Genomic DNA, 132,737 nt, shown 5'->3' on the forward strand with positions numbered 1-132,737 from the left:
AAAGTTTGCTCTATTTACGATACAAAACGAGTTATAGCCAAAAAAACAAAGTATACACACATTTTTGTTAAAATTCAGCATTTTTTCTGACAAATTGTGATCTGTCATCAGTTTTTTGAAAAAAAAATCTCATATGTTGCACAAGATATAGTAACACACTGATAATACCGAATGTGAAAGATGCAGGGAGGAACTATGGCAAGAAGAGCAACAAAATTTCAGTATAGTGAATGGTCTATACTTTGATGGACGTAAAGATACAACACAAACGGTTGTGCAAGGTCCAAACGAAAAGCACTACAGATCTGTTCAATTGGAAAAACACCATACTGCAGTTGGCGAGCCGGGGAGTTATTACCTCACCCACTTTTCACCTGAAGATGGCAAGGGCAGAACCATAGCTCAACATCTATTCAATTCATTACAAGGTACAGAATTGCAAAATAAACTGGCAGTTGTTGATACTGATGGCACTGTATCAACGACAGGAAAACACAACGGATGCATTCGAGGCCTGGAAGAGTTGCTGAATAAGCCATTTCAATGGATAGTATGTCTGCTACATAGGCTACTAATGAATTGCCTTTGGGACATGTGTTTGCAGGTCTCGATGGTGCTACAAGTGGCCCAGACACATTTGCAGGTCCAATTGGAAAAAAACTACATGGAACTGTATCCTGTTGGCCAGTTACTCAATTCAAAGGGGTGCAACCTAGTTCGTACCTTGAACCATTCGTACAGTCAGTTCGTACCCTGAAAAGATCGAGAAGAAAAATTAAAAAAAGCCGAAGTCGTTGATCGGAATGATCGCAGTTTAATAGCACAAAGCCGAAGTCGCTGATCGGAGTTTCCCTAAACAATTTGAAACAAACTCGAGGGTTAGGGTTAGCGGAAACTGCGATCAGCGAGGGTTAGAGCATAGATTACTCTATGGTTAGAGTTAGGGTAAGCGGAAACTGCGGAAAAATGTTTGCCGAAACTGCGATCAGCGAGGGTTAGAACATAGATTACTCTATGGTTAGGGTGAAGGTTAGCGAAAACTGCGGAAAAATGTTTGCGGAAACTGCGGAAAAATGTTTGCGGAAACTGCGATCAGCGAGGGTTAGGGTTACAGCATAGATTCCTCTATGGTTAGAATTAGGGTAAGGGTTAGCGGAAACTGCGGAAAAATTTTTGAGGAAACTGCGATCAGCGAGGGTTAGGGTTAGAGCATAGATTACTCTATGGTTAGAGTTAGCGGAAACTGCGGAAAAACGTTTGCGGAAACTGCAACTAGCGGACTTCGGTTTTGAGCTATTTTTTCTCTCGATCTTTTCAGGGGGAAAATTTTAAAATGATTGCGGAAACTGCGATCAGCGACTTCGGCTTTTTTAATTTTTTTTCTCGATCTTTTCAAGGTATGAACTGACGGTCCGAACTGTTCATGGTACGAACTAGGTTGCATCCATTCAAAGAGCTCACGCCATAGGCGCCGACTTTTATTTTTGCACGGGGTGGCGGATAGCACAATATGGCAACCTAAAAACTTTCAAACTGCATGTTTTTGTTTGATTTTTACTAAGCGTGTTTCGTAGATGCAATTGTCTATTCACACCTGATTTGTAGCTCGATAATTTACAAAGCAACTTTAAAACAAAGCACAGGAGGTATGTCGTGAATTTTATTGTTACGTTGCTACTCTGACACTTAACATTTGGCAAAAGTATTTTTGGGAACAGCAGCTCTGTCAATCCAACTGTTAATCAACTGGTCAAGTTGTAACCGTGAAGCTTCAGCTTGATAAACATTTAAAATTAGGACGTGGTTCAATCGCTTTTGCATCATGGTAGATTGCAAGTAGGTTTTTATGCGCCTGAGTGCACTAAACGATTGCTCCGCCTCGCAGGTGGTGGAAGGCAACGATAAGTATATTTTCACAATGCAGACCCAAGCCTCGAAATTCGTTTTTGTTGACGGCGGACAAACGTGTCCGGTCTGAGCAGCTATCTCGGCGGACAAATTAAGTCTTACGGCGGACACACCAGTTTTAACGTCGATCGTCATACTTAATCCCTTTATCTTGATAAGTCTTCGCCATTTGAGAACCATAGCTACGGTTTAGACTTTTTAAAATTTCAGCGAAGTCACTCTGAAAGGCTTTCATCAGACCGACGACGTGCGCTTGACGCCGTGTAGCTACTAAATATGATGATAATATGATGATTGTTAAAAATTTAAATTCTATGGACTTTTTGTGTCTGATGCAAATAAATAATAAAAAAATAATCCGCCGCATAACTGATTAACTTCCACCGAACGAGGTCGTGTGGCTTCTTGCGTCACAATGCTCTGGGCACGAGTCGGAAAACTTCTACACTAACGCGTAACGCTACTATTTTCTGATGTGCAAAGTTTCACTAGGCTTTTTTCTTTAGGTTTATTTTTGCGTGTTATGTGAGCGAAAGTGACGAAAAGAATAAACAAAACATTAGAAAAAGCACAATTATTTTTTCCCCTCTCCGTGATGCGGTCGCCTCTCCAAAATAGTATCAGTATTCCACGAGACCACGGCAGGCTCGGAGTTATAATCAGCGCAGTCAAGGCCATTCAAACATATGCGCATGATTAGAGCTTCAATAACATCGATCTTCAAAGACGTGCGCCAATCTCCACGAGATCACTGCTTGTCGTTAAGATACGTGATACCGAGATCTATTCCGTGTCTTTTCTCCAGACCGACTAGTTGAGGGAAAAGCGTAAATGCGAGCTTTTCTTTAGCGATAAAATATGCGATTTCAAACAACCTCTTAATTTTGATTTTTTTTTTGTCACTCATATTGTCGATGGCCTTGATGACCGGAAATTGATGGCTTGGGGTAAACGTTGTGTTGTGATCTTTGACAGAGCTAATCCTTACATTCGTTGTTCCTTTAATATATGCGTCTATCACCACTAAAATTCCTAGTAGTAGGTTCATCGCCCTCATTCTCACTTTCAGAAATTTCCCTGGGCCTCTTCTTTCTTACCGTAATACCAAAACTTAAGTTTTGCGGCATCTTGCTGTAGTAGCCTATACTCTTATAATCTAACTTTGTAACCAACCTTGCATTATCAATATTACTCGGAGATCAAAGCCAGACATTGTGACATAAGACTTGAACTAAGTTGCGCGTGATTAGTGTAGAAGTACCGGTACTCCCATCAATTCTTAGCTAAGAATTCACCTCTGTTACGCTGATTCAATGTCATCAATCGTTGAAGCAACGTAAAATTCGAAAGTTTTTCTGCTTGAATGGAAGGTAAGAGATACAGTATTAAATTTTTCTAGATGCGCGCTTGGAATGCGATAATTTCGCATTTCCAGCGCAAATTATATTCTTGCAACAGTTGTTCGTGCTATGCAATGACGATTTGTATCGCCAGTTTCTGCGATATTTCTCGGCGGACAAATATGACCGATCTAGAGGGTACTTCCCGCGGACATCACATGCTGTGACGGCGGACATGTCCGCCGTGAATTTCGAGGCCTGCAGACCACGTTGGAAGCATTAATGAAATTGTTTCATTGCTTGCAAATAGATCAAGCAGTTGCGACATAGTTGCAAATCGGACAGAATGCTCTATCTTTGCATCTATCGTATTCTGGCCACGGGAATTCGCTCTCCCACGATTTTTGATAGCTTCTCCCTTCAACAGCGATTATCTTGCTCGTGCTCGGTTCTTCCACCCCCCTGATCGTGCCAACGCGTTTTGGCAGTGGCACACTTTCGTTTCGTTCAGGCGTTTGGTCACTTTCATGCTGGCTGAAATCCTGACTAGACGCAACAAAAAGTGGCTCAATGGAGGGCTGCAATTTTGAACGCTTTTTCGGTGGCATCTTTAAGCTGAATAAAACTGGAATGTCGGCGAAAACTTTTACTGGACGACTTTTCGTAATTTTTTCGATGATGTAACAAGCAACTCCTATGTCAGACCAATAAATTCCCGCCTCAGACTTTTACAGGACGACTTTTCGTGATTTTTTCTATGATGTAACAAGCAACTCCTATGTCAGACCAATAAATTCCAGCCTCACAGTTTGTGACGCATTGACACGCAATATTACTGCATGAAGTAGATAGCAAAGTAGAAATTAAAGCATGAAGTAGAAGTGGATGACAGTACATTCTAATTGAAATAGGAAAATAATTCAAAATGCAAAATCTTGAGTAATTGAAAAAGGTTGCTTTTATTATTGGGAATTGGCGGGGGTGTAGTTTTCCTCGAATAGACTCATGTAAACGTGTAAATTTGCAGAACGTTAAAACTGCTACTGTACTAAGTGCACTTTTTAAATAAAACTCAAAAAGTTTCGAAAATTGCATTTTTTTAACGAAATTTGAAAATAGATATTCATTTAGGGGGTGGAGCTATCAATCATCGAGATAATTTTATTTCCAAGTATTTTATAGCTGGCATAATTTATAGCGATATTACGAGCAGTTTAAAAATTTTCAAAAAAGATTTTTGAGGGAGGCAATGGAAAGATCGTATTTTATTGATTAATAAATCCCATTGTAAACCTAACAAATGTAACAATGACTTATGACAAGTAACAAATAAAACGATCGCAACAACAACAAGCAAAAAACTCGTCGCCAGGTGTTGCGTAATCTTCACGTAGCTTGCTTGATGTTACGCGAGTATTAGGGTGTTTCATTTGCTCCCTTTATTTGAATTTTGATCTGTCCCTAAGTTAATTCTGTTCCATTTGAAAAAAAAAAAACCTGGAAATAATTTTTAATTTCATGGCCCCCCGTTTACCCCCCCCACCGCGACTCCGAAATTTCTGCCTACTCCAATCGCCATAACTCAAAAACCACTTTAGATAGACATGGGTTGTTGGGTATCAAAGTTATTGCCATACCCCGTTTTGATTCAAAAATGCTGTCAAAATAACAATCTGAGCAAAAAAAAAATTTTTTTTCATTTTTGCACAACATAAGAAAAGCAGTTGGCATGAATATTGTATAGCCAAACATACGATGTGAACAACCAAACATAAGTGGCAACTGACACAACACCAAAATTAATCACATGACACAATATTATCAAAAACCATCTATGAAGTAATAGGACATCACAATAAGTAATAGCACAGCAGGGGCTCACACAACCTCCATTAAGCCGGCAGCAACATGGTGTGTTGTGCTTAGCGCATTGGTCTTCCCACCAAAGAGTGTTTACATTAATTTCAGCTACTGAAACCACTGTGTTGCTGTTTTCTTGTGCAAGAAAGGTCAAAATGATTGCCTCCATACAGTAATGGGTAGTTAAAATAAATTCCAGTCATACTAATGTAAGTCACTGGAAACAGTGTATTGCAGGCAACTCCAAAGCGAGTGCTGCAAAAATTGCCTACTATGTGCTGTGCTTCAATGATGTTTTTCCGTCCTGGAGGATAAAAATTCAATGACGACAATACAAGTGGGACATGAATCATGAATAGTAACACAGCAACAGCTAATGCTCATTAAGTAGGACATGGATAGGATACTAAGGCCCGTATTCTAAGATCCAACTTGAGTTCAAGCTGGAACACAAGTTGGACTTGGATTATGGTATACCATATGCATGGACCAAGCCAAACTTGAGCTTCAGCTTGAACTCAAGTTGGATCTTAGAATACGGGCTTAAATTATCTATCATCCTGCAAATAGTTACATTTTTTCAAAAACTGCAAGTACGATTAGTATCCAAGCCAGTTGGTTGACATATTATCATGATTGATGATGCATGCATATAATCGTCAAAGAGGCAGTTGGGCATCATCAACAGTGGGTGCCTCTTTTGTAAAGGAATGGTTGACACTTTCTGTGTTTTTCTGCCACTTGCAGGGTGTCTTGGCAATGGTCTTCGCTGTGAGAAGATCCCAAGAAGTCTGAGCTTAATTTTACATACCTTTCAGCACAGTCATTAATTACATTGATTCCTAGGACATATACCAGGTTTTCTTTTAAGATGCTGTTATCATGCCATTCATTAACAGGCAGGTGCAAAAATTTATGGTTCAGGTTTAACAAGTTTATAAAATAGCATGAATCTTGTCCAACTAAATCACCAAGCCTTGTTGAATGTTGATGGCCCAAAGTGTTGTAGAAATTTTGTTTTTCAAGCCCAGATCCATGTCGCTGTTTTGGGATGGCTGAGTGTGTATCAATGCATTGTAGCATTCGATCAGCAATAAACCAAGTTTCTTCAACAGGGGTGTGTTTTCTGAATAGAGAAAGAGAAATCATTTCCTCTGTCAAGTACCAAAGGTGTCTCTTTAATGCCTTCAGAGCAATACACTTATTGATGTTGCTGTAAGTGAACAGCATCTTGTAAAACTTTAGATCATTCCATGGAGCATCAGTGGGCGATGAACATGTCAACCACCACTGAGAATACACATGACATGAGTGACGAAGTTGACAAAGCCTCTTATCTTTGAGGTTTGTTGAGTGGTAGTAACAGTGCCAAGTGGAAGCTGGCCATTGGGCCATTATGGCCCAATGGCCCCCCCCTGCGTACGCCACTGGTGACCGGTGTAATATAAAATTTACCAGTAGCTAAATGATATACCGTATTTTACGGACCATAAAGCGCACACGATTATAAGGCGCACTGTCAATAAACTGCTTTGATTAGTTTTTTGTTCATACATAAGGCACACCGGGCTATAAGGCGCTACAATGAGCAAAAGAAAAAATGGGCCTAGTGAATATCACAGTTGCTAGTTGCTTTTATCGTAGTTTATTGTGTAAGACAGTGGTTTATTTATAGAATAATAGTATCGGTACTGGTTTGGAGTGTAGGCAATAAAGCACTACTTGATCCATACATTAGGTGGACCGGCTTATAAGGCGCACGATCAATTTATGAGAAGAAAAAAGAATTTAAATTGCGCCTTATGGTCCATAAAATACGGTACTTGTATTGCTTGCAGAGATTTGGCCTTTTTATTAAGTTTGTTTATACAGCCTTAGGTTAAAATGGCTTCTAAAAAGACAAATCCTATCTTAAAAAGTGGCAATGCTCGGCAGCCTATTCGAGCAACACAACCATTCCAGGTACGTTGCTTAGATGATGATGAAACTTTGTTGTGGCGTACACATAACTGGATGCATTATCTTTGTAAATTGTGACAGTGGAATTTGTTTAACAAATCAAATGCTCTATTCACATTCCTGCCTTCAAGAAAAGCTAATTTACTATATATTGTAATATTAGTATATACTATATTATCTGCTGTTTTTAATAGTTTTTCTGAATAAACTATATATGAAGCATGTATCATACAATACACTAATACACAGGTAATACAATCAAGCTCAGGGGTGGGCAAAGTTGTTCAAAGAAAGAGCCGCTTGCGGATAAACCATAAATACCGGCGAGCCGCAAAATCAGTTGACACAAAATAACATAACAGCAATAAAAACAATGATTGTTTATCCATATCAGTTTTGTACTTAACTCGCTAATCTCTGAAAATTTGGATGATAAGTCGTTAATGCCGTACGAATTAACTCTTCCAAGCGTTCATTTGTCAAGGTTGCACAATGTTTTGATTTTACAAAGTTATAAATTCTTATAAAAATGAATAAGTAAATTCTGGTGCTACTTCTAAGCTTCAACTACTCACTGCTTAGCGACTTTATGAAACTTCCAATTGTTGCTGACTAAACACAAAATGAGCCAGGAGAGGCACAATGTTGCTTTTGCAATGTAACTATTCTATAGTTTAACAATAGCTACAGTAAAGGATAGGCTTCTTTTTGATCTTGTATTGTATTGGGCGCAAATTAGATTTTGAAGAAAGCGTAAGTAACAAATTTTAATTTTTACCAGCCGATTTTCGCGCCCCTGTCAATGTGGGTATGGCGCCTATGGCTCGAGCCATGCCTGCCATACCCTAGGCACGCCACTGCTTGGTTGACGGCGCGAGATAACATATTTATAAAATCATAATTTTTTTGTAACATATAAATATAATCATAATTTTTTTGTAAGATTACGATTCAATACAAGAGCCACAAAATTTATGTTGACGAGCCGCAGTTTACCCACCGTTGCTGTAGCCTAACTATTGTTTTTAAAGCCTTGTGCCATTACCACAAAGACAATCCTTTGAATCAACGGCCTCAAGATAGCAAATTTATTTTTTAAAGTCATCTATATTTATATACCAAAATATTCTTATTGACATAGAAATTAGAATGGATAAAATTATCTGCATTTTTGTAGGCCACTTATTTATTAATGCATAAACATAAGTAAAGTAAAAAAATTATTTGTGTGTTTAGTTTTTGATTTGTTTTGTATTTTTAATGTACTTTCTTCTTGCTTTAAGCTTTTGCAAGGAAGTCCAGCACGGAAATCCCCTTCGTCTTCTCCTACCCCAAGATCAACTACAGATTCAAGAGTAAATGTTAGAAATCGATGGTCACCTGATCATCGTTCTTCTCCAGATCGCAGTGACAGAAAAAGTCCCAGCTCTCCCAGTATTAAAGGTATAACAATAAGCTAACTAAGTGAGTAATTTTGGTTATACTGTATGATGATTGATGATATGTGACCAAGTTTGTTCATGCATATAAACCTATATTTGCACACAGTGCACACCGTTTCAACCTCCCAGTCCCCTCAGTGCAGTAGGTACACTGGAATGGCCATGGAGATATATACCTCCAACCTCCATGTGACATTTTCCCATTTTCCTAATGGTGAAAATGTCACATAGAAATGGTGCTACTGCCAACCTTGCCAAAGTGCTCAAAATGCAAGCAGTGAGCTTTGCGCAATGCATAGCAAGGTGCCTCCAGTAAAGTGCTCAATCGGCGTAAGCCAAGAGCGTCCATAACTGCAGACAGTGCAAACCGTTTCGACCTTCTGGTCTCAGTGCAGTAGGTAGTAAGGAACAAAGTTGTCTTAATCATGTTGTCAAGTTCATCATCATCATAATCCATCCCATAATCCAAGTTGAAACAGTTAATCAATCAATTGTGTATTTATCAAAACAGGGGCGGCTCGCTAGTGTGTGCTGCGGTGCTGCAGCACTCCCACAAAAGTTTTCACAAAAACTTTCTCAAATATCTTAGCGTTTCTTCTGCCCAAAATGTAGTTTATATATGTTTTCTGTTCACAGAATTGCTGACTGAGTAAATTATATTTGGCAACTCTGCGTGCTGTGAAATATTTTGCGCAAGGTTACAATAAAACAAACACTCGTCGTGTTTTCTTGAGTTGCCTATGCAAACAAATAGCAAACGCTTGTGCTGTGTTGCAAACAGCACATTCAGGGTTGCCAGGTTGGCATTTTTAATGTTGTGGGGGGGCTGGGGGGCGGCGCCCCCCCGTAAATTTATGGTTAAAGGGCACCAAAAATGGTTATTACCATAGGCGCCGACTTTATTTTTGCACGGGGTGGCGGATAGCACAATATGGCAACCTAAAAACTTTCAAACTGCATGTTTTTGTTTGATTTTTACTAAGCGTGTTTCGTAGATGCAATTGTTTTTTCACACCTGATTTGTAGCTCGATAATTTACAAAGCAACTTTAAAACAAAGCACAGGAGGCATGTCGTGAATTTTATTGTTACGTTGCTGCTCTGACACTTAACATTTGGCAAAAGTATTTTTGAATAGCACTTGTGAATACCACTATCCCTATGTTTTTTGATACCTTGTTTTCCTTTCTTCCACTTACCATACCCGGTTTCTCTCCAAACTTTTACAGAGTTCTGAATTAATGGAGTTAACGAGCCACATTTATTTTGTTGTGCGAAATTGCCCGTTTGCAAATCGGACAGAATGCTCTATCTTTGCATCTATCGTATTCTAGCCATGGGAATTCGCTCTCCCACGATTTTTGATAGCTTCTCCCATCAACAGCGATTACCCTGCTCGTGCTCGGTTCTTCCACCTCCCTGATTGTGCTAACGCGTTTTGGCAGTGGCACACTTTCGTTTCGTTCAGGCGTTTGGTCACTTTCATGCTGGCTGAATCCGGACTAGACGCAACAAAAAATGACTCAATGGAGGGCTGCAATTTTGAACGCTTTTTCGGTGGCATCTTTAAGCTGAATAAAACTGGAATGTCGGCGAAAAACTTTTACTAGACGACTTTTCGTAATTTTTTCTATGATGTAACAAGCAACTCCTATGTCAGACCAATAAATTCCCGCCTCAGACTTTTACAGGACGACTTTTCGTAATTTTTTCTATGTTGTAACAAGCAACTCCTATGTCAGACCAATAAATTCCCGCCTCACAGTTTGTCACGCATTGACACGCAATATTACTGCATGAAGTACTGTAGATAACAAAGTAGAAATTAAAGCATGAAGTAGATGACAGTACACTCCAATTGAAATCGGAAAACAATTCAAAGTGCAAAATCTTGAGTAATTGAAAAGGGTTGCTTTTATTATTGGGAATTGGCGGGGGTGTAGCTTTCCTCGAATAGAATCGTGTAAACGTGTAAATTTGCAGAACGTTAAAACTGCAACTTTACTAAGTGCACTTTTTAAATAAAACTCAAAAAGTTTCGAAAATTGCATTTTTTTAATGAAATTTGAAAATAGATATTCATTTAGGGGGTGGAGCTATCAATCATCGAGATAATTTTATTTCCAAGTATTTTATAGCTGTCATAATTTATAGCGATATTACGAGCAGTTTAAAAATTTTCAAAAAAGATTTTTGAGGGAGGCAATGGAAAGATCGTATTTTATTGATTAATAAATCCCATTGTAAACCTAACAAATGTAACAATGACTTATGACAAGTAACAAATAAAACGATTGCAACAACAAGGAAAAAACTCGTAGCCAGGTGTTGCGTAATCTTCACGTAGCTTGCTTGATGTTACGCGAGTATCATGCTTGTGACAAAAATAATCATTTTCTTCGCAATCCTGTATTGGTTCACCTTTAGCTTTACGTTGACTTGAAGCGAAAACTAATGATCAAAAAAAGATTAAAACGTCCGTTCAAATTGCATTTATTTGCAGTACGTAATGTAACCTAAACGGGGTGGCTGCCACCCCGCTTCAGCGGTTACCGGGTGGCGTGGCCACCCCGTAACCCCGTAAGTCGGCGCCAGTGGTTATTACAAATGGTGATTTCAAAGATGAAACACTTTGCGAAAGAGACTTAGATTATTTAAAGTTAAACGGACTTAAAGAATGCCGAAAGCGAAAAATAGTCTTCGTTGCTCTTGCCCGCAAAACAGCAGTTGATTGCATGGCTTTCTCATACGGGTCTGCTACTATTCGGTGAGTCCGATTCGGTGAGTTTCTAACCTCTAACCCCTAAGCCCTAACCCTAAAACGGCAATGATAATTAGGCTACGGTACCCGATAATTTAAAAAAAAAATTGAAAAAATCCCCCGTTAAGGGATCGGACTCACCAAATCGGACTCACCGAAACGGGGCATTCCGTTCTCATACGGTATGGAAATTTCAAAGTCGATGGTAGAGTAACTTACGCTGCTGAAATAGTCACGTAAGCCTAACTATTCACTGCAATAGTAAACCAGCTAAATTAGACGCGCTATTTTCAACCAGGTCTTCCCGCTGTGAGATCAATTATGATTCAACAGAACGCATTGTTTTGTTCGCAATGTGTGAGAATTAAATCGAAAACCGATAAAAGAAAAGGTGTTTAAATGGTCTTGGTGGCAGATATTGCTTGCATTAACGACTTCTCTTACCGCTATTATCACCTAGCTAACCTGACATTCATTGTTTTATGCGGCCGCTAAGGTTTGACATCGACTTCAACGATCATGGAATGTTACGTACCGTAATTAAAACGATTATATCCTACACGCAAAAGCTCTTTCTGCTGTTTTGTCTCGTGAGCTTTGCATATTGCTCAACAAGTGCATAAAGTTTAAAATTGACAAGAAATCATTAAGTTCCTGTCTGTTGTGGTATTTAGATAGCTATGGTACTATTTTATTCGTATTGCCCGCAAAACAGCAGTTGATTGCATGGCTTTCTCATACGGGTCTGCTACTATTCGGTGAGTCCGATTCGGTGAGTTTCTAACCTCTAACCCCTAAGCCCTAACCCTAAAACGGCAATGATAATTAGGCTACGGTACCCGATAATTAAAAACAAAATTGAAAAAATCCCCCGTTAAGGGATCGGACTCACCGAAACGGGGCATTCCGTTCTCATACGGTATGGAAATTTCAAAGTAGATGGTAGAGTAACTTACGCTGCTGAAATCAAAGTTGAACCAAGTTGAACCTGTCTTTTTGAGGTGAAAATCACTTGCAAACATCTCGACCTATAGCCTACTCCAGTATACACGGTATTTGATAAAAGGCTATAAAGACTTTCGATAAAAAACAGAAGAGAAAACACTTCGCCATTGTTAACGCTTTGAAAGTAAGTAATTAGCAAAACGAGGTTAATAAAACTGATAGCAGGTTTCCACTCTTCTTGAGAACATGATTTTTTGCGTTTTATTTCGATAACTTCACTGTCTTGATCGTTGTTATTCACTCGCACGAAAAGGAAATGAATCAGCTTGTTTTCCAACTGTTCCAATTCTGAGCTAACAATATCAAAATTTTTACCACTAGGCGTACTGCATGCGTAAAACTAATCGTTTCAAGCAGCGGTTCTAATAAATTCGGTTTGCGACCTAGGTGTCAACATAAACAAAACACTAAGCTTAATCAAATACTATTTTAATTGAGTAAAATAGCGTTATGGTTATGATGTCATCACCTTTCTCGCCCCCCAAGGTTTTTTGAAAAGTCGGCACCTATGCAAGCCTGCCGCCTGTTATGTTACTGTATTATAATGAATATTAATATTTTACTAATAGGCTACTAACATTGTTTTACCAAGTGAGTTACATTACCATGTCGTGCTTAGATGCTGTGACAGCACAATAGCTAGAACGTGTTATTTACATTTGTTTGTTGATCGTCCCCTTCAAAATATTACACACTTGCGAAACTCTTAAATAAGCCAGTTTTAACTTTTATCACAATTTAGAGCTGAAAATACGCTCAGAATGTACCTAATCAAATGTGATTTCTCAAAAATTTCTGGGGGAAGCCCCCAGACCCCCTTCTGTTAAATTCACTTTCGGCGAACAAGCAGCACCCCCATTTCGAGAACTCACCAGCCGCCAATGTATCAAAACACAAAAGTGCACACTATGTTTAAGTTTTGTTTTTGATGGAGAGGCAACCACACAGCCTACTCGTCATTTGTGACCTTGGAAACAGTGTGAAATGTAAAAACATGCCAAATTCAGCTATAACATTAGGTGGAGGTGCCATTAATGTGTGGCTGCACCTATTTTTGTAACTTACTGGCATGCCATGCTGTGTGGAGCTTTACAAGTACTGGTTCAGTAATGTTGGCTAAAGATTCAATCAATCAAAGCTGTTCAATATTGTATTTTATATCTGTTCCCGTAAATATATATATGTATTTATTTACAGTTTGGGAATCTTAATCAAATTCTGATTGATGTGACTATTGTATTGTACATTGCTCTGTTGTTGCATTGATGCATCTAGGAGGCCAGAAGGCCGAAACGGTGTACCACTGTCAATGCAGTTATATTTGTATATATTTTGTATCCAAGCTTATGCCCTGTGGTTTACCATTTAGATCGGCAGGAAAGCAAGGCAACTTTCATGTCTTCCTTTTAGCTCCTTTCGAGTATCATGCAAGTCATTCTTGGTTGAAAAACACATTTCAGTTTTACTTTTGGAAAGTTTATGTTAAATGTCCTGTTCCACTTCAAACATTTTATGTCAAAGAAATAATGTTCAAATTTTCTTGAAAAGTTTAAGCATTTTTAGCTTCTAGAATCTAGATCAGGGGTCACCAAACTTTCTTCTCTGAGGGCCGGATTGCTGCGAGATTAGCAGCTGAGGGCCGGATGCAAATTGCGAAAAGATATACAACTATTTAGAATCTCCATTGACTTGAATTGAGCACAATAAATAACAAAGTCAGCGGTGGAATAGCAAAGTTGTGATGAAAATCGAAAGGTTGATGGAAAAGTTATCCCCTGCTGTGATACTGATACACTACAGCAGGGCTACTCCATGTGGAAACTGTTGCTAAGTCCACAAGAAAGTCTATGATTATTGAAAGGTTTTATCAATGCGCCGATTCAGGTAGCAGTCTTTATTTAATTTGTCTATGGCAGTGAAACGTTGTTCCCTCTATTATTTTTTTATCATATTCTTAAAGCCACTTTTATTAGATAAACATTTATGATAGATAGAGAACTGCAGATAGTGCACACCGTTTTGGCCTTCCGGCCTCCTCATTGCAGTGGGTACACTGGGTATGGCCACGGAGATATATACTGTACCTCCGTGCGACGTTTTCCCGTTTGTGGAACCTAATTTCCAAAAATGGTACTACCTTGCCAAAGTGCTCTAACTTGCCAAAGTGCTCTAACTGCAAGTCAGTGAGCTTTGCGTAATGTCAGCAAGGTACCTCCAGTAAAGTGCTCAATCGGCATAATCCAAGAATTAATATTTGTGTCATGAAAGTTGTTTTGAAAGGGAAGAATTTCTGTTTAGTAGGCGCAAAAGTAGAAAAATAAATTCTTTTCAAAATATTTTTTTACGTTTGCGCCTGCTAAACATAAATGCTTCCAATTTAAAACACCTTTCATGCAAACGAACTTGCATTTAGTTGTTTCACACAGAAGTGATTGTTCAGAAGTCGTGTACCCATCTAGACAGCAAATAAACCATCTTTTACATTGATTCAAAGTCTGCAATTAATGTAAACACGATTGATTTGCTGTCTGGGCACTTTTTCCTTCTGTATCGCACATGAACAAAACAAAAAAACAGTAGTTTTTCAAATGAACGATCTTAATAGCTTTTATTGTCTTTTGCCGCTTGCAGCAATCTCATCAAGTCATTTTTGCTGGAAGAATAACAGGTGTTCAAACTATGACTTGGTCACTAAACCAAATAATATATCGACTTAACGGATTATTCTAACTTCATTTATTATGAATTGCAAGTTGTGTATTACAATGATTTTTCTTGTTTGGTGATGAATGATTTCCAAAAAGTTCCAAGTGTTCATGCAGTGTCGAGTTTCAAGGTTTCATCAAGTGATTCAAATACGTGGTGACTTGCATGGCGTGCGGATGTGTCTTTGAAGTTGGTACTGCTTTTTTCGGACGTGTGTTTGTCAAAAAATAACCATAAAAACTTCCGACAAGGACGAGCTACGTTCAGTCCCAACGGGATAAACAACGGTCTTTGGGCTGATCTTTTGTCATGCTCGATTAAGCTCAATTGTAACAAGACGCTCTTCTCTGACGTTTACTTAACGTTAATGAAACGAAAATCATTGTGTAGGTATTTGTATTGAGACATCACCACCGAACAATGTATTGGTGTTGTGGGATGATGCAATTTACAATATTGGTAAACTTGAGGAAAACCCTTTGCCAATAAATTCTAAAACCTTGGAAGCTTAGCACACACGATCAAACACCATCCCAATATAGACGCCTGCCATGTTGATTAAACCAAAGGACTGCTACTTAACAATTATGGTGCAATGTCTAGTTTCTAGCTAAGAGGAGCTAGTAACATGTTATGCAGTTATAGTCCTGTCAGTGTGGTTGAATAATTTATAAATTCAAAAGTAAATACTGGAAAGTTTTGTTGCACTGCAGGTTTTCGAATGAATATTTCATATTACCTGTATATATTCTTCTCTGCTTTAATAGTTCATGTAATAAAAATTAGGTTGTACAAACGAACATTGATGAATATTGCACAATCAATCTGTAGAAACATGAGTTCATTTGGTAATGTATAAACTAGTGGTTCTTGAAGTGGTCAAAAGAGTAAGTTTTGTTATTCATTTCCTGCGTTAAAATCAAAATCTTGCACTGGAGCTAAAATTAAATTTGCGGTCTGCGACAATTTACCAATTTGGGAGTCACACTTCAGGAGAGCATCACTGATGAAGAAATCGAGGAATACATAAAAACTACAAGGCTGCTTTACAAGCCGTCATATTGCAGTACATGATGTCTTTTGAACATGACCAGATGCACAATGTCCAAGCAGGTCAAGCACTCTGTAGATACTGTAAAGCTGAAAAAAGACTATGTTTTGACAGATGTCACAAATACATACGGTCACCTGGCTGCTCGGCCAAGAAAGTGGATTTCAGCAACTAAATTTAAGTTAGGGTTTTAATGACTTGTTATGTGCGCAGTTTGTGGTTCGAACACTATCGGTATTTCGATAAAACATTTCATTCCGAGAAGCCAAAAGTTTTCAGGGTATTTTCATACGCATATTAGTAATCGTGCTATCAACCACACATGTTATTATCGCTGCAGTACCGTACTAAGTATGGATGTGTTTGTTTGTATTGTCTTTTTGGAAAAGAAATTTGAAATGCAATTTACCGTTTTTGTTTAATTTTATGGGATTAAATTAAACGCCTTGGCCTGAAGTGTTAAAGCTATGATCGATTGCTTGCTAGTTTCGTGGCTATAAAGGGTCTCAACCTTCTCTTAAGGATTCTCCAGCTGTTTCTGGTAGCCAGTCTCGTAATTTCCGCTGCAACCTTCTAGTATGTAGGTTGAGATTATGGTATCCGTACTTGGTAGCTAATCCGCTTAAATAGTGATTGTTGCGTAGACTTTTATCCCCTCCAGTGCTTTTAAGGCTATTTGTTTCAGTTTTTATCCGTTCCTTAGGTTTCCACTTTTGTATGTGATTTCTGATCGAATGCGGCATGGTGTTTTTCATGGCAACCATGTTTATTGATGCTTTTGATAAAAATAAAGTTGGAAAACGCGATGTAGACGGCGTTTTTTTGCTTTAGTAAATTTGTAGTTTTATAATATGCTGTTTGCTTTAAGGTAATGGTGGCTGAAGCAGCTATTGATGAAAATTGCTTTTTAAACAATATCTGAGTCAGAGATTTCTTGAACTTAGTTTTCTAAATTGTCGTGACATTGCCGTTGCGTTTTTGCGCTTCATTTGAATATTGATTCTTTGTGATACAAAGTAAGCTGTTGTGTTCAATTTGTTATTAACATCAAGTCTCGCTGTTAATATTTTGCATTGACGACAGCGCCTGCTAATTTATAATTGCTTAGTTTGTCATTTCAATATGTTTGTTACATGTGTGTGATGAAACTTCGCTGAAATCCTTACAAAGTTTGTCGTAAATTTGAGGCCGCTAGATTATCTTAACTACACTGGTAACACATCTTGGATTGGGTGCTCAAAGGGCGGTTGTTTTGTGCGAAGGTACAGGCATTGTCATGAAATTGTTGTGAAGCCGCATAACAATGAGAGTGGAAAGAAAGTGATCCTTATCTCAGTGCTCTTGGCGTGCAGTTCAAACATTCTTTCTTTGTAAGTTTATTGCCACACATCGTTGGTTCAATCACAAGTAGCAATTTTTTCAAGTTAGCTATTGCCAGTGGGCTAGCTGAAATCATGACATGCCACGTTGTGAATATGTTTGGGTTTAGATTGCCTTTATTTGGATTGCTTCTAGTCTTCAATTTTTAGGGCTGCACCAACTTGTATTTATTTTTTCACACCTTGTGATGTGATTTGATATTTCTTCTTCACAGTTTCATATTTTTTCATGCTAAATGACGTTTTAGATGCTTATTTGATTGAAAACAACTGTATATTCCAGTAGATAAGAAATGTGCACTGAGATGCAAAAATTCCGCTTTGCGATGATTGATGGTTTGTTTTAAAGTGTAGCACGGAGAAATGACGTTGTTAGTGCTTTAGCGTCTGAATTTAGCCTATATCAGGGCTACTCAACTAATGTTAGCAAAGGTCTATTTTGACAAGTTGAATATTTTTGCGGTCCGGTGAATATTTCATATGCAACCACGAAAATTAAACAACCAGTAGCCTACGAGCACCGAAACACTTTTCAGGTAGTATGTAACACGACTTGGATTATTGTATGACACAAACAAAGAAATAAAAAAGGAAAAAATGTATTGTGTTTCTTTATAGTGTAGCTGTGTGGATCGCACATCAGAGAAGACGGCAAAGCGTTGGGGGGTCTGGGGGCAAAGCCCCCAGCTCCTTGTATAATCACAAAAATTGATTTTCCCTAATGGAAATCTGTTAAAAGAGGCCCTAAAATGTGGATGAGGTTATTCTTCCAGAAGCCTGAGGTCCACCTTCAACACCCAGAAGGTCCGGATTCGGACCGCGGTCTGTCAGTTGTGTAGTCCTGGCCTGTATTATCTTTTATATACATAACATGAACACGTCGGCCTTTCCGCAACGCCAAGTCCCTTTGTGGAATCTCAAGACTCAAGAACTTCTGTTTGCAGCCATTGGCAAAATTTCATGGTTTGGAAAAGTGTATGTGTTCAAGCGGTTTGGATTCGAAAGATAAAATGTCCCACAGACAGGCAAGGCACAACAACTCAACAGTGTTGAGCAATTGAGCATTATAAGAAAAAACAACGCATTGTTTGAGCAGTTGAACCTTTTTAGCTTAGGCTAACGTAAACCCTCATCAGGAATTTAAACATATATGTAACAAATACTGTACAATAAATATCAATTCCTAAAACGTAACTAGCTAGCTGACTAAACAACGAAAAATACGCAGCGACCGAATCGTGCTATATTTCTGTGCTAGTATTCGGTCTCTGGGCATTTAAAAGGCAAAAATTTAAATTTATGGCATTGTTGCAACTACGGTATTTTCAAATTTCTGATGAACGCTTGAGTTAAGCCGAAAACGTTTGGCATTTGTCGGCTGTGGTTTGACTATTTAAATTATTGATTAGTGGGCTATGTGTAATATATGCTTGTAATGCTCAATTCTGTTGTGTTCTTGTTACTTGCCTGTCTATGGTACTTTAAAGCTACTGATTAAATATTGCTTTTGCATAATGAAAGCTGTCTTGATAAATCACAAAAATGGCAGTGATTGAAGTTATGGTGTTAGATAATCTATAGGAAACGGTTGGTTGGAGTTGAATTTATTACATTTTGTCATGAAACGTTGAGTTTTACTTGGTCCAGTATGCATGCTTAAAACATGACGAAGATTTCAGAAAAACTTTCAATTTTCGTTGGTTGTTGTTTCTTTCTGTTACCACACTAGCTGGGTAATTTCATCTTTGCTAGGCTAAAACGCAAAACCACGTTGTAAGTTGCTACTACGAAAATTGCTTCATGTCCAACAGCATGTGATTACCAGTCGCTGGAGCGCTTCAAGTAGTCAACGCCCAGCAGGTTGCTATTTTGTTTGCTGGGTAGGCTTTATGGACATTGAAACAACCAAATGTGCTTCTGGTCGTGCTAACTTCCACACAGCGCTTCTCTTACGTCACTCGTTGACGGTCCCACGTCTGTGCTGTTCACTCGAGCCTTTGACCAATTCTTTGATTCTTTGTCACAGGTTTCCTTTCAGCGATCGTTGCGCTCAACGCTGAAAGGCTTTTTACCACGATGCGAGGATGGCATAGGAGCGTTGTATTGTTTTGCTTGACACAACAAAGCTTTTGCCATGGAATATTTGAAATATGCTTTATTTCTGAGTATTGAGTAGCGTCCTAAATTTCTTCTGTCACGCCATAAAACGAAAATCTTTCTTTTTAGAAGTGGTGATGATGCTTACTTGTATGCAGTTATGAAAAGTAATGTGTAGTCTTCAAACTTTTACCCAAATCAATATCGCATGTATTTCGACGGCTTTGTGTTATCGCTTGCTTGGTGGCCGCGAAAATATAATGAAAATAGCTTGAGATAAACTTATTAATATTTTGATATGTTCCACTTTTTCAGTGTTTTTCGATTCTCTTAAGCTAAGTTTGTCTTGTGTATATACTTTAAATTATTATACAATTAACTGTTGATACTTTTTTTATCCTACAAAAATAATTCAGTTTAGTAAAATCTTGGGACCCAAGCAAATTGTGGTAATATTTTAAAAGCCATACAAGATTGCGTTGCAAATAAACAGCACTACAAAAGCAGTAAACCTTTTCTGAAAATAATATGTTTATCAAATCACTAATGAGATAGCTGTGCTCGCTTGTCAGTTAGATTTAGAAATCGAGGCATTACTTTGGTTAGCATAGCCGCATTTCGGCTTCAACTTCCAGCCGGTTTCGCTGTTTCGTTTTCAATGCACACATGGCGCTAAATCCAGTCTCACAAAGCCAAGTTGTTGCAAATGGAATCAGTTTTTAGCCACTAATTTTGAAACTGTTGGATACGGTACACTTTGTACATATGGATTATGGAAGCCGAAAAGTGGATGTTTGCAGAATCTTTGGGGTATTTGTCTTTGAAGGACGCAAAGAAATATACGACTTGCTGCTTCTGTCGTTATGTCCATAAACTGTTCTGTAACATGGTTGGGAAGTTGAGGCAGATCTTTTTCATTAAATGGATCAATTATCTAATCATTTTAGCTATTACAGTAGGTGTTAGAGATTCTCCATAGTAGTGCACAAACTTTTTGGCAAGCTGTTCCAGGTGTCCAATTATGTGTTTGCTTAATATCAACTTCCTTGCCACAAATATATTGCGTTAGCTGAGAAAACATATCGTACTCATTTCTGGTGGCATAACTTTTCCAGAGTATGAGTTTTTTGTGGTAAGCAAAAGTTTTACGGCGTGATCAATCATCGTAAAACCATTGCCTTGCATAGATAAATTTAGAGAATTCAGAGAGTCAAATATATCGGCAAGGTAAGCAATTTTTGCGTTGAAAACTTCTCGGCTAATCCCACATCGTTCTGTTGCCTCAGGAAGATAGCAATCTCCTCCCGCAAAACACAAACTCGCTTCAGGACACGACCTTGTGACAACCATCGTCCTTCCGTGTGCAGCAGCAATGCTTGATAATCAGAATCCATGTCAGTTAGGGTGGCTCTTAAAATTGAGTTTTTGAATTTTGCTTGGGACACCCTTTCAAATGGTGAGGTTGTCAGAAAAAATAACTCTTGCAAATTTTTTTTTAATTTGAAGTTGATTTAGAGGTGGCCCTCCCCCCCTAAAGTTCTGTGCCCTCCCTCGAAATACCAAATCTGCGTATCTCGAAAACCAATTGAGCTAGAGATACAGTTTTTGTGTTAAAAGATGCAGAAAACATGGTTTTCTATCTGCTTTTTGAACATTGAATGCATCTATCTTGAGTAGAAAAGCAGTTATTTAGAAAAAACGCCTTTGACCAAATCTTGATTTTACAACCTTTTTTGTGACCACGAAACCGTCTACAAAATTTCGTTTTTTTGTCTTAATTTTTGCACCTTAGAGGGAACACTGGTAACGATATTCATATCAAAATGTAATTCTGGTCAGTATCATACTGGAAGAAGCGATATTATCGACAATATTTCACATATTGCCTTGCGCATCGTGACAGGATGTCTGCGACCTACACCATTGGACAATTTCCCTGTCCTTGCAGGCAACCAACCAGCTGAGTTTCGTCGCGAAGAAGCCATCCTGTCTCTTTCTCGCCGCACTACGAACCCCAACCACTTGCTCCACTCAAATCTCTACGAGTCTGTGAGCGAGCAATCGAGCATCCTCGGCAACTGAAATCGAGACACCCATTTGTATGTGACGCACAACTTCTGATGAAAACCGCTGAAGACCAATCCATCAGCGCGGCTACCTGGGAGAACAACAAATGGAGCTCAGAGTGGAAGAAGAACTCCTCAAGACTCTAAAGTTGTATCTCCGACACCAGCCCCCATCCAACCGGAATGCATAATTTGCCAAGGAAGGCCTGGGTGCGGCTCAACCGCCTGCGTACTGGGCTAGCCTACTGGAGTCAGACTATTTCGCACCAACATGCACAAATTGGGGATGGCTCCATCCGCAATCTGTGAGTGTGGCAAAGAGGAACAAACCACAGACCACACCATCTGTAACTGCGCCAAATGGTGTGCGTGGTCTGCTTGAACTGGATGACGAATCAATGGACGAATCAAAGGATTGCTGCTCGACACCTGCTCAAGCATCTAAACCGCATCGCCACTGCCCAAGAGTGGTAAAAGACAGAGCCCTTGACCCCTGGAGTAACAAAGAAGGTTTAAACGAAGAAGAATAGACAATATTGTTCTTGTTGGAATTTGGAAACAGTTTTCTGTGTTCAGTAACAACTTGCAAAAGAAACTGAAGTTGGTACTCATCTTCAGTTAAGATTTTGTTAAAATCCTGGATTAGACTTAGAGCAACTCCTCTCTCTGCTCTGTCATTGACTACTGAAAGTCCCTTTGCCATGTGTAAAGCTTGAATAAATGCACCATCTTCAGTCCAATGAGCAGGATCCTTTGAAAGTATAATTATTGCTTCATCTTCACCCAACAGCTGAAGAAGCCATTTTGAATTAGAGGTGCAATACTGTTCTAGACCCTTATTGCTAAGAAACGCATCTACTTTGATGCTTGGTCTCCTTGGTGGACGTTCTCCTGTTTCATCTAACATGGTTGCCACCATTAGCTTTTTACTTTCCACAGACAATCGAGAGTCAAACAAGGCTAGTCCAACCATTTCTTCGGACAGATACCATAAATGCACACCAAGCTTTTTGCATAAATCGCCTTTGCCATCCAACAAGTGCGATGCATAGCACCTGAAGCTTGAAAGCGGATTCCACGCTCAGGAGTTTCTCCAAGGAATATGATACAAAACGGGCATTTTAGCTATGCATGAATGCATAAAAGTTTAGGAATACTTATTTCGTTTATTGCTTTACCAGTTTTACCGGTTAGTTTATGAACTTTGTTTATTGAATAGCTTGGGCCACAATACTTGTTTAGCACTGTTTTGTGCTAGAATACCGAAAACAGGTTTTTTCTAAATAACTGCTTTTCTACTCAAGATAGACGCAATCACTGTTCACAAAGCATATAGGAAATCATGCTTTCTGCATCTTTTGACACAAAAACCGTATCTCTAGCTCAAGCAGTTTTTGAGATATGCAGATTTGGTATTTTGGAGGAGGGAGCAAAACTTTAGGGGGGAGGGCCACCTCTAAATCAATTTCAAATTCAAAAATTTTTTGCAGGAGTTATTTTTTCTGACAACCTCACCTTTTAAAAGGGTGTCCCACACAAAATTCAAATTTTTTTCATTTTTTGCCAAATAAGAGCCACCCTAATGTCAGTGCACAAAGACGAAAACAAACGCCGATTTAGTGCCTTGCTTTGGTGAAGTTTACACACTTCACATTTTCACAACATCATTTAACACTTCGTGCAGCTCTTGAGACAGCTTTTTTGCAGCAAGGGCCCCTCTGTGGAGAAAGCAATGAGTCCATACCTTTAATAGTGGGTTTACATTTAATAATAATAACAATAATAAACACGAAAACTGTTAAAAGTTTTTATACAGTAGGCTACTACGAACATGCTACAAAGCTTTCCCATGTCTCGACATTAAACGCTTCATGACTTCACGCCATTGGTCTGGCGCTGCAGGGAGTTGACTCCCGGTCTTTTACTACAAAAAAACTGTCCAACTTATCGCAGGGTAATGCGTAATTTTGTAACGTGCTAACCACCAAAGAAAAAAGATGTTGCTCTTTGAATTAACTGTTTACGTGGTGGTGGCTGACTGGCTGAGGCTGCTCACAACTTAGTTTTCCTGTAAAAGGTCACAAGGTAAAACTTATCTAAAATGTCTATAAATACTAGCCTAGTTCATTGCTTCCAAATCAAAAACCATATTTCTATACCGGTAACAAATCAGGGCGTGGTGTTGGTACTATTTTTTGGAATCAGTCCTTAAACATTGCAGAGTTGAGTTGTTTGGTCCACTGCTCCAGCTTTAGTACCACTTGTTTTAGAATAAAAGAGACGGATAAACATTGAGTCGTCAGGTTGCTTTTTGCGTTTTTTTTTTTCAGTGAGCCTTTTTTGCACCAATTACGTGTCAAAAATCTAGATCTTTGCCTTGCGATTAAATTGATTTTTATCAGGTTTCTATCTCATACGCGCTCTGATACCAACCTTTATTTAATGGAAATCTGTGCCGTGCTCTCATTAATCATACGAACAACATATGCTTGCTGGTTAATACAGTACTAACCTATACAAAGTCCAATACACAGACTTCGCTTCGAGAAAGAGCGCGATTGCGAGTTGTGAGTAGTCCAGCTCACCGTATGCCTTTGCGTAAATCTTTTCCCCGCCCAACAAATCATCCTTTTTTTGAAATTGGTTCAGCGTCGGAGAGCGTTAATGTCGAAAAGGGATGATTTGCTGCCTAGGTTGATCAATGTATGCAGGGAAACAAGGAAATCAAACTTTAGAAAAAAGAATAAACAGTCAACGAACTGTGGTGTTCAAAATACAGAAGGCGAGAGGTAAAATTTCAAACAACCGTAGTGGACGATTTGCTTACGTGTTAGTTTGGAAAATGTGTTTGCTTATTTTTGTAATCTATTTACTATGTCTGTGCAGTGTGTATGTGCCTGTAGTGTACATGGAAAGAAAAATGTTTAACTATAAAAAGTTTCCGCTCGTCTAGCTTTAATGTCAAAACAAACACTTTTGCATTTTTTATTTACCGCTGTGCCCACCAGCCTCTCTTTACAAGAAACCACACCTCAATATTCACAATGGTAAAGCTTCACTTGCATTTTCAAAAATAAATATGCACACGCATAAAACTTGGTCTTTTGTGGCCGACTAGTTAGTAACATATAGGCTACTGAGTAACGCTGCATCATCTCAACTTAATTCCTTGTTTCATTTTAATGCACCAATGCAATAATGACTGAGATCAGTTTTGGTATTTCACAAGTGCAACATGTTGAAAATTTATATTTTATATTTAGTTTCCAGCAGACGAAGTCCTTCCCCGAGCATAAGAAGAACTTCCTCGTTAGATACAATCGCTGGACCGTACTTGACTGGTCAGTGGCCCAGGGACATTGCACTGACCAACCACCAGCATGCAATGCGAGACAAATCAACTCAGGTCAGTTGGACAACAACTTTCTGTTATGTAAGTGAACGTTACACAATAATACACATGTTAGTATAAATTAATGTACCCACTGGCTTGAAGGTGTCTTTTTCAAAGCGTCTAGCGACGTTGAAATGATGTAAGGAAGTCAGCTTTGTTGACTATGTAGTTGCAGTTTTGGTGTCACAACCAACCAGCACACAAGCATAAATCTTTGTCGTAATAAGATCCACAAAAATCAGCATTGTGCTGTGATGATTCCACGCATTAATTCGCTCATTTTGGGTTTTTATTTATACAGACTAGTTCATGCATAATTGAGCTCGTGATCTTGCAGCTTTGTGATCGTGACATTTCGTTTCAACCGTAACGGTAATTTTGTTCAGAAACACAGTAATACTATGGTTTTGGAAGTAACTTTTTTGCAAAACAAGGAGAATTTTAGGAATAGTCTGTTGTGAAGGCCCTGTCCGACAAATGGTATGAAGTTTTATTACCTTGAACGTGTACCACAAGCATCCAATCACAGATTTTTCATTAATTACTTGCAACGCGTTAAAAATCAGTTACTTTTATCGATTGGTATGATTGTGTATCAATATGGTTGATTGATTTCGCTGCAGGTGATTATTGTTTTGTTTTCATGCTGGGAGAAAACAAGTAATTTATCGTTCCTTATCTGGGTTTCCAATTTGAACCAGTCAGCAATTTAACCCTTTTTACGTCGATTCAATGTCTCTCACTGATTTTCTGGCTGTTGAGAACCACTGCGGAGACAAAGTAGGCCAGAAACAGCTGTCTGTCATGAGTTTTACCACAGTCGACTGCAGTGCAACTTTTTATGATTTTTTCTGAAAAAAAAGTTTTACTTTTGAGTCTACCTTATTAACGAATAATGTTAAATGCTAATGTAATAATGTTAATAATGTGAAGTTTTGTGAAAGAAAGAAGTTAATGTGAAAGAAGGTGAAGTTTCTGGATTGATCTACCAAGTTCCGTGTCATGACTGTGATTTAATCTACATTGGACAGACAAAACGTGACCTTAAATCTAGAATCAACGAGCACCAAAGAGCTATTAAATTTCAACGTCCGGAGCATTCCGCTCTTTGCAAACATTCTATAAATTCAGACCATAAAATTACTTGGACCAACGCTACCATTCTTAAAACTGAAAAGGATTACACAAAAAGATTATTTACAGAAAAGTGGTACATAAACCAGAAAGCACAACATGCTCTCAACCAGAAAGATGGTCAGAATTTTCCCTCTGTGTACAAAAAATTACTTTAACTTTAACTTCACCTTTTCCATTCTCAGTGCGTCTTCTCTATCATTGTTATTGCCAATTCCCTTGGTTTCTGTCTTGTCTGATGACTTTTCAATGTTTCTTGACGGTGGCCCAATAGATAGATAAATTTACGCTGTTGGAAAGCAGCCTACTGGTTTTAGGCATTCACTGCATTCAGTTTAACCTCTAGGTATCTTGTTGCGTGTTTTAATTCTGATTCTTGCTGCTTACTTTATTCATTTTATCAGTACGTTTTTGTGTTGTGCCATCGTTGCTGAACAGGTTGTGTTAACCTGTTTTAGCCACCTTGATAAAGTCAGTCGTGCTGACTGACGAAACGTCGGAAATACAAAAGCTAGTTATCATCTTTAACATCAGGAGGTAACCTAGTAAATAGTCACCAGAAGAACGCAAATTACTTTTATAATGTTAATAATGTTAAAGCTAATGTTAAGTAGGCCTTCTTGTTGTTAATGCCATTCCTTTCCTTCGTTTAATGTCATCAAAAAACAGGGCAATCTGGCATACAGCAATCTTCTTTACGACCGACAATTGCAGTATTTCTTGAGTGGTCATGGGTCTTCTGTTTGTTTTTTGTGCAAACATCAAGGCGAACGCGATGTTTGTGTTAAAAAGAAACCAACTGTGAAAGAACCAGTTTGCGAGATGTGCAACTGTACTGACATGCACGCCAGTCCAAAAGTTTATCTGTTTATTCATAATTCAAATCTTTGATTAAATTTCCACTTACACCTTGTTGCGAAGTGGACTTGTTTTCAAACAAAACCCCACGCGATGTTGAAACAGTGTAAAATAATGGCTTTTGTTTGCAGACTCCTGATTGGAGCACTGAAAACATCAGCCAACAATCGCTGCAGATTAAACCAACCAACAAGAGCGGACGGTCTTCTGCGATCGGCGACCCGGACTTCAAACAGGTAAAGAACAGCTGCTGTTTGGTTTAATGCTATGGTTTAACAAAGCGTAAAATGTTGCCTGCGAGCATAGCAGGAACTAAGTTAAAATAACCGTGTCTTATCCATAGAATCAACATTGTACGTTTTCTAGTCTCGATAATAAATGAGTGATTCATTTACTAATATTTGTGCTGTTATCTGCCATAGTAGATAACCTTTAGCGTGTCATGACCGAAATTGACCGAAGCTGAACAGTGAACACCCAAACTTTTTAGTCCGAATCCAATGTCTTATTACTGCACTAAGCCATTCTCGTACCGAAATAAACAATCTTGGCTGTCTAAGGTTGTCGCTCATCGTTTCATGTTATGCTTATTGATCTCAAAGCGAACAATGTTATTGATCCAGTAACAAAGTTTTTTACGAGCTTTCGTTGTGAGAATGCTGCCTTGATGCAATTGCTTGATATTTGTTTTGTCAAGATTGAACAAATAAATCAAATTCAGAAGTTTGAACCTAACTTGAAACAATTCACTGGTTGGAAGAAAACGTAGCGACCTAAATACACAGGCTTTGCCAACATGCGAACCTATAGTTATGCCTGGAGGCCGATACAATTTATATCTCTTTGAAACTTTTAAAACTATCAAGTGTGAAAGATTTGATAGATTGTCAAAAAACTATTAAGTGTGCTACTGTGCTCAGTGAATCTCAAATCACTGCAAAACTCCTGCGGTAATTTCACTTTTGAAAAACAACAAATCGTACCCAAACAGCAGAATCTGTCATTTTTGCATTGATATAACGTATGCAGACGTTAAATCAATGTAAAAATGACAGATTTTTCCACCTGGGTCTATAGGTCGCCATGGATGAAAACTACTTAATACTTATTATGCCAACCTAATTTCATCAAACAACTTCGACGTTCGGTCTCCCAGAACTCATCTGAGCGATTGGCATGCTTCAATTATGTTTATCTCGCCTTCTAGATGCGCAAGCAGTTGCGGACGATAGCGAAGCGACACAACGACAAGAAAGAACGATCACCCCCAGTCCATGGTAACCACTCTGCTTTACATCAAATACCTGTGAGTATGATTGGTGCTTTGTGGTAGATCTGGTCTAAAGTGGTAGTTCTTTTTGGTAAGCTCACAGTCTAGAAATGTGATGTGTTGATTCGATGCAAAGGTTTTATTGAAGTTGCAAAGTTACTTGCTGCGCTTTACAAAGCTCACATTATCTTATCCATATCAGGTTTTGGTGCCCTTAGTTATACTTTAAAATTATTCTTTAATTCATCATATGATTTTCCGCAATCTGTGAGGCTTAAGGTTTTTTGAACTGTTAGATATCAAAACCGAAAAAGGCAAACAAGTTATTATACCAAACGACTCTTTTCACAACTGAATATTTCAGTTTTTGAACTGTCTTCAAATAACAAAACATGAAGACTAGTATTAATTTAATTGCTTTACCAGTTACTTTTATTTTATTTTCGTTTTAAAAAAAGCAAAAATTAGTTGCTGCACTCTCAGCAACAGATCATGCGTCGAAGTTTTATAATTAACAGCGATGAGTTTTTCATTGCAGGACGACTTATTTCGATTCAGTCAACAAATCAATTCTTTTTTACACTGATCAAACGTCTGCAGAAATTGAATCAATGTGAAAAAGGCCCGGTTTGCCGCCGGGCAAGCAATCTTTCTAAACTTTGCTTTGACAACCTCACTGACAAGCTAACTGTATCATAGACTCCGCAGCCTCGGTCTACACCAATACCGATAGGAAGTCAAGCATTCGGTAGGATACCTCGCCGTCAAAATAGCACCGAAGCTCTCAACAAGGAAATTGAGCTTATCAGCAACAATGGAACCGGAACAACAGGAAATGAAAACAGGGTAAGCTGAACTTATGGTTTGAGTCTACTCAACCAGACAACAACTGGTACATGGATTCCGCTCTTGCACGTACAGCTTGTTTCGTCCTATTGCAGCTGATGAATTCTATTTTATGCTAGTTCATCTTATAGAGACTGGATTATACATGTAAAATGTTAGGAGTTGACCATGTGGCTTTGCTAAACTGAAGTAACTTTTTACATGGTCTTACTTTTCAATTTGTCGTTCAAAGTTTTTTAATGAAAGTGCGGATGCCACTTGCACAACTTTATGTTTGTTGTGCTTACGGCTGACCACAGTTGATTTTTAAACCATCGTTAAGTTTAGGAAGGTAATGAGTTACAGATGTTAAATCTAACTATATATAGAATGTTGCAATACAATGCCAACCAAACTTAAAGCGACATGAATTACTGACTTTTGATAATAATTTGTATGTGGTCAAGACGCTCACTTTGAAAGCGATATTTTACTCCAAAAAATCTATGTGACATGTTAGCGTTCACCTGTTTACTATCGATATGCAATGAAACCGCACCGCTGCGCGTCATTTCATTCTTGAATCTTGGCAGCATTTCCAGGGAATTACGCCACCTGACGGTCACCGAGCTCCACTTCCAAGAAGCAGCACAAGGACAATGGAGACTCAAACCCCACAAGGTTAAAAACTGCATTTGATATTTTGCTAGTCATAACTGCTCAAGAAAGTAATACTAAACATTCACCAGGGATAACTTAACTATCAAGCCTACTTAAAAAAACTGGTTGCTTGTTGCATTGCTCGGTTCTCTTATTGATTTGTATGACCACACGACATGTGGCGCCGAGAGTTGGGAGAGCATATATGAACAATGAATTTAGCTAATTTTAATAAAAACAGTGCAATTAAAGATCGTATTAGATACTTCCAATCGTGTTCAAACAACAAATCCTCATTGGAGTCCTTCGAAATTGTTCTTATGTGTTTGTCCGAGTTCGACACCAAGATTCACGAGGCATTGATAATCAAATCTTTCAACCCAGGGCTCAACAGGCAATTATTTGCTGGCGGAGCCTCCTGTCTTAACAGTTTTTGATTGATTTGTCACGTCTTGTGCTTCTCGTATGGTTGGTTTGGTTTTGAATCTTTATCCTCGTACGGACAAAGCCCTATTGGGTTATTCCTGGTAGTTTCACATACTTGTAGAAGCTTTTGACGCGAGGCCGGTTGCCGAGATTGACGGAGTGAAGTTTCCTATTGTTGTATATATAATATATATATATTTTTTTTATTGGCTTGGAAAGGGCTGTATGACTAGCCGAAAACGTTCGCTTATTGTTTTTGTAATGTTAGATGTAGTGTTGTTGCTGAGTTATGGTCTTATAGCAATTTAAATAATGGTGAGATTAAAAGTAGCTTATTGAATTTTTTGTAAAGGTATCGGTAGGCTATACAAGCCGTTTAGCTCCCTTCTGTTACTGCTGTGCTGGGTTGAATTAAAACAAGTCAAGTTTTTTCTAGCACAACCATAAATAACCGACCAACAGATGGCAGTACTCAAACTTAGTGGTAGTAGATACCATGTAAGGGAGTAGCTGCGAAACATTGACATGGTTATCGAATTGAACAAACGCAGTTGAATTTTATGTATTTGAAATAGTGTAAAAAACGCAAAAAAAAATGCTGCCGATTTTTCGTGCATTGTCGTTCCAATCGGGTGGCAATTATTGTGTTTTTTAAATTAATGATGAGTTATCCTGCAAGTTTCTTCGTTTTCTTTCTGTGATGTGTCATTTGCTGTTAAACAGGTAATTTTGACCCCTAAATAAAATCACTTGTGCTAACTGATAAAACATCGGAAATAAAGTTGGCTATCATTTTCAAGGTAGCCAAGCCCTGCAGTCACGAGAAGAACACGAGCAAATACTTTCTACAATATAAAACGAAATGTTCTATTGAATTCTTTGAAAGTTAAAAATTTCTTGAGAGTGTAGTTTTAGTATATGATATTGCTGATGTTGAAATTACTTATGATGATGATGTCATGGTAGATATCCACGTCGAGTTGGAATTACCACGAGCGGATACAGAAGGCACGCACTCTCCTCTGTCGTCGCCAGGTGTCACCGAACAACAACAAACAGTGCCTGCTTCCAATGCACTGCGGAATACTGCAGAGCTTGAAATCAAAGGTAGTTACTTGTATGACGACCGTTGTTTCCTTGCTGCTCACTTTCCTTAAGCTCAGACAGTTTCGATTTACAAATATTACCGATGTTATGGATTGACGCACGAACTTGTGCTGACCAGTGACCAGCACACATGATATACATCTACAAACCTTGTATCAACGTAAAAATGACTTAATTTGCTCTCTAGGATTGCACTTACTGAAATTTTAAAAGGTACTCCAGTATCAGCAATTAGGATAATGGTGACTGAAATTGTTTTCCACAAAGAATACTAGCGTGACAATTTGATTAGTTTGTTGTAGATATTATTTGATCTTTGTTTAACACTGTGATGTAAAAGAACAGTGTTTTATATGGCTATAAACTTAGAATGTTTACTTATTTGTTGTATTTTTTATTTTTTATGAAGATTGTCAAGGTTCTGATGTTAAACGCATGTTAAACGCCATCGGTTGTACGTCATTAAGTTTCAGAAACCTAAAAAATCTGTATCTTTCAGATGCTGGCATCAGCCCTGGTCCGAAATACGCATCCAGCCCACGACCTAACAACAGCTACATGTTCAAACGTGAGCCTCCTGAAGGTGCAGAGAATGTGAAGCCTTTCAAGGAACAGGTGGGGATTTTGTAATGGGAAGCGTGTCCACTGTCCATACTGCTTTTGAATTTATCTCAACTGACATGGTCAGACATTCCGTTCGATTAAATTCATGCAAAGTTGAACGGAAAGAGACTGTTTTTGGCAAACGTCAATCAGCTTAGTATAACTGCCTCTTGCCCTCACACCGCGTCAACTTACCACTCGGCTGCATAGTCGAGTGGTGAGAACCCTGGAACGGCAATCGAAAGAGCATGCGGCTGTGTCTTTGGCAGGACACTTAAAGGCATGCCTGAAGGTGGACACGAAGATTGGCTTCCTAGTCTTCCCGTCCACTTAATCTAAATCTTCAACCACCAGGTGTAAACCTGGATACGACAAGCAAACTTACCACTCGGTTATAACACTGCCCTGGCATGGCATGTACGCTGCCTGCGTTTTGGCACGGCACGCATCAAATGCTTACTAAAAATGTGCGACTTCTTTATATCTTCAGTTAAATTGTTATGCGCACGTGGTGGTTCAGACAACTCTGTGAACTACAGTCGGTGTTGTGACATAGTTGAAGATTTGAAGAACCTTGTACTGTATTACCTTTTTTTTGTATTCGACCAGAGAATGAAACGTTACTTTGTTAAATAAAAATGCACTCCATAGAAGAGATCGTTTAAGGATTCAACCACTGCATGGGTTTCTAATTTGTTGGGACTCGTTTTTATATTGTTAAAAGCACTTTCAGTTCACCGTTTCACCGTTTCAGTGTCACCACCTTCAAATTCACCGTTTAGAGTGGAATTTACACGTTATTAAGTTTAATCGACGATTTGTATAGTCCTGGTTGGTGTGGTTGTGCAGCTGATTACTTAGAATCGCATTGCGTTTAATTTCAATAGATAAATATTGGTCACTTGACAGTGTCGCTTTACATACAAACTGATACTTTGCAACGTAAACCTTTTCAGTGAACAAAATCTCTCCTGTTTGCATTGATTCCACGTCTGCAGATGTTAAATCAATGTTAAAAGAATGGATTTTGCTTGCTGTGTTGTAAGCTGGGTCTGCGTCAGTAGTTCAAAGTCTCTACTAGCTTGTGTACAAGATTCAGTCAGGTCAGAATTTATAATTTTAAGGTTTTTTTTAACGCGCCGGTAAATTTGGCCACACAACTATACCGGTTTCTGAATTAAAGGTCATGGTTGCTCGGTGTAAGCATGAGCATCTCGCAAAAATCAGTGCTAGAGAGAGCAACTGTTTGTTTATATGTTATGCATAAAATCGCCGAGTTGTAGCATGCAAACTGAGAATGCTTATTTTCTTTAGGACACTCAGCAACATGTCTTGCCGTGTTGCCCTGATGTGAAAAAAATTAACTTTAACAAGTCGACGTCATCCGCCTTTACCCCTCTCCCTTCCAAGCTGATGCAAGTCACATAAGGTGGGTAGCTCGTTTTCTTCCAGCCAACAAAAGATGCTATTTTTACACGGTTTCAACTTATGTTTCAAGTTGTGTTATGTTATGGTTAGGATTTTAGCCGTCGTCATTTCCTGCATAGTAAACTGTCTACGCATTTGTGTGTTAGTTTTTAACAACATGACTAGCAACAGATGATTTATGTTGCCTACCATGACAACAGTTGCATTTCAAAAATGTACCCGCTTATTCGATTCTTTAGAAGAAATAGGTTTGATGTCATCGCTGTGCGTCATATACGTTATGCGCTCTGATTGGTGAACGTGATTTGTTTCAGGGGACTCAGTTTCCGCGCTTAGTTCAGACCAGAGCGGCGCCGATACTCTGCATTTTTAATACGGCAGCCTTACATCACTCAACGGAGAAACAACCGCAAAGCTCGACGCCCTTGCCGTCCGCAAAGCAATGTATACGGAGGTTTTGCCTTATTCCTTGTCTTGTCATGTCACTAGCGCAGCGAGAACTGATTTTTCTGAACCTTGTATTTGTTTTCTTATTTGATTTTTTGCCTCTCAGTTACATGGAGTGTGCTTCTATGAACTTGACCGTTATCACCAGCAAGATGAATGGCAAGATGGCATCTCGCTTGTAATTGAACCTGCACATTTTGCCTTGTGTGTGCCGTGTATCTTCAAAGCGTTGTTTTATTTCGTGTATATACGCTATAATAACACACCTATGTTGAGGTTTCTCATGTTTTGTATCCATACATATTTGGCAGCCGAGACCAAATGACATGTTCATGACAGCCCAGCCTGCACATTTTCTTGGTTTCTCTGAATTCCTCTCTCTCTGAACGATATTAGATTTTTGTTGACAACAAATTGTTCGATTTTGAAGTGGCAGGCTATTAAGTGTTGTATGTTTCACATGATAAGTTTGTTTTTTTGCTGGGTATTTCAATACCTTTGTAATGTTTCTTGGTCGCTCAAGTCGCTCACACTTGGTCGCTTAAGTCTATTTCGAGTGTTATGGATCGTACGAGTAAGTGGCGTCTTGTACAGTATACAATTATACACGTTTTAGCGGTTGCTGTCTGCGTTGCTCGTTCATATCATTTCATCAGAGTTTGGCAGCACCATAGTTGCATTATCATCGTTTTTATTTGTCGAAACATATGCGTAAGGGCGACCTATAGCGACAAGTTGTTGATGCACAAGTTCAATTGCACAAAAGTTTTGTTGTCATCGACCCCACTTTGTCCTTTCAACGCTTTTTTATCCGATCGCCTCTTTGGCGAACGTTTGTTCAATGAAAGATAAACTTTTCATTTGAATTTATTGAAGAGTGACTCGACTTAAAACTTTGCACCTGAATTCTCACCCCAATGTAGGTTTGGTTGCATGGTATCTCCAAATTTCATTAAGCGCCCTTAAAAAACTACCTTTACATGAAAATTGTGACTCATCCGGCGTGACAAAAGTTGTTATTTTGGTTAAACCCCTGCCAGAAAATTCTGTTGATTTACAATCTACAGACGTTGAATCAACGAAAAAAAATTACAAGCTGGGTTATGGTGTCGTGTGACGTGATTCCTGTGCACAACAAGATAGGTGTTCAGAAAGAAGCTTGTTTCCAAACAGCAAATCAGCCGTTTTTTACCTTGACTCAACAGATGTGGAATCACGCTTTTGTGTAGTTACATGATCTTTAGCTGCTGTTCGAATTTTTAAGATATACCTTTTCACTTTTAAAAATTTCTGCAAAGCGCATTGTTATGGTTTATGTCACAATGCAAAATGATAGAGCGGTATCAGCCCTCCTGACCTAACTTGTAAAATTTGTTCTTCTTGCATTGATTTAACGTTTGGTTGGGAAGACTCGTGTGTGTTGGCAAACATATCTGGATTTTTGTCCCCTTGATCTTAAGCTACGACTTTTTTTCTGCGCCGTTCCGCATTGCAATGAGTTTGCAACTCGGCTGGAGTTTTTCTGATCTTGTAGAGAAGTTGTTTATTTTTAGAGACATTTACCTAATAGGGAAGAGTCCATTCAAAAAATCGTTGTAAAGTTTCCAAATATAGTTTTTTTTATGTTTGATGATATGTTTTATGAATGAAAAAAAACAACTAAATTTTAGCTCATCCCAGCATTGATTGATGTTAGCATTTTGACATCTCACTATCGTGGCTTTTGCAAGGTAGGTACCCAGACAGCAATGCAATCCGTTTTTACATTGATTCAACGTCTGCAGACGTTGAATCAATCTAAGAACGATTGCTTTGCCCTCTTGGTAAAGTTGTGTAAAGTATTGCACGGTTTTGTTTCATGTGGGATTTTGATTGATCCAACCCCATTCCAAATACATTTTCCAATAATGTTTTTCATAAACTTGCTGTTTTTAACATTGGTTTAATTTCTGCTCTACGTCGGTGCATTTGCGAACCAACGTCATGTTTTCGACAGAACTATTTCCAGTTTGAATTTTAGGCTTAAAGTTGCCCTTCCACCAAAAAAAACAAGTCAATTTTGCATCGATCTTAGTGTAGAATCAATGTAAAATGAGTTATTTTTCTGGCTGGTTTGAGTGTTTTTTCGCTGTTTAGTATTTTTTTATTGAACATCCCATTGTCGTCATGGAGACTCTGCAGTCTGCATCGTCACAACAGTTTATTTCATTTGTCGCCTAGATGCAAACAAAACATTTAACATTTCCCGCAAATGGCGAAGTGTGTTTAATTAATGCATCCTCGGTTATAGTAACCGATGACATCATTTGGACGTCATTCAGTAAACATACATGTAAAAACGGTATAAAACTATTAATACTACAAAAAGTGCTCAATGCTAAGCAAAAAAGCAAAGCAGAGCGAATTAAATCAAATATAGTAATAACTATATTTGATTTAAAAACGGTATATGTGTGTCGCACAGTGCAAGACAAGGAACAGTTACTTTTTGTTGAATGTTTTCGCCGTGAAAAGTTTAAATCCAAAAAATAAAAACACGCGTAACAAATTTTTCTTTTTTACAATGTTTCAACGTTGCTAGACTTTAAAAACGGCAACTTTTCTGTCAGATATGTTCACTGACCATAGTCACAAGTGGAGGAAGCAACAGTGCTAATGAACAACCACGTTAGCAAAATCCGTCTTCTCACATAGACTAAACGCATGAAGAATATAGAAAAGCTGGAGAATAGTTGACGTGGAGAAATTAAACTTTACGCCGTTGTGTCAGACCAAGATTTGTATTCTAGAGTTTGATAGATTTTTGTGGTGGAACTTGTCAATTGATATCTTGTGAGGTTCCAGAAAACGTATTTTAATATTTACGTTCATTTTACGTCTCTTGTTTAATAAACAGAAACAAGATTGATTTCATCCAACCACATCCTACATTTTTTGTTTTCAAGTCACTTTACTTTGTTTTATGTTGACCGTTGTTGGACATTTCACGCGTTAAGTTGTTTTTGTTCCTGACTTTTTGTTTTTTTGGTGTTGACCTCGTTTTGTTACCGACATTCCTAAATGATGCATTTGGCGACTTTGAGGAAAGCGTTCTTTATCTGCTGATCTATGCTAAATTGCCTGGCAGCGAAGATCCAGGTTTCACATTGGTACATAACTGAGTAGGAGGCCAAGGCTTCACGCGTGGGCATGTTGACGTTTTGAATGCGCAGAACATCGAATTCTGTCAAAGCGACTTGAGTTGGTCATCTTTTTCGAGAAACTTGCAAATGGCTGTTTGCATGGTGCGTACTTTTTCGAGCGAAAGTGACTGACGTTTACAGCTCAATGATTACTTTTTCTCAAAAAGTGATTTTTGACTCAAAGATGCCGCTACTACCTCGTTCCATTATTTCATTTTAATAGATGTCAACTAACTGGTAAAGTAGAATTCACTAAATTTGGTGAGAAGATTTACTACCATTGTCAGCGTATATCGATAATAAACCACTTGTGCTACAAACTCATGCATTTTGTGACTTTCAGTTGGCAACTAGGTCGTCCTCTAAGAGCCTAACTGCCTGCGAGAAGTGTATCCCCACGTCTCTTCCTTTGACATCGACCTGAGTGTCTTGCAAAGACGCTTGTGTGAGAGTTTGATTGACATGAACCTGATGACGTACATTCATAGAGCACACGTGAGCTTGATAAGCCACCAAAGTTGTCCAGAAGCAAGTCAACACGGTTGGAGTCGATGACATGCTCCCAACAAAAATCAGTTGTTTTTTACGTTGATTCAACGTTTGCAGACAGCGATTTTTGCGCACACGCATCAGTTTGCTATCAAGGGAGAACGTGGTAAAAATAAATTGAAACTCTGAAGGAATAGTTTTGAAATGGACATCTTTATTCTGTAAGGGTAACATGAAAAATGAATGTGAAAAGGTAATGAGAGCAAAATCTGTTTTCATTGTATTCTCTCTCTCTGTAGGTATCATGGCTGATACAGCCCTCGATGTACAATGATGTTCCAGTTTGATCGATAGTACAGTAGGCAATACGTTAAATAGCTACACCAAATGACAGACCGTCAAAAGCCTACGGTAATGCAATTTCACCTTCTAAACAAGAAATGGAAATCTCATACAACGTCCGCACTCGCAGCAATTGTGACAAATTGTTGAAGATTCTGAGTAGTTTTAATGTGATCTAAAGCGACAACATTCGAAGGTAACTTTTTGTCCGAAATATATTAAAGCATACCATGTTTGTAGAACAATGCGAAAACACATAGGCCTATAGTAGCTATAAACGAGAGTCTAAACACCAAGCAGGAAGGCTTGTTTTGCTGTTGCTGTTCTTTCTGCTTCAAGTGCCGGCGCAACTGGGTTGTGAAGGGTGGCGTTAAATGTGCCTTTGAGTAAAGTGTTCGCCATCAAAGGACTTAACTCGTATGTACCTGGACCTGGAACATCATTTTTCCTCATCTGCAGCAATAAGATAAAACGCACATAACGTCCACATTCAAATACAGTAGGCCTATATAGATCTTAGGCCTGTATTTAAAACCTTACGATAAACAGACTATTATTAACACCACGAAAAAAGTGCTCAATGCCATACAAAAAGTCAAGCAGAGCGAACTAAAGAAAATATAGTTAAGCTACTTGCCTTCACCAAAGTCACACAACATCTAACATCACTTCGTAGTAACTTTATTTTTGGTAACAAAAATAATTACAAACCTGTCTGAAGCGATCATCTTTTGACGCCATGACAGCAAGTTTAACTTTTTCTTTAGTGTCTTGTTGGTAGGCTCCTGTGTGTTTACAAATTACATATAAGCAATTAACCGCAACCTTATCCATGTGAATACATTGGTACAATGTTTAATACAAATTGCATTTCTGATGACTATAGGACAGTGGTTCCCAACCTTTTTGTTGTCACGGACCCCTTTAGACAAATTATTAATTCTGCGGACCCCTACCTAAATTTTGCCTGAAACTCAATTAACATACTATTGACTATTGTAATAATTATGCCACTCAACTACTGTTCTGTGTCATATTGCATTGCCGCTATGACTCCTGCGGCAAATATCAGGCTAAACAGTTGCTCAAATAAGAAAATGAATGAATCGTTCTAGAAATGTCAGCAGTATTTGAATATTAAGGTGACCCAAAGTGCCATGCCGAAACTTTTTCAACGTAAGCAAATTTAATGAGAGGTCTGTTGTTGCCTTTCCTGAACTAAACGACTGAATTGTGCTTGAGTTTTTGACAATGCAACACGCATGTCATCTTCAACGTCCAGGCGATTTCGATGTTTAGTTTTTATTGTAACAAGAGCTGAGAATCCTGCCTTGCAAGGTAAGTGGTTATGAATGGTAACAAAACAATAATCTCTTGCTTTGCCAAGAATGGGTGGGTTTGCAGTTGTGAGCACCAAAATACTTCATCAGTTTTTTAATGAAATTCAATTCGTAATAACTCTTTTGATCTCAAATCAATTAGGTCATCTTCACTGAGATCGTCATCGCTAATGTTGTTCAAGTCAAAAAGAAAAGGATTTCGAATCCATGTTTCAACTTCGTTCGGCAGGTGTTCTAAATTAAAATAACGTTGAAATGAGATTTGCAGGGTTTCAAGTGAGCGCAAATTTTTTCTCTCATAGAGATCAAAAGAGTACATTCTCTTTGAGTTTCATCCATCAAGATAAGATCTTCTAACATTGAAAAGTTAACGTAATTACCTGCTTCCAATCTGCGTTTCCAAACCGGCAACTTGGCTAAAAACGCTTTCAGTTTTTTAGGTGCATCAATTATTGTCACACCTGGTCCTTTAATGCCACGATTAACGTTGTTAATATGACCAAAAATATCGGCTAAGTAGGCCATGCCGCATAGAAAACTTTTACTCTCAAACAATTTTGAGAGGGGACTTCGTTTTGCTTTCAAAAGAGTTGATACCTCATTTTTTAGCTGCTGCAGTCGTTTTAAAGCTTCTCTAAATAACGTACTTCAGAATGATACAAAAGTACTTCGTAATCTGACCCTACTTCTTGACAGAGCGCTTTAAAAGTACGGTGGTTTACAGCTCTGCTTTTGATGAAATTAACAACTTTCACGCAATTCGTCAGAATTTCTTTGAGGCTTGCTGGTAAAGTTTTTCCTGCTAAGGCGTACCTGTGCAAGAAGTATTGGGTAACAACCACGCGAGGAGCTTCGTTTTTTACTAAAGCAGCAAATCCGGATTTGTTTCCGAGCATAGCTGGTGCTCTATCCGTGCATATAGAACTTTTTTTTCCCCAAAATTCGTCAAGGTAATCACGGACCCCAAAATGCTTTCTCACGGACCCCAAGGGGTCCGCGAACCCCAGGTTGGGAACCACTGCTATAGGATGTTGCATGAACCTTAAACATGATCAAATCATTACCAGCTTCGTCCTCGAGTTTTCGTCAAATAGCAGAAAGGAGTTTTAAAAGGTGAAAGACAGGCATATTTTTGATTTTTGCCCCTTATCTATCAACCGTAATCCGCTGATTAGAATCGACAATTACTGATTCATAGATGAACTTTACACAAACTGATTCTCGATTCACTAATGACGGTTAGCTTATTCGGCCCCGTAAACGATCCACTGTCGGTGCATCTAACCGTCGTTAGTGAATTAACCTTTACCAAATTCACTCGTAAAGTTATAAATTTAGGTGTTTTAAGTGTTAGTATTTTTTTTCTAAAATCACACCTTGGACCGTCCAAAACTTTCGACGGACCACCAAAGGGCTTCATGGTCCCCAGGCTTGGAACTACTAAATTAAACTTTATTTGACTGCAAGTGAAAGAAGGTAGGTGATTGCTTGCCTGGGCCCGGTGTTCCTTTTTCCGGTTGGTTGATAGGAACATCACGTGGTAAAGCGAACCTATCAGAGCTGGAAAGAAAAGCTCTGTTCCGCAGAAAAGCTTCCTTCGTCCTGGGTGGAGGAATATTCTTGCGATCTTGTGACTGTTTGAAGGAGTTGGCAACATCATATGAACCTGGGGGTGGGTTTTCTTGCTGTGTCTGATAAAAAGCAACATATCCACTATTGTTTTGCGTTTATTGAACGTTATAGCGACGTAAAATGACTAATAACAAATACTTTCATACGTTCTGATATTAACTTCTATACTTTTATGAGAGATTTATCTTTCTGAAAAAAGCACACAATTATAAGCTGACATTGCTCTTCCGTTCACCATAATACTTTTCTTGAAATTAGTTGAAGAAATTAAGTGCAGAAGTATCAAAACAATAGATCTTTGTAATGGAGTTCACTTTGTTCTACCAGAAACATACAAAACCAAGGAACATAACCGTACTTAGAATGCAGCTTGGTTTTGTATATTTGTGACACAGCAAAGTTTCTAAACCACTGCCATTACTCCACAGTCTACATAATGAAACAGTGTTTAGTGAAAACGTTTATTTTTATGCTTGCATACTGATTGAAACGACGGCCTATGATAGTGGATGCTTCACTTTTAGCGCAAAAGCCACGAACGGTAATCATGAGCAAAATACCTGAGCTGCAGGTGCGGACAACCTATCACTTAGTGACGCAAACGTTGACGTAAGCTGCTTTTTGTATCTTTCTTCATTGCGTTTCGGCTGCAAAACATTCATTAATCCATAGTTATTTAATTTACTCGATATGCAGTACATTTGTTACTATTTTTGTTGTTATGATATACTGTATTAGCTTAGCCTACAGCTACTATAAGAATATTTGAATCATTAGTTATTGATTTATTGCAATTTTTCTCGTTTTCTTCTCAACAACTCTGACTATAGTGCAGTTACACCCAAACAACACCAACCTGATAGTGTGAGGGTCCAGGTAAAGCCACTTCATGCTTTTGTATGATTGGCATGATTCGTGCTGATGTTGTACCAAAGGAACCGTGCCTTGTGCTTTCTAAGTAAGCTCGTTTCAAGCTCTCCTGTGCCATTCCGGTGTTGAATATATTGTAATGACCAGGTCCTGTCAACAAGTAATTTGCCAATTGTGTTTGATTTGAGAAGGTAAAGGTGGAGTTTGAGAAATAGAATAGTGCAGAAAAGAGGATGTTTGATGACACATCCGATCGAAAGTCTACTGGTGGCAAAGCGCCCCGAAAGCAGCTGGCAACGAAGGCCGCTCGCAAGAGCGCCCCAGCCATCTGGCTGGAGCTCAACACAAAACCCCTAATTTTAGTATCAACTTTGACTATTATTTGGTGATTCAATGTATCTTTAAGTGATCACAAGCATAGCCTAATGCAGGCTACCGTAAGTGGACAGAATTCTATTTTCGTTTTGTGTTGTTTAGATTTTAGAATATGAAAAACCTCATCTGATACAATTAAATTATAAATGCCTAGTCTACATGAGCTTCATTTTTAAATTTAAGCATTTCCATCGTGAAATTGATGCTTTTGTCGCCAAACATGGAAAGGAAGTGCGCGCTGTATTTTTTGCAAGTTGTAAACTTTACAAAAACTCCGTAAGCTAAATGTGGTTCGAGTTAAGTTAATGTGACTTCTTTATTGGATCAGAGATGCCAACCACATAAATAAAATCAATAACCAGAGCTGCTAAAGTTCAACAATTACAAAAGAAAAGTTTTGATATTGCATAAATTCCAACAATAACACAATAACAAAGTCTGTGTTTTTTTTTAATTCTGGCATCATCTTGATGTCAAGAAACGTTTATTCCACAATTTTTTTGAAAGTAAAGTATTATAAACCATCAACAATTTCATCATATTGGCACCAATCCAATAATGATATCAAAACGCAGTTGTTCCACAAATTTGTCAAAAACAAAGCATTGTATTTGTATTTAAAACCTGGAACAGTCCTGGATCTTGCTGGTTTTGGTTGAAACCGAACGGCGGTTTGCCCGAATGGACTTCTCTTCATTCCAGTGATTTTTTTCAAGGCATCTAGGGCGTTCCTTGGATCGTTATAAGCACCAGGAGCAGGAGTGATGCCTTTTAGCTCGTCAAACCTGATAACACGGCGATGCTAAGCAAAAGACTTTCAATAGAACTAGCGATTAAAAGTTAAAATTAAGCAGAAGACATAGTACGTCAACAAAAGGAAAATAACTCGTTTCATTCGATGTGATGCCATTCTATAAAAAAAATTAATCAAATCACGGAAAAACTATATTCTTAAAATATAATATCTCAGAGAAATCACAATGAAATTACAGAGTATAGAGCATTAAAGCGCATTAAAGTGTTATCTTAACTAATTTTTTAAATATAAAAAAATTAATAAAAGAATAAATGGGTTGGAAATGTGGGCATTCAAAAAATACAGAGGATTTCCTGGACGGGCAGAAAAAGCAATGTTTAGTTGTTTTCAGCAATATGTCCTGTGTTTTGCCCTGCTAGACAGGTAGTCACTACCTGGTCTAGCCCCCTGAAGAAGTCAGTCGTGTCTGATTGACGAAACGACGAAATAAAAGCAGATTGTCACTGTATACATCTTGTGATAATTTAGCTTAATTTGCACCAGTAGAACATCTCATATCATTTAATTTAATGCCTGGTGAACAGCCTCATTCAATTTTCAGCAAAGAAAATCAACTTAATCTTTTAGGACACGTGCTGCAAAAAGGAAAATTAGAACATCTCTCTTTCTCACAGGCAAAATTGAAGGGAAGCGTGCCCAAGGCAGACAAAGATTAACCTACTTAAACCAACAAACCGACAAAACCAACATGCACCTAATACACACATAACAGATAAAACCAAGCAACCACACGGCATTTAACATAATATATTAAACTGAATATAAACTACGAACGTTTTCGGCCATACACATGTTAGCCTTTTTCTAGTAACGAAAAAATAACTGATTTTACATCTACATTGAAATAAGCTCGATCAATTATTTATTTCAATGTAGATGTAAAGTCAGTTATTTTTTCGTTACTTGAAAAGGGCTAACATGTGTATGGCCGAAAACGTTCGTAGTTTATATTCAATTCAATATATTATGTTAAATGCCGTGTGGTTGCTTGATTTTATCTGTTTAATGGTTGAAGAAAGTCACCTCTTTACCAAAATTGTAATACACACAGCAAACAACAGAGAACCTTGAAAACTTTTCATCTAAGAGGCATTCAATGCTTGGAATCAAGTGCGACAAATGAAGAAGATCTTAATTTAGCTTTTATGTTATTTAGGAGTTAACAAATTGTTTTTATTTTGCGCACAACACACTTGCGTTTTTCAGGGGAGAAAATTAAACGCAAGTCGGCCTTGAGCCTATTCAGTTCAGTAGGCCATAGCCCTAAGAAGAGCCTTAAACATTTCTCTCTAGAGTAGCGTACTGCACATACATGAGAGAAATCAAGAGCTATAGTCGAAGGGACGCCACTCCTCAATCAACAACGTGCCTTTAAATATCTTGCCAAAGACACAGCCACATGCTCTTGAGCGGTGTCGAACCGGCAGCCTTACGAACGTCGAACCTTGGCTCGCACCATTGCAGCCGAGTGGTGAAAGCCTACTAATAGCTTTTATGTGTGCGAAACTATCATTGTATCTTAATTAGACCACCAACCTTTTAGCTTGAGTCATAAAAGGGGGATGCTCAACTTCAAGGCCCTCGATGTTGACAGGAGCTGGTTTCTTAGCAAATTGTCCCCCAACATCATACTTTCCCGGGCCTGGCACTCCCTTTCTCTCTTCTTCTTGTACAACTATCTCATGATACCTAACCAAACAATTTATCATAAATTTTATTCCAAATGCAATGACATTTCATATTTCAAAGCTATAAAATTTGTAAATTTCCAAGTTCTTATGAAAATGACACAAAAATATCTTTCTTTTCAACAGTGGCTTCAAAAAGTCACTCAGACTCAGTGATAACCTTTTCAAAAAATAAATATCACAAAGTTGTGTATGAATTGGTAAAATATGTATCAATGTGTGACTCCAAGTAAGCAGATACCGATTGAGGTGTTTTAACTTAGACACTTTTAACGCATAGGCTATTTAACAGGAGCAAACATCCATGTAACCTACAGCCTGGAAGCTACTCCACAAAACAGCAGCTGAGCTTGTTCTGTTCTCTCGTGACATCTAGTGGCAACAATCAACTGTAGTATCTCCTGGTGTATGTTGCAATTTATATAACTAGTGATTTATAATCTGAATTATAAGCTTTAGTCATATATTTTAACAATACCTTGGAAGCTTCGATTCAAACACTTTTCCATCAGGATTAATTATTGAAGCCATATCATTCTGGCTCTTGGAGTGGAAAGGTTCGTACTCGCCGGGACCGGGTCCTGTAAGGCCGCCAAATTTCATTCGTTCTGAGCGGAGATTTCCAAAATGGACGCCCTTATATTTGTTGGTAGTAGCTGTATGCTTTTGACTTGCGCTGCAATTACAACCAGTTTATTTAACTTTTTGGCGAAAGCAACCCAAGCCTTTAATATCTGAACAATTGTCGGCAGCTACTAAAACAAAATTAAAAAGTTAAAATCTACAACGTATCCTACGCTGAAGGCAATCTTGAAGCAATAACATACACTCATATCACTTTACTTTTTGTCATTACAATATCCGGGTGAAAAAGATAATACAAGCTACAGTAAGTGATATACCAGCATGCTAATGAACGGGAAAAGGTGAATAAAATTACATGTTTTGAAATACTATTTCAGTAATAATTAGATGTACGGCAATTCACAACGTTTTGATTTGAAAGCACAATTGTTGATAAATGATAAAACGTAATGATCAACTACCGTAAAATAACTAAACCATGTCTTACTGAGTTTTGATGCCTAATGTTGACGCCAACGCAATTGTTAAGTAAGTTATAAGCAAGTCGTTTTCAAAGCCATAGGCTAGTATGGAATTTTTCTGGCAACAAAATTTTGTGGCCACGTAGCAACAGCAAAGCAAATAATCAAAATGCACATAAGCTATAGTCGTGAAGTTGCACCCAGGAGACGATGGCATAAGTTTCTTGAACACCCGGAGTGGCGGTGGAGTCTGGCAACTAACTTACTGAGTAGTCCGCTCAAGTAGCCTACTAATCCACTTTCTGTGGTCTAAGAAAGATGATAAGAATGGATCTCAAACATAGCCTACCCGTGGGTTCACGTACTCCTTAGCATCTGCGGAAAGCTTTAACGGGGTTCTATCGTTTTTAGAGAAAAAATACTAAAAGTGAAGTTGTAAATTTCATATGGTTAAAAGTAACGCTTCGAAATTTTCAGTCTGTCATTCTAAAAGTTGGGAATCACTGAATAGAGAAATGGTACCATTTTTTTTCAGCAAGAGTCGCTTGAAAACGGAAGATGTTGATTAAATGGCTGCCGAAGTATTTCAAAAATAATTTCAGACAAATGCTAAATTGCATTGGAATAACAAAAATTTACAGCAATTACTTGTAATAAGCAGGTCCCAAGCTTTCATCCGTCGGTGGAGGAGCCTGAAACATAAAAAAACAAAACTTTGTTATTTCCATAGTTTCTCACGTAGGTCCTGTAGGCTACTTTTATTTTTTACGTAGGCTACTTAAAGAAAATTGTCTATTACAGAAACTGTTTCAAGGCAATCTTCGTATTCTTTTAGCGAAGAAAACGTGATTTCAGCACCATTCCAATTCGCCTTAGTTCGTCAAAACCATATGGATATAATCTAACTAAAAATAAACCATAAAACCATAAGCACCTAGTTTGATTTTTGTACCAACGTGTTTATCTCATAAAGTCAGAAACCGTGGAAAATCATCAAGTAATTCAAAGTTCGTCATGCTTCGATTGCAGAACTTCAACACTTGCGAACTTTCGTTCTTCTACTAATGTAACAAAGTTGCACATTGCTACATTGCAAGTTCGTATGCGATTAACCTGCTTTCTTAAAGTTCCGTTCTCAATTTCTTCATATCCATACGCCTGGCCAGGGCTCGGTATTGAAGGAGCGTCTGGTTTGCGCTGATACCTCACACGGCTCGTTATAAGAACTTTGCCAACTTTTTCTGGCTAAAAGTCAATAAAATATTAAAAAAGTTAGATGTTGTTACGATGAAGATGACTTCTTCTATAGGCTAAACTAACCTTATGCAAATAGAAAAGTAACCAGGTAGTAAAATTATGATCTTATAAAATTGTTATTATTTAATCAAAAATAAAGAGCCCAAAATGTAGATACCAAACTCATGTTCAGCAAACAAACGTTTCGAAAACTATACTGTCTTCATCTTCGCTGTTATAAATGTGCTATAAATGTGTTATAACAGTGTTATCATATGCATATATAACACTGAAGATGAAGACAGTATAGTTTTCGAAACGTTTGTTTGCTGAACATGCGTTTGGTATCTACATTTTGGGCTCTTTATTTTTTGATTAGATTAACCAGGCGTTCCAACCATTTTGCTCCTATGTTATTATTTAACTTAACATTATTATTATGAAATAGAAAACAGGTGACATACTTTTATCTGAAAAAGGTTGATGTGGTTGTAAAGTGTATTAGACCCAACAATAAGCAAAAAAAACAAAACAAGCAACATCATGGCATCATTATTATGACACAAATAAAAATCAAAACCTGTCAAAATTTTCGTATGTAGGCTGCCGACCTAGATGTATGACCGACCCAGGGGCGTTGACAGGGGGGTCTAGGTGGTACTTTTGGACCCGGGCCCGGAATATTTAAGGGGCCCGGATTTTAAAAATTCCCCGCGACTTCAAACATAATCAAGATCTTAATATAATCAGATCTGAAGGAATTGCCATCAGAGGTTAAAACTGCTATTTCAGCCGTCAGATGGTAAAGTACCGGGCCCCCTTCTGGGTACTGGGCCCACCATCTCAGGGGGCCTACTAGTAATAGACTTTTGCGTGTCAGTGACAACATGTTTTTTAGCTGCTAAAGTTTACTGTGTGTACTTCCATTGAGAAGATAATTTAGGTCCGGTACCAATGAGATGCTGGGCCTGGGCCCTTATATCAAAATATCTCTAAAATCACCACATTATCTTGGTCGTTATTTTGTGATAAAATTTCAGGGGGCCCACAGGTAATTGACTTTTGCGTTTCAGTAACATTCTGTTTTTTAGTTGTTAAAGTTTACTGCGTGTAGCCTACTTGTTCATTGACAAGATAATTTAGGCCCGGTACTAATGAGATGCTGGGCCCTTATACCAAAACATCTCTAAAAACCACATTATCTTGAAAAGTTAAAATGTGACAACATTAGTAAAATTACCTGTATTTGAAATAAAACAGGTTGGTTGCAATTGCAGGCCTCGAAATTCACGGCGGACACGGCGGTCATGTCCGCCGTCACAGCATGTGATGTCCACGGAAGTACCATCTAGATCGGTCATATTTGTCCGCCGAGAAATAACATAGGAACTAGCGATACAAATCGTCATTGCATAGCTCAATTTTATGTTCAATTTTATTACTAGCACGAACGTCGAACAATTGTTGCGACTTGCGAGAATATAATTTCTCGCGCATTCTAGCGCGCCTCTAGAAAATTAAAATACTGTACGATATCTTCAGCTTCCATTCAAGCAGGAAAACTTTCGATTTTTACGTTGCTTCAACGATTGATGACATCGAATCAGCGTAACAAAGGTTAATTCTTCGCTAAGAATCGATAGGAGTACGGTACGATTTTTCTACAGCAATCACGAGCAGCTTAGTTCAAGTCTTACGTCACAATGTCTGGCTTTGATCGAGTAATATTGATAAGCCAAGGTTGGTTACAAAATTAGCTTATACGAGTAGGCTATTACAGCAAGATGCAGCAAAATTTGTTAAGTTTTGGTATTACGTACAGTAAGAAAAAAAAAGGTCCAGGGAAAATTCACTTTCGCCCACATGACACGCAAAAATAAACTTAAAGAAAAAAATCCTAGTGAAACTTTGCACAGCAGAAAATAGTAGCGTTAGTGTAGAAGTTTTCCGACTCGTGTCCAGAGTATTGTGACGCAAGAAGCTACACAACCTCGTTCGGTAGAAGTTAATCAGATATGCGGCGTATTAAGCAGCTACGCAGCGCTTTGACTCTTCAAACGCACGTCGTTGGTCTTTTCAAATGGCGAAGAATTATCAAGATAAACTGATAAAGCATGACGATCGACGCTAAAACTCGTGTGTCCGTCGTGAGACTTAATTTGTCCCCCGAGATAGCTGCTCAGACCGGACACGTTTGTCCGCGGTCAACAAAAACGAATTTCGAGGCCTGAATTGAATACTTGAAATCAAGACAGGCCCAATTCCTACAAAGGTGTGTTTAAGATAAATGTGTTCTAATTAGTTTGGCTGTTTATTTTTTCGTATTTTGTGGTAAAACTTTGGAATTGGCAACTGTTGAACTGAAATCGCTTTATACACTGGTAGTGGTAGGGTCACCATACTTTGTGTGCTACTGTTATAGGTTAAACCACGAAGTAGACAGCTCATTTTAAAATGATTGTCATAAATGGGCAAATTATATAAGACATTTGCATAACTTAATTGCAATGCCTTGTCTAAATTTTGCAAAAGCATAGATTGAAACCTTTCTTTAGCATAAGGTGAAAGCGTTCATGTTTTGTGCGTAGGTTAGCTTCTCGTTAGCATAAACTTTAAGAGTCAGGTACGATTGATTTTGAAGTCTGCCAATAAGTAAACAAGACACATGAAATACTTTTTGTAATACTGGACTAGCTTAAAGTATGGTTGGTCTATTGATATCCCATTTAACAATAAAATATTTTTTCTACATCTACCGGTATAACTTGCAAGGTAAAAGTATTTTTTGAAGTGTCAGAAGCTGCATTAAGGCTGTTGCACTTTTAGCTTAACGTTTTGGTTTTACAGGGTGTTTTGTTTTTTTAAGCTTTACTTCAAAGTGAATGTTACTGGTTTACAACCGGTAATCTAGTTCTAGAATGGTGTAACCTTGCTATGTACCAAGATTTCATTCAGCATTTCATAAAGAAGATGTCTTGTTTGAACTACCGACATTCTTGCTTTGAACATTTCAGATAAACAAGACTCTCAAAGAGGAATTCTTTGAAATGGCTGAACATGGAGGTTTGTCAGAACCTAGCAAACTTTGCTTTGCCGTTATTGCAATTGGAATACATTCGTTTACATGATTAGCAATGGTGCAGACGTGCTGCAAAAGTTTTGCAGATGTTCCAAACAAGGGAATGTTTTTCTCCAAGCTCTTTGCATAGTTTTTTTTTTCAAAAGTTATGTTGAGCCAAATGTTAAACCTTGAATGTACCGGAAACCATGAAGCATTTAATGCGATTTTTACCCATGTCTTTAATTGCTGTGGTAAGAACCAGATAAAGTGACCAGCAGGCCACAAGCTTAAGAACGACCACCAAAAGTAAGACAAACAATTCAAAAACTGACCTCAAAGTCAAAGGTTAGCAAGTAATAAGCGAACATTGAGTAGTGTAATAGGTATGATATATAATCAATTAACCTGTCTTTAACTGTAGGCCATAAAAATGTTTGTCTTATTTGTAGCCTATTCCATTTGTGCAGTCATATTTTGTTTATTGCTAAAAAATTGTGAACAGTAAACAAAATAGCATTTCTCATAGATTAATTAGCATTTCATTTTTAGCATTTACAATCCCGCAATTATAAATATCCCTGACTTTACAGAGGTAGCTATCAGCAAGTGTAACCAGCATATTACATTTAGATACCAGTATAATATGTATTTTATGACAGTTGCCAGTATTTTGTTTGTGATTTCAAATCGTTGCTGCTTTATGTTTCATTTCTTTCATTCCAAGCAAAGATGAAGCTATAACTTGATAGACCTGTGTTTACTATTAGTTATATTTCTGCTGTGTTCTGTACACTGCAGGGTTGATGATTGTTTATGAAGTTATAAAAGTTTAACTAGGTAGTAGTTAGCCGGTATTGTGCAGTAAGCATTATAACATTTCATTAAGCACCAGTAACCTATGAAGGCTTTCTGAGTACTGCAAAGTTGTCAGTGAGTGATGAAGCTGTTAGACCTTACCTAGAAACCTATTAACTAGTGTTACACTGTAAATATTGCTCCGTTTTGTTAAAGATCATAGTAATTTTCTTATGTATGCTGTGATTCCTGTGAAGTAGTTGCAACATGTGATGAAGTTATTAAACTTCATCTACATAAGTCAGCACTCATGCACCATTTCAATAACAACTGTTTTTAGCATGACCAATGGTGTTTGCATATGAAAAAATAATTACATGTAGAAAAGTTAATTCAACAGTTAGATTACAGCAACTGCTGCTCATAATAATTGTGCTTCTTAAATTCAGCAACCACGATGTTCCAAAAATAAGGCAATTAATAAAAAAAATGTTTTAGTGAAATATAGCATGATTAACAACAGGTTTCTAATAATAGTGTATCTTGTGTGAGTAGGCCTAGTTAATAAACCATGTACGCCATTCTGTACTGTTATGGATTAACACTGTTCTGTTGTGAATTGAAAGTATATCACTAGATTGGTAAACCATTGTTTTTATCGTACTTAAGTTCCTGATTATGCACATTTGAGTACACTTGAGTTTTCCTGTTAGCATTTTGATTGGGTACTTGTTAGCTTTTTGAAAGTATTGTATAGGTGAGTGATTTAATCAATCAATCACTGGTTTATTTTTTTTCACAAAATATCACATCAAATGCACTGGTACAAGTGGTATTATACATTACATAAAAGTGAGATAGGAAAGAAGCGAAAGACCTTATGAGGTCACCAAGTCAGCCTCCACCTCGGCGATCCTATAAGGCAAAACATAATTACCACTTGGTGAAAGTGTTAAAATGTTGTTTGTTAAAGCATTTGTGAATTCACTTTTTTTTTGCACTTCTAAACTGTTTTGCTATGTTATGGCTATATATACATTTAAAAATAATAGGTTAGTGAAATTTCAAATGCCAATTGTAATTTTTGGAAAAAATTGCTTCCAAATGTAGGTAACCAATTTAAAATTCTCATAATTTTGTCAATTCTTGTCCGATGTAAAAAATTGTATGAACTCAATGTGATAAGCATGTCAAATTTTGATACCAGCTTCTACTGTGTGATATAAGATCTGGGTTGAATGACCCATACGCTTCATGACCGTTGCCAGTATGTTTAGAAATCGTTAACACTTTTGGCTTTCATTGCAAGCAAAGGTGTAGCTATGACTTGATAGACCTGTGTTTGCTCTTATTTACATTTGTATTATTTTCTCAACTGGTGAGAAACTCTAGTGAAGTTAACCACCTTTCCATATCAGTGCAGTTAACATGCACACTATATTATCATAAGTCTGCTTGCCAATAAGGGGCTCAAAATTATTTTGGCCCCGGGGGCCCACAAAGGGCTTTACACAGCACTGCACTTCAGCTTTCTGGTGGTCAAATAGCCACTTCAGCCACCAAACAGTAAAATAAGAATTTAGTTTAGTCTAGTATAGTGATTTCCCTAACCATGAATATTACCCGAAACACGAATTTCAACATAAACAGGTTAATATTTGTTTAAACTCAAACTGAAATGGCACAGGTAAGAAGATTGCTATCCCTGTTTCTGCACTAAAAATTGCATTTCACTGCATTAAAAACTGCACAAAACCGCTTTTCAGATTGCAGCAATTAGCAAATGTTTGATCGAGGCCCAAACACCTTTCCCAAATCAAATTGAAAACTTTCTGACTGTCTGCACTACCTTTGCTGTAAATTCTCTTCTGGTGAGCCTAGAATACTCTAGCGCCATGTGACAAATAAAAGTTCAAAAAAGCAACCGCTAGATAGAGATAGTAAGTTTTGCGGTTCAAGAAATTTTAAGATTGCGCAAGATTTGTTAAATGACCATGCTTAAACGACATCAATAAAAGTTTGTACACAACCTTTATTTTCATAACATAGTCGATGAAGGCCGAAGGGGGCCCGAAAATAAATTGGTACCGGGCCCGAGAAATCCTGTCAACGGCCCTGGACCGACCGATGTAATATAGCCGAAAGCGTTTGCATTTCTTTTGTATCGTAATAGGCCTCAATGCCGTGCTGTTGCTTGATTTACGTCAGATTCTTGCGTTTTTCATTCCCATATGACACCAAAAGTGACATTTGTTACCAACCTTCCTATACAAAACAGTACTGACATAGTGCACCTGAGGCCTATCGATATCGTATCTAGGGGTAGCCTACGGTATAGACATTTCTAGGTAGTAAAGCATTCTGGATATGGAGAGCAAATAGAGTATTTTGGGTACTTATCAGACACCATATTGTAGCTTTATTGTGTCCACAAAAACAAAAGTTAATTAATTAAATACTTACAGAAGGTGGAACTACAGTAATGTTAGGCTTAACAGGAGATTTAACCCAATCGCTTTTCTTTGAGAGGTTGTATCGACCCGGGCCAGGGGTAAGGCCGCTAGTGACTGGCAATTCGCTGAATCTATTGGATCTGTTCGCAAGAGATCGACCTCCAACTGAATGCTCTTGTACAAACCTGAAAAGCAATGGTTTTGTATGAATTGCACAAGAATCACACTGTACTTATCTATTTTAAATAGTTTGAGCTTGTAGCCTAATTTTTAACCTAAGCTCGTTCATTCTTACAATGCAAGGGTTGGAGCCGATTCTGTTAAACCAATGATTTGCTGTGAAATCTTCACAGTAGCAGTCAATCTACTGTTGTATTTGTGTAAGAATATGGATCAAAACCAATAAATCGAGCGGTTGCAACAATGCAACACTTTTCGCGTGTGATTGAACTAAAAAAATCATGGTCAGTCAACTTGAAACAAGCATAGTGCTGCAATGTGTAATTTAGATTGTTTCAGAAAACATCGCCCATCTTGGAGACAAATTACGGTATTTTTCAACTTCCACATAGTCAAGTGCCAAGCTAGTAACTACAGTAGGTTTATACGATCAGTGTAAACCTGTGTTGCCAGCTGCGCAGTCAGTGGCTATGTACCAAATCAGAATGAATAATCTTCACAGCATGTCAATCAGTTAACCAGGCAACATATTTTCACTAAAATCCAAATAACTTGAAAGGCATGTAGTCATACAAACTCAAATGCCACCAAAAAGTTGTGCAGAAGGGTATCACAAACAAGATGTTTTTAAATTTAACTGCACTGAAATATAAGTTTGAAAAGTCTGTTGAGAAGGCTGGCACATCGTGTTGATACAAAGAGAACAAAAACAAATAAAAAAGCAAAGCAAATACTTTGGGTCATATGCTCCAGGTCCAGGGGCAGCTACCACAGAATCGCCGACATGAAACACTGTTTCTCTGCCTGACATCGACTGAAAGGGAGCATACCCATCTGATTTCGTCCATTTCACACTGCAATCAAAATTATAAGACAACTAAAAACAAGTTACTGCACAGTGACAAAACTATTAGTCCTACAAATAGAGTTGCATAGAAGAACATAAAATTAATTTATCATTAAAATACACTCAGCATCTGAATACGTTATACATTTGGCCCAAATAATAATATTAATGTTTTAAAAGTTAGAGTGACAAATCAACTAGGCTACTACAATCTTAGGTGATTCACACTTGAATCACATAAACAGCATGCAGCTTTCATGGTGTTGTAGCAATTCATCAAAAACGACTTTACACTGAAAAGTTATTGAGCCACTGTTATAAAGAGGAACATTGACAATAAATATTATACGAACAAGATGTCCGCATATACTGGGTCAATTAATGTCGGCGTTATTCAATAAACCGTTGCTTGATGATTTGTTGGGCCACGATATATAATACAGTATACTGTAGAAGTACTCTAAGTGGATGAACAATATTTGGGCAGCAGCCGACAGTTCCAAAGCAAGAATTGGACATAGTGATAATTAAAAACAAGTTATGTGAGCAACACAAACAAAATTATTTTACACAGTTTCATTACAGTTTATGAGCTTACAAGGAATTGAACAACACATTCTTTAATTGTAAGCAACCTGGGGTATTGCATTAATGCATTACCACTTGGAATATGGCAACAAAGGACTTATCTAAAAAACTTCAAAAGTTCTGTGACAAATTTCGTGATATTTTTCGTCCCAACAATGATAGTTGTAGTAAGATCCCGCTATCAATTGAGCAATTGTTCGAACTGGAAATTGGTCTTTTTATGTTCAAATTTCACAACAATTTATTGCCAGATTGTTTTTTAAATATTTTAAAGAGTTTAATGTTTAAATAAACATTATAACGTTCGATGCATTAGTACAGAAATATGTTTTTTCTTTTGTTAGAAGATGTGAATAGTCATCAAACTGTATTGTTGCTTCCCTGATCAGGTCTGGCTGCTGTCGTAAATTAAACTACTGTCTTCATTACAATAAGGCTATGCATGCTGTTGCTTAACCTTGATCACTGCCATGGCACAAAGATATCAATCGTTTGCTGACATAAAATCTTACTGGTTGGTTGTATGAACAAAATGAGCTGGGAATTTCATTTCAAATACTTTTGCACCGCATATGTTTGTATACTACGATGGCTTATGCCTTTTATTTGTGTATTGTTTTTGTAATTTGAATATGGATATTCTTGTCTGATTATTACCTGATGCAAATAAACAATAAATATCACAAAGCAAACACACTACAAAAAATGCCTACCTGGGTGTAGGGACATCGTAAGAACCTGGACCAACATTGTCTTTTGTGCTGCCCACAATATAATTTGCTGTCGGTCTGGGTGCTCGATCATACATAGTGTGAGTATATTTTATACAATAGACGAGTTTATGACATTATAGTATACTATTCTTTTATTTAAAACTGTATTTTTTCCAATTTTTTTTCTGGAAAAGTATTCAAATATTTTTTCTGCCGTTAAGATAAGTTATTTGTAAAACAAGCCTGCGGTATCACGAAATCAAGAAGAGGGTACACTTTTCAAATTTTAGTTGAAGAAAAGAAAAATAAGTTGTATCAAGGCTTTGTCAGAAATACGCTATTGGCCTGCTTTTTCCGCTACATTTTCATCTACCAGCTCATCCATTCCATCACCCACCAGCACAAGAAACAATAACTTAAATTGGATATCAAACCTCAATCATCTTAGGCTACTGTGTGATGTGCAGTCTAACCATGGAAAGAGCTCAACACCTGCTCTCCTGGGCCACATCGAAACGGGCTTTTGCCTGAGGATGGGTTTCTTTTATGTCTGGTTTTCTTTCTCCATCCTATTATTATTATTATGACTGCTCATCCACATCAATACTGGAACTGGCAAATTCAATCCACAACACTTTTCATTAGGCTGTCATTCATTACTACATGTGTGCTTCTCTTTGTTTTTGTTTTATTCTTTGCTATTTGTTTTTTGGGTTTTGTGGCCGTGCTAAGTACTGATACATAGCCTACTACATAATTTTTCATTCAGGCACGTTTTAAACCTTTCAAGGTTTTGCCACCTTTTCCCGTTTGTTAACGTGCTGGTAGGTCTATATCGATTTTTGTAGTTAGTATCTTTTTCGTCCCGGACGCGTTAATGACGAAAAATAAAATGATTGATTGACTAAGCCGCTGGAAAATTCCAATTGCTTACCGGTACTTTAACTCATTTCATAAAAAAATTATAAAAAAAGATGGTTGGCTTAACAAAACAAAAATTAATGCAAAAGCTACACAACTTATTTGTAATATCCTACTGTTTTTTCGTGGTGTAAACCAGAGCACTCACTAAAGCTCTAAGCCAACCGATGGTTTGTTATCCATCGCCTAACTAGCGCCAACCTCTCAGCCCTACTTGAACACTCAAGCGTCACAGTAACCATAACAATCAAAATCATTGGTGTATGACTGAAAAGCACAATTTATTGTTCTCAAAGAAAGGGTTTGATGAAAAATAGTTGTGCACCTCGTCACTCAGATCAAAATATAAAGAGTGCAAAACGTAAATAATAATCCATCTCAGACCAATTTTAGAAGACTATTTTTTTTTTCATTTTCAGTGCTATAAATTAACTTCAATGAAAACAGAGAACAATCAAATAATTCTTTTACCGCATTTCTCTCGCCCTCGGGTCACCTGGATACGGATAGTCGTCAGACCACTCAGCATGCGACAACTTAGCAAGTGCTTAAACTCAACAATTAAATTTCAGCTACTACCCAAGTCAATAAATGAGATTTACGTACTCACGTCGGACTTGCTTGGTCATCGCTTGCAAAACTGAATATGCGGACTTGTGACATGCCAAGTAATGGCTTGCTGAGTTGTTACTTACTCAGTTGAACCAGTTCATCATTTACCAACTTGGCCACTTGCTGAAATGTTGCTAGCTCAGTTGTCACTTGCTTAGTCCACAACTGCTGACTTGTAAGAGATTCCATCTGGTTAGGGCACAGATCTCATCAATCATTTTTTTATTTTTTATTTTGATTATGTATGGAAAAATTGTAGCAGTGCACGAATTGCTGCGTAATCGTTTCAAATGCTGGCGACCCGCCGTTTATAAATCAGTGGAAGCAAAACCATGCGATGCAATGCTGGGACACCTAAATTCAAAAGTATCGATCTTTACTTGGAATTGAATTCAAAAGTTTTATTTTTATATATAATGGTGGTGTCATCTGCAAACATAATTGCAGTTCCGTGTTGAAGGCAGTTAGGAAAGCAATTTACATCAATCAGAAATAGAAGAGGGCCTAAGATAGACCCTTGTGGAACACCCAAAGATATGTTGTTAACATTAGAAGATAATGTGCCATTGAAAACCACTCTTTGTTTTCTATTACTCAGGTAACTCATGAACCAGTCATAGGCCACGCCTCTTATTCAGAAATGATACAATTTAGTTAGCAATATTTTATGGTCAATGGTGTCAAATGCTTTAGATAAATCAAGAAAGATTCCTAATGCAAGATGGTGTTCATTGAGTATACTGGTGATACTTTCTATTAGCATTGAAGCAGCATGGCTTGTGAAATGATTTTTTCTGAAACCAAATTGATTGTTATAGAAAAATTTATGTCTAATTAAAAACGAGTATAATCTGTTGTACATGATTCTTTCTAATATCTTTGAAAAAACAGGTTTTGAAAAAGCAGTTTATTTTTTTTGTTTGTAACATTTTATTTTTTTTTATTTTTCTTTATATCTTAAATTTTTCTGAAGGTGTTGCAACCGAGCCAAATTTCTTTCAAATCAATACCTTACTTCGGTCACAAGCACGTTTTAACGTTTTGTCGCTTCTACCTTTTTGTCCACCTTTGCTATGTTGACGTGTATTGTTTTTGATATGATGGTCAGAAATAAAAAACCACTGAACTGAAAAGTAAATTATAAACAGCTGAACACTAAATTGATGCCCCCGTAGTCTGTATAAAAATGCAAAAAATATTTAAGCAATAAAAGGATCATACTTTTTAGCATTTTTGTGAATCTCTACCAGGCAATCGGCAAACCAAGAGCAGTAAAGTTGTAATTTCGTTTTTTGTTGTCAATCTCCATTTTTTTTATTTCGTTGTTCTTTCAGCCCCATGCAACAGTGGTTAATTTTACAATGATCGCATGTCAGGTAAACATTCTTTGACATTATCTGTTTCGACGCCTTTTTTAATTGTTTGCCATTTTGACATTGATTGTTTTCACTGTAATTAATCGAAACAAAATAAATTGTTTGATGGTAATATTCAGAAATAAAAATCCTGAAGTAAACTATGTAGCGCCATCTAACTACATCTTTGTTGCTTAGTGACGGAAAGGCCACAGGCGGTGACCATATTGTAAAATCTAAACTTGTTCAGCTGTTTGGTCACTAGAATCAAAATCATGTGGTATTGTAAGATTAGGATTCCAATAAGAAGAAATGTATTTCAAAACTTTTGAGAAACTGGTAACACCGAAACTAAATGAAAAATATGTCAGCTTTTGCTTCAATGAATGTAATTTCATTCATTTTTGTCATTGAAACATTTTTCAATTTCAAAAATATTTTATTGAGAAATCTTTTTCAGACAGAAAAAAAATGATTTGAGCCTTGTTCTAAACAGTATGCTGTCAGGTTAAGTTCAGGATCTATAAAAATACGCTGCAATTTTTTTACATGTTTTTTACAGGAACTGTTAAAATATGGTCTCTAAATATAATTTTGGTTATTATTTCTAACAAAGTTATTTAAAGTTCAGTTTGGGTGTTTTTTAGCTTGTATCCTACTATGTTAATTCAGTTTAGTTGGTTCTGTTAATGAAATAATGTACACAATCATCACAGACATGGTTAAATTGTAATTTGCACTACAAGGATGGTAGCAAAAAAAATGAAAAAGTCACAGCATTGAAAAAACGACATTCTTCAGAATATGGGGTTTTAAAGTTTAAACCTATACAACCCTTTAATTTATTCCAATTGTTTTTTCATATCAATCGATTGATACGTTTAACCAACTGCCCTAAAAAAAATGTTATTGTGAAAGGGTGTTATTGTTGGAAATGTGTATACGCTAACTTGGTCACAACAAGCATTACCGTACAACCATGTGATACAATTCTACAACTGTTTACAATTCTGGTTAAACTTGGGAGAGTTGAACTGTGTCCTGTTGCATCTGTTTGCCTAATAACAGATGTTGAATCAGATGCATGAAGATACGTTGCGTAGCAGATGTTGAATTAATGTAAAAAGCAATTGATTTGCTGCCTGGGTAAGCTCATTGTGTGGCATGTCTTGCAGGTGAGATACATTATGGAATTAAAGTTTTTTTTTTTTACGTTTTGACCATACGCATCTGCCTGGTGACCCTATTTTCTACACTTCATTTTGAAGTCGCAAACAATATAGAAGGAAAAAAGAGACATTCCTTACCTTACAGGCTTATGTTCGTCATCTGATTCATTTAGTTTTGCTTACTAACATCTGACTGAAGGCAATTATATATACAATAAAAGAATAAACTATGTAAACGAGGAATGAATCTTGACACGATTGTCGATTATCCAAATTATTCCTTTAACTGGACAGTTACAGATTAACCGACAGTTATCTTAAGATTTGATAAGATTTGGTTTGAGATTTTTAATTTTGATGCAATTAAACAATTGATAAGTTTAAACAGTATGTGATTAAGTGGTTTTGTCTGTATAGCCTTTTATGCTTTTTTTCATATTGCCCATATCTTAGAGTTTTGTGGTTAATGGCAAAGATTAGATGGTAACAAAAACCTGTCATGTGCAAAAGTGTAGCTAATTATTCAAAGCTACAACAATTGGATAAAAAAATCCTGTCCACTTGTGAAAAGCAAAGTTTTTAAAATGCGTTATTAGAAAAATATGTATCAAACCTGACTTTTGAATGACAGTTTGAAATCAGAACTACAAATGATGGTATTTTGAAATGTTGTTGATTTTACAAGTTTATTTGTAAGCATGCAAGGCTATGGAAGTTGTTAAAATGATTTTGCAAACTGTAATTGGATTGTTTTTTTTAAATGTTAGATAATTTCTTACACTTTTAAGCATGAAAAATGAGAAGCTGGGGTAATAATCTCAATCTTTTACATTCCATACTGAATTTGAATTTATGAATCATTCAGACCTCCAATAAACGATAAGTTTCTGGGCAGCCAATTTGTAGCAAGAATTAACAGCGATAGACACGTGTTTCGCCCATGAGACTGTTTTTTTTGCACCTTTTTTGCAGTATTGCACCGTATTCTTGACACTTGGGTAATCGACCGCCGCTTTACCAGTCAGTTTAACTCTTATCTTTGTGGAAAGAAAAGAGCCAACAAATGCTAATTGACTTTCAATAGTATATATTTCATTTTATTGTATCAAATATAGTTATTACTTTCTAAAACCTCTACAGCCTGTTAAAGGAGGATCATCAGAAGGTCTTTATTGAAACAGATTTTGTTATATTTTAGATTATTGTATATTCTTTTTGTATTGTTTAGATGAGCAAATTGTACAGTAAAGGTGCCTCTTTGTTGTAATTGCGTGTAATTTTTGGCACTTTGCATCTTTTTGCAAGTGCATTACTGTAGGAAAGATGGATTATCAGGTGAGAAACTTTATGTGCATGTTTTACATAATTCTTTTGCTTGTGGGTGCATGCTGACATGCTTTTTTGTAATATATAAACAAAGTGAGGTATTTATATATTATGTGTGTTTTCTTAGTTTTTAATTCATTGCATGGTCACTGCAGCCACTGCTAGAACAGTAAAAGATAGATTGATATACATTTGAATCTTTATATTTTACACTTATAAATCTTTAAGCATTTTTTTCAAATGTTTTTACTTTGTTTACAAACCAGCATTAATCTAAACTCAGCATTAAGATTAAGTTTTAAAGAAAATAATGTTGCTACTGTAGGCCTACTTACAGTATTATTTATTTTTATGAATAGTTAATTCTATCCTAAGTTTAAAGGTTTTTGTAAGGTTGCTGATTTATGAAAAAAATATCGCTTCGGATTAAAATTTATTTTTCTTACATTAGTTAAATACAACATTTATCGCTTTGGTTGTTAATGAAAATAAGTGAAGGCAATTGTTATATTACCAAATAAGAAATAGTTTAGTTTTGTATTTATTATTCCATCAAGTATTTCTGCTTTGATTGTAGATAACTTGGTGAGTTCATCAGTACAGCATAGTACCAAGATACACTGTTATAAACACTGCTGTGAACAACTTCTTGTTCACAAATGTGAATTCTGGAAGATAAACATAGCACTGGTCATTGACTATTAATACCAATTGTATTTACAACAAAAGAAATTGTTGAATCTTTTTATTACTGCAACATGTTTTACATGTCAATATTCAGGTTTGATCAGTCTTGGTTTTGTAATTTAGACTTCAGATAATCTTGTTCGCTCAAATCGAGTGAAACTTTCTGAACCCCAAACATCAAAATTTCTTCCACAACTTCCGCAAAAACGAACCAAACCTGCATGGGCAAGTACAGCTCCTTCTTTTCTTCTCAATGGAAACCCGCCAACAGATTTACTTGGACGGTAATTACTGTTTATGAAGTAAATAACTTTTTGAAATGTAAAATATAATTTCATACCCAAGCGTTTTTATCACTGGTAACTACTTTGTAAAGCTTTTGAAAAAAAACAATGTAGTCATTTCAAAAATTAGACTTCAGTAATATTCTTTTGGCTGTGTTCATATCAATCAAACTGATAGCCTATACAGGTGGCACAGCAACCAACATTGAATTTTTAATGCTATTACAACGTTTTGATCGCATTGTATTACATGTTGAATAATGTACCATGAATGTTTGGCTGCATTCAGGAGCTATATTTTCAAACAAGCCTATTATTACAAATATTAAAATGTTTGCTCCCAACAGTTGCTTTTGCCATACTAAAATTTTCTTTCTAGCTACATCACTGCTATAGCATATATGTTTACCACAATTCAATTGCATGCCAACCTCTGTTAGATTGTTCGAACAACACTGTCAGCACGTATGGAAATTTTATCACATGAAAAAATAGTGCACATACATGCTATTGAGTAGAACTTCCATGTTGTTGTAATTGAAGTATTTTGTGGCATTATCAGATTTTTTGGTTTGCAATATTATTATATATTTCTTATTCGACACTTCTATTAGTTTAGTGTACAGTATTTTGTTATTGAAATAGAGGTTTGATTTCAAAACCTTGACTTTTTTCATGTTTATTATTTGTCCAAGCTTCATATGCACATGTTGCTAATCAGGATTGTAATCTTTATGAAATTTTGTTTGTATTTTCTGATTTTGGTAAAAACTTTTTTCACCCTAACACTACAATTTTTTATGGCATTTAGTATAATATAGTTTTTTTTTTATGTACGGTATATTTTTTTCTTTTGTAACGTCATAGTCCAAGTCTATCATAGTTTCAAACCTTGTAGTACGATTAATTTTATCAAACCATTTTTGAAAAACATTGTAGCAAATCTAATTACAATTCAAGATAACGATTCACATATTTTTTTGGTTATGATGTTTAAATTGAATATCTGTAACAATTTCCATACATGACATGTTTTTGATGTGTCATAGTTTTAATTTAATTTTTTTTTGACAAATTATGTAGTGACCGTATTGACATAGTGAAGGAGCTGACCGCCAGCCCACCCAAACGTCCAAAGCCACATTCTCATCGTCGCAGCAAGACATGGGAAGGAAAATCACCACGACAACGCCAAGCCCATAGCCAACCAGCAGGCCCAGGAGGGGCTGCTCCTGCCACAATGTCATTCAGTCACCCAAAGAAAGACAGAGAAGCTTTTAGAAGTTCTCTTGTCAACATCATCATGTATGCTTGTACTTTTTTAGCACTTTATTTGTAGTTATAATGATGTAGCTTAGATAATGTTAAACTTAACGCTGGCTATAAGTTTATGTCGAAGACTAGAGTAGTTATTAGCTGCACAATTTGATGTTTCAATGTTTATTCTCTGCTGAATGTTTCAGTGGTCATACTCGGTGACTTGGAATAACGTTTATCTTGAATGTTCGACTGAAAACGCATTTTTGAAGTTTGCATCACTGATGCAGGCCTGAACAGTGAACACCAAGGTTGATAATGCAAAACGTTCGCTCGAGTTGAGGTGTTGCTGCCTGCAACCTGTTCCATCTACATTCCACAAGTTACCATTGAATAGAGATTTGTCAATTTAGCACACCTTGAAGTGCACAGCTCAAATGCACTTTGAAGCAGAGGTGTACGGATCCAAGATTTTTAGGATCCTGATCCGATTCTGTTTTTTTCTTTTTGAGATCCGGATCTGGTCTGGATTCGGCAATTTATAGATATCTCACATCCGGATCTGGTCTGTATACCTCAGATTTGGTCTGGATTCGGCAATTTCTATATATCTCAGATCCGAACTTATTTTTTCTGTTTGAAGTTTTATTATAAAAGTATTTCACCTCATGACAGATTCATACTTTTTTTCTAAAAGTAGTTTGCAAAATAGATTCATCAAATTCAGTAACTCATAGCCTACTACTTGATAGGTGTATAATACTTAGCCTACTACTTGATAGGTGTATAATACTTAGCCTACTACTTGATAGGTGTATAATACTTAGCCTACTACTTGATAGGTGTATAATACTTGGCCTACTACTTGATAGGTGTATAATGCTTAGCCTACTACTTGATAGGTGTATAATACTTAGCCTACTACTTGATAGGTGTATAATACTTGGCCTACTACCGTGCATCAAGCATTATTACCTGATCACCTACCTCTTATAGCACTTTTGGTTTGTACATAACAAGCATCTTGACTTGTAATGTGTTTTCTTTTTTCCGTTCTTCCTTTAACAATTCAGTGCATAGCAAAGCAATAACTGAAACACGTAGGCTGTAAGCTTAATACAATAAAGTCTATCATCATTTGTTAAATTAACGTTGACCAAGTAGCCAAACTTGTAGACTACATTGTAACCCACCTATATTTATCTCTCTAACATTAAACATTTTCAAAACATACCGGTACTACAATGAACATACAACAAGCAAAACTAATGATTAGAATTTGGAAAAACTATGATCTAACAACTTCAAGTTTGACCTGGCTAAAACTTCAGTGTCGTCACAAATGGAATGGTTCAAAACCTTCTCTGGGTTTAGAAATGTTGCCGGACCTAAAAAATTTAATATCTTTGTGTCCATAATTTAAAAAAAAATCCATGCAAGTTTAGAATCCCACCCGGATCCTGTTCACTTCTGCTTCAAAGAGAGTTGATGTGCTACCGCTCGAAATTTCAACTTTGTGGTTTTGTTACTTCTATCATTTGAATTATTGGGGAAGACTTCGCGCGTTATAAAGCGTTGAACTCTTGTTTTTCACTGCGGCAATGCATAGCGACATAGTCTACAAATGTGTACCCAACTGGCAAAATTAATCCTTTTCACATTGGTTTTACGTTTGCAGATGGTAAATCAGTACGAAAGGCCAGTTTTTTTAGCTGAGTAAACGACATTGAAGAAATCGTCAATTTTAAAAAAATGAATTTCTTGGCAATGCAGGCAGGGTGAAGAGAAATCAAGTCGACCAGGCAGTAGTGATATTGATGTTTCCGTCGGCCGCCCTGGATCTCCAACGAGCGCAGAAAAAGACATACTCAGATATTATTATTACATTCACAATGGAATTGATACAGGTTGTTCTTTTGATTGGTTTTGTTTGGTTTTACAATTGTATATAAATTACTTTTTTGCAAATTGTAATGATGGATACATAACAGTACGATTGTATTTTACAGAGCACGTTGCGCCGATGGAAGATTCGTGGCTTGAGAATGTTTTAACAATGGTTCCCAACCGACTTAAGCGACTGGCCGCCTCCATCGAGACACTTTCAGATGAAATGAGAGAAGATTATCTTCTCTCTGTCAAAAAAGCTATTGGTAATGCTTTTTTTTTTTTAATCTTTGGAGGACATTTAATTGAGCTAAACCTGCTTACTGTGTTTTGTTTCTAAACGAGCAAAAACAGCAGCAGACACCGGTGAAGGTTGATGTCAAGTGGTGAGAATTATCGTTGTACAGAATACAGATGAGTTCACACAGCTTTTGGCATTTGATGTAGGACCTGCAGTACTTCACTAGGTACATTGTGAGTTAATTTAATCAGATAAAGTAAGGTTTTGAATTTATTATTTTAGTCGATTTTGTTCTCCGCGATCCACGAGAAAAAGAAGATGAAGAACCAGAGCTTCCTCCTCATCGAGCCGAGCTGGAGGTTGTTCCTAAGCCATGGTATCGATCCTATGTATCTGCGAGCAATGCGATTAGAGATAACTTGAACGTTACCAACCCTACCATGATGTCGGTGCTTGATTTATGGCACGTCTCTTTTGGGTGAGTTGCTTTTGCAGTGTGGTTAGAAAAAATGGGCTTATTTCTTTGCCATACTGTTTTTTGTCTCTTTTTTGAAGTAATTTATAGCACTTTTGCTAATCTATAACATAACAACGAAAAAAATATGAGACATAGATGAGTTTTATAGCGTTTCCGTTTGCACGAGTGCGTTTCATACACATCAAGCGACGATACAATGAATGCTTCTTTATTATTGCTGAATGGTAGTCGAGAGCAAAGAATTGGTTACACTTCTCTTATTTGCATCATAAACTAGGTGTGAAACAAACTTTATGTATGCGGTTATGAGTTATGACATACTCTGTCATAACAGTTGCGTTCGTAGTATAATTACTATGCACTGTCAGTGTCACACCGCTTTCTATTTCATCAGCCGAATGAGGCTCGTCGACAAAGAGGAGTTTCACAACCGTGAAGAGTCAATGGAATTGCCTACCTTCCAAGGATTGGTGATGAGGCACATTGAAACTGCCAAAGAAAAGCTGCTTAAAAAGTAAGAATCTTTGAATGAACCAAACATTGCGAGTCCATGTATTGTTGTGTATACCTAGCGTCATTTGATTTGCCACCACTTTAGTAAAAATTAGTCGGCTGCATAACTGAGCTGCACAACCTCTGATAGGATGCTCGAAAAGGCGCCGGTTCGACACCGTTCAAGAACACGCAGTTGTGTTTTTGGCAACACACTTAAAGGTATGCCTGAAGGTGGACACGAAGATTGGCTTCCTTGCGTTTTTGTCGTTTCAATTTAAATTGGTAACCACCGGGGTTAAGCCTGGATACCACACCACCAGTAAAAAGTAAAACCAATAAGGGCTTTCAAAACGTCCATTTTACTTTCCAATTTTTAGGTACTAAAATAATATTTTACAGCTACTCTGGCCACTGTTACAGCATTGCTGCGTTTAATTATTTTTTTGCTACACGATAAAACATCACTGGTCGGGACACTGACTCACTTTTGTGACATGATTTCAATTGATTTTCTGTGTTTTAAGTACACTTATTCTGGAAAATATGAAAACACAATATATAATACGTATTTTGAAATCTTGTGTGCAAAAAACTGTAGCCATTTTGTTGACGTTTCAGGTGGTTCCCTGAAGTTCAGAACATTTATTACCAAGGCAACAAGAGAAAGCAAGTTCCCAGCAACCACAACGAATCAAAGTTGAGGGCGTTTTTTAACTGTGCGGCTACTCTCATGACGGAACAGCTACAAAGTCTCTGTCTTCATTCACTCGAAGATTACACTGATTTACTCGCTCAACCTCCAGTACGTATCATGTATCGATGTTTGAAAGACGTAAAGTGTTTAGTTACCCCGTCATGGACCTGTTCACCCATGTCACTTCTTTTTTTGCATTTTCTTTTCTTTTTTGTTTGCTCTCTGCTAAGATTAATTAATTATTATTCTTCACGCCACGAAAGAAAAGCATTTTAATATGAGGCCAGATTGATTGTTTATTGACTGTTTTAAAATCTGCACAATGTATTTGAAGAAACTTTGCGCTGTAGCAAATGAGCAGCTTTACACTCATAGCTTAACAAGACATTTGGAACACCATGTAACCTTATTGAAAAAAAAGATTTTTTTTCCTTTACTGTGTTTTTCACACACCATACTTGAGGTGCGTACGTGCAGTTACTTTAACTCAAACTTCTTCGCCTTCACAGGAGTCCGTCCGAGCGTATGAACATCCAGGGTTCATCATCCATCTAATCCTGGACGGGACAAAAGTAAGATTTGAACCCGATTTTCCCGACTTCGAGCTCGTACTTCTCAATGTGTTTGACGTCATGGTGAAAGCTGTCGGAGTTGTGCCAAGAGTGGAGACGAAGCTTTATTCGGAATGGGTGAGTGTCGAGATGCAAGAAACATAAAGTTTAGGCGGAGAATATTATATTTTTTGTGGAGTCTGGACCACGCTTTCACATCGCTTGTGAATTGTAATTCAATTGTTCAATCTTTTTTCTTTGTTACAAAACCGTTTTGAATAGCTCTATTGTTGTAACTTTGTCGAACGATGCTCTTTGTATCACGTGAAACTTTTGTTTTGTAGATTTTCGAGTTTTATGTTGCATTTTCACTCAGCAATGTTTTATCGACGTGAAAAATGGAATTTTAAGCCTACGCTGAGACTAGTATTGTTTGACCGTTTTATTTTGCGCACTTTTTATCTTTTGACATATGATGTGGCATTGTTGCTATGCACTTACGCCACCACTTGTAATTTAATACGTCTTCTATTATTTAAGATACTGTTGTGCTTTGCTTGGAGATTAGTTAATTACTTCATTGCACATTGGTTTTTCAAAGAATGATTCGTGTTGCTCTATCACCCAGGATTATGATTGAACAATGACTAAACTATCGATATATTTTAAAGTTTTTAGTAGACATTTTGAAAAAGATTACATACTAAAAATATGAAAGTTAATAGCCGATTATTATTATTATAGGCGAAACAGCTTCTTAAATTTAGAAACTAACTTTTACCCTGATTCATTCTGTATTTTAAATTACCCCATGCATATTTTAACTTTTTACTTGTGATCTGTCAACGTACTGCAGATTTCTCAGCTGGCCAAAGTTGTCATTGTGACTTCGTTTCAACGTCTAGTAACGTTTGCACAGTGCAACAACGAGAAATTTTGTTAATTGGGCAATGGACATGAACATTATATTCTGCTGAAAACACGTCTGACCATCGACATTGTGGAGAAAAGGGAAGAAACATCTTCTGACAGATGTCAATCCCAGATCAATGCTTGACATGACTAGTTGGTTTCATGTTTTTCCGTGAGAATGGATTTATTTTCACGCGACTCGGTTCAATCTTATACAGCTAAAAAAACATTTTAACCCGCTAGGTCGTCGTAAGTTAATGTCATTCCAATAATAGACTTTTATTTTGTTTTTAACAAGCAAGGTAAGATTGAAATGACTGACGTGAAAATTAATTTATTTGTATGGACGGTGTCGATTATTATATTTTTGATGCTGTAGTTAGTATCTTCTTTATATTGGCCTGACTACAATATGTTTCTTTAGTCTGGAAGCAGTACAACATTGAAGCCTGTGATCCTGGGTGATATCATCAACAACGTCAAGGCCAGAGTTCGTGCTGTCATAGCGAAGGAAAGTGTTGAACCGAAAGAGCACTTGAGGTCATACGACAAATATCACTTCTTGATAAGCAGACAAGTGAGTTGCTTATTGATCGATTGGTTGCATGAGGCCATTGTACAGTGAGTATTCTTTTTTCACCAACAAGTTCTATAATATAAATTTTTGTATTATTTTTTATTAATATTAGGAATAATAGCAAGCCCATGAGTAATTCAGTAATGCAAACGCATTGTGCTTAAGAGCACTGTGGACAATCTGGTTCTTTTATGTTTATTTGCTTTGACCAACGAAGTTATTTTTGAACAGCACTAGCGGTGTTTTTGTGACCTAAGAATATACTAAAGTACATAAATTTAAACTGTGTCATTTAACAGGCAGATGCTGACGTGGATGATCTTCTTACGCAAGATCTTTCCTTCACCGACTACTTGAAGGAAGTTACCAAATACCAGAAGCTGGCTGAAGAAATCACTTTTTCTTCGAGAAAGGTTATTTGCTATTCTGCTTACAGAAGCGACATCGTACGACTCATGATCAGTGTTTCAATATTTCTATTTTCCTTTTGTGTTTTCGGTTCTGACGTCATCGAATTTCTTTCTTTATCGATCTCCGTGTTTCTACTTTACCTTTTCGTTAATTAAGCACGTTACTTTTCAATGCAACTTAACTTCTTTGAACATAATATAGCACTGTTGAGAAGGAGCGGTCTTCCTGACGTCAGCACTACCTGACTCCTCACTATGATATAGAACAGCGAGCATAGTGTTTCACTAACCATACCGGTGTAGCCTCCACACTCGCCAAGACTTTTCCAAAAACATGTGTTTCTTGGCAGTCGGCATACTGATATGTGGCATGAATTAGTGGTGCGATACCGATGAGCCCAGCCTCATGCACGAAGCACGTGTCTATCGCTGTCAATTCTTGCTGCACTCTACTGCCGAGAAACATAGCCTAATGTAGCAAACAGACAGAAAAATTTGAATGGTGGTTTTGTTAATTTTGAATTTCAATTTTATCCCAATGGTTTAAGTTCAGATAAATTATTTTGGATGGTTTATGTTTTGTTATTCTTGCACTATGTCACTCTTGCACTCTTTCTTAACAGGTATACTTTATATCAGACGCGTGTTTCTTAACAGTTACAATTTATAGTTTCACACAACGATTTAAACAGGTGATTCGCTTGGGAATGTTCGAGTTGCATTGTAATGAACTGATCTCCGTGCTGGCGAAGAGAGCTGATGGCTTGGCTCAGAAGATGCTGATCCAGATGAGCAGGAAGCATCAGGAGGAAAACGAAAGGTCAGTCTTTGTTGTTTTATTTTTTATTTTAAAGGACCTCTTTGCAACTATGTTTGGTTGAAATTTGTTTGCAAAGTGAAATTTTGTGCAAAGTAGTCTTGTTTGTTTTTCTGGTTGTGATGTTTATTTATTTTAAGTTATCAGTAGCAATTAAGTAAAACTAAAACCTACTTACTACAGCGATCTGTAAGCATTTCAAGTTTGCTTATGGAAAAGGTCTCATCAACTACGTGTTAATTCTAAATAACGATAAACTTGGCTTGCCTCATTTCAAAATAAACCGTGTTTCAAATTAGCTGGTCAATTAATTTCCTGGCGAAAACACGACAAAATAAAAAGCTAACGTAGCTCTTCTACCAGGCATGTGCCACCAGAGTATAGCCTACATTTTTAGTTTTGTCCTGGGTATCACACTGGGCGCGAAAAAAACACGGCTGGCCGTCGGTTGCACATGTCTGCTATCAACTTTCGTAAGTGCAAATAGCTTCGTTAGTTTAAATAATGCAAAAGTTTCTTTCAAATTAGAATTTTCTAAGCTTTCAGCGATGCTAAGTTAAACGTATTTGGTATGTTTAGTTTGTGTCAGCAATACGAAGTCATAGCGAAAAAGGCATTGACAACTCCTTCCAACACAGAGGAACTAATTGAACTGCAGACCTATGTCAAGGCAGTAAGTATACCTTGACACAAATACAGATGATCTTATTTATCATTAATTTTTTTCAAATTTTACCGTGTTAGGTATTGATATGTCATTGAGGGTTATTCTCAACTGCTCATCAGAAGCATAAACAATTAATTTGGACGCATTACAACAAATAGATAATATCTTTAAATCTGTCTTTTTACAATATATAATAAGCTGATTAAAGAAACTGCTGATGTCGGATTATTGCATAGCAATAAAATATTGGATAGTTGGGTTTTGCAAAACTTTATCACACAATATTGCAATGCGCCATGTTTGGTAGGTGCGTGCCAAAGAAATGATTGAAATGGAATCGAAACTGTACATGTGCAAGGAAAGACTCGGATTCTTGGTTGACTTCACCTCTTTCACGCCCCGAGAGATGAGACTTAATAGTGAAGTCTTCAAATGGCATGAAAGGATGGACAGAGTGTTTGAAGACCACGAGCGAATTGTTACCGAAAAGCAAAACCAGTATCAGGATGGATTGAAAGTAAGACATGTGGCAGAGTTTAGTTCTGAAAGTTTTTTTTTTTCTTTCTACGGTGGCATTAAAATATTTTTACATACCGCACTGTCAAAAGCTTGTAATGAACCAAGTTTGAGCATGCAATGTATTAACGCGAAGAGAAAGTGTTTGATTGTAAAAAAATTCTGCAACTCATTCACGTTGATCTTACACAGTAATGTCAATCATATCCTCAGCTTCGACGAGAGAGATTCATGGAAGAATTAGAAGGTTACCAGAAGCAGTTGGATGAATTCAACTCATTCGCTGACGTATCTGAAGTCAACAGATACCTGAAGAAAGCGCAAGCTCTAAACAGTGCGTATATGCTTTCTGAAAGTAAACTAGACTACAACACAATGGCCGTTGTAGCGAGTGCAGCTACTCTGGTGTATGCAAAGAGAAATGTGAACTGTGTTGATTTGCTACAATTTGAATAAAGTCTTACAAGCTTTCCTTTTTTATTTTATATATGACGCTATTACTGAGTTTGCCCTGGATGATGCATTTTTAACATTATTCCAGTTGTGCTATTTGTTTGAATTGATGATAACTTTATTCCACTTAAAAATTTTCTAATTGAAAAACATTTTTAGCTTGCTTGATATTTTGTCCTTAAGAAAACTTTTCTTGGTTTCAGCGCGCTTGGAAACTGCCGCGGAAAAGATTGAGCAGTTCAACATTGAGGAGGAAGCTTACGGATGGGAGATGAGTCAGTATCCCATCAGGAAGTCGCTCGTTGCCACCGTCACTCCTTACCTGAAGCTATACGAAACCACTGTGGAGTTCACAAATAAACACAAGTAAGCTTTATGTTGATTTAAATTTCATGGATATTTGCAAATTCGTATAGAATTCAAATCCACAGTTTGGAACTCAAACTTTTTATAAGATTTGTAATGAACTTTGAAGTAGCTGAGTCCGCCCACCACGTTTCTGATTGAAAACATGATACATTTTAATGATGCGAACAACTTTGTTACCTCATCTCAAGATATTATGAGTGACGTTTTGCGTTATTTTAACTCTTCGTCGATCACACAAACCGACTTCTTCAATAAAACCATTTGTCTATTTGTTATCTGGATGACAGAGCAGAGAGTTATGTTGCTGCTAACAACTAAACAAGCTACATGAAAGTTTTATGATTTGAAGCAAAAGTTTATTTGTCATCTTTGGAAGTAATTATCTACATATCGTGACATCATACTAGTGTGTATCATAAAACGTGTTGATAACATCCTATATTAGCATCGTCTTGTTTTACCAACAGGCTTATTACACGAGCGAACTGTGTTTTTTTCAGAGAATGGGTGGACGGCACTTTTGACAAAGTTGATCCTGACACTGTTGAGCAAGACATAGGAAACTTCTGGAGAGGTCTTTACAAGCTGGAAAAGACTTTCTCTGAAAATCCCAATGCTAAAGCAATCGCCGAGAAGGTAGGGACTGTTGTTGAAAAATTACTGAAAAGAAGCAACCCAAGGAAATTTCTTCTTGCGACGCATTATACTTCATGGCATAGCTTCTTGATGGTTGTTGAATCACATCCTTAAGATATAAGTCTATTGCTTACCATGAACATGGCGCAAATTATCACTTGTGAACGGAATCTTCAATATATCGTATAAACAGTTAAAAAATAAAGACTGATGATAACTCCATTCCAAGTTCTACGTAATGTGGCGTGATGGGTTAGGTGATTCCATGATTAGTGAATTATGTCATGGGAGTTGGGAAATGACAAAGTTTGTGGTGCAAAATTTTATCATATGTGATTCGCTCATTGTGTGTCAAACTTTTTTGCCCTTGATATTAAAAACCTTATACATTTCTGGTACAAGCTAATAAAAAAAAATACGAGGGCGACTTAAAAAACTTAACTGAAATTTCAAATAGAACTTTTTTTCAAAAGTAGTGTTATTTTCTAAAGCTTCAAAAGTACGTCATTTTGTCATTGGTGAATATCAGATATTTTGAAATAAGAGGCCCTTATCATTTAAAGAAAGTGTGTGTGTAGTTGAGACCTGCATAGTTGAAGCTCAGCAGTATGCATTACCAAATTTCCTATTGTTAAAGCTAGTTCCAGTTAACTTAGTCTAACATTTTTAAATGTTTGTGTATTGATGACAGGGAAATCAATTTTTTTTTCATCAATCTTTATCCGCTTTAAATTTATTTTTTACATAATTTTTCATGTGCATTGACTGGCGTCTGTTTCTTAGACTAAAGCTCGTGTAGAGGAGTTCAAGGAAAACATTCCATTGGTTCAAACTCTCTGCAACCCTGGTTTGAGAGACCGACATTGGACGCAGCTATCATCGGCCGTTGGGTTTCCTATCAAGCCTGACGAGGTTGGTTGTAATGTTAAATCCGTACTTTTTGCCTTGTTTCAACCTGTACGTTGCATTATTTTAACGTAACGAGATGATTGAGAAATGAAAGATCAGCACCTGCTGCAGCTGATAAATTGGAACTGACAGTTCATCGAAAGGACATTTGATGTAAATTTCAAAAGGTAAACTACATGAAATTGTTTTCCTTCCCATTGCAGTAGTTTTTGCAAATTTTTTAAACAAAAATTATTCTCAATAATCCGTTGGGTCGCGAAAATTCCAACTCACCGAAGCTTTGCCACCTGCTTCTTTTTAGAACTTAGTTTCTTCGGTCAATAAACGCAACCATGTCTGCACTCATATCAGACTTTTTAACTAAATTGCACTGAAGGGATAACTGCACAGTTTAACACCGAGGTGTACATTAGTAGGCTTCCTGTAGATGTCTCTAGGCTACCATCTCCCCATTCAGCACAGAGAGCCTACGCACATTCTGAATGAAAGAAAACATTGTGGGTAATTACACTGGCGATATTCTGTCATCCGAGTAAACGTTTTATAGGTCGATATCAGACTAGCTTCTTCACTCCGAGTGGGAAACGTTCAAACGGGGAAATACAACAACCAAGTTCTATTATTTATTTGAGGATTTCGACATTTTTAAGACTTGTGGAAATTGTCAAACGGTGTGAAGTTTTGCCACGTTTATCTTTCTGTTTCAGGAATCAACTCTTTCTAAATATCTGGACATGAACCTGGAACCGTATTTAGACAAGTTTGAGTCGATATCGGAAGCGGCCAGCAAGGAATACTCGCTTGAGAAAGCCATGGAGAAAATGCATACTGAATGGGACGATGTCAGTACTTCCTTATCACATACTTTATGTTCGTGTTACCGTTTACGATAATTTAAAATGCAAAATTTTCTTAATGTATCAATTTAAAGCTTACAAAATACAAAAAAGCTAAATTGTTTTAATTAATTTCTCATTTCTTTACTTCATGACTATTTTGAGATGAACAATGAACATTACGTCATTTTTTATGTTATCAGGTGGAATTCAACATGATAGCATACAGAGAAACAGGCACAATGATTTTATCATCAGTTGATGACATTCAAATGTTGCTGGATGATCACATTGTCAAAACACAGACCATGAGGGGATCACCGTTCATCAAACCATTCGAAGAGGAAATAAAGTAAATTTGTGTTTTTGCTTGTTTATGGAAACTAAGTGACCAATGCATATTGGAACGAAAATGATAACTTGTAACCTTTCTTAAACACTTGAAAAATTCAATATCATATTGACTGAGATATCTGCAATTGTTGTCATGCGTTATTTTATAATTACATGGTTTATTTATTTTTTGAATAGAGAGTGGGAGGAAAAACTTTTGCTTCTGCAAGAGATTCTTGATGAATGGCTTAAGGTCCAAGCTACTTGGCTCTACCTGGAACCGATCTTCAGTTCTCCTGACATCATGGCACAGATGCCAGAAGAAGGAAGAAGATTCACGACTGTGGATAAAACCTGGAGGGACATCATGAAGCAAGCGATCGTAGTAAGTAGTCTTTGATGTCTTCTGTCAAGAAGAAGAAATACATTACGAAATTCAGGATTAAGTTTGTCAACAGGCTTTTTCAGTCCGAGGATAAAGATTTAACTAACTACTCAGCCAGCTTGGCTGCTACATGTACATTGTACAATCAAAATACTAAAATTTAAATCTGCTGCCCGAGTTCATTTCTATGCTAATGCTTTATTGCCCGAATAACACGTTTGGGCGGTTTAGTTTTCCTTTTCAGTCCAACATTAAAGAATTTTATGAACATGCGCTTCCATCTACAGGACAAACACGTTCTTGTTGTTGTGTTGATCGATAAAATGTTGGAAAAACTGAAGAAATCAAGTGAACTGCTGGACCTCATTCTCAAAGGACTGAACGAATACCTGGAGAAGAAAAGACTTTATTTCCCAAGGTACGAAAAGTTATCATTCAAACATGTAGACATGGCACCTTTTACCAGCAATACGCATTCCAGTTCCTGTGCTTTATGGTTTATTTGAGGATTGGAAAGCTAAGGATAACTTGACAAGAGTTTCAAGTTTAACACAAAATTTATTACGTAAATAATACCAAAGATGTTAGAAACTATTCTGGAAGCACGTGGCTCTGTTTATCGTTTCTTGGGTAAACGAATTTACTTAGTTAAACAGCAGAAAGGTGCCATACCCGTTCCTGGGATGGTCGGTATTAGGTTCGATACCACGTTGGATCGTACCAAAGACTCTTTAAATAGTTTATTTAAAACATCACTGTTACTGAACTTAAAGCTTGAAAACAACACAGTACTGTACTCGACAGCGCCTTCAACACAGTACTGTACTCGACAGCGCCTTTAACACAGTACTGTACTCGACAGCGCCTTCAACACAGTACTGTACTCGACAGCGCCTTCAACACAGTACTGTACTCGACAGCGCCTTCAACACAGTACTGTACTCGACAGCGCCTTCAACACAGTACTGTACTCGACAGCGCCTTTAACACAGTACTGTACTCGACAGCGCCTTTAACACAGCACTATACTCGACAGCGCCTTCAACACAGTACTGTACTCGACAGCGCCTTTAACACAGTACTATACTCGACAGCGCCTTCAACACAGTACTGTACTCGACAGCGCCTTTAACACAGTACTGTACTCGACAGCGCCTTCAACACAGTACTGTACTCGACAGCGCCTTCAACACAGTACTGTACTCGACAGCGCCTTTAACACAGTACTGTACTCGACAGCGCCTTCAACACAGTACTGTACTCGACAGCGCCTTCAACACAGTACTGTACTCGACAGCGCCTTCAACACAGTACTGTACTCGACAGCGCTTTTAACACAGTACTATACTCGACAGCGCCTTCAACACAGTACTGTACTCGACAGCGCCTTTAACACAGCACTATACTCGACAGCGCCTTCAACACAGTACTGTACTCGACAGCGCTTTTAACACAGTACTATACTCGACAGCGCCTTCAACACAGTACTGTACTCGACAGCGCCTTTAACACAGTACTGTACTCGACAGCGCCTTTAACACAGTACTATACTCGACAGCGCCTTCAACACAGTACTGTACTCGACAGCGCCTTTAACACAGTACTATACTCGACAGCGCCTTCAACACAGTACTGTACTCGACAGCGCCTTCAACACAGTACTGTACTCGACAGCGCTTTTAACACAGTACTATACTCGACAGCGCCTTCAACACAGTACTGTACTCGACAGCGCCTTCAACACAGTACTGTACTCGACAGCGCTTTTAACACAGTACTATACTCGACAGCGCCTTCAACACAGTACTGTACTCGACAGCGCCTTTAACACAGTACTGTACTCGACAGCGCTTTTAACACAGTACTATACTCGACAGCGCCTTCAACACAGTACTGTACTCGACAGCGCCTTCAACACAGTACTGTACTCGACAGTGCACTCGACACACCATGACAAGCAAAAGTCGCGTTGTTCGAAGATTAATGTTCATCTGCGTTAATACAGCCTAATGTAAAAGCGTATTGTAACTGTAAGTAATATAAGTTCTCGTTTGCTGCGGGAGCGTCACTCAGTTTGCAGACCCGCTTATGAAGTAATGTTAATTGTAAAAGTTATCGTCTTAGTAGCATCATTTCTTTCTGTCATTGCAGCTTTTAGAAATTAATTATTTTTGCCAGATCTACCAATCATATTTTTTTTTATCTGAGCTTGCTTACTTTTACCTTGGTCACGACATCTGCACATTTATTAATGTGCTGTGAAAAGCATTTTCTTTCGAATACTGTCCGGAGGTGTTTAAGTCAATTCACAGTTAAGTGATTATTATCACTGTATGATGATGCTGTCTATTTTCAGGTTCTTCTTTTTGTCAAATGACGAGTTGTTAGAAATTTTGTCTGAAACCAAAGACCCGACCAGAGTCCAGCCGCACTTGAAGAAATGCTTTGAAGGAATCGCTAATCTGGAGTTCACTGACATTCTTGGTATGTTTTGTTCGCGTTTAATGCGAACATCACTGCAGCGTTGCTATAATAAATAATTGTAACTTTTTCCTACCATTATGTTTAACAAGCAACAACGTACAGTAAAAATTCCCTTCTTTTTGGTGGATGTTTTTCTCTGTAAGAGATGACGCGCTAAGCAATTCTTTTCTACTTGCTTCAGACATCACGCACATAAAGAGCTCTGAAGGTGAGGTTGTGCAGTTGGTAGACCAGATATCCACATCGAAAGCTAGAGGTCAAGTTGAAAAGTGGCTGCTGGAATTGGAAGCGGACATGGTAACCAGCATAAGAAAGGTAAGATATCATTTGATTATTATAAGCTTGCAGCAAGCGAATAGTTAACACGGTTGAGCTACACTTACATTCCAAACTGCACGAAATAAAATATGATTCTTAAATGTCATTTTTCTTTATACTGCAAAGGCGCTTTGCTTTGTCTCATATCTTTCGTATAGCACTAAAATGTGCTATAGCCTACAAAAGTATTAGATGTAAAAGTCTTTTATGTTGAGCATGAGCCATGGTTGAGTGTACTGTACGCTTTCGATTATGTGTCGGATTTCGTTAAATATTGAGTTCGTCAATTCGTTAAAGCCACGCAACCTTGTACATTACAAACTATCAAGGTTAATCTTCCAAAGAGACTTTTTCGGTTCGAGGATAAAGATTTCCACAAAATCAATCGATCAACTTTTGAGATATTTCCGCGAGTGACATAAAATCTTACTTTGCTGTGTACTTGCAAACAACAGAATTTCTGTACATTATTAATTTCACGCTACGCATGGTGTATTACCAAACAAATAATTCCAGGTCATCGCCGACTCTCTTGAAGCTTTTAAGGTGGAGCCGAGGACTGACTGGGTGAAGAAGTGGCCTGGCCAAGCTGTGCTGTGTGTTACCCAAAAGTACTGGACGGATTCTGTGCAAAAAGCTTTATCCACCGGCCCACAGGTAAATGCCGGGATAATAAAGCCTTCTTCTTCAACAACAGATTGATCATGTTTGATCAGCTGTGATCTCCCTTATGAACTGCCTCCATTTTGTTTTGTACTTTGTTTTTATTAGTGTTTCCGGTATGCTTTTTATTCCTGTAATTTGCTTGATATCGTCAAAATATTTCATTTTTTGTCGTCCTTTTGTTCATTTGCCTTGCACCATCCCAGTTAACATTGAATTTTCCAACGAGTTGCTTCTTGCTATGTGTCCGAAATATCTCAATTTTCTAAGGTTAATGTTATTAATCAGACTCCATTTATCGTTTATTTGTTGGGAAACAAATTCATTTGTTTTTCTTTCCATCCAGCTGATGCGTAATAGTCTTCTGTGACACCACGTTTCAAAACTTTTTAACTTTTTAACGTCAATAAAGCCTAGAGATTTTTTAAATGTTTTTTTTTTAGTTTAAAGAAATTGGTCAGTACTTCAAAAACTTCCTTTTACTTCATAACGAACAATTTATTCGAAACGTTAAATTGATATAAAAAATTTCTTGAATGGCTGGGTCTGATTCTTAAAGTTTTCTTTCCTTTAATTGAGGGAAATTTACGACAAATTTCCTCGAAGCTTCAGTGTATGAAGTCAGACCACGTACAAAATTAAAACAGTGATGTTTTGTCTTGTTTGAGTCGAGCCAAATTTAAAAAAAAAACTCTGCCAATAAGAGAGACGAGGAACTATTTTATGTGAACAGGCAAAGAGAACTCCTGTTATTTTTGATTTTGGTGGTGATATTTTAGCTACTTGTATCCGTTGAGAACCTAAAAAACTGTTCATGCGGGCATTTGCATGAGTTAGGGAGTTCACCTTTTTCTTGCTGTTTGTAATAAACAGATTTTTTCTCATGAGGGTTGTACGTCCTAGCTGTCCTGCTCTGGTGTTGTATGTGTGCACGTGAAGTCAGAGCGCAGTGTGCTTCGGCGATCAGGCACCCTGGGAAAAGATACTCGTATATTTATTAATCCATTTGCTTATGAATGTATTGTTACGTTTATTTTGCAGGCTATGCAAGATTACTTGGAACTGAGCAACTCTCAAATATCCGACATTGTCTACATTGTCCGTGGAAAGTTATCGAAGCAGAATCGCGTCACTCTCGGAGCTTTGATTGTGCTTGACGTCCACTCACGTGACGTGCTCGTTGATCTCGTGAAGAACAAGATTCAAACGGAAGACGACTTTGCATGGCTTTGCCAGCTGCGCTACTACTGGGAAGTATGGGATGCATTGTGTATATTTTGTCTTGTAGGCTAGCATGGGTTGAGGTAATGACCACATTTGCAGCTGTGTCGTGAACAACAATAACGTGGTAACATTACAAACGTTTTTAATGCCCTGGTCGTGGTCCACGCTTTTGTTATTTTACATTACATATCTAAATGTCTCACATCTTTGTGATTTTCTGCAATTTTCTCTATCTGAAGGAAGCACTGTTAAGCTTGTTACTGAAACCTTGTTTTCACTTGCATTTTTCAGGAGAACAACGTCCAGACACGAATGATCAACGCTGGTCTGGCCTATGGTTACGAGTATCTTGGAAACACTCCCAGACTTGTTATCACCCCCCTCACTGACAGATGTTATCGGTCAGTAACTTGCCACCTATCAATTACACATATACTTACGTTTTGGTGTCTTAATACGATATGCCTTCTAACAATTTTGTCCAAGCAACCAGGCACTAGAATCTATGTCTTTTGTCTTTTTTTATTGCCTTGTAATATCAATAATTGTATAAAAATCATGCACAACTGTTTTGCTGATGCTGTGCATTGCGATAAATCATTTTAGAACTTTGTGCATAGAATGTTTAGATATTTTGTTGAACAACAAAAATGTTTCTTAAATAACAGAGCTTTGCTTTATTATATCCAACGTCAAACATTTAATGAGCGAATAACATTTGTAGAATGTTTTAGTGTGCGAGAAGCCAAATGACATTGTCACGATTGTGTTCTACAGGACGTTATTTGGAGCTCTGAACCTGCATCTTGGAGGAGCTCCTGAAGGACCCGCCGGTACAGGGAAGACTGAGACAACTAAAGATTTGGCGAAAGCCATCGCTAAACAATGCGTTGTCTTCAACTGCTCGGATGGTTTGGATTACCTTGCGCTTGGAAAGTTTTTCAAGGTATCATGTCACTACAAAGCATGGAATAACAACTGAAATTCTTTTTGGATACGGATTTACGGAAGAAAGCTGTACATGCGTTGCGAAAGTTCACATTATAAATGCCTAAAAAAACAGAATTACTTGCGTTGTGAAAGTTTGAATAGAATTTAAAATCATCAATCTACCGTGCTGTTTTGTTTTTACAATATTATTGTTCGATCAGATAAATGCATAAATTTTCGTTTGTAATTTAACGTTTTGCTATGAACTATGCGATGGAAAGAATTATTTGATACATAAAACTTTGACAATCTTGGCTTATCTATTCTGAGCTATGTGGTGCAATAACGACCACTGTGACTTTTCCTTTCAATGCAGGGTCTGGCATCCTGTGGAGCATGGTCGTGTTTTGATGAATTCAACCGCATTGATCTCGAGGTGCTATCAGTGGTTGCCCAGCAAATCTTGACCATCCAGTCTGGCATTCGGTCAGGCAGCGACACATTGTTGTTTGAAGGAACAGAAATCAAACTGAACGTCACTTGTGCTGTGTTTATCACAATGAATCCCGGTGAATATTAGAAGCTTGTTGTTTTCAAACAAAGTTTTTTTTTCGCCTCTGTTCGATGAACCCACGCTATTGGTGAATTGATTATTTAGACTCTTTAGAGGATTTTTTGTCTTGCGATATCTAACATATACAGTAGGATTGTACGGACTCTAGACATTACAATCTCCCTGGGATATTGAGATGGCTAGTGTCGGTACAGGATTACAATAGTGATTTAATCTAATACGCTTTTAAACTCAGCCTGCCCGCAACAATGAATATTGTTGCACTTCATCGCCTTGCCTCTATACTCAGTTACTCACTTATACATTCGTCGTATTCGTTCCGAAAGTTGGCGTATTTGGTCTGTTGCGATAATAATTTGTGATTCTTTGACATTCGTTGCTTTATTTGCAACCCCTCTCGCATGTTGATAGGTTACGCCGGACGTTCAGAACTTCCAGACAATTTGAAAGCTTTGTTTCGTCCTGTTGCTATGATGGTCCCAGACTACGCCATGATATCTGAGATCATGTTGTACAGGTCAGTCATTAAAGACGCCATTACACCGATGCCACTAACTACTTACAGTGCCGCTACACTTATTCAGACAGCAACTCAGTCTTTTTTCACATTGATTGCAAGCAGCCTGGTTATGAGTTATAGTATTTTGAATATGAAATATATAACTGTATCATACAGTATAATGGTGAAATCCTGTCTGTCTGAGAGATTTCTAGCTGTCGCTCTCTCAACCCACGCATGTTTTCAAGAATCAGCTTTGTTCTTTTTTTCTCTTATTACTCGGGATCGGGCTAAAAAAATAGGCTGGCACGCAGTAAACCTTTGTTGAGGGAATTCTGGGAGTCGCTCTTACTGTCAACGATATTGATGACGTTGTTAGAGCAGTGTTAATACTCCTACTTCTTTTGAATGCCTGTAGAAAGATTTTTTTCAGTGAAACACCACAATACATATTTTAGCATGACTAAAACCAATTCATATTTGGCAGTTGTGGTTTCGTGAATGCGCGTCCGTTGTCAGTGAAGATTGTAGCAACCTACCGGTTGTGTTCTGAACAATTATCTTCTCAGCATCACTACGACTACGGAATGAGAGCTGTCAAGTCAGTACTCACAGCTGCTGCAAACCTGAAGGTATATATTTGTTGGTAGAGTTTATGCTTACGGTACATAGACTGGAACATTTGTTGAGAAAAGTGGCTTCAGCTCGGAATGGATTGAAACTTGGGAACTATGTCTGTCAGTCTACGAAGGTTGAGATATAAAAACGTCCTGCTTCATGAATAGCCTCATTATTTTTTCTCCTTAAAAGGTTAGATAACAATGATAGAAAATCAGTCGGTTATTTTAACACTTGCTATAAAAATCAAGTTATATTGAATACATTTTCAACATTTTTTCCAAAAGTATTTTCACTGGTTATATTTACAACATCGTCAGAAAGCTCGAAACTGATCAAAGCAGTCTTGTGAACCTTGACAGAAAAAATCAGACAGATCACTTTCACTGTTAAACAAGAATTAGATGATTGATCTGTTATAAGAACATACCAATCAAAATAAAATCTTTTGAAACGTGTATGTTTATTTACCATCTTACTGTAGAATAAAGTTATTGCAGCAAGTACATGTCACAAGTTAGATACTGCTAAGATTTTTTCTGATGCAACAAAACTATCTGTATTGCGCTTTTTTGATCTACTTAAGCAATTTTACAAAATTCGGTAGGACGCTGTTCATTAACGTCGCATGCAAGACAGTATCCTTTTTTTCTGGATTGATTTTTATTTAAAAAAAAAAATGATAATATTTTCTGCTTCTTTAATTTCATTTTTTCCACGCAGCTGGCCTATCCTGACGAGAACGAGGACATCCTGATGCTGCGATCCATCATTGATGTCAACCTCCCAAAGTTCTTGGCTCACGATTTGCCTCTCTTCAATGGCATCACATCAGATCTTTTCCCAGGGGTTAAGCTTCCCAAACCCGACTACAGCCATCTGCTTGCCGCCATCAAGAATCAATGCGAAAAGATGAACCTACAGGTAATGACCATCATCATTATTACTATTATTAGTTGAACTCGAATGGTCACATGACTTTCACCTTAAGTCTGCATAAAAAGGATGCGGATGAAATATTCAGGTATTTGTGTAAAGTTACTGTGGCACGGAACTATGATAGTTTATGTTAGTACAGCTATTAAAGCTTATATTTTCATTTGACAATGTAAACATGAATGACTAATTATGCAAGGGTATACAACTATACACTATACGATGTTTAACCTTGACAACAGATTATAAATTAAAGTTGATGACCTATTATTGTTTAGCATTTTTAAATAAGATAGTTTAAATACTCAACAACATTCTTGTGAGCTCGTATTTTTCGATTATATCTTTGGTGATCGTGTTCACTATATTCACCGAATATTCGCTCTAGTTTCTCTCCGAAGAGGGCCCAGGAGTAACCAAGCAGGTAACACGTTGGAGTTGAAGTTTATTTGTGTTTTTTTTTTGCTGTGCGAAGTGTATTTAGCGCAACTCACATTCTAATGTAGACTAAGCGAGCTTCAATAATTATTGTTCAATTTAACAAAACCACGTTTTTTCACTGATCCTGTCATGTTTTTACGTCTGCCTGCTTCCCTCCATTGTACTTCTTCAATTTGTGTTTGTGTCGGTTATTGTGAAAACGTAGTGTCATGAGGACTGGTTGCTTGTTGCCATTGCGTGTGTTTGGTGGTATGCTAACATTGTCCAGCTTGGAGTCTTGATAAGGTAACAGGGATTTCAATGATAATCTGGAGTCGCCCCTTTCCGGGATGACCGTAATTTGTTGCTAAACTCTTTCAAAATCGATCCAATTACGTCAAATCAACGTCACACAACAATGAACAGTTGAAATATACCGTGGAAGAAAGACTTTTGAAAAACATTTTAAAAAACACAACCTTTTATATATTTTTTTCTTCATTCCAATCATTCTGTTATTAAGTTGATTTTTTTCTCGCTTAAACATTCGTCAGCAAACAACAGTTTTTGTGACTTTTTGCTCTATTTTATAAAATTTTGAGGTCCTGTTCATTTCGGTTGATCCTGAAATTTTAAGAGAGTGAAACTCCCGTCACTCTCGTGATTGAATTTATTTGTACGTTATTAATTTCCAGTGGAAGCCAGGCACATGCAATCCAGACACTCCCTTCATAATGGCCGGTGCTGGTTTTGAGGACCTGGTAACTGCACCCCCACATCATGCTGCATGCGAATGAGAATTTAGTCGTTGATAAGAGCTTAGGATTTGATAGTTGACAGTTTCTACCACTCTTTGCATGCACCCTAATGCAAGCCAATTGAGATCTCGTATTTCTTAATGTTTTCTACAAAATATTTGCTCCCTGAAAAATCTTAGCATGCGATAGTTTTCTTCGGCAACAGGTTATTGTCTACATGTCGTTTTGCCTTGACGTCACTTCAGGTAAGTACTCTTAAATATTGAATCAATGTTACTTCATGTGAAAGCTGCAATCATAGGATTATGAGGTTTTGTGTGTAATTTTTCACATACATCAAGCTTCGCCTTTATCACAAATCCAAAGTTCGTTGCAGCTTCTATGTTTTCGAGTCACAATAAAGACTTTATAAAATGTTGTTTTTATTTTTACTTTGCACTCTACAATAAAACTCTCTCGAATGTGTCCTTATAATAATGCATTGGAATTGTCTTTACTGTAAAGCATTGAGATCGTACATGGGATGGATGGAGTGATATGAAAAAAAGATCATTATTGGGCATTATTAGTGTCGCTGCAGAATTGTAGGTTGACTCAGGATTATCGGTTGCATTTAGACTTAAGTTTGCAAACAACATCGCAAATTTCATAATTTTGATATAGGCTAGCTTGCCTTTGCTAGTTCAATTAATTTAGAAAATCTAATTTTCTGCTATGCCTATATTTGGTGCTAAATTTTTGGTTTCAGGTTTTCATATGTGGTTTTGGGCTTAAAAGATACAACTTTGCTGTACCGTGCATGATACAGTCATCAGCATGCTTGATTCTTTTTGTTTCTTTTTACATTGATTACTTTTATTACAAATTTCTCGTTTTTTTTTTTTTGCTACTTGTTCACATCATCAACCTCAGTCATGTCATTGCCATTGCCATTCATGATCTGATGGCGATTTATTTGCATTTGACATTCTTTCTTGTGGAAAGTTGTGATTACAATGTCATAAAATACCGTACTTTCAATTTTGTATGCTTCATCAAATCATTCGCACTGCTTCACCGAGAAAATCAACTCTTCATCCTTATTCTTTGATTGCAACGTTTGTAGTTGTAGATTGCATAGTGTAGTTACTTGGTTGTTAGATTCTAATCTAACTAAAACTTGCATTAGTTTCTAAGATTCTAACTTAAACTCGCTAGCAAAGTATTATCTAACTTCACCTTTAACCTGGCTAGTTGGCTATTAACTGACCCAACATTTAGCAAGCTAGCAAAAATATTTGATTATTGAGATGTTCTGTTGGGTAACATAATTTTTGAAACCAAAAGTAAAGGAAAACGTAAAGCATCTTGCAAACTTTTGATGCACTCTTTCGTATTACTAGATTTTTGCAAACATTTTGGTTTATTAATTATAGGGTTTATAAATATTGTTCCAAGATATATAGGATGTATACAATTTTAAATACGCCAACTTAATAGACTTTTAATCGAATTTTCGCTCTGATCTTGCTCTGTAAAATTAGTCCATGTTAAATATCTCAGCTAATTTTATCAAACTTTCAGCAAAAACTACCAGATATCAAGACACAACTATATATTAACGTCACATCATGTTATTCTTATCCACCCTCTCCAGATGACCGACTTCTTCACGCAAAAGATTCTGCAGATCTACGAGATGTTGATCGTTCGACACGGATTCATGATTGTGGGTGAACCATTCGGAGGGAAGACATGCGCCTACCGTATCCTAGCCGCTGCATTGACAGAAATACATGAGCAGGTGCTGTAGATAAGTAATCACGGAACGGCCCGTTTCGGTGAGTCCGATTCGGTGAGTCCGATCCCTATTCGGTAATTTTTTCAATTTTTTTTTTAATTATCGGGTACCTTAGCCTAATTATCATTGCCGTTTTAGGGTTAGGGGTTAGGGGATAGGGTTAGGGGTTAGAGGTTAGGAACTCACCGAATCGGACTCACCGAATAGTAGCAGACCTGCTACTATTCGGTGAGTCCGATTCGGTGAGTTCCTAACCTCTAACCTGATCGTCATTGTATGTAGTATAACCGATGCGGCCTTTTGATAAACAAGACGATGAGCTCGTAAAGTTTTCCAGCTGTTGCTATTTCTCACGGTGCTCCAAAGTTATTTTTTATAAGTGCTGCATATGCCACCTGACACTGCTTTGTTAGGAAAACCTTGCTTGTCAGATTGACTTGCGTTGGTCTCTGTGTTAGTTGTTGCATTAATTATCATAGCTTACAGAACTATGCTGTAGAATGGTTGATACCACGTTTTAAAAAGTCTTTGAATTTCATATTCACCACACATTAGTAGAAACTAGGACCAAGGAGTTTATGTGATACGGAGTCTGGGGTTTTTGGGCCAATTCCAACCTTTTTTTACCTTTTTCTATTATGCAACGCATACTTTTACTTACATGTTTCACAAGCCCAATGTAAGCATGCGATTACTGCATCTCTTAGGGCTTAATGGATGAAAACAAAGTCCAGATTACCGTTCTGAACCCGAAAGCTGTGACAATGGGTCAGTTGTACGGTTCCTTTGATCCGATTTCCCATGAATGGTCTGACGGTGTACTGGCCATCAGCTATCGTGCATTTGCATCCTCACAGGTGCGTTGATTCTATAGCATCGTTAACTGACTGTTGTTTGGTTTGGCTTATGATTGATTTCGGACTACTGATTCTTGTATCTTTGTTATCATGTGTTTCGTTTTGTACTCGACTCGTTTCATCAGTATACTAGTTTAATGGAAAGCAGATGTCACTGGATAAGTATTCTCAAGTACTTTTGCATTATGGTTCAAGGACTGTCTAAACAATTCTATGTCTTAATGTGGTCCATGTACATTAAATGCAGTTTCAACTGCACACAGTTTAAGTTTATTACTGATGTTAAGTTAACACAACTTTATACGATTTTGCAGTTTATATACTTGTTTTAAGCATAGCTCATTTTGGTTTTAAATTTGTAGAACTTTGTCTAGAATGTTAAACTAAACTAAATTCGATAACCCATGACTTACTTTACAGACCCCAGATCGAAAATGGTTGATATTTGACGGTCCAGTTGATGCCATATGGATTGAAAACATGAACACCGTACTGGATGACAATAAGAAGCTGTGTTTGATGTCTGGTGAGATCATTCAAATGTCTCCTCCAATGAGTCTCATGTTTGAACCAATGGACTTGGAGGTTGCTTCTCCTGCCACGGTAAGTGTACACATTTTTTATTGTTGTTTATGTGGTTTTGCAAAAACAACAAAAGTATTATCTGGCTCGCACGTTAAAACAGCTACAGGCGTGGAAAAAAGTTAAATCAATTCAACACGATACCGGTATTACCTAAACATTCATTTTTATCATTATCATCAAGCAATTTTGATTACACAAGCCATGAATTAATCCTCATGTTGAGGTGTGTGACATGTTTGTCTATCGAAGACGAAGTCTTCCTCTCCACACCTCACGGTCCGTTGGGTTGGCAGAATCCATGTTCAGGGCTAAAAGGTCACGCTTAAGAAGTTCTTTCTAAGAAATTTTATGTCTATCTTGACCCGCTGTGCTGCAATGTTGACGCATCTGATGTGAGAGATCCAGCTAGTGCTGCGCTCAATGTGCCCTAGCCATCTCATTCTTCCCAATCGGAGGACTTCACCAACGTCTCTTATTTTAAGCTTGAATAAAAAAGTTTCAAACTGGATATTGTCTTCAGGCTTGACCAGGCAGGTCCATCTTACCATCGCTCTGTCATTTCGTTGTAGGCGCTTGATGGTGCTTGCTAGTGTTGCCCGTGTTTCGAAGCCATAGAGCGTGACACTCTTCACGCAGCTGGAGTAAACTTGACCTCTGATTGGAGCAGGAAGTTGCTTGCTTGTAAGGATAGGGAGGAGTTCTGTGAACTTTTTCTGGCTGACTTGCACCGCGTTATGGCTGCAAGTTCATGCCCCCTCCATTTTCTTTGTTTAGATTATTATCTTTCAGAAGCTTGAGTTCCTCACGTTTTCTTAAATTTTAACCACCACGGGGAAGAAAATAGTTTTTTTAACATCACATTGTGAGATTTTTTTGTAAAACTTGTTTTCCAAACTATGCTTCTTTTCCAGGTGTCTCGTTGCGGGATGATCTACATGGAACCTCACATGCTGGGATGGCGTCCTCTGCTTGTGTCATGGTTATCCACCTTGCCTGAGGGAGTGACTGATGAGATCAAAACACTGATTCAAGGATTCTTTGATAGAATGGTCCTCCCTGTGCTGCAATGGCTTCGGAAGGGTGGAGCCAAAGTAAGTGGAGATCGTATGAAATTATAGTTGGTTTTAGTGGGGCAGTTCTACATGTATATTCTTGTTATTTACAAATACAAGCGTGTGGTGTGCATAGGGGAATTTTAAAATAAAACATAAAACATGTTTATTGTTATTATTCATTAATTTAGGCAATTTCATGAATGTTTTCATTAAAAAAGTATTTTTTAATTAATTAAAAGAAGTAGGAGAAGTTGAGATGATTTGCGCGTTACAAAAACATAACAAGCACCGAGTAAAGAAGTGATATTTTGTGCGATAAATGATGAAATAGAAAAAGAAAGATTGATGTTGAGTTACAGAAATGTAGCGAAGGGCACGGAGAGGAGGCATGTGAAAGATAGGGTCGACTGAGCATAAACTAAGTATTACAACCCCAAAGACAGCGTATACTGTGTATAACATTGTAATGAAACGAAAAGAAGAAATAGTTATCAGCCTGTGTATTATTGGGGAGGTGTGTTTTTGGCTGCTTTTTCAAGCTTTTTTCTTTGAAGTAACTTTTAAATGTTGATTTTTGTGATTATTATTTTTCAGGAGTTGTCTCCGACTACCAACACAAATTTAGCAGTGTCTTTGATGCGTTTGATGGAGGCACAAATGGATGAATTTAAAGATGCAGCTAAGATAAAGGCCATGGATTCCAGGGAGGTTGTGGCATGGGTAGAGGTGCGTATCAGCTTGTAGTTTATCCTGTTTGTTGTTGTCTATACTCTATCTCTGACACAACTTCACCTTCGTCTTTATACCACACACTAGCGTTGTCTCTCATGAGTGCAGGAACTCTTTTCCAGCTCAAGTGTCTGTTCAAAGCGTGTAAATTAATTTATTGGTCTAGATCGAGTGCTACAATGTGATATGAGTTCTTATGCGTTGGAAAGAATATTGTAATTTTCTGAATTAAGGCATCTTTTGCATATTAAACATTTTTACTCTTAAAATTATTTTTGTAGAGTGCGTGTTTGTGCGTGGAGCTAAAATTATTTGATTGCTTTGCACAAACTTTTTATTGTCTCGCCTGGATAGTGTAAGTACTAAGAATACGTAGAGAAAGCGTTTTGCGTCGCGTTGTATGAAAATCAGTTCGGTTCATGCGCAAATCAGGATTATGCTGATGAGAGAACTATTGTCTGATATGACGAAATACCATGGCCGCTATAACTGAACGATGGATTGTGTGTTTCATATTGAAGATAGGATCGGACAATTTGATGCCTTACATCTACATTAGAACTACTGTAGACTGTGAAGCCGGTGTCGACAATAGTTGATATTGTACTTCGTAAAACGAAGTTGTCTGTTAACATCCTGTAGATAAACTTGCTTTACAGGAAATACAGTGCGTAGTAGGAAGTGCTTAACAATAGCCTATTCAACGTATTATTTTAAGTATTTTTTTAATTGTACTCAATGTAACCTTAATGATGAAACTCTTGGAGCTATTGGCTAAAACAATTAATAGTAATTACAAATAATATTTTCAGGGCATTTTCCTCTTCTCCTACATATGGTCTGTTGGTGCAACCACTGATGGGGACAGCAGAATTAAATTTGATAAACTCCTCCGAGAGATCATGGATGGTCCGCTGAGTGAGGAAACAAAGAAGGAATTCCACATTATTGATCCCGTTCCTCCTCCAAGTAAATCCTTTTCGGCTCCTATTCCGAGGAACGCTGATGTGTTCAGCTGGAAGTTCGTCAAGGAAGGAATGGGAAGGTCAGTGGGGAATACCTGTTGTTATGGAAACTTTTCATAAAATCATTGATTTGAAATGTTAATTTTATATTCTATAGAGAGGTGAGCAATAGAAATGCTATATCGTAAAATTAACCGTCTATAGCTATCTGCATTCACATCAATCATTTTACTAGCGTAGCCTACGCTATTAGTATTATCTTTCTTCCTTGTTATAGTATTTTACCTCCATTTTTGTAATTTTTTGCACACAATGCCTACCGTCTGCAGCCGTTGAAGCATTCACCATCATCATCATCATCAATCAATTTTGATTATACAGGCCATGAATTAATCCTCTTGTCGAGGGTGTGGCCTGTCTGTCTGTCGAGAAAAAAAAGCAAGTTGTGCAAGCTGCTGTAATCATGTCATAAGTTTGCAGGATTATTGTTTTGTTTTAACATGTGCGTCTGTTTAACTCTATTTCAAGCCGCTGTTTAAATTTACTTATAAGTTTGTGACAATACAACTTTTGATTCAAACAACTTATTGTTTTCTCCAGATGGGAGAAGTGGACTGAGAGCATAAAAGATGTCCCTCCACTGGAAAAGGATGTCACCTTCAACGAGATAATGATTCCCACCCAGGACACTGTAAGATACTCGTACCTCATCAATCTGCTTGTAACACATCAAGTTCCAGTTCTTCTTGTTGGTCCTACCGGTACAGGAAAATCTGTTTACATAAACGTAAGTTTAATTCGATAAGTGTGATGTGCATTTTGGTTGGTTAATTTATCTCTTTTGGCAGTGTTTGTGGTGCTCTTCCGATAAAATAAAGTGTGAAAACAGAAAATATAATAACAGAAATTAAATTTAATGCTTTGTTGCTATGCGCACAATGGCAATGTCAAATGTCGAAGATATGTATTATAATTAATGACAAAACAAAACGGCCTATTTCGAAATAATTTGTACTTTGTTATTTCAAAACTGTACTCAGATTCTGTGTTCATGAGAATGCGTAAATGAAATGATGATCACAATTTTATTCTCTCTTTTTCACTAGCTTTAACAGTAGGTTACCAACGGTAAATGTGTGTTATAGCACTCGCCAAGGTGGATGCATTTCTAGAGTATTTGTTTAAAAGCTAACGTTATTACAGTTGTTCTCACTGACTTCACAAGTTCTTCAAACTACCCCAAGACGCGACTAAGCTTTTAACTTCCTTTCAGAACTTTCTGAATGTACAACTTGACAAAGAAAGCTACAAACCGATGAACATCAACTTCTCAGCACAAACCACAGCAAAGCAGACACAGAACATCATCATGTCGAAATTGGACAAGCGACGAAAGGGAGTTTTCGGGCCCCCGCTTGGAAAGAAAACGGTTAGATAATGTTTGCAAACGTTTCAATTTTTTGTAACTTTGGATATTTCATTTCTAATGTGCATGAGTTGATACATTTGCATTGTCACGCTATTAAATCATTGCATGAATATGAAAAGGTACCTTGACTGTTTGAACTGTTTGGCATTTTTGAACTTTTTTTAGCCGTCGATCATCATCAAGAGAAATGAATCTTTTTCAGGTTGTGTTTGTGGATGATATCAACATGCCCCAGAGGGAAGTGTACGGCGCCCAGCCTCCCATTGAACTGCTCAGACAATGGCTTGATCACTGGAATTGGTGAATACATTGTCTTTTCTATAAATGTTCCCAATGGTTGTCGCATTGCTTTGTTTATGATGAAACGGAAAAAACTGACACTTCTTAAATTGTGTGGTAACTGGTAGTTACTGATAAACTGACGGTAAAGGGAATAACTATCTCAGTCCACCTTTTTTAACACAATGAATAACTCAAGTTTTTGAGCGTCAAAGCACAGAGATCGAACTCCTGTAAAACAGCTACTTTTAAGGACAGCTTTCCATTTAGCGATACCCAGTGGTTCGAATACAGGAGTCCATAGGCGAGAAGTGGAAGTTTCACGTTTTCATCATCGATTACTAGGCCTGTGTTAGTTTTACAGTATCTACAGAAATGCGAGGCTGTCAGGTCTCAGTTTAAAAAAGGTCTCCCGACGTGAAATCAGTGTTAAAAGATCTAGCTGATTTGCTGATGAGTGATTGCCTCTTTATAGTGTCAATAAACCGTTACGATTAGTGTCATAACGTGGTGGGAAACTAAGCTATCGTTCTCAAATTGCTTTCAGAAACTAATCATTTAAAACCCTTTCTTGTAGAATCGGTTTATTCATTTGCAATATTTTTATGTTATTCTTTTCAGGTACGACCTCACCGATTGCACAATGATCAAGCTAGTTGACATTCAACTAATGGCAGCTATGGGACCACCAGGAGGCGGTAGAAATCCCATAACACCCCGATTTCTCCGCCACTTTAACACGATTACAATCAATGCGTTTGGCGACGACGCGATGTCAACCATATTCTCCCGCATTCTCAACTGGCATTTTACCATCAGGTATATATGGTTATGAACCTCACCATCTACTGTATTTAGTAATTTTTGTGACAAAAGTGTACCATAGTTTTTTATAAATCTTCATCTATTTTTGGGACATATAATGAATTATTTAAGTTCTGGGAGAAGGTGTGGAATAAGAAATAGTTTTTAAGCAAGACAACCTAACTCGCATGTTACGAAAATGTTTGCAATAAGTTTCAACTGCGCAAACTTGTGAGTCTGCGTTACAACTTGTGAGTTCTTTGGATAGAAATGATCTTTTGATATTTAGCTTTAAATCTGGTGTGCAAAAATATTCTCTTATTGTCATTGTTGTCAAAACTATTTTTCATGCAGAAACGCATTTGAGAATCAGTTCCTTACGCTTGTCCCTCAACTCATAGCCGCTACCTCGGATGTGTACAAGTCTGCCTCTAAGAATCTTCTGCCCACCCCAGCCAAGTCTCACTATCTTTTCAACTTAAGAGACTTCAGTAGAATCATCGGAGGTGTCTGCCTGTCTGTTCCTCAGTCTGCATTAGACGTTGCTGCAATCAAACGGTTGTGGATTCACGAAGTATGTCATCAATCATGCGGTTGTAAAATTTGAACCATTCTCTAGTATAAAAAGTTACTCGTCTTGATTACATGTCTTTGACAATAACGGTGGTTGTTGTTCTAAAAATTTAAATCTTCTCTGATATAAAAAAGTTACTCGTTTTAATTTCATGCCTTTTAGTGCTTGTTGTTCTGAAGAATAGTATACTTTCAGCACAATGTTTAGTGCTATAGAACGAGAAAAATAAAGTATGCGAAAATCACCGTTTTCGAAATTGGTTACTATCTCTCGTTGAAAACGTTGTCGTTTTACCATCGTCTCAACGACTGTCGACGTTCAAGCGATGTAAAAATACCAACTTTTGTTTGCTTGAATGATGGCTGCAATTGTTTTCATATCTGTGGTGTAAGATAGACTACCTTACCAAATACAATGCTAGTTTTATCAAACCTTAATATTGTTGTATCAGCTTTTTTATATTTACAAAAAGGTCATGCGAGTTTACTATGACCGTCTTGTGGATGATACCGACAAAGCCTGGCTGTTCAACTTTCTCCGAGAAGTAACCAAAAATCACTTGGCCGTGGAGTTTAACGATCTCTTCCAACATCTAGATTTTGATAATGATGGCCAGGTAGTATTTTGTTCTTTGTTTTAGATAAGTATCCCTAAGTCAAAAAGTTGTGCAAAGGATCTATTGCAATGGAGGTTGTAAATATTTTTTTCACAAAGTTGATTTCGATGAACGTCGATGCATGTGTTTCGAATAGCTTTTCGACTTTGCAAAGATTTTTTAGGTTGACTTTGTGCTTTTGCAAGCTCAAGCCAATGCGTTGTTTGTTTTACTTGTAGGTTGAAGAAGACGATTTAAGAAGCTTGATGTTCTGCGACTTCACTCCAAAGAATGAGAACAATCTCTACATGGAGGTGGAGGATGTTGATAAACTGAGGGAAGTTGTGGAAAACCATCTCGATGAATTCAACAATATGAGCAAAAAGCCAATGAACCTTGTCATTTTCAGGTTACTTTGCAAAGAAATTCCATTCATTTGATTGTCTCCATTAGAAGAAAATTCGTGTTTTCTTGACGTTTTTTCATCGCGGCTTAAAATCCTCTGCTGTTTTTATGAAATAACTTTCCCGGCCACTTGTAATCTACCCTTGCTTTTAGTACCCCTTGCAATGCCCTTGCAATCAAAGGCTTTGCTGCCAAAGGTTTGAAAATTGCTGTTGTAACAGATTACAATCCAGTGTACAAGCATGGCTACCTGGAGGTGATGCCTGATTTGTCATATTTTAACTACCGCTATTGATTTTGACTACTGTTTGCCTGAATTTTAGGATTTTTTTTACGTTTTGCTGACTCGTAATGATATATATGCTTTTTGCTGCCTTGGGCAAGCAGTAAAAAAATGAGAAAGAGTAAGTTAAATAACGTTCAATCTGACTGTTGGCAAACGGCTAACAGTCTGGAATCAATTGTCTATTTTTCAAAGCCTCGTTATGCTAAAACCCAATTTGTCAACTGGGAAAGACAGTAAAAAAGACATTGAAGCATTATTTTTGAAAAATTTATTCAGACAGACAGTTACTGAAAGTCGGCAAAACCTGGAAAAGTCTGCAGAATGTAACAAATCAGGCCGCCAATGTAACAAAAGTAGCCACGGTATAAAGAAATAGTAATAGTTAACAATCTACACCGTAAACTAAAGTAAAAACGGTCGGCTTTAAAACAAAGGCCATAGACCGGTTCAAATATTGTGACACTGCAATTTGTTTTCCATATTATTCTTTAACTACATAAAACGACAGTGTATAGGCTAAGTATGATCTAATTATATGGCTTATCGTAAATGTTTAATAATATAATACATATGGTCCAGTTTGTCAGCGTTGAATATCATGTTGTGATAGATTTGCCATCGAGCACGTGTGTCGCATATCTCGGATACTGAAGCAACCACGCAGCCACGCTCTACTTGTGGGCGTCGGTGGATCGGGTCGTCAGTCACTCACCAGGCTCGCCTCTCATATGGCTGATTATGAGCTATTTCAGGTTAGATGAGTTAAGATTTTGATAAGCTATGTTGAAACACACTGAGCTACCTTCCTCATTTCTGTTTATTCTCAAAAGTATATTTCCAAAATTATTGTGAGTTAACCGCTAAATTATCGAACCTCGATGCTTTATGGCAACGAAATCGCAATGTTGTTGTAAATGCGGTGATAATGTTGAAACCAGTAAATGTCCCCAACATCTGGTGGTTTGAAATAGTGTGCAATGCAAATGTTCAACCGGCTTTTAGGTTGAGATCTCAAAGAGTTATACCAGCACCGAATGGAGAGAAGATTTGAAGGTGATATTGCGAAAATCAACTGAAAGTGAACAACACGGAACTTTCCTGTTTACTGACACACAAATTAAACAAGAAAGCTTCTTGGAGGACATCAATAACCTTCTCAACACAGGAGAGGTTGGTCAAAATTCAAACTAGAATGTTTGAATTTGCGTTTGAAAAACGGTTTATTCCCGAACTCTTCAATTTTGAAAAAAAAAATAACGAAACAAAAAATTCTACAATAGAAGCTAAAATTGAATCAACATAGGTATTACGGGATACGAATTAGCACTTGTAAATGTATTACAATTTGTCTAATTAGTTTATGTTGGTAAAACTTCAAGCGATATTTGTAAACAAATAGATCAAGTCTTTTAAGTGATTTTTTCGTTTTACTTGAGCAGATAGTAGCCACCTGTTTAAAGCAGTGTAGGCCTATTGACTGGATTATCTTCTTTTTTTCTCAAGAAGGATATAACTAGTTTTAGAGACACGCAAAGGACTTGTGCTAAGTTAGATTTCATCTTATATGGACGTTTCCTGTTGTGATGTTCATGTTATTGTTATAAGCTTAGAATAATCTTTTAAAACGTTTTAAAGTCTCAAATCTAGGTTAACTAAGGAAGATTCCTCAGTATTTTTATGTAGCCTATCACAAATCCGTAAATTTGCTATTTTTATTCGCATTGTGTGGTAGTTGTTCTTATCAACATGTGTTTAATATCTGATGGCTTTGTGTTGATGTTGTGCGGCGTTATAAGTAGCGTTACATTGAATTGAACATTGTTTTGTGGACAAGAACAGTTGACTTTGGGAATAGCATTCTTTGAGTTATCGTCTTTCGTTTTCAGGTTCCCAATATGTTTGCCACTGATGAAAAGCAAGAAATTATCGAAAAAATGCGACAGCTTGACCGACAAAGAGAAAAATCCAAACAAACCGATGGAACGCCGAACGCCTTGTTCAGTTTTTTCGTTGGTATGATTTCCGTTTCAACAAAGTTCTTGTTCTTTTTGTTTCAGCCAGGCTTCATTGCTTCTTTGGTTTTGCAGCTTGTGAAGATTTAGAATTCAACTCAATGAAGTGGCAATTATCTTCAATTATCTTCTCGAGAAACTAAATTGTTAATGTGTTTATTATGCACGTTCTTTGTGTTATTCGAATGTTGAGGATAGCACTGATGGTGAATATAGCACTTCGCATTAGCCTATAGATACTAACGACCTGTTTTGTAGTGGTTTGCACTATCTTTCGGAACACTTCGAAAGCTTCGTGTTCCGAAAGCTAGTGCAAACCGTTATTACCACAGCGAACTCGCAGCATCAGGCTAAACCAGGTCGTTAATATCTACATTGTGAAGTAAGCAACGATCATGCTGCTCAAAGCGAAACTTAATCTATTCATTCTATTGCATAGCACTGATTATTTCGAGTTATTGCGTTCAATTTGCTGCACTGTGTGAGTACTTAAATCAGCTTAACGTTTTTCATAGTATAAAAAAGTACAAAGCAGAATTTTGTATGACGACTTTGAAACGATGTTACAAAGGTTGTCTTTGCTAGCTGACTCGGACTCTATGTTTTTGCTGCAGATCGTTGTCGGGATCAGCTTCACGTCGTGCTGGCCATGAGCCCGATCGGTGACGCGTTTCGAACGAGATTGCGAAAGTTTCCATCTCTTGTCAACTGTTGTACCATCGACTGGTTTCAGGTTTGTTGAAAGCTCTGGAAAGTTGGCTAGCCAGGTTTATCGCGTGCATTTCTTTGCGTTATATTTTGTAGCCTATATTCAACATCAACTTGTTTAAACACGATTATGATTTCACAAACATATTGCTAAATAACAAAATTGAATTACGACATACCTTTACAGTCATGGCCAGAGGACGCGCTGACAGCTGTGGCATCTCGCTTCCTGGAAGATGTTGAGATGTCTGATGAACACAGAACTGGCTGCATCGAGATGTGCAAAGGTTTCCACACGGTGGGTCATCCCAGTTAAAATCAAAATGTCTTTTGAGTCTCCTTTGAATTTATTTTCATTAGAGTTTTTGCCTTCAACACGTTGATAGATTTTTTAAACCTTCATGTTTATTTTTTGATGCAATGAATGTCCAGAGTATAAACGTCAAGTATAATCTGCATCTTCACAACTAAGTCAGAGAAAATGTGATTTGCTCTCATACTGTTTGTTTTTACGCAGTCGACACGTTTATTGTCCGAACGCTTTTACAACGAGCTTCAACGTCACAACTACGTCACACCAACGTCATACCTTGAGCTCATATCCACGTTCAAAGTTCTTCTCAGTAAAAAACGAACGGAAGTTCACAAACTCAAGCGAAGATATGAAGTTGGTTTAGAAAAACTCAATTCAGCCGCATCTCAGGTGAGACGTTTTCAGGTGTTGTCTTCGAAGGTTGCTTACTGCATTACAATGCTCGCTGTATGCATTAACTTGTGGCTGTTGTTTCTATCACGTGTGTTTTAGCTAGCAAACCTTTACCACATGTTTACCCAATCATATTGGCAAGCCATTTGGCGTAGTTCCAAAATAAAATGTCGTCACTAAACTTTTCATTAATACCTTCCTTTGACTTCATTGAACTCTGAACTTAACAATGAACAATCAACTCTGAACTTTCATTCAACTTTAAACTCAAGCAGTGGTACACAGTGAAGTGATGACATCTACAATGTATAGGTGGCTGACATGCAAAGTGAACTGCGGGAGCTCCAGCCGCAGTTGGTGGTGGCAAGTAAAGAAGTGGATGAGATTATGGTCAATGTAGAAAAAGAAAGCGTGGAAGTAGCCAAAGTTGAAAAGGTGAAAGAGTTGTTCTGCAATGCAGCGATATCTAATTATATTATCTTCTTTTTATGATACTGTAGTATGGTATATTTGAATATTTTGTTAAAGTGCCTCTGACAGGTAAATAAATTCGCCAAATTTACCTAAAATACCAAAAAGATGACACTAACAAACTTCCCTGACCAGCAAATCGTAAAAAATATCAACAGGCTACTAAGTTACACGCTTGCAAACTTTCGTTGACATCGGCGAATCTGGTGCTCATTCAATTGCGAAAATAAAAACGGCAACCTCGCTATGACGTCACAGTAAGCGGGAAGGATACATTCTTTCTCTGTGATGACTTGGTAAAGTATGGTACGGCTACTGCAAAACGTGAATGTGTGGGGCTCTGTTGGTCTAAAGCAGGGGTGGGGAACCGTTTTAGTATTGCGGGCCACATAAAATGAGAAATAACACAGGCGGGCCACTAAAAATTTCGAAATTTTATTTACAGATAAAAAATGCAGCGAAGTAGACGATGATTTATTTCACTTTCACAGCTAGTGGGATGGCTGAAAGTTTTTATTTTTGGTGAGTCGTGTGATGTCTGCTGACACGGAAGATGTTGCAACTCTTAACTGCATCACATTTTTATCAGTCAGTCTGGAGCAAAGCCGACTTTTTGTTAGATTCAATTTGGAAAAAAACTGCTCGCAACGGTAGGTCATAGGTGCTTCCAAACAGAGACACATATTTCAAAGCATGTTTCCGCATGACTGGAAAATCATCAGCATTTATGTAGCGTTGATAAAGGTTGAGCAGTGGAATGTTTTGGTAGCCTACATCGCTTTCAACGTACCGTCACTCTGGAGCTCTACTATTTCATGTTGCAAGTTACTAGGAACACCAGTTGCAACTACATTGAAAGGAGAGGCAAAAATATCTAACTCCATTTCTTTACTCTTTATGTCCAAAAATCTTGCATTAAATGTCTCCATAAGATTGACACATACATGGACATATTTGGCTGTTGCAGAAGGCTTTTGCTCTTGCAAGGTAGGGAAATGTGCGGTGCTATTGTTTTCAAGTTGTACTTTCCACAGATTTAGTTTAGCTTCAAATGATTTCACTTTTGCAAACAAGGATTTCAAAAGCTGACTCGGTCCCTGCAACTTGACGTTGAGCTCGGAGAGGTGCTTGCTAATGTCAACCATAAACGCTAGGTCACACAACCATTGGCTATCAGTGAGTTCAACGACATGGTTTCCCTGATTATTCATGAACTGATCGACTTCGTTTCGCAACAAGTAAAAGCGTGTAAGCATGTCGTTACGACTCAGCCAACGAACTGCACAGTGATAGACAAGGTCGTGGTAATCAGTATTCAGATAATTTCAGTAATTGCTTAAAACAAGCGGCTGTTCAAACCTCTGCTTTTGATGAAATTGATGCATTAAATTATTATTCAATTATTTATATTATTAAATTATTTCTTTGTTGACACATTAAAAAAATTTTGACGCGGGCCACATGGAACAGTCACGCGGGCCGCATTCGGCCCGCGGGCCGCAGGTTCCCCACCCCTGGTCTAAAGCATGTGCAAATTAAGAATTACCGAAATGAAAAAGTGAACTTATTATTACTATCAGGTTTCGATCAAATAGGTTGAGTTTACTTTTATCAAACAGCATCTCAATTCAATTGAAATTGCAGTTTCATAGGGCTACAATTTTCATACTTTTTTATTTGTCCTAATCTGGCTATAGCCATTTGCAGTGTAACAACAGTATCTCACAAACAGTACCTTTAATTTATGGTTGAGGCAATGCCTACAAATTGCTGTTTATGTGACATTGTCAGTGACAAAGACCGTTTGCTTTCTTTACAAGGTGCTGAGAAGAAAATGGTCAAAGTTTTCTTCAAGTGTTCGAAAGTGGGATGGGCCATACAAAACTAGTCGTATATGTTCACTTCACTGAAGATGATTTTGTTAATACCACTCAAGTAAAAATGCCTACAGGCATGTGTTGGAGTGTATACTGCAAGGTGATGCTCTCGGAAGCAACAATCGGATTGTGATGCCGTCATGCAATGTTTGGCGAATCCGAAACAATTTTCCAGATCCAGATGGCCGTTACACAGGATTTCAATTGCCAACTGAAGGCACATTATGAGAGAGAGAGAAAACTTTTATTTATTTTTGAATAGTGATGATGAATTAAATATGAATGATGATTCGTACGAATTCTTCATTTTTCACTTCAAGTATATTTTAGATTTTGTAGGAACGTATCCAGTACAGTTTTATTAAACTGCAAAAAACAATAAATCTTCGAAAAAAGCAACCGTTTGTTCCAACTCAGACCAAACTGTGATCCACCAATTACATCTAAGAAGCGTTTGTTTTATCCGTTGCTAACGACGTCCACTTAGGATGACGTAATACCACCAAAGTCGTCCCAGAGCAGTGAAATATGGAGTTTCGCCTGTGGTGGCGCTGCGGAGCAGTCGTTTGATTAAATTACGCCCTAACCAGTCGAGCTACGAGGTTAAGATTAAAAATTTCTCTAAGTGTAATTCTGCGCTAGGAAATGCTTTAAAAAGTTACTATACTTGGATCCAACCTGTCAGGGGCACTTTAAAATCAAAAATAGTAGTATTCGCTATTTTTGCGGTGTTCTCTTTAAAACGAAACTATTTTTTTAATCTGTGCCGTCTCTGGTTATAACCATCTGTGTTGTTGTATATATTTTTTCTTATCTTCTTTTAATGACTGCAGGAACGCAAGAAAAAATTACAATTAGATGCATATTAAGCAGTCTTATTCCGCATTTGACATCTCTTTGGTTTTATACTTCCAGGTTGTGAAAGCTGACGAAGCTGTTGCCAACGAACAAGCCAAGGTAGCAAAAGGGATCAAAGACGAGTGTGATGCTGATTTGGCCGAAGCCATACCAGTTTTGGAGTCAGCCCTGGTGGCCCTTAACACCCTCACCCCTGCCGATATTACTGTTGTGAAGTCTATGAAAAATCCTCCAGCTCCAGTTAAGTTGACAATGGAGACCATTTGCATTTTGAAGGGAATAAAAGCAGATAGAATACCGGATCCATCCGGTTCTGGTGAGTTTTATGCTTATTGAAAACTGGAGATGAACTACACGTTCTTATTATTAATTTTGCTTCGCTCACATTTTATAACGTTCTTACTTTGCAATTCTGCAATTCAATTCTGCAATCACACTGTTACACGTTAATGTTCGAAAAATGTACAAGTAAAATTAGGTATAATATGATTTCGCTGCTAAATCAAAATCAGTTCGGTTTCTAGGTTGTATTTTCGTTCTGACTCAATAAGGCGTATACAATATACGTTTACCACATTGTGATTGCATTGTTATTTTTTTACATTAGGCAAAAAAATTGAGGACTTTTGGGGTCCTTCAAAGAAAGTTCTTGGAGACATGAAGTTCTTGCAAGGACTCAAGGATTACGACAAAGACAACATTCCACTTGCTTACATGAAGATCATTCGGTAAGAATAGTGAAGACTTTGTTTGTTTCTACTTGGCGTATTGTTTTACCACCAACTTGAGAACTAAAATAATGTTTCGGCATTTTTCCTTACAGACAAAAATACATTCCAAATCCAGAATTTGTTCCTGAAAAGATTCGTAACGCTTCGACGGCTTGCGAAGGTTTGTGCAAATGGGTGAGAGCCATGGATTCCTACGACAGAGTTGCCAAAGTTGTGGCGCCCAAAAAGATCAAACTCAAGGTAAAGATCAAACTCAGACCAAGTGGTTGGAGTATTTGCTTCTGAGTCAATGGTTGTGAGTTCAAAACTCTTGCGAGGTAGGCTGCACAAAAAGAATCACACAGTGCTGAGCTCTGAATACGTTCTGGACAATGGTGTACGTGGCTTTCACTCAGCATGTTTTCCACCATGAGATCAAATATTGAAGATTACATTGAAATGATATTTCTATTTCGCCTTCACCGGCTGTTGTCAAGAGAATGTTTTACTTAACTTTGCATAAAAATCGTCTTTATTTACAGGAAGCCGAAGGGGAACTGAACGTAGCTATGACCAGTCTCCGCAAGAAGCAAGCTGCGTTGAAGGAGGTTCAAGACAAACTACAAGTCCTCCAAGACAAACTTGCTTTTAACAAGCAAAAGAAAGCCGACTTGGAAAACCAAGTATTTCAAATTCATTTTTATTTATTTGACTAGAGGTGCTGTAAAATGCTTGATCAAGATAGGTCATATTGATGAATTGCGTAACAAGATAATCAATTTTAGTTGTAGGATATACTGTCATTACTGTTTATTGCTGTCATTACTTGCAAGCCGTGTAAATTCAGGAAGCCGTTGAGTCGAATCATTTGCAAAATTATTTAACGCAGCAGCACAATATTAGCTATGCGATGGAAGAGTTAAATCTCTCCTGCGTCTTTAACCTTAACCGTATAACTACTGAAGCGTAGCGAAAGCCATAGCAAAGTTTTTCTAAAAAAATGCTGCTGAGATATAGAATTGTATCAAATACCTCTCTTAAAAATAACAGCAATGAATAAAAATTAAGGTCAGACTGACTATTTTTTTTAATCCATTTTCTTTTGTACAAATTAGGTCGACTTATGCAGCAAGAAGCTGAGTCGTGCCACTCAACTGATAGAGAGCTTGGGTGGTGAGAAGGACAGATGGGGTGATTCTGCCCGTGACCTAGGAATCACCTTCAACAACTTGACTGGTGACGTGTTAATCGCCTCTGGCGTGGTCGCCTATCTCGGAACATTTACATCAAAATTTAGAGACGTAAGAACCGAGTAGTTCCGCGTACTGTATGTGATGGGTGAAACAAGCGCTTACTGTTATGCAACCTCGTATAAATGCAATATTTTATAATCTTTTTCCAGCAAACCAATTTAAATCTTTGACATTTGCAACCATGTTGTATAGACTATTGTTAGTACAGCATTGTATTTACCATTTCAACCTATTGGCGAATGAGTTTTTCTCGAAATGTTGTTCTTCAAAATTTATGGTTTTTGTCCTTATCTATTTTTGGCCGTCGTTGCCATGAAAGATCATAATTGAATCTGCCAACATTGCGGCGTTAACGATTTGCAATATTTTTTTTTTTTACATATTAGAAACCCATTTTAATGTTATTTCTATCAATGTTACATATTGGTTCGTGCGAATAGGGACTTTTTGTGTTATACCAACACATCTGAATCTGATAATTTTTTTTGTGCAGTTTATTAGTTGTTTTAACCCTAATTGACACAGTTTTGACAAATTGTCACATCATTTTCTTGTTTCTTAAGAAAATCTAGAGGCTGTGAATGGTTTTATGCTAAATTCCTTCTGTAGTGGTTTTAAAAAGTTAAAATATTTCTATATTAACATCACATTTATGTTTCCTCAAACCCTAACAAGTTTGCAATTTGAAATCCTTAGGACCAAATCAGGGATTGGCTGCTCAGTTGCACGAAGATCGGCATTCCTTGCACAGATAACGTCACTTTGTACATGGTCTTAGGAGAACCAGTGAAGATACGTCAGTGGAATATATTTGGATTGCCTACTGATAGTTTCTCGGTGGAAAATGGAATCATCATCAAGTAATCAACTTATGATTGTGTTAAAATTATAGAAATTCAAGTTAATTTCAACGACAGTGTATGGAGGTTGATCTGGAGCGAAGTTCATCTGAAACGATTAAACATAAAAAGTCGTCGAGATCTTACAGCAGTTTGTAACGTTTTGTGATGTGAGTTTTCGAAGCCTAAAGCTCTCAGAAAAACAAAACAAAAAACAGTATCACTCGGTCGGGGTTGGCAGTAATTTATATCATTAATTTTTTTCATTTTTTTTTTATTTTGTGCTGGCGCTATGTATAGACATTTAGACATGTACAGTACTTTTCTGCCCAAACACATGTCGATTCACATTTTAAGCCTTACAAAGTTGTGCTGCCTTTTTATGTATGCTAAAGCTAATATTTTGCTTTGTCACGTACCTGTAAATGATGGGAAAGAATGAAATAATTATGAAAAAATATTAAATATTCTATCTGCCAAACTTGCATGGCACGAAACTCAACGTTCTGCTGGTGCTGTTGTTCACTATCGCTAACCTATTGTGCTATATCAGCAACGCTCGCCGATGGCCTCTGATGATCGACCCACAAGGCCAAGCCAACAAGTGGGTGAAAAACATGGAGCGTGCCAACAATCTTCACGTCATCAAGTTGACTGACGGTGATTTCGTCCGTACCTTGGAGAATTGCATTCAGTTTGGAACTCCAGTTCTGCTGGAAAATATCGGTTCGTTATGTTTCTGTCCATAAATTGTGTGTAGACGGGTGATTAGATTGGCTCTTCATTTGATAGCATAGCTTGAAAATGGTTTAGTCAACTTGGCATATTGCTGGAAAGAAAATAAGTTTTGCGCAAAACTTTTTTGTTTTAGTTTACAGTTTTGACACAAGAATTGGCGTTTTTACATCATTATGAACATTGTTACTTTTTAGCATTTTTGATTGTCTTTTAGGTTTTGTGCCCTTAAATTCACAACGTATCACTAGAAAATCAAAAAGTAGTATGTTATTAAAAAAATTAATTTGTGAAAACTTAAAAAAAAATTTTTTTTTTTCAGGTGAAGAATTGGATCCGATGTTGGAGCCATTGTTGCTGAAGCAGACATTTAAACAAGGAGGTGCGATCTGTATTCGGCTGGGAGACTCCACTATAGAGTACAGTGCTGACTTCAGGTTTTACATGACAACCAAGCTAAGAAATCCCCATTATCTGCCTGAAACTTCCGTTAAGGTAAGCCTAAAGTAAACATTTTTCTGTATGTTTAGGTAACATCCTAGACAGCAAATCAGTCGCTTTTTACATTGATTCAACGTCTGCAGACGTTGAACCTGTCTGTAGACGTTGTATCAGTGTAAAAAACAACTGATTTTCTTTCTAGAACTTGCTGATTCCATAAACATATTTTCGTTGAGAGAGCAGCCAGCTAGCATATTCACTTTTACCAGTTTGTTTGTGTTTTGTTTGCTCGGTATCAACAATTTCTCAATACACCAGGTCACCCTCCTAAACTTCATGATCACCATGGAAGGATTGCAAGACCAGCTGCTTGGTATCGTGGTGGCGAGAGAGAGACCGGAACTTGAGGAAGAGAAGAACGCTTTGATTTTACAATCCGCCGAAAACAAGAAGTAAACTTTAAATATATTATTTTTGATTTTCTTTTTGAATCTTGCCGTTTTATTTTTCGTATCATTTTTACTCATGTCGTCGTCATGACCGATTATGCTGCCGTTGATTCGTCTCCTAACCGATGAGTCATGATTTGAAACGAAACTTTACTTTATATTTAAAGCCACTTAAATTTCTGAGTGGCTTTGTATTTAAATTTTATCAACTTTTTGGTGTCAACAATGTATAGGAATTTTATCCCAAAGCAACAAAGGAATCCTTTTAATTTGAGAATACAATCGTTATCGTTGTTATGTAATAAATTCCTCATTATAGACAACTAAAGGAGATTGAAGACAAGATTCTCGAAGTTCTTTCCACATCAGAAGGAAACATCCTTGAAGATGAGACGGCCATTAAAGTCCTTTCTTCATCAAAAACCCTTGCTAACGAAATTTCTGAAAAGCAAGCTATTGCTGAGGTATTTTAAAACTCTACGTTTAAGATGATTGCTGTGATTCGCCCCGGATACTTTTCAATGCTACACCTGTTTACACCTGTTACACCTACACCTAGTCATCTTTTATTCTGATGGTTTTGTGTCTATAATAATTATCACCTTATATTCTGCAGCAGTAGTTATTAGCAGTAGTGTTTCTTAATGTAAAATAATTTCGCTCATTTGCTTTATAATGTAATTTTCTTTTATTAGGAAACTGAACTAAAGATCGACAACGCTCGTCTAGGTTACAAACCAATATCAATCCATTCTTCAATCTTATTCTTCTGCATCACTGACTTGGCCAATATCGACCCCATGTATCAGTACTCTCTGACCTGGTACGTGAACTTGTTCATAAATGCCATCGACAATGCAGAGAAGTCGGACAATCTTGAGAAAAGGTAAGAAGACAATGCATAGATGATTTATTAAATATCTGCTGATTCGTTGCAGCCTACAAAGTTTACGTTTTTTCACTTAGACGATGACATTATTTTTAGGTAAAATTGTGTATTCTGAGGTGTACAATTTTGTATCACCTATTTCTATATCATTATCAAATAAACTATCTTATGCTATTGAAAAACTTAAATCAACGTTTCTTCTCTCAAAACGAAACATCGTCTTTTTGTAATTAATTCCAGACTTGAATTTCTCACCGCATACATGACGTATTCGCTTTACTGCAACATTTGTCGCTCTTTGTTTGAAAAAGACAAATTGCTATTCTCACTTCTTCTCTGCGTCAACATCCTCAAATATGAAGGAGTGGTGGCTGAAAGCGACTATCGATTTCTGCTCACTGGAGGTAAGTCTAGCGACGTTGAAACTATGCGAAAAGCAGCTTTGCCAAGTCATTTCAAGCTAAACTTTAATGGTGAAAATTTCATGTATGAAGCATCTTATCTATCAATGTTACACTAACAACAAAGTTCAACTGTCTGTAGTTTTCATGTTGTACCTAGAATGTATTTACTTTTACTGTTATTTAGGTGTTGGGTTGGACAATCCCCACTCCAATCCTGCTCCATGGCTTCCCACAAAATCATGGGATGAATTGTGCCGACTGGATGGCATTCATCACTTTGAGGGCATCAGAAAAAAATTTCCAGCTTACAAGGAACAATGGAAGGCAATTTATGACAGCCTTGACCCACACAATCAAACGCCACCTGGCGACTGGGCTAACTTGGAAGAATTCCATCGCATGATGGTGCTACGTTGCCTTCGACCTGATAAGGTAATAATTTGACTCTCAATGTCAGTCGCTAGAGTGTCCATTTCTCTTGTTTTTTATTCTGCATGTCTCTCATGTATTGTTATTCCTCAACAGATCGTCCCGGCCGTGCAAAACTTCATCACCAATAATTTAGGTAAAAAATTCATTGAGCCACCTCCATTTGACCTTCCCAAGACCTTCATGGATAGCAACTGCACATCTCCGTTGATATTCGTTCTGTCTCCTGGCGCTGATCCAATGGCTTCGTTGCTCAAGTTTGCCGAGGACCAAGTAAACTCTCAATTCTTTCTTTTGTATTCCAAATTGTTTTTTTAATCATGTTATCGCTTTTTACAAATTATGATATATTTCTTTCTTTGTAGGGCTTTGGAGGGTCAAAAATGACGTCACTATCCCTGGGTCAGGGTCAGGGACCCATAGCCATGAAGATGATAGACCGTGGCATCAAGGAGGGGACATGGGTGGTGTTGCAAAATTGTCATCTTGCCACGTCGTGGATGTCAACTTTGGAAAAGATATGCGAAGTATGATGCCGCATGTAATAAACGCATGGACTATTCTTTAATTTGCTCTGTATACTGCACTAGGTACACCTCTATGCGTGTGCTCTGACACTATCTACTTTGTAAAGTAAAGAAAGCAACGCCTATCTGCAATGGATGCAGCGCTATACAAAACACGTGTTCGTATCATTATTATTAGCAGGAAAACAGGGTTGCATTGGTGACAAAAAACTAAAGACAGAACAAAATGAAGGGAGTTTATAAGGAAGCTCTCAGCTGATCATACACGATAATCTGTTGCAGAAGAAGATTATTATTACACTGCCATACATTACAAGCCCACATATAGTCGAAAATTTAAGTTGCTTTTATGATAACTTCTCTACGAGTCACGACAGTTGTCAGATGATTGCATATCAATAAAATCAGTGCCACCTGGATATGTGTTAACACTCACTTTCACTTCGCAGTGTACAATTAATACTTTTACCCAACAGGAAACTCTGAACCCAGATCAAATTCATCCTGATTTCCGTTTATGGCTGACCAGCTACCCGGCAAATACATTCCCGGTGTCTGTTTTACAAAATGGCGTCAAAATGACAAATGAACCACCGAAAGGATTGAAAGCAAACATACTTCGATCGTATCTCAGTGACCCCATTTCCGACCCTGAGTTTTTCACCAGCTGCAAGCAACCCGTAAGTTTTGCTTTCTCAAAATTTGAAGCATTTATGTAAAAATGTGACTAATTTTAATGCTGTATTCCGTTATGAAATCTTTTCTGGTTAGGCAATGCAACTTTAAGTTAACCTTGCAACCGTATCCCACATCATTCTTTTTAACCTCTACACTCTACAGTATATCATCATTCACAGTCTAGTAAAATAATTAATTTTGCTCGAAAGTGATTATGGTTTTTTCTATGGCTTTTTCAAGCTTACCATAAGAATCTCAAAATACTAAACCCTCCAAAATGACCACACCTCGAAGCTTAGTTCATACTGTGCCTACCACTAACGAAACCTTACTTTTTTCAAATTTAGGTAGCTTTCAAAAGGCTTCTATTCGGCCTGTGCTTCTTCCATGCTCTTGTCCAAGAGCGACGTCAGTTTGGCCCGCTTGGTTGGAATATACCTTATGAATTCAACGAAACTGATTTACGTATATCAGTTCGTCAATTGCACATGTTTCTCAACCAGTATGAGGTAAGTGCGCATCTCTCTTCTTTCTAAGTCAAAAGCAGTTTTTTGCATTTCTTCTCCGACTAAAGATCCCAACGTCTGGCGCCGTTAAAACGATGTAACTTGGCTAACTGGACTTATATCTTTTCATGTTTCTATCTGCTGCTCATGAGTAGTTGCAATACTTTGACAAATGCTCAAATTCCCATGAAATCGCGTCTTTCCATGAAATTCACTACAAACTACAACCTAATATTTCCTAAAGTCAAATGTGCAATGCCGATACATCGTTGATGGAGAGTTGTAAGAAATTTGTTTATTTGCAAGTTTGTTCCCCTTCCCGCTTTGATCTACCTTGCTGGCGAATGTAACTACGGTGGGCGAGTCACGGACGACTGGGACAGAAGAACTCTCAACGCCGTTCTAAGGCGTGGCTACAACGATGCAGTGGTTACTGAGGATCACGTTCTGTTCGATGAAGATGGCCTCTACGCTCTACCCCCGGAGGGTGATGTATGTCTTCAGAGATATTTGTTTCTTATTCACTTCGTTTCGAAATGTCACTGCTGATGTACTGACACAAAGGCTTAATGTGGGGAAACTAAAACTAAATTGTGTTAAGTTAAGCATCTATTTTTTTCTCAGTCCCTTACTGCAAACACCATGTATTCTATTCAGTCATCTCGTCAACATACCAATGCTGCTAAGTTTTTTGTTTTAATTGATGCGTGCAGAGTTTTCGCTTGTGAGTGTGAGATGCCTCGCCAACGCTGCAAGAAAAGTGTAGGAATTAATATTTGTTGCCATGAAAGACTTCATGACACAACAGAAATGAATTACGTAATGACCATAATTCCCAGCAGTTGCTGAGATTTCCCATAAATGGCACGCGTAACAAGATGCCACTTCGTGACCGAATAATAGAGGGAAAGCGTTAAAATAAAAGTGCCAACTGCAATTTTTTCCAGGATTCCATTATAATAATATTTATTTGCATCAGACAAAGCTGTCCATATCCAAAACAACGAAATAATACACAACCTGCAAATGCACAAATAACGAACAACAACAACGAAATAACAATGTAAAACAACGAAATAATACACATTATATGCCAAAGGAACACATCATTGGCAATCCAGTAGTAACACTTGCGACTAACTTAATCTTATGATACTTAATTAATGATTTTTTATTGCAAGAAAAATTGTAACTTACTCATTTGACTCTGCAGTGGGACAGTTATGTGGAATATTGCAAGAACCTTCCGATGATCAGCGAACCACAAGTGTTTGGCATGCATGCCAATGCTGACATCACAAAGGACCAGAATGAAACACAAGAGCTGTTCAACAGTATTCTTCTGACACTGGTATTTATATTTTTGAATGATAATACTGTAATATACAATAAGCATAGAATTGCGCATCATAAAATACACAAACACACCTTTGTCTGACAGACAATATGTCGATGATACCAAACTTTTTATTGGTTCAAACTTTGTTTATAAACTTTTTGACAAAAAGGAAAGAAATTGAGTTTTACAATAAAGCCACAACACCTCTGACGTACATTTATATGATGATCACTGAAAAAGTTTAGTGTATATTACAATTGCATATATATTACATTGTGCAGTACTAATGAAGCGATACTATGTATTCACACGGTTTTGTTACATTTTTATTATTGATGCAGTAATTTTTTTTATCTAAATAGCAAAATCTTTAAAAGAACACTCGTCAATTTAAATTTGGCTTGAAACACTAATAACGTGAAACATAGATTTTTATCAACACCATACTTAGTCGTTTACGGACTTCGTAGAAACGTTCACCAAAGATTCAAAAATGAGTTAAATTGATTGAAAAAACTCAAGAATCAAAGCAATGTATGGTATGTTCAGAAATATTTAAATATCTTGTGAGTAAAGATAAATTATTGACGAGGGTGCATTGCTTTCTGTTCAGTGAAGCTTAAAGAGCTAAAAACTACACCAACTGAGAACACGCAGATCCTTCACGTTCTATTGCAATTCACCATGTTGCAAAAAATTTTTAATTTTTGAAATAAATAGTTAAGATTTTACTTTAAAACAATCGAAGGGATTGATTGCAAGGACTTTTATAATGTCCTGGCTCAAAATTTATTGCATGGCATAAATTCTATTACTTTTAAGTAGGCTAGGAATTCTTTTAAAGTCGTGTCGCCGTAACCAAAACTATAAAAAAAAACTGATCACTTATGTTTTTCTTTGACAGGGGAGACGTTCAGTAAGTGCATCATCTTTATCATCATTTGGTCAGGTTATATGTCAGTATCAGCATCTTGTTGTTGGTTAGATTAGCAAGAGAATGGCTTTACCGATGAATACTCACAGACCAATGCTTCACATATTTGAAATTTGACATAAAAAAATTATTTTTTGTCAAATCAACAATGTGTTTGATTTGTCTTATAACTTTCCTTGAAGCAATAAATTGGTTGAATCTTCATCAGTTAAACCTTGTTACAACAATCCACACCGACATTCCAGTGCCTACTACCATGGTAGATAGGCTATGTATAGCATTTAGCATCTATGTTAGATGAAACTGCGTGATGAGATTAATGAGCAAGCGCCGTGAGGGTTAGTTTTAGAAAACAAACCCTTTTTTTAAATTCGCCTTTTTTTTACCTACATACTGTAACTTAGACGTGCATTGTTTAATGAACGACTTTCGTTGATATGACTATGTTGCCTTTAACTACAGAAAAGACTTTTTAAGTCAGTTTATTTAATATACGTGTACCGTATGCAGGAAGAAGAAGTATAGCCTACACTTGTACTGTAGTTAGATTCCACTATTTCGTAGTTAGCTATCTGCCAGTTAGCTAGTCCATTAAACATAGTAAGATCATATAGGAATTATTAAACCCATAACAGCTCAGTTACATTCCTAGCCACGCAAAGTAAATAAACGGTAGTTTACTTTGCACAACCAACGGTTGTGATCGACATTTATTGGGTGTTCATGAAAACAATAATATTGAAGCATAATTTGTGCTTTTGGTGAGAATACAATATGACAGCGTTACGTTGCAGACAAAATGCTTTTGTGTTGAAAATAAGTCTGTGTTATCCCTCACAACATCTTGTCTTCTTCTTGTTTGCGCTCATGAAAAACGAATTGTGTCCCATTTAGTTCAAAACATTTAGCAATTCTATTGTGATTTAGTTAAAACCTTGCAGTTTTTCAATTTTTATGCAGATTTTGGCTACATTAAAGTATGATGAGCTGGCACGTCAGCGGTGACGTAGACTAATTTTTACATCACACTACAAAGCCATGAACTTTGTATTGTAATTTTTGGTGAGCTTATTCTTTCTAACCGCACGCATCTGTCACATCGATCTTTTGTAATTCAATTTTTTGATTACACATTGTAAGACGAGCACCAAAGATATTTGAAGGAAAAATTGCCTTTATGTCATTGTCACTATTTCTTCAATAACTAAGAATATTCGAATATGAATATTGAATAGTCACAGTAGTCCTGAGACAGCATTGCATTGTCACTGCGGCTCAACAAAAGCGATCAACGTCTCATAGTTTCGTTATTTGAAGTTGTCACTGAGTTGAATTACTGTAGAAGGACATTTTTTTAATATAAACTGTCATCTAGATTGTTAAGTAAGTTAGTATGATAGTTACTTTTCAGTTAGTTTTTCCACAATATTATCTACGTTGAAAGCCATGGCCTTCTTTTCACAGCTAGCAAAATCCGTTCTTTTTGCAAGGAAGACGTTGAGTCAATATAAAATGACGGATTTTTCTTCTGGGTTATGTCACGAACATTGAGATAGGTTGACGGGGTATTGCATGCATTTGTTCCAGTCTCGTTCCACTGGAGGCGGCGGTGACTCTGATTCGCTGGTGTACAATGTTGCTGGTGACATCCTGGCTAAGCTTCCGGCTAATTTTGATACCGAGGCTGCACTGAGACGGTGAGTAACGTTGAATAACGTGGTTAATTTGATCTTTTTACTTCTTTAGACGACTTCTAGTTAGGTCCTGGAACGCTCTATTATGTTTTCACTTCACAGCTATTACAAAACTCGCTCTGTGGTTCAAATGCACTTCTCCAGTGAGTCTGTTACGTATCTTTTTAAAAATAGACGATCGTCCCAGTAAATCAGATAGGTCTTACATTGATTCACGTCTTCAAAATGTAATGTTAATGTAACAAATGACTAATTTGCTGGCTAGAAATAAACTAGAAAACAGTCCGAAAGGAAACTTCTTCAAGTGAACATGTGACATGAATGCCTCAAACATACCGCAAACCTTGTTAAGCATTGGTGCTGGCCAACGAGAATTGCAGGAGGAAAGAAAGCTATCTCTATTAAACAAATGCTATAAAATCTTGCTAACATTATTAAAGAAAGATTAACTGAAATAAAGCCTTGTTTTATGCATTTTGTTTTAAATGAAGGGAAACTGTTGTTTGATGGATGTGTCGTTCTGTTCCAGGTACCCAACAGAGTACAAACAGTCAATGAACACTGTGCTAGTGCAGGAGATGGTGCGGTTCAACGTTCTCACTTCGACCATCAGAACTTCGCTCATCAATGTACAGAAAGCTATCAAGGTGAACAAGTTGATGGCGCTTTCGGTTTTCTGTTCAGTTTCCATTGTTACAAGTTATATAGATACGATTTACGACAAGATCTTGTTGCGTTTTGTAATATATTGTGGTTCAGCCATTACTATGTTACGAGTATTTCATTCGTCACAAGTTTACTTTTAACTACAACTGTTTGTTTTGTGAGTTGTTTTTGTATCACCTCATCACTTTTTTGATTTATTTAGTTAGTTTTTTCGTTTTATTTCTTATTTCGTGTTTCGCATACAGGGTTTGGTCGTGATGAGTGGCGATCTTGAAGAAGTCTTGAACAATGTCCTTCAGGGAAAGATCCCCCAGATGTGGATGAAAAAGTCTTACCCGAGTCTCAAACCTTTGGGCGGGTACATCAACGACTTCCTGGAAAGGCTCAAGTTTCTTCAGGTCAGTTCAGAATACACTGCCCGCTGCACAAGCTTTAAAGCGTTTTGTACATTGACAACTTTTATTTCTGAAAAGTGCTGACAAAGAGTTTTGCTGATCGTTTAAATGCATCGTAGCCTATCGCGAACTGAGCTCAGCAGTGAGTTTGAGTGAACTCTGTAAGTCAAGGGGTGGTGGGAATCTTTATCCTGGCAGTTTTGTATACTTGTAGAATGTAGATGCTTTAAATCAGCGACGCAGTTCTAGTTACCGAGATTAACTGATTGACGTTTCCTCTTGTCTGTGAATTATTCACAGAATAATTGGATAGAGTAATTATTATTCTATCTATTATGTGTCTCTGAATGGAGAGCTGCCCTTGAAGTGCCTTGCTCAAGCGCACACCCAGAGAGTAGAGGCAACACCTTTTTATCTTGCCGTTTCTTCGTTTACGAAGTAAAGATCTTAACCAATTGAGCTATTTGGGTGGTCATTTATCAGTTTTCTAAAGCGTCAAAAGAGATCGTCTGTAAATTGGAAATCCTCCGAGAAATTCCAGTGCTCTGTAGCCTACTGTAGTTAACAACGGGCCAACTGAGCCCATAGTTTTGAAAAAAACAGGAAAATCTAACTGAAATCCATAATAAAAAATAGTTAGGAGCTTAATGGTTGGAACGCCTGGTTAATCTAATCAAAATTAAAGATCCAAAAATACAGATGCTACACTCATGTTCAGCAAACGTTTCTGAAACTAAACGTTCTTTATTTTCAGTGCTAAAAAATAGTTATCATGCATACCACACAATGTTATTTTCGCTTCGTTGATTTTGTTTTGTTAGTAAATTTAAGAGAAAATTTTTTTATGTGTTTTTGATTTATTAACTACGTAGAAAAGTCTGGGGATTACGAAATTTGTTGTAGACACATAAAATGCCATTGCATGTTTATAAATCGCTATTACTTGTCGTAACACCCCCCGGCTTATTTTTTAAATCCATCTTCATACTTTCATGGCAGCTGTGGTACGACAACGGACCTCCACCGCAGTTCTGGGTGTCTGGTTTCTTTTTCACTCAGGCATTCTTGACCGGAGTGCAGCAAAACTTTGCGAGAAAGTACACCATTCCTATCGATTTACTTGGCTTCGATTATGTGGTGTTGGATGACAAGGATTATAAATCTCCTCCTGATGACGGTACGTTGTGGTATAAGGTTATTTGTTTGTTTTGTAAAGCAGTTAACTAGGCGGTTAAAGAATTCTTGGCACGCAAACTCATCGAAAAAACTTCGTTGATGACGAAAACCGTATAACAATATTATATATGCCAGACCAACTTCTGAAAGTTTGATGTCAAAATTATCCTAATCACGCCAACTTTTCTGCAACGTTACATTTGTATATTTGTAATGGGGTCAGATGATATCAGACTGACTTACAGTTTAACGAAGTTACATCAGTGATTGGGACTGTTAGGCTACGTTTGTCAAAAGATGTAGGTAGCGTATGACATTCCACACTTTTACATCTTGATTTTTAAATTGCTGGTGAATTTCATTTGTTTATACACTAACTGTTTTTATATATGTTGTGTTAATTACTGAAACTTTTTAGTTATCTCGTTAAATTTCTGGTGCATTCAGGCGCGTATGTGTACGGTCTGTTTGTGGAAGGGGCGAAATGGGATCGAAAACAGAAGAGACTGGCGGAATCAGTTCCCAAAGCCTTACATGACCCAATGCCAAAGATATTATTGGTTCCTACAAAGAAGGTAAGTGCAAACTGTCTGGAGATCCGAACCTACGCAATGATTAATTATCGACAAGTGGTCTATTTTAAGTGAATTTCTGTCTAGTTCAATGAGCATAAACCATGTGTTTTGTGTGGTAGAAATTCCCTTTTCTTAAAGACAATAAGGTTTAGAACAATAGTCTACTCTATGCCATGCACAAAAAAATGAAAGCTATAAAAGGTATCTGCGAAAAGAACATGAACTACTTTGAGCAAGCAAAAACCAAATTCGACATTAGTTTTTTTGCAGAAAAGATTTTAAAAGAATTGATCAATCAGGTCCATATTATTAGCCGATAAATAATATCCTCGTTCGCGACATATTTGCGAAGGTTATCAAAATTTCAACAACACGTTAGCACGAACCACAAGTTGCTTCTCGTCATATCTTGTATTTTCTATTCTTCAGTCCGACATCCCTGAGCGGCCATCTTACGTCGCTCCTGTCTATAAGACAACTGCTCGGCGCGGTGTTCTCTCGACAACTGGACATTCCACTAACTTTGTCATCAGCATGACTCTCAACTCCGACAAGCCGTCTGCTCACTGGATTGGAAGGGGGGTTGCTCTCATCTGTCAACTCGACAACTAACTGCACTCATACACACCCCATGTAGCTTAATTGGCCCTTTTCACGTTAATTTTATGTCGGTTAACGTTGATACACTGTCAGAATGACCAATCTTTCTACCTAGCTCGTATTAGCGTCTTGTCGGAAATATCGTATATTCTGATAAAGCTTGTTGTTGGAGTGATGTCACATTTTTTATGTCTTTGTTAAAGTGTGGATGGTAGGCTATTGATGAATATTTTATTTGTGGTGAACGTGTTTTTATGATATTTTATTGTATCGAACAAGTTTTCTTGGATTAACTGTATTCGTAGTAGGCCTAGTAATGTGAGAATGTAGGCCTAACTATCTTTTATTTTACAAAGAAGTGCTGTAGTGTGCTTAAAGCTTGTGGCTACATAGGCTATGACATTGTTTTATAAATACGGTTCAACTAATTGTGCGTGAAATAAGAAAAAAATAGAATTAAAGGTTGGACATTAAACTATTTTTATAACACAACCTGTTGGTTTAACAACATTTTTGTCTTAGATTGATTTCGCAAGGTTAGTACCGGGACGAAGTTAGCGGCAAAGCACAAGGGGTGGTAGATGGAGACGATAAAAGAAATCACCCGTCCGCCCCGTTAGCTCAGTGATTACGCGCCGACTCAAGATTAAGCGGCGCTGGTTCGGCTCTCGTGGTGTGCACTTGAGCAACGCATTTCAAGACTGCTCTCCATTCTGCGGCACTTAGTAGATAAAATATTTTTTTGGCCACAACACTTCACCTACCGGTATCGAAAACTTTAGTTTGTCAATCTCGGTGACCGGGCCTGCTTCAGTGGTTCAAAGCCTCTACAAGTATGCGAAACTGCCAGGATTAAGCCTAAGCTCTCAAAGAAGCTTTCCCAGTCCAAGGACAAAGATCAAATCAAGATAGAGTCTATCGGCTCTTTAGCTCACCACATCCGTATTTCCGAAACGACATTACTGTGTAACCGTTCCGCTTTCATAACTCCCATCATAGGCTATTAGGGCCTACTGATAAAAAGGCACTACCGGTATTTTATGAAATACGCGGGGAATTAAAAATACTTTTAACATATGTAAACCAAAAGAATTTCCATGGAGAGACTCAAAAATAGACAGAACAGACAAAACGACTCTAGAACAAGAAGATAAAATTCACGACGGTCGCTTTTCTGACACCAGTCGCAATAAACTAAATTGGTTAGAATTAGACAGTATAAGCCTAAGTATTTCTCGAATAAGACATTTAACTTATTTAATGTTTGCAAGCAATCATACCCCTAGACAGAAACCCAAAATCTCTCAATAAGATAAAGCCTACATGCAGTGCCGGTCTTAGGGTTTTTCGGGCCCTGTGCGGAATATGCTTTTGCGGGCCCCAATGACAATAATTCAATTCAGTGGCGTAGCTAGGTACTTTGAAAGGGGAGGGGCAGCGGTGGCGGCGTGATCGCCAAAGACGACAACCAGCGGCGGGGGGTCTGGGGGGCCTCCCCCAGAAAATTTTGAAAAATTACTTTGAATTTGGGACATTCTGAGAGCATGTTCAACAAAAATTTAGGTATGAATATTACTGTGAAATGGTGCTGTCCGGTGGCATAGCAAAAGGATAAGATCATGCTTTCTTTGGCATTTTTCGGAAATAAAGCTATGTCTCTACAATATGTTGAGTCTGGATGCAACCTATTTCGTCCCCTGAAATCGTGTAACAAAATTAAATTTCGACTTATTTCGTCCCCTGAAAAGATCGAGAAATTTTGAAATGTTTGCGGCAACTCCGATCAGCGATTTTGGCCATGTCGTTTTTTTTTCTCGATCTTTTCAGGGTACGAAATATTCAGGCGACGAAATAGGTTGAATTCGTTGAGTCTCTATGTTTTTTTGTTGCGAATTCCTTTGCTGAATTCACTTGTTGAATTTTTCCATTGAAAATGACAAAATTACTGCATTTTCTGAGTAAATTGCGGGCCCCCTAATTTGCGGGCCCTGTGCGATCGCACGGTTTGCACATCCCAAAGACCGGCACTGCCTACATGTTTCCGGCGGACGTTTTGATTGTGGGCCGTTCAGGTTACCATTGTCCTGTAGGCCACAAAAAACTTTTTAACTGAAGTAGCCTATGCACGTTTTACCATCTAAAAGAGATGATGAAAAGATTATTGTTAGAGACAAATTTCATTAGAAAAATCCTGTTCGATAAATATGCAGTCGTTTTTTATTTCTAACCTAAGCTGATTTTATAACTCAATCATTTAGGTGGGGGAGAATTATTTTAACCTTCTAGTTTCTTTACGCAGTGCCGGTCTTTGGGGTGTGCAACAGGGGCGTATCCTCAAGGGAAGCATTAATTGCTTCCCCTGTAAAAATTGAAAAAAGAAAAGATAATATTTTCCAGCAAAACAATTTCGTAATTTCTTTACCTGAATACGAATTATAACGGTTTCTAACTCATGTCCCGGTATGATTTCAGCTAGATTTTCATTTTAAAAAAGTTGGAAGCTTACGAAAGCAGAGATTCGTATTGCTTCCCTTGCTCTCGTTTTTGCTATACGAAGAAACAAAGGAAAAAAGCAGAGCAAAGTTGCGCGATTTACGTTTCTTTTAATTAATCTATGGATGCAATCTTAGATTTGCTTCCAGCTGGGTATTATAGCCTACTCTCGTTTTTGCTATACGAAGAAACAAGGTGAGAAACAAAGAAAAAAAGCAGAGGAAAGTTACGCGATTTACGTTTCCTTTAATTAATCTATGGATGCAATCACAAATTTGCTTCCTGTTGGGTTATCTAGCCTAAGCTTAGTATTATTTCGAATGCGTAATGAGAAAATCTAAGGCTTTAGGGCAGGGGTGCACAACCTTTTTGCTATTGCCGGCCGCATTCCGATTAATTCTATAAAGCACGGCCGCCAGTGAGTTTTAAATGATTTTTTTTTCAATTTGCGTTATCTAAGAGAAGAATTTATTCGTTAATATTTACTAAACTTATCATACTCAGGCTATACCTAATAGTACCATGAAATATCAAACATTTTGAAATGAATTTATTCAATAAAAGTCTGCGACATTGCAACTCCCTTGATTTTGCATACGAGCACCGGTTAAGACACCAGTCTCAGTTAGCCTGATTTGTTCGGTACTCGTTTTTGTAGGTACTTCATTCGTGAAAAGGCAGACTCACACTTTTCTTCAAATTTTCGACACAGATTTTCCTCGACTCGCCTTCCAATTTTGCATAATTGTGTGACATATGACGACAAAAATGCTGTTTTGCATTATTTCCTTTAACAGTTTTAACCACTTGACTGCATATTAGACACATCATAGTATGCGCTGCCGTCTCGATCATGAAATAATCCAACTCCCATTTGGAATTGAATACCCTTTTCTCCTCTGCTAGTGTTCTTTTTCTTTTTAAGGACATAATGCAATGTAGGCAGTGCCGGTCTTAGGGTATTTCGGGCCCTGTGCGGAATATGCTTTGCGGGCCCTAATGACAATGATCCAATTCAGTAGCGTAGCTAGGTATTTGAAAGGGGAGGGGGTTTTGACGGCGTGTTCGCCGAAGGCGACACGCAGCGTCTGGACTGGAATGCCTCAGAAACTTTTGAAAAATTACTTTGAATTTAGTGCATTCTGAGAGCATGTTCAACAAAAATTTGGGTATGAATATTACTGTAAAATGGTGCTTGCCTCACCCTCACCCTCAGCACTTGCCTCACCCTAAAGCCGCAACTATGACTTCAAGGAATGGGCTACCGGTACTTGCTTGTGAATCGAATTGAATTTTTTTCCATTGGAAATGACAAAAATTACTGCATTTTTTGAGTAGCCTAAATTGCGGGCCCCCCTAAATTTCGGGCACTGTGCGATCGCACGATTTGCACACCCTAAAGACCGGCACTGAATGTAGTCTACCGTTACAATGAAATTAGGTTGAAGAAAAAGTTTTGTCTCAAAACGATTTTAACAATATAGCCTAGCCTACAAAAACTTATGATGAGAATGTTTTTCAAGTTTTAAAATTTGAAATATTATATATAATTACAAGCTACAAGGGTATCCAGTGGTTCTAGATATCCCTGTATAATATTTGAAATACATTTCATCTTTATTAATGAAATAATTTTTTTATTTTAAAAACAGGGCACGGCCGCCAACACATGCTTATTAAATTACGTGTTAACGGCCGCATAATTATTCATCAACGGCCGCAGGTTGAACACCGTTGCTTTAGGGTTATATCTGCCTGGGAAGGGAGGGTTTGAGCTTAATATTAGATTTACACTGTTATCCAGTGTTGTGTAGCCTACCACCTGTAAACCTCATCTATAAACATGAAATTGCAAAAATTATGTTTAAGTACAAAAGTGAAAATCTGTCAACAATCTTTGCTGGATACTTCCAAACTCAAAGAGAAATAAGTTACACTAGGCTATACCATAACACAATAAGATCTTTTCAACTGGATAACTATTTTTTGCAAAGAGTTGAAACGAAGAAGTCAAGCTCTACCCAGACAGCAAAATTCATAATTTTTACGTTGATGCAATGTTTGCAGACGTTGCAGCAATGTAAAAAAGACGAATTTTGTTGTCTGGGTAGCCTCAAAGTGCAAGGTCCAAAAGTATGGAATGAAATCCCACACAAAATAGCCTACGCACAATTTCCAAGGTCAAAGCCTTCAGTCATAAACTAAAATTACATTATTTAAAAAAGACGACAAACCAGTTCCCTACATGAAAAGCAACTTAGCCTACCTCTACAAACAATTACGATGTTTAAGTTGATTATATCAAACACTGACTTATTGCCGTTTATTGTTTAATGCCATTAGCCAATTCGAGTGCTTTCTTCAATCCATTTGTGTCTTCATTAATGACCAGTTGGGAGCAGCTGACTAGATGACCAATTGGTCTTTTGCTGCTCCTGGATTTGTTAACACTGAGTGTACTTATGCCATAGGCGTAGCCAGGGGGAGCGAAAGGGGTCATGGCCCCCCCAAATTTTCAAACTTTGGATTCCGAAGTTGAGCCCTTTGTTGAAAATATACTAAAATTTGTGGAAATTTATAACGTTTTCTAAGACATCTGGCTATTAACACCCGCAAGGATTTGTTTTAGACACACAGAAAGACACCAATAAATTTTGCAAATCGTATATCTCGCAAAATTTACGCGATTTACGTTTCTTTTAACTAGTTTGTGGATCAATTTCAGAATAGCTTACTCTGTTGGGTTTTTGTGTAGTTATTGAGGTTTTGTGTAGCTGAGTTTTTGGTGTTCTTTAATTTTAGCCGCAGTTTTTGCCCGTTTGTGTGTAAGAGCTACCTTTAATAAGTTAATAGCTGTTTTTCTACTAATAAATTTCGTACAAATATTACCGTAAAAGTGTTTCCAGATAGATCATAAGCTACGTTTTCTGTGACGTCAAAAGCGCGAAACCCCAAATTGAAAACGCGCGAAAACCATTTTTGACGTCACAGAAAACGTAGCTTATGATTGGTTGGCGGTTTCATCCTAGTCAATTCAGTGGCAGAATTTCGACTTGTTAAAGTGGCTACCGAATTCAACGAAGGAATTGACAAAAAGAAAACAGAGACTCAACGGGTACAACCTATTTAGTCCTCTGACCATTTCGTACCCTGAAAAGATCAAGAAAAAAAACAACATAGCCGAAGTCGCTGATCGGAGTTGCCGCAAACATTTCAAATTTCTCTCGATCTTTTCAGGGGACGAAATAGGTCGAAATTTGATTTTGTTACACGATTTCAGGGTACGAAATCGGGGTACGGATTTTTCAGGGGACGAAATAGGTTGCATCCAGACTCAACATAGAGACATACCGGTAGCTTTATTTCCGAAAAATGCCAAAAAAAGCATGATCATATCCTTTTGCTATGCCACCGGACAGCACCGTTTTACAGTAATATTCATACCCAAATGTTTGTTGAACAATTTGGGCTGAATGTTAAGCTTCAATTTAGTATCTCCAGAAATTAAGTGTAAAAAATGCAACTGGTAAGCGGATATAAAGCCTCCCCCCCTCAACAGGAACTTACTGATCTGGTGAGCCACAATATTTTAGCTGCTGCGCCTAGAATGTTTGCCATGGCAGCCTATTTCAAAAGCGAGACGTAAAGGTTGTTGAACTTGGATATAAGAAAGATAAAAACTTTGCTTCTATTATTTTAGGGAAAAATTAGCTCTCACAGTCTCTAGAAAAGAATACTAATAAAGCAGACAATGATGCAGTAATTTGCATAGGAATCTGCCATTAGCTGTTTTTGCTTTTTTTTAATGCTCATGCTTCAATTTGTTTTAGCTTATTCATATTCCACGTAACTATGATACTGTATTGGCTGTGTTGTACATGTAACTATGTGATTTTTGATTTTTGCTATGTAAAGTTTTGTTATTCCCAATACTTTTCTAACACTTTTGTATTTTTCGGAGAAAAATTAGGGTGTTGGTATAATCACGGTATAATTTGTCGGCAGCAGTGGCCGAGTGGTTAGCGCGTTGGGCTCGCAGTCGAGAGCCTGCCTGTTCGACTCCAACTACCCGCACTTGCTGTTGTTTCTCTGGGCAAGAAACTTTACGATAATTGCCTCTACCCAGTGATCGACTTCGAGTAATGGGTAGTACTAAATTTAAATCATACGTAAAGTAGACAACAGGAAACAGACATTGCCGTCGGCTGCAGTGTGGGATAAGTCCGCTTTTCCGCAGTGCAGGATAAAGATATCAAAAACAAACAAACAAACAACAATTCTAGCTGAAATTGTGTAATTTGGAGGTTGAAATAGTGTCGTGAGCAAACTGGAATCTGGCAACACTGCAATCAGTCAAGTATGGCGTTTTCCACACAATTTGTGGACTTGTGGTCAGCGATGCCACTCTTGATGTAATCACATCAAATCTGATGTTTTGGAGTAACTTTTTGATGTTTGATGTTTTTGCCCAAAAATCTGATGTTAAGCGATTTGGTGTTAACTAGCTCAGACCAATTAAAATATAATATAATAATCGATTTATAAGCTACTGTATTTGCATTAAGCTTTGTTTCGATTTTAGGGAAAGCTGCAGTGGAAAGAGTTTTCAGATCGGTGAAAACTTCCGAACAAAACAAAATGAATTCAATAACTTTGAAAGGACAGCTTCTAGCTCGCCAACATGTATCCCAACTCCCAAGTAGTGGAGGCTGCACCAGCTGGCAACCAGCAAATAGGCTAGTAGAAGATATGAGCAATGACGGTTGGTCACAGCGGTAAACCATAATCTCTTCGTGGGAAAATTGTAACATAAAGTTCCCGAATCCGTTCGTCTGTATATAATGACCGAAGAAACACACACTTGAACTTCTTTTCAAACAGTGTATTTCTGTAAAATTAGCCCGCGGCTATCGAAATGGGGTGCAACGCGATACACCTCTAAAACTGTCACTACGATACAGATTACTTGGATAAAAGACGGAAAATTTGTCCAGCTAGCAAGCACCAAATAAACCAGTTAAATGTGCGACCGACTTCCAACAAACAACTTCGAGAATGAATCAGAAAAATTTGTGATAACTCAAAGGCACGAGAGCAGTTCGTGACGCAATATTTCATGTCCAAACAGGTCTCAAACTGAAACAGGTTTAAACCGGTCTGACACGAGTCTTACGGACGATGGTGCAATTTTGGCTCATGTTTTAGGAATTTCCATGACGTAATATTCAGTAGACCCGAACGGTTTCTACATGACGTTTGACCAAGCGAACCGTCTGGAACAACGGTCCACATAAAAGATACATGAGCATGATGAGCCGTTGTGACGAAAACTGATGGGCTGGTAGTAGTAACTACAATAAAGACATTAAGTGCCATATTTTGAAACCCTACTTGAGCTCAAGTCGGCTTTGACTAACAATTCGACCCCATGAAGTAGGCTAAAGTGTAATACCAAAATGCTAATTTAAGATGCATTTTGCAAAATCAGTTTTGCATTACATTTGAAGTGAAATTTTCAGTAACTTAAAAGTCAAACTTGAAGTCGCCCAGGGTTTTAAAATACGGGCCCAAGTTGTACTGTAGGTAACCCAGTAAACATTTTTCTTTGGCCCAACGTTGGCTGACGGTTGTTCGGGTTGGCTGAGGGTAGTGTAGTTTTGCCAACTTTGCCAACTTTGGAAATATTTTAATTGATAATACCTACGAAGAATTATTTAAGTTTGCTTTATTGTATTCCTTTTACAATTGTAATGGGACAATGAAAATGCAAAAAAACTTAGAATTAGAAAGTCGGTCTTGCTAATGTTGGTGTGCAGTTGTACAAAACGTTGGGCCAACGTCATTATTTGCGGATGTACTACGGTAACATCTCAATTTTTTTACATTATTGTTTTAAGGAAAAAAAAAAATTGAAATGTTTTTCTAAATCATGCATTACTATGAGGATCACTAATTCTGAACAAAAACACTAATTCGCAAATCAGGGCTGTAGTTTCATCTCGCAATTTTTGCGTGCTCGGTTCCTTTTTTGTTTTCGTTTTTTTCATTTTATTTTTGAAACAAAATATGACAACACTGAGCTGAATAATTGTACCACAGTTCCCTTTACCATGTGTTCGTAGGTAAGCACTTTAACCATAGACATCTTATAACAACTAGACTGCGCTTGTCGCATCTCGATTGAGAAAGTTAAAAAAAATGTCCGCCATTGTTAGTGTCTCGAGCCAATCAGAAGCTACTTTGTCTGTGACGTGCGATAGTAAAAAACGCGCGAAAACCCCAATGGAGGACATTTGCATTAATTAGCTTCAAAGCTGACGGCGTGACGACATTTGTAATTTTGTATTGGCTGACATTTGCAGTTTTGCACATTTCATTAGCTTCATAGCTGGCAGCTTAGTGCAGGAAAACGCAAGTAGCGCACATCATGAAACTCAGGTAAGGTTTGTTCAGTTGACTCAGATATATTCTTCAGGGTAAACTATTAATACTACAAAAAGTGCTTATATTTGATTTAGATCTTAAGAGCATATATTTTAACAAAAAGTACCGGTAGTGATATTTGAAGTTCAACAGTTGTCAGCTACATGGCGTGTGTTTGCACTGTGTTTACTTGCCAGTGCATACAATTATTACACTGGACAACATCAAGTTTTTTCCTCAAATAAAAATATATAACTTAGATCTTTGCTTTCTCAAACTCCGGTTCTGGCAAATTTCCATTGCAGGCTTTGACTATCCTGGAACTTCAAATTTATCTAATTCTAGATTTTCGAACGACTTTAAAATTTTTCAAAATCAAGGACAAAATTCCCCATTTGGTTATGTATTTCTGTGTTTCAAAATTTTTGAAAACTACGCACAATTTGTCACAAAAATATCATTAACAGCACAGAATTAGGTCATCAAAAAGTTCACCTATGTTATGAAACAATTTTACATGGAGACATGTCAGTTTTACAGCTGTGCATGTTTCACAGTACGATCACAATTTAACAATATGCTAATGACTCCATATTAAAATAAGCTGTGGCTATATTTACACTATATAGTGTAATAATAGCCTGAATAGTGTTGCCAGATAAGAAATTCTGCCCTAATTTGAGAAAAGTTAAGCTATGTAAAACAAAAACTTGTATTTTGGAAAAATTTTTATTCCCGGGCAAAGATCAAAATCCTAATTTTATTCCTAACTCTAACCTTTACCTTACCCCTTCCTAACTTTAATCCTAACTCTGGCAACACTTGATTGTGGAAAAATAGCCACTTCCATTAAAATAATCTTTGGAGAAAGTAAGATCTTCTGCGGACCGGCTTTTGACAACCACTTCTTTACATCATATTGTGTTTCAGTTTATATCAGAACTTTCTGTAGGTGTTAGTTATATAATTATCATACTAATGCAATGTACCGGTACCAAGTTGTGCAACTTTGTAAAGAGCGGAACATGCCTGTGGAAGTAATATGTTCACTTTGGTCAAACCGTGAAAAACATTTGTCAAAATGGCCACCTTGTGCATCGAAATTGCGCTACAAAGGTTTGTTGGAATCAATGGCCACCCTTAAAAGTGATTGAGCAGAATACAGTGTTACTATTCTTTATGAAACAGGTGGGCTACATCTCAATATATTACATGTTATATGACTGAAGTTTAATTTGCGAACTCTATGTTCTGATGTTTTCTATAAAATAGCAAATTGTGTTAAAATGCTTGATTTACCATTATTTTGCACATTCTCCAGTGTCCACTGCTGTTCAGTTGAATTATCTGCATTTTTATACCGATTGTCTGGCCTAGTGGTTAGCATGTGCACCCTCTGTTTGTAGGTATCGGGTTCAAGTTCGGACTGAGTCACACCAAGATGATAAATTGGTACTTCATTCTTGCTAGCTGTGTTGTGTTAGAATGAAGTAAGGGTAAGTTTCACACATCGTGCTGCCAGTGACTCGCTCCTGCTACAGTAATCTTACTCGAGTAGCTGTGCGGCCCGGATACAAAGCATGCGGCGATGGGCTTTACTGACCACTCACGACACCTGAACTTAGTACTTATAATGAGACTTAGTTTTATCTATATTTTGATACATATTATATTAGATGACTTGCGAAGGGCTGAAAGATGGTGTAAAGAATACACATTACGAAGTGATGTTGAATTGTCATCAACAGATGACAATGAATCACACTTTTCATCCAAAGGTGTTTTGCACGAAAAGAGAAAACACAGGTATGTCTATCTAATGTTTGACATATATAATTGTTAACATGAAACAGCGATTAACTGTTGTAATACTTCCTATAAGGTTTTACGATATGAAACAAGTTAGACCATAATCAGATTAGTATGTACACTTAGTACTTAGTACAGATTACGTTGTTGCATTGTTTCATTGCCCTCCTAAAAAACAAAGTGCTTTTCCCCCACAGTCTGCAGTCCTGAAGAAAACGGCTGACCTGGATAAAGCGGACATAAAGAATTATCTGCTTCTGTAAAAATTTCTTCCTTGTTTGTTGATTGTCGCTAGTTTTTCTGTCCTCTTTTCTGAAAACTTTAAAGTGTTTTTGTCCATTTTAAATATATATCCTAATCGTCATGTGTGGCACCTTGAAAAAGATTCTCACCCGGATTTACTCTCCCTTCCTATTGTCATCTCCCGAGTAACTGACCAAACTTGGTATCGGAGTGGAACCCATGATTGTCCTCACAGCGGTTGTGTTGCAAATGTAAGAACAGTGCTTTTTATTGGAAAGCAAGCTTTAGCCAACCAGACATCGTGGTTAAGGTTATCAATATTGGGTTACAAGCACAAATCTAAGCCCAACTACTAGTAGATATTAAGTATACAGATGCTCACTGTAACAGGATTTACGTTTGCTTACAGAAGGAAAAGTGTTCACTTATCTTCAAACAATTCTGACAGAGCAACGTCAAATAAGGATGTTCCTCTTCCTGCTACAACCATAGCGGAATTAAAAACCGTAAACAGCATGCTGGAGAATGAGGAGACCTATCAGATTGTGGTTAGTGAACACGATATGTTCTTAGTTCTTACTGCGCATTACCTATCTAAAGTCACCCACATTTTTGGTAATACATGAGTTGTATGTGTGGGGAGTTAGTTTTTCTATTTAGCCTAAAATGAGTTTAAACTTGAATGAATAAATTCTAAACCATTTAATGTCTGCCTCAACAGGCTAATTGCACAATTCATCGCACATAATCACATGGTACACACCAATATATATACAAAAAAATTCATGCCATTGTACGCTGGTAGCCTGGTACGCACCGCGACTGTTTGATGGGGCAGTTTTAACGATCTCGGCTTATGCATTTCAACATCCATCTGTTCTATTGCAGTTCAAACAACTGTGTCGTATAGGAGGAAGAAGCCTATACGACACGGTTAATCGACTGATGCCTCAGGTGCTGTTAAACGAAGTCGCAAGTTACGTCTCGCGGACCGGGAAGGGGAAAAATAAATTAAGTGGAGAGAAAAAGTTTTCTTTTGATTCCATGCAAAACTTAAAGAACATGGTCGTAGGTAAGTAGTTTGTTTAAGTTTTGTATTCACCTTTTGTTGGTATGATATCGTCTCCAGAAAGAATACTTACTGTTCATGATTAATTTTCAATGAAATAACAACCTTGGTTATAACATAAGTTTTGCAGCATCTGAAGTTTACCTTTTTCGTAATCTTTTTTGTCAATTTGCTGTTTACTATCCCTGATTAATGCCTCAGTCTAGATCCAGTTTAAAAACACCTGCTGTTTACTCGTGTGCAATAAAAAAGATGAGATTAGAAAGTTGATCTGGCCGATTTCGCAGGGAAGGGTGGCCTTCTCTGCGAAAAGCTCCGGAAGGCCGAAGCTCCAGATTGAGTAAAAGCTCCAGATTGAGTAATTACCCACAGGTTAAGAGCCGCTGGCCACTGCTGTAGATGATTGTGTAAAAATAAAAATCGATGTAACATTATTTGTTTACAAAACTGCTTTACTTATAGATGTTGTCCAGAGCAATACGAAATCATGCACTCTACAAGAAATTGACCATAAACTGGGCGACTGGTTTAAGACGTGGGAAGACCGCGATGGGGGCCGGCTTAAACGTCTTGCTAAAAAAAGTACTGCGGGTATGTTCATTTGTTCTCTCCGTCACTGACAAATCGTTACTATTCTCTCAATAAGGGCAATAAAAGCATTTTTATTTACTAAACCAGTGATTAGTTTATTACTGGAGCAGAACTTCAAGAAATATGCACACATTTTAAGACTTGACTTCGAAGATCTATCAAACGATAACAATAATAAGTTGCACTGGTTAGAGAAAGCAAACCGCATTAACACGATTAACGAATGTGCATTAATGTTAGAGGTTAGTAGAACATAACGGTATACCCATTCCCCAGCCCATGGTATAGGCTACGAATTACAGAATTAAAACATACTGAGGAATGTTAGGATGTATTAAAAAAATGCTTGTTATTGTAAAATAACCGGGTGTTGCATACACATATCCATGAGATATGTAGCAATTAGAGTCTGTTCTTTCACGGTGCTGTAAACACGATCTAATTTGCACTGTACGGTATATTTTCTTTACATATGTTGCATATTGTTTTATAGGTACTTGCGTTTGAGGCCGCCACAGATCACGTTGTAACATCCAGGCGCAGTCTTCTGATGAGGCATGAAGTACCTCAGTCCACTGTGTTTTTAGACTTTTGTGCATGTCTTGTCGTAGCTGTCAATTGTGCATGGGTGGTGCATTTTACCATTCGAATAAATGTATTTTTCAACAACTTTACGTTTGTTTACATCATTGACTTAAATTTGCTCAGTATAAGAAGATGGTCACCGTATTGGCATATGGATCATCAGGACAGTGTCAACTTGAAATTGCAGGTTAAGTTTAACCAACGTTGCTCAACTACAACGATTAGTGCAAAATATGTATGGCCAACTGCGACGAAAGGTGCAAAGTGCGTTTGGCCAGCGTAGGTACCAACGATGAACTACGTTGGCAGTAGAGTTGGGATTACGTAGGCCCAAAGATTTTAAAATAAGTCGGCTCAACTGCGACGAATGGTGCAAAATACGTTGGGCCATCGTAGGGTACCAACGATTAACTACGTTGGGTGTAGAGTTGGGATAACGTAGGCCCAAATATTTTAAAGAAGTTGTCCCAACTGCGACGAATGGTGCAAAATACGTTGGGCCATCGTAGGGTACCAACGATTAACTACGTTGGGTGTAGAGTTGGGATAACGTTGGCCCAAATATTTTAAAGAAGTTGTCCCAACTGCGACGAATGGTGCAAGATACGTTGGGTCAACTTCGGCCACAACGTAGTGCCAACGGAGGAGCATTATTTTACCAACTGTCACACTACGTTGGGCCGAAGTACAATGTTTGCTGGGTAAGCTTATTTGCAAATGTCAGCCGCCGAAATTAAAAATGCATTGAAATTGCATTATTATTTAATTTTTGTTGCATATAAAATTCTGCGAGTCAAGTAGTTTTTCTTGAAAACTTGTTTTTTAAAAAAACTTTTAAATAAATTTTACGAAGAACGTCTAGATTTGTAGTAATTGTTGTCATTTTTTATTATTTTATTGACAAAACACACCCGAGGTTTCAATTTGATGTTTTAATCTTAAATTTGATGTTTTTTTATGAAACAATTTGACGTTTTTAAAATTGATGTGAGTGGCAACACTGCTTGTGGTTGTGGAAAGTGGAATTGTGTGATGTATCAGTCCAGTACTCCAGTTTGAATTTATTTCTGATCATCACAACGAAAAACAATATATGCCAAACATGGCAGAGGTCTAGAAAAAGATAGAAGCGACAAAACGCTATTCTTGTGTTTTACGGTAGCTGCAACAAAAATGTATGCCATGGGCAAAATAGTTCTGTTCATCATATACGGTACAGTAAAACAAAATTCAAATTAATGATTTGAAGGGCAGATTAAAACCTTCAAGACCCAAAGAATGAACGTAGCCTATACTTAACTAACCAGTCGGTAAAATTGCTTTCACAATCTATCTTGAATTTGACGCGAATACAAAAAAGATTCTTGAGCTGTGTTTTTTATCGCCATGGTTTAAAAAACCTAATCCTTGTAACTTAATATTACACGTTTGCTCTTAGCAGTTAAATTGTTAACTATATGGCCTGTAAATAAACATTTCAAATATTGAGATGGATAAGCTCAATGCTACTATCAAACAGTCGTAGGATGCAACCTAGTTCGTACCCTCAGTTGATACCCTGAAATAATCAAGAGAAAAAATTAAAAAAGCCAAAGTCGCTGATTGCAGTTTCCGCAAACATTTTAAAATTTTCTCTCTGAAAAGATTGAGAGAAAAAATAGCACAAAGCCGAAGTCGCTGATCACAGTTTCCGAAAACAAACAAAAACTCTCAGGATCATTACCGGAAATTTTAAAATGTTTGCGGAAACTCCAATCTCAACCCTAACCCTTTTAAAATGTTTGCGAAAACTGCGATCAACGACTTCGGTAAACTCTTAGGATCATCACCGAAAATTTTAAAATGTTTGCGGAAAAACGGAAACTGCGATCAGCGACTTAGGCTTTGTTCTATTTTTTTCTCTCGATTTTTTCTGTTTGTTTGCGGAAACTCCGATCAGTGACTTCGGCTTTTTTTAATTTTTTCTCTTGATTCTTTCCCAACCCTAACCCTTTTAAAATGTTTGCGGAAACTGTGATCAGTGACTTCGGCGAACTCTTAGGATCATTATCGGAAATTTTAAAATGTTTGCGGAAAAATGGAAACTGCAATCAGCGACTTCGGCCTTGTTCTATTTTTTTTTTATCAATGTTTGTTTGTTTGTTTGCGGAAACTTCAAACAGCAACTTCGGCTTTTTTGAATTTTTTCTCTCAATCTTTTCAGGGTACAAACTGTTCAGGGTGCGAAATAGGTTGCACCCACAGTTGTAGACTGGTATGTTTATTTTCCAATTTTTCAATAAACAGTTGGCTAGTTACTGTTAGTCTCCATGTATGGTGGTACTGTGTGTGCTAGACAGTTTCTGTAAGTGAAAAAAGAAAATAATTATTTAAAGTAGTGTAGTTCTCTCAATTTTTAGAAAGTTGGTAATCTTTTGCTTATAATATAAATGATCTTTACCTTTTTCGTTTACCTGTTCATTAATGTGCTGGTAGGTCTATATCGATTTTTGTAGCTAGTATCTGTTTCGTCCTGAATGCGTTAATCATGACGAAAAATAAAATGATTGAATGATTTGATTGATCTTGGAAAAACAGTAATTTAAAATTCAAAGCACTTGGTTATTTTTATGGAAGTGGCTGCGTTTACGGCGCCGTAAATACAGACGTTCCATGCCTTTTTATCTAGTCTTTACGTCGCTTTTAGTGCGCATGCGCGTTGTTGCTGAAAAAAGCTGAATATATAACTAA

General features: G+C 37.4%; 4 protein-coding genes across 9 annotated transcripts; 3 read left to right on the top strand and 1 right to left on the bottom strand.

Moving 5' to 3' along the window:
• The first annotated feature begins 6,944 nt into the window (after positions 1–6,944).
• Positions 6,945–37,225, top strand: LOC145768775 (glucocorticoid-induced transcript 1 protein-like). The gene is made up of 11 exons (XM_082580365.1): positions 6,945–7,070; positions 8,351–8,510; positions 24,837–24,979; positions 27,091–27,195; positions 28,167–28,265; positions 28,929–29,075; positions 29,648–29,735; positions 31,107–31,247; positions 31,747–31,862; positions 33,165–33,279; positions 33,593–37,225. Exons 1-10 carry the CDS (start codon positions 6,993–6,995, stop codon positions 33,276–33,278), a joined length of 1,191 nt encoding a protein of 396 aa, XP_082436491.1. The 5' UTR covers positions 6,945–6,992; the 3' UTR covers position 33,279; positions 33,593–37,225.
• Positions 37,226–37,590: 365 nt separating this feature from the next.
• LOC145768560 (sperm-tail PG-rich repeat-containing protein 2-like) lies at positions 37,591–55,560 on the bottom strand. Its single transcript, XM_082580086.1, has 13 exons — positions 55,380–55,560; positions 53,966–54,085; positions 53,062–53,236; positions 46,620–46,751; positions 46,155–46,198; positions 44,939–45,136; positions 44,309–44,461; positions 42,580–42,740; positions 41,567–41,730; positions 41,271–41,357; positions 40,571–40,769; positions 38,450–38,523; positions 37,591–38,191 (listed from the first exon to the last, which is right to left on the bottom strand). The coding sequence occupies exons 1-13, from the start codon at positions 55,472–55,474 to the stop codon at positions 38,024–38,026; spliced, it is 1,770 nt and encodes a 589-aa protein (XP_082436212.1). The 5' UTR covers positions 55,475–55,560; the 3' UTR covers positions 37,591–38,023.
• A 5,090-nt stretch (positions 55,561–60,650) lies between these two features.
• LOC145769694 (dynein axonemal heavy chain 7-like) lies at positions 60,651–117,280 on the top strand. Of its 4 annotated transcripts, XM_082581370.1 has the most exons (79): positions 60,651–60,771; positions 61,573–61,733; positions 62,817–63,038; positions 64,764–64,897; positions 65,000–65,143; positions 65,401–65,596; positions 65,991–66,110; positions 66,710–66,893; positions 67,295–67,474; positions 68,673–68,825; positions 69,125–69,238; positions 69,928–70,055; positions 70,632–70,725; positions 71,027–71,236; positions 71,449–71,569; positions 71,892–72,054; positions 72,558–72,693; positions 73,477–73,605; positions 74,310–74,444; positions 74,642–74,790; positions 74,970–75,156; positions 75,444–75,574; positions 77,513–77,640; positions 77,822–77,955; positions 78,475–78,615; positions 79,663–79,875; positions 80,137–80,246; positions 80,623–80,791; positions 81,152–81,344; positions 81,761–81,866; positions 82,336–82,480; positions 83,190–83,390; positions 83,791–83,826; positions 86,217–86,363; positions 87,068–87,217; positions 87,638–87,820; positions 88,714–88,893; positions 89,452–89,583; positions 90,399–90,631; positions 91,152–91,338; positions 91,825–91,980; positions 92,183–92,280; positions 92,881–93,078; positions 93,418–93,637; positions 94,110–94,253; positions 94,472–94,641; positions 95,534–95,675; positions 95,926–96,093; positions 96,810–96,936; positions 97,550–97,668; positions 97,831–97,941; positions 98,161–98,346; positions 98,662–98,784; positions 101,613–101,871; positions 102,163–102,283; positions 102,379–102,526; positions 102,808–102,948; positions 103,381–103,566; positions 104,215–104,378; positions 104,911–105,083; positions 105,415–105,587; positions 105,852–105,985; positions 106,302–106,446; positions 106,678–106,868; positions 107,112–107,275; positions 107,460–107,707; positions 107,801–107,977; positions 108,070–108,231; positions 108,708–108,911; positions 109,257–109,418; positions 109,722–109,907; positions 110,629–110,766; positions 111,659–111,670; positions 113,276–113,385; positions 113,912–114,029; positions 114,294–114,446; positions 115,443–115,620; positions 116,067–116,194; positions 116,624–117,280. In XM_082581370.1, the coding sequence occupies exons 1-79, from the start codon at positions 60,760–60,762 to the stop codon at positions 116,804–116,806; spliced, it is 12,111 nt and encodes a 4,036-aa protein (XP_082437496.1). In that variant the 5' UTR covers positions 60,651–60,759; the 3' UTR covers positions 116,807–117,280. The 4 variants fall into 4 exon arrangements, with proteins under 4 accessions (XP_082437496.1, XP_082437497.1, XP_082437498.1 ...); XM_082581371.1 differs by lacking the exon at positions 111,659–111,670; XM_082581372.1 differs by lacking the exon at positions 83,791–83,826.
• Positions 117,281–126,694: 9,414 nt separating this feature from the next.
• On the top strand, positions 126,695–130,053 carry LOC145768129 (uncharacterized). Of its 3 annotated transcripts, XM_082579599.1 has the most exons (7): positions 126,695–126,898; positions 127,117–127,206; positions 127,387–127,516; positions 128,172–128,310; positions 128,651–128,834; positions 129,294–129,422; positions 129,916–130,053. In XM_082579599.1, the coding sequence occupies exons 4-7, from the start codon at positions 128,278–128,280 to the stop codon at positions 129,927–129,929; spliced, it is 360 nt and encodes a 119-aa protein (XP_082435725.1). In that variant the 5' UTR covers positions 126,695–126,898; positions 127,117–127,206; positions 127,387–127,516; positions 128,172–128,277; the 3' UTR covers positions 129,930–130,053. The 3 variants fall into 3 exon arrangements, with proteins under 3 accessions (XP_082435725.1, XP_082435726.1, XP_082435724.1); XM_082579600.1 differs by lacking the exon at positions 127,117–127,206; XM_082579598.1 differs by lacking the exons at positions 126,695–126,898; positions 127,117–127,206; positions 127,387–127,516 and having other exon boundaries at positions 128,046–128,310.
• Positions 130,054–132,737: the final 2,684 nt, after the last annotated feature.

Source organism: Aplidium turbinatum, chromosome 4 (assembly GCF_918807975.1).
Source record: "Aplidium turbinatum chromosome 4, kaAplTurb1.1, whole genome shotgun sequence".
Lineage (NCBI taxonomy): Eukaryota > Metazoa > Chordata > Ascidiacea > Aplousobranchia > Polyclinidae > Aplidium > Aplidium turbinatum.

Excerpts from the sequence above, each read along its gene's own strand:
- LOC145769694 (XM_082581370.1), top strand. Across the intron at positions 70,056-70,631 it reads CATCAGGAGGAAAACGAAAG|TTTGTGTCAGCAATACGAAG; the intron begins GTCAGTCTTTGT and ends TGGTATGTTTAG. Across the intron at positions 80,792-81,151 it reads CGCTTGGAAAGTTTTTCAAG|GGTCTGGCATCCTGTGGAGC; the intron begins GTATCATGTCAC and ends CTTTCAATGCAG.
- LOC145768775 (XM_082580365.1), top strand. The coding sequence starts at position 6,993 with ATGGCTTCTAAAAAGACAAATCCTATCTTAAAAAGTGGCAATGCTCGG. Across the intron at positions 28,266-28,928 it reads CTGCTTTACATCAAATACCT|ACTCCGCAGCCTCGGTCTAC; the intron begins GTGAGTATGATT and ends ACTGTATCATAG. Across the intron at positions 31,248-31,746 it reads TGCAGAGCTTGAAATCAAAG|ATGCTGGCATCAGCCCTGGT; the intron begins GTAGTTACTTGT and ends TGTATCTTTCAG.
- LOC145768560 (XM_082580086.1), bottom strand. The coding sequence starts at position 55,474 with ATGTATGATCGAGCACCCAGACCGACAGCAAATTATATTGTGGGCAGC. Across the intron at positions 40,770-41,270 it reads TGTCCGCACCTGCAGCTCAG|ACACAGCAAGAAAACCCACC; the intron begins GTATTTTGCTCA and ends GCTTTTTATCAG. Across the intron at positions 38,192-38,449 it reads AAGATGATCGCTTCAGACAG|ATGAGGAAAAATGATGTTCC; the intron begins GTTTGTAATTAT and ends TTATTGCTGCAG.
- LOC145768129 (XM_082579598.1), top strand. The coding sequence starts at position 128,137 with ATGCTCACTGTAACAGGATTTACGTTTGCTTACAGAAGGAAAAGTGTT. Across the intron at positions 128,311-128,650 it reads AGGAGACCTATCAGATTGTG|TTCAAACAACTGTGTCGTAT; the intron begins GTTAGTGAACAC and ends GTTCTATTGCAG. Across the intron at positions 128,835-129,293 it reads CTTAAAGAACATGGTCGTAG|ATGTTGTCCAGAGCAATACG; the intron begins GTAAGTAGTTTG and ends CTTTACTTATAG.